Source organism: Molossus molossus, unplaced genomic scaffold, assembly GCF_014108415.1.
Source record: "Molossus molossus isolate mMolMol1 unplaced genomic scaffold, mMolMol1.p scaffold_m16_p_15, whole genome shotgun sequence".
Classification (NCBI taxonomy): Eukaryota; Metazoa; Chordata; class Mammalia; order Chiroptera; family Molossidae; genus Molossus; species Molossus molossus.
The window spans coordinates 29,586,257-29,730,435 of record NW_023425350.1 but is presented as its reverse complement, the minus strand read 5'-3'; the positions used below and the strand labels follow the sequence as shown (position 1 = coordinate 29,730,435).

The 144,179-nt window shown below is 36.9% G+C and overlaps 1 protein-coding gene across 1 annotated transcript; it reads left to right on the top strand.

Annotated features, from left to right (window-relative positions):
* The first annotated feature begins 33,085 nt into the window (after positions 1–33,085).
* Positions 33,086–143,434, top strand: LRPPRC (leucine rich pentatricopeptide repeat containing). The gene is made up of 38 exons (XM_036262996.1): positions 33,086–33,228; positions 47,126–47,322; positions 48,661–48,783; positions 49,630–49,751; positions 49,856–49,914; positions 50,573–50,659; positions 51,278–51,404; positions 51,734–51,878; positions 52,233–52,378; positions 53,342–53,447; positions 53,528–53,635; positions 59,173–59,291; positions 60,769–60,862; positions 64,377–64,443; positions 75,547–75,574; positions 77,225–77,282; positions 78,355–78,461; positions 78,675–78,752; positions 79,066–79,110; positions 79,469–79,573; positions 80,583–80,713; positions 81,414–81,499; positions 82,891–83,098; positions 91,472–91,596; positions 92,529–92,635; positions 102,773–102,841; positions 103,681–103,771; positions 113,958–114,100; positions 114,236–114,344; positions 119,410–119,533; positions 126,639–126,727; positions 131,195–131,399; positions 133,658–133,797; positions 133,906–134,021; positions 136,512–136,586; positions 138,728–138,812; positions 140,733–140,875; positions 142,664–143,434. Exons 1-38 carry the CDS (start codon positions 33,086–33,088, stop codon positions 142,718–142,720), a joined length of 4,167 nt encoding a protein of 1,388 aa, XP_036118889.1. The 3' UTR covers positions 142,721–143,434.
* The last annotated feature ends 745 nt before the right edge of the window (positions 143,435–144,179 follow it).

Genomic DNA, 144,179 nt, shown 5'->3' with positions numbered 1-144,179 from the left:
ACCACAGGCCGACGCTCTAACCGCTGAGCCAAACCGGCCAGGGCTAGAGGAATTTTTAGTAGCCATCCCAAGTAAATGCAAAAGCACCCCTTTTAAAATAAAGGTAAGATTCACAAAACAGCAAGTGTTCATGTTCATCAGTAAGTTACAGGACTGTTCACTGAGGGAGACCTGAAATCTGGGCACGAAGAGTTAACACAGTGAAGGGTGTAGGGCACTGTTGTGTTGTCCCCTCCACTCCACTTTTTTTTTTTTTTTTTTTAATGTGGATGAATGTTTAAGTATGGTGCCATGGTTGAAGGCATCTCTTTTAATAATGCAACACATGGCTTCCTGAGGGGACAGCAGTTGATTTGGAAACTGAATATGGTGCACTCTAAATTCTCCTCCCCGAGGAAGGCTGACTAACTGATAAGTGCCATGAGCTAGCATGGGGACTCATTCTGTCAAATCAACTTGCCGGAAAGGCCCCATGCGGAATCTTCTCCAGTCTCCGGGAGCTAATGTGAGCAGACACTTGTGACATTAGACAGTGCAGCAGGCCTGACATGAAGGAAAAGTTCACCATCCACCAACAAGGTGGTCTTTAGATGACAAGGATAAAGAAATCAGTGCAAATTTGTTAATGTAACAACTTGGAAAAGTATGCTTAAAAAAAAAAAAAAAAAAAGCTGCTCTTTGGGGAGAGAGGATCAAAAGAAAAAGAAGGCAATGACAGTACTTGGAAGCTTTCTTTGGCTTTCTGCACCTTTTGGGCATTGCCTTTTTCCTGGTCCTTCTTCTAGGCTAGGGTATCTTCAGTTAAGTGAGTGAGTCCCAAACTTTGTCATTCCACAAGCAACTGCTCCACCTAAAACCGAAAAAAGTAAAAGTAGGACAAGGAAAATAAATGAAGAGGAAAATAAAATTCTGTGTCTTTGTCTCACTGCAGGAAATAACATCTTTTCTATTTCAGATAGGTGGTCACCTGACCAGTGAGGACCGTGATCTGTCTGCTCTTGGCGCATCAGTCTGGGGGAAAACGGAAGTGCTTATTACCAGAGAAGAGATATGGTGATAAGAGGATGTTACCTCTGTGTCTAATACAAAATATAAGTAGATGTCTATAACTGAGTCAAGTATTTTAAGAATCAAACAGCACTACAGGGGAAAATATAGTTATTAATATCAGATAGACAAATTTTATTGTGTTGAGTGTCTGATTCAGAGAAGTAGTTTTGCCAGTTTTTTTCCCCTTGGTGGGGTGAATTTTTATAATAAAAATGGAAGTTTGGCCCTGGCCGGTTTGGCTCAGCAGTTAGAGGGTCAGCCTGCGGACCAGAGAGTCCCGGGTTCGGTTCCCGCTAAGGGCAGGTACCTTGGTTGTGGTTTGTCCTCGCCCAAGTTGGGGTCATGTGGGTGGCAACCACTTGATGTGTCTCTCTCACATCGATGTTTCTCTCTTACTCTTCCTCCCTCTCTCCCTCCCGCTCTATCGGAAGATAAATGCAAAAATGTCCTTGGGTGAGGATTAAAAAAATGGAAGTTTGCTATAGCATGCTTGTTCCATATTTAATTTAGAAAATAATCTGACATATCTTTGAATATGATATTCTGAACCAGCTCTCCCTGGACAGAGACCCCTGAGTTCAGGTCCTGGTTCTGCCACTTACCAGTTTGTGATTTGGGGAAAGTTGTTTAGGAAAAACATTTACCTCATAAGATTGTTCTGAAAATACTTTTCTCACAAGAGTATTACAACATAGCCCTGGCCGGTTTGGCGCAGCGGTTGGAGCGTTGGCCTGCGGTACTTAGAGACCCGGGTTCGATTCCCCCTAAGGGCACGTACCTCGGTTGCAGTTTGTCCCCGGCCCTGGTTGGTTGTGAGGGTGGCAGCCACTCGATGTGTCCCTTCACATCGATGTTTCTCTCTCTCTCTTCCTCTCTCTCCCTCCCGCTCTATCTGAACAAAAAATGGAAAAATGTCCTCGAGTGAGGATAAAAAAAAAAAAAAAAAGAGTATTACAACATAAGTTAATATATGTGAAGTTCTGAGGTCAGTGTCTGGGATATACTAAGCACTTCATAAATTTGGCCACAATTATTATTTAAATAAACCTACATGGGTTCCCTGAGGTTCTTACTAATTGTAACCAAAAAATAAGCTTAGGGCCCTGGCCGGTTTGGCTCAGCGGTTAGAGCGTAGGCCTGTGGTCCGGAGAGACCCAGGTTCGGTTCCCGCTAAGGGCATGTACTTCGGTTGCAGTTTGTCCCCGGCCCTGGTTGGTCGTGCGGGTGGCAGCCACTCGATGTGTCCCTTTCACGTCGATGTTTCTCTCTCTCTCTCTCTCTCTCTTCCTCTCTCTCTCTCTCCCACTCTATCTGTACAAAAAATGGAAAAATGTCCTCGGGTGAGGATAAAAATAAATAACTAAATAAATAAAATAATAAGCTTAGGAATCAGGTTTAACATAATTAAAAAATTTTACACATAGTTATTTCTCAGAGCCTTCATGAATCAAATGTGTATTATGAATATCCAATGAAGAGTTTACTTTCTAATATTTGACCATGGAAACCTTTCTCATACCTGATGCTGTTCCCCAAGTGAAAAAACACCTCTGCTTTGGAAGTTAAAGAAATTTTTGAGTCATGGGGCCTGAACCACTGGGGCAGTAACGTAAAGCAGGGTAATTGGTTACCATGTCGACCTCATAGGTCTCAAAACACTCCCCGTTTAGAACAGCATTTTGTAAAGTGGGATTGACAGGAGGCAGAATATGTATTGTTAAAACACAGACACTGAGTTGGACAGACCTGGATCTCAATTTGTCAAACTAGCTATTTAATATCTCTAAGCCTCAGTGTCCTCAGCTATTGAAAGGATAGTAATAGTGATATTTACCTCCTTGGCTTGTTACATGAATTAAATTAGGTAATGTCTGGCTCTTAGCTATTAATGATGTTTATATTCCAACAGAGGGGCTAATATTTATTGACAAATAATGAATTAATTATTCTGTTCTCAACTAACTGCTGTATTCATTCGGAGCCCTTGGTGCCTCTAAGGTTAAATTTTTTAAAAAGCACTGAAATGGGCATAAGTATTTGTGGGTTTTATTTTTTTTATTTTTTATTTTTTAATCCTCGCCCGGGGACATTTTTGCATTCACCCTCAGAGAGAGTGGGAGGGAAAGAGGGAGGAAGAGAGAAAGAGAAACATCAACGTGAGAGAGATGGGGACAAACTGCAACCGAGGTACATGCCCTTAGTGGGAACCGAACCTGGTACTCTCCAGTCCACAGGCCAATGCCCTAACCACTGAGCCAAACTGGCCAGGGTATATTTGTGAGTTTTAGAGCATCTTTGTGCTTAAGTAGTTAGTTGATGGACATATTATCAAGAATACCATATCCCTCTGTGTTCAGTTTTCTCTTCTGTGAAGAAACAACCATACTGTTGCACACTTTGCCTACTTGTCTCAGAGTTATTATGAGAATCAGAAATGTTTATGTAAATATGACTTTTTAAAACTATAAAGGCCTATAGATTTTTCAGAAATAATTTATTACATGTTTACTATAGTTCAGGCACTGTGCTAGGTCTCACATGTGATACCTCATTTTAATGCTGTCTATGAGGTGGGTATTACTATACTTTCTTTAAAGATGAGGAGACTGAGGCTCAGGCAGGTTAAGTATTACTAATTTTCCCCAGGGTCACCTGGCTAATAAGTGGCAGAGCCAAGAATCAACTCCAGATCTGACTCCAAAGCTCTTGAACCACTGTGCTTTAGAAAATAATAATATTATTAGAATTTAGTAATATTAGAATATACTTTAAGTTTGAAATTAGTACTGGCCACATAAAATTCATCTCTCTACCAGGCTCTACAGATATCTTTTTGATGCTGTAAAAATCCTTAACTTGGACAACAGCCATTAGTTAAATGAATGAAGATGAAGCATTGGGTAGAAAATAAAATGGTCAACACAAAATCCAGTGTTTTTATTGGATGGTTATATATGGACACTGGCTAATTTGATTAACTTTCCCTGTGACCTAGGTATATTTTCCATAATTATTACTATGACTAGCATGTTTGAGGGCACCAACTCCAAAAAATGCAATCACCTGTGTTAACTGATCTCCTCCTCCTGAGAGTTCCTGGATGACAACTGACATGCATGCACGTAGCTTCATGGACTGCAGTACAGAAGGAAAATCCATATTAATGATATGCTATAAAACACTTTTTGTTAGTTACATATATTCCTTTACTTTCATTTCTCAAGAATAGTTCAGCTGTCAAAGCATTTCCAACATTTCCATAGATTCATCAAATACTGTGCGATCGAATTATTGCTCTGAGAGAAGCTACAATTAAAACACAATTAATCATTGTAACAAAGGATCCTTATTGAGGCTGACAAAGATAGTGAAATCTGATGAATAATTGGTCTGGTTCATCTTTTAAAAGTGAATTAAACTGCTAACAAGTTAAATCCCTGTGATTTTCAAAATAAGCCTCCAGGGTGAGCAGAGAATGGGAATATTATCATCACTTTAAAAATATATTTGCTTTCTTTTTCTCCTCTCTGGGCTTGCACTAGATTAGAGGCCCTGGGTAGAATTAGGGGGGCCCTAGAAGAATGAGGTTGGTCAAAGTGTGAGGGCATGTTCTTCACACCCTCCCCCCGCCAATGATCTCTCAATATTTCTAAGAGAGTCATACAGTGGATGGAAGAGGAACCATGCATGATCCTTAAATCTGGTCCAGAACTAATATGGCACCCACTTACCAGCCATTCTCAGTGACCTCAAGTGGATCCATCATGTGGTCCTGATGTCATCCCCAATATAAGCCAACAAACCATGACAATGAAGTCACTCTGGTATAATTTCCCCTTATGCCCTTTTCTCCAGTCAGATGACTTATCCCCCCCAGACATGTCTCCTTTTTGTATTTCAATTACTGTGGAAGATCTGCCATACTCTGAAATAAGCTGGGATGGGCAAATATGAACTGATGGGAAATGGGCAGACGAGGACTTCTGAGCTAAAGCCTTGACTCTGGCTGAGCCTCCAACTTTTGGGAGTTTTAGTGGATGCCGTGATGAATGGTCCAGATCCCCTTCAGGAAGGAAGGGCCTATTCCCCCAGGTGCTGGGAGTGATGATAGATTTAGCCTTCAGCTGTTAGCCCTGAGTGAAGAAAACTGAACAGCCTCTCCAAGGTCACACTTCCTTCCAGGGGTAGCCGATGTCCAATTACTAATCAGTATGGGGGTGTAAAGACTGGCCCAACTTGGGACAATTGAAGGTTCATCCCGTTGCCATAGTTCTCTGTGGGGTTGGCTAAAGTCTTTGTAGGGATGGCATCACTGCCCACTTTCTCCCTTGGGGTCTTGACCAAAAAAATCTGTTAAGAGAATATGCAATACCCATCAAAATGAATATGTCCTGGGATCTGCCCAATCACTCTGCAACAATGTCCAAGTCACTTTAAACTCTTTCATCTCCTGGTGATGCTGTTGCCTCCGGTCACTGTGAGAAAAAGCCAAATTAACAATGCTTTTGCCATGAATTAGATTTCAATCCCTATCTTAGGCTTGACCTAGAAAATCTTAACAAAAGTAGATGGCATGGGTTGACCAGGGAATGGGAGATGAATTTTAGAAAAGAAAATTTGGGGAAACTGGCTAAAATTGGGTCTTTGAGAAAAGCAAAGTAGAATTGGCCCAGGATAAAGGAAATTCTATTAACTCCCTTCCAAGGCAAAAAGTCTATTTTGTGGAAACTGTTCGACTCTTCTTTGACTCCTATTGGAACAAACAAGATTGAAGCAGGAGGACTTTGGCTAGGATTACCAACGATCATTGAAATTTTAGCTCAGACTACTATGTATTTATGTACGTGTACTATCTTTTTCTTTTCAGGATACCTTTTTAAATATTATTTTTTAATATGATTTTATTGATTTAGAGGGAGAGGGAGAGGACGGGAGATAGAAACATCAATGAGAGAAACATTGATCGGCTGCCTCCTGCATGCCCCCCACGGGGGATAGAGCCCACAACCCAGGCATGTACCCTGACTAGGAATCGAACCAGGACCTCTCAGTCCATGGGACGATGTTCAATCTACTGAGCCACACTGGCTGGGCTAAATATTATTTTGTTTTATAACTATGTAACATATTTATATGGCTTCAAAGTCAAATCTACAAAACAATGTACATTCAAAGAATTCTAACTGTCCCTAATCCTCTCATTCTATTCCCTCCCTCTCTCATAAGAATCATTTGAATGTTTTTACTTTGTTTTGGCTTATATTCCCTTTTATTTTTGTATCCTCACCCGAGGACTTTTTTTTTTTTTTTTGCATTTACCTTCACATAGAAGGGGAGGGAGAGAGGAAGAGAGAGAGAGAAACATCAATGCGAGAGAGACACATCAACTGGTTGCCACCTGCACGACCCAAACCGGGGCCAGGGACGAACTGCAACTGAGGTATGTGCCCTTAGCAGGAACCGAACTTGGGACTCTCTGGTCCGTGGGGTGAAGCTCTAACTGCTAAGCCAAACAGGCCAGGGCTGGTTTATATTCCTTTTTATAAATCTCTTTCTTCCTTGTTACTATCTATTTCTCTTCAGTCATTCATTTATCCATTGTGTTTAGTCTCTTTAGTGTTTTTGTAACATAGTCTTCATTTCTGAAATAAATCTTTTCCTTTGTTTCTAATTCTTTCCTGGATATATCACCTAATTTACAAATTTTTCAAATTCTCAGTTCTCATTCTTCTATATCTTCTATCATTTTCTCAATTTCTTTTAGCTTGTTTGAAATCTTAGGGTTTACTTGTCACCTGTTTTGTGAGTGTATCTTCTAACTGGTTTTAATTCGGGGGTGAAACATTTCCTTGATGTCCCAGCTTCAGTGACCTTCTCCTTCACTCCCCTCTATGTACCTCCACCCATGACCATGTTTAGGAACTGATCCTCTGCATTCCACCCTCATCATTCCTCCAGTATGTTGCTCTACCAATTGCTGTCTCTTCCCTTTTTCCGTACTTTTAACCTTTCCCTCGCTACTGGAATTTTTCCTTCAGCCTATAAATATGTTTCTATCTAGCTTAACTTTATAAATTAAGACAAAGTGCATCACTCCCCACTTTATATCCCCCTTCAGCCACATTTTTCTCCAATTCATTTCTCAGCCAACATTTTGCAAGGTCTATCTTCATTAATTCCTTTCTCATTTCTTGGTCAACCGATGCCTTCTAGCCTGTGCCTACACTTCACTAAAACATTCTTGCTATCATCCCCACTAACTTTTTTTTTTTTTCTAGTTCCTATTTTTATTTTTTCCCCCACTAACTTTCTTGTTGTTAAACCCAGTGACTATTTTCAGTTTTCATCTGTTTGACCTCTTTCTACTCTGGGACACCATTGACTTCTTCCTCTTTCTTGAAGTCTTCTCCTTTGCTAGTTTTCTGTCTCTGGTTTCTCCTACCTCAGCCAACCACATAAATATGCAGTTCTTGGGGTTCTGACCTCAGCCCTCATCTCTTCTCATTTGCCCATCCCTGGGTAATCTCAGTTACTGCTTCAATTTCCACCACGATTCAAATGCAAACACTGTTCTATTTACAGTGATACCTCGGTTCTCGAACATAATTCGTTCCAGGAGGACGGTCGAGAACCAAATTGTTCGAGAACCGAAGCAATGAAACCCAATAGGAAATAATGGAAACTGGATTAATTCGTTCCAAGCCCCAGAAAATGCCTATTTACTGGCCTAATTTGTATATAATATGTAGAAAAACCTAAGTCTCAACAAGAAATAAAAGTGTACAGTATGTCTAAGGGTTAAATTCAGTGTAAAGCGTGACTCTCTCCACAAAGCGTGACTCTCTCTCTGCACTCACACTGATGACGCAGCAAGGCGCGCTGGGCCGAATGAACGCCATTCGGCTCAACTCGGCTCATCTCGGAAGTTCGAGTTCCAAATATTTGTTCGGATTCCAAGACAAAAGTTTCTCGAATCTCCTGGTCGAATACCGATTTGGTCGAAATCCGAGGCGTTTGAGAACCGAGGTATCACTGTACTTACTTATTTACTTATATTCCATGTTATTAAAACATGAACTTTAGATATCTCACTAAAATATACACTGAAAAAAATTAACTGAGAAAATCTAGACTGGGGTAGGGTTGGGGGGGCTACAAATAAGGTAGAACACAAAATTTGGTTGGTTCTTAATTTTCAAACTTTCTTTAACAGCAGACTTCTGTGTTAAAAATGAAATCTCATGTGGTATCCCAACACAAACTGAACCAGTTGAAACTGTTCTGGTTGAAAGGGAAAGCAGAGCCCTATTTTTCCATCTTCTGTCTATCTCCACCTGCCCAGCAGCTTCTGAGGCTCAGTAGAATAACTTTTTTTTTTAATTGATTTTTAGAGAGAGAGAGAGAGGCATCTGTTTGTTGTTCCTCTTATTTGTACATTCATTGGTTGCTTCTTGTACGTGCCCTCACTGGGGATCAAACCCGCAACCTTAGTGTATCAGGTCAGTGCTCTAACCAACTGAGCTACCTGGCTAGGGCTGCAGAACAACTCTCGGAAGCCACCATTCTAACTTAGATTCAAGGGTAAATTCAGAGAATCAAGTATTGAATAAAATGCTTTATACAAATTAGGTACATAGGGAAACAGTTATTCACCAATACACTAAGCAAATTAGTACAACTATTTTGGAAAACAATTTGGCAATATCTATAAATATAAGAATTGGACTTTCATTTCTCCTGATTGTTCAATAAATATGTGTTGAGTGCATTAAATAATGAATCCCCTCCCGTGACACATAAGGAAACAGCAAACAATTGGCCTATGCTACACAGAAAGTCTTTTGGTAGAATTCCCAAAGCAGGAAATTTCTAAATAAAAAGTTTTCTAAGAGGAATTTCCATAGGAAATTTGTGAGAATCAAAAGAACCAACTTTGACTTTACCTTCCCTCTATTCTTCCAGTCCCTGCCTCTCTCTACCTTTTAATATCAGGAACATTCAATGTAAAGATCAGAAAGGTAAAAATCCACTAGAAATGTCTAAAAACAAATAGGATATTATGAGGAACAGGGTTTGCAGAGAAAAGAGAAGACCAGGTGTGGGAAATGTCCTCCACCCTAAAATAGACCTCTGAGGAATGAGCACTTCCCACCTTAACTTCCAACCCACCGGGTACAAAATTCTCAGAATTAGGAGGAGTGACGGGGCAATAAAACTGGGTCTCCAAAGGCGGAGGCAAAAACCAGAGGAAAGAAAATAAGACTGACTCCCGGGGAGGGGATCAGAGAGCCTCCAGTTTCCTAAGTATCTACTACCAGCCCAGGTCAGCAGGTCACAGAGGGCAAGAAGTCTGGCTGGGAAATGTCTTAAGTTCCTTTTGTCTTTATCACCTTGTGAATGATAAATACACACAAGTGACTCAAGTTCCCAAGAGCCATTGGGTTACTTGTGTTCAGGTATGATAACCAATCCACAGGATGGCTCACAAGGAATCCTGAGTGGAACCACAGCCTTGAACATCAGAGTTGCCTCAGGAAGGTAAATTATGACATGATATGAATGTGCAGTGTTAATACAAGTGTTAAATGTGGATAAGTGAGTCTGCTTTTCCAGCAGAGAAATACAATAGTCCACATACATAATGGCTATACTGATTAAAATGTATGTTTTGAGGCAGAAAAAGATTTCCTGTATTATAGTTGGACCAAGAACTTGCATGTCAGGCTGAAGCTTAATACAAATTAAACAAATGAGTAACAAACCCTTCTAGAGAAGAGCTTATAATGGAAACACTGACGGGATATAATTATGATTTGGATCACTACATTCTATTGAAGATATCTCTAGTATACATTAGTTATGTAAAATACCTGTACACTGTTGTCAAGTGGTATTTTAAAAAAGCATTAGGGTAAAGTTAATTTTTAAGAGCCTCAAAAACCACAGTGATAATTAAATGAGGGAGCCAAAACTGCATTCTCTTTGCTACAAAGTAATTCAAGAGAGGTAAGTGACTGGTGGCAATCCACTCAGGTCCTGTCTGTTTTCCCTTCACTTCTAAGAGATTCTTACCCTTCATAATCTATGTTGAAGGTCTACCTGAAGGATTGATGCACAAGTGTAGTGTGATACAGAATTTTCCCCACATAATTAAACTCAGCAAGTGCTTATGAATTGTCTTGTGGTACATAAAACATAGGTCACAATTACTGCTGTCAAGGAAATTACAATCTAGTGTGAAAGATAATCCAAATGCACAAAGTACCAATATGCAAAGCTGTGCATTGTAGATACTACTGGGTCTTAAGACTCATTATTTAATTGGTGGATTAGGAAAAACCTATGAAAACAAAGGGCTTAAAAGATGGGTAAAATATTCCGGAAGAGACAAAGGTAAGGAGTATTTAGGTCATGCCAGGCAGAAGGAACAATGAGAACTATGTGAGAGGCCCATAAGGTCTGATTTCGCAAAGCACTAGATAAGAGAAGTAGAACCTACCAGTGGGTGATAGTCATTAGTATGTGGTCAGCCTGGAGAGAAATACTGGAAAAAGATTCCATGAATGCCATGCTAAAGACTTAGAACAACAAGACTGCATTTTCCACTGAAGTTTTCTATCAGAAAGTAGTCCCACCAGAGTTGTGTTAATGTTTGCAACAAGAGCAAAACTGATAATGCCCCTCAGTGACAAAACTGTCCCTTTTGCAAAAAAGGAGATGTGCTGCAGATGCTTTTTATAGGTTCTAACTCACTTTACCCATTTCTTTCTTTCTTTTTTTTAATTAATCCTCACCTGAGGATATTTTTTCATTGATTTTTAGATAGAGTGGAAAGGAGGGAGGGAGATAGAGTGAACATCAATGTGAGAGATTGGTTGCCTCCTGCATGACCTCAACTGGGGCTGAGGATCGAACCTGCAACCCAGGTATGTGCCCTTGACCAGGAAATGAACCCCTGACCATTTGGTCTGCGGGCCGACACTCTAACCCCTGAGCCAAACCAGCCAGAGCCTCTTTCATTCTTAAGCAAAGAATACTGTTTTACCCTGACTCAAGCCCCTGAGATGCCATTTAGGTCGAACCTCAAGCTAAGCCTGATTGAGAAATATGCAGACGAGAATTAATAAATAGCCCAAAATATACTCATAGAATTAGGCCAACCAGCCTCTGCAGTTTGTTGTTGTTATTATTATTTTTTGTCCTTTTCTATCTTTGGCCTCAGCAGGAGGCAAGCAGGGAGCCTCAGACAAGGGATAGTTGATTGGCTGGTCTTAAGGTACTCAATAACATGGACAACTGAGTTCCGTGTCTCGGTACTCAGGAAAAATTAACTTCTGAAGGGTAAAAATACCACTTTAAAATATCCCCATTTTCATGGGTCCTCAATCTTTGTAGAAAAAATTTGTTTTAATTTTCTGAAAGCGTTGAGTTTTCTGTGGGCATGTTTATGTGTGTGTGGGCATATATGCACACATCTGTATACCAAGTCTAAAGAGAGCGCACTTGGTGAGAGTCCAAAGAAAATAAATCTTGGTAGAAACAGCAATCTTTGAAATCCACCAAAAGATGACATTCCACTGGTTTGGTGTGGCGGATATACTACATCAAGTCTTAACTCCTCTGCAGGGAGATGCAGCATGCTGCCACGGCATCGCTGTCCGTGGTGCTGACACATCACTGTGAGCTAAGTAGACATGGTTGTTTCTCTTAACTCAGACACTGGTGAATTGAAGGTCCTTGTGAGTGCTTATGTTAAAATGCTCATAGTTGTATGTATTTTCTTTTATTTTTTGGCATATTAATACCTTTTAATGGTTCCACTGTGTTTTTTTCTAGAAGATTCAAAGCAAAAATGTATGGAACTTTTTTTTTTTTTTTAGAGAGAGAGGAAGGGAGAGAAAGATAGAAACATCCATGTGAGAGAGAAACATTGATCGGCTGCCTCCTGCACTCCCCCCTACTGGGGATTGAGCCTGCAACCTGGGCATGTGCCCCGACTGGTAATTGAACTGGGACCTCTCAGTCCATGGGATGATGCTCAATTCACTGAGCCACTCCAGCTGGGCACATGGAACTTAATATGAGTTTCAATACATTGTGTAATTATAAAAATCTAAACAAGTCCATAAAGTATGGTCCTTCCTTTCCACTAAGCAGAGAGAACCACAACTGCCTACTGTTATAATTTCAGAGACTGGCAGACTTGGAGACAAAATAAATTTAAAAAATAAATAAAACTCAACACAGTCAAATGCCTCAATTTCTCTCTCCAATTTTCCTTCTCTCATTTTTGTCATATAACCAGATGGGATGAAGGCAGGAGGCAGAAGTTTGTGGGACAGGGTTAGGTGCTCTGCTGACTGAATGCCAGGCAGACACATGAGTTTCCTGAGGTGACCAAGAAAGGTACTTTGAATCCACCACTCAGTACTGTAGCTAAGAAATACAAGTAGTGGGCAGAGATTAAAAAGGAGCTACAAGAACTGCTGGTGGGAGAACTGATGTCAATAACACATGTTTAAAATCCAACATATAGCCCTGGCCAGTTTCCTCAGTGGTTAGAGCGTTGGCCCACGGACCAATGAGTCACGGGTTTTTTTCTGGTCAAGGGCACGTATCTTGGTTTCAGTTTGTCCCTGACCCTGGTTAGGTCCTGCAGGAGGCAAGCAGTTGATGTGTCCCTCTCACATTGATGTTTCACTCTCTCTCTCCCTCCCTCCCACTCTATCTGAAGATAAATAGAAAAATATCCTCAGATGAGGATTAAAAAATAATAATAAATAAAATCAAACTTGTATAGTGAGAAGGCCTGAATATAATCCTTAGTACATTTACATAGAAATCTATAACTGTGGAGTTAACACTCATTGTAATAACACAAGTTAGAATGCTAACAGAGCATAAACACTTCTGCTAAAAATCCCACCCCTGCCAAAAATCCACCAGGTACATTCAATCAGCAGAAGTCAAACCCATTTGTTTTTTAAACAAAAATCCTTCACATCCACTTGTGTTTAATCATCATCATCATCATCATCATGATCGTCATCATCATCATCATTGTCATCTTCATCTTATTAACAGCTTCCTTAAAAAAGCAATGACCACAAAAGAGTTAAATCATTAGTGTGGAAAGATCTATTTTCCTATAAATGTAGTTCTTAGGATAGATAAATACCACACATGAAAAATAAAGTCATGGTGTTTTGTGTTTTTAGCTTAAAGCTAAAGCTACCAAAAAAGTTTTAAACAAGTGTTAAGTATTTCAGCTCATTTAGACCAGCATACAATAAACTAAAGATATTTATTATTTTTCTCCATTTATGGTGTACATCTTCCTCCATGATGAATAATGGTGGAAATCATACTAGACTACCAAGTTCCATGCAGTGGAATATGATCTCAAATAGGCTGCCACGTAGCCATTTGCTTTCCTAAACAAAAGTAAACTTAACAATAATAAGTGATGTAGCACACAGAGGCAAATTTAGCCAAAGTCAGTCATAAATTTACTTGTTTTGAACATGTAACTTATTAGGGGAGACACAGCTAAACCAGTAGAGCAGAACAGTACATTTGAGTCCCAGGGTAGTTCTCTTTCATGGAACAAGCCTATTAGCCACCAAGTGAGCCAAATCACACCTTCCAAGCAAGAAGGAAACTTATTTACATACTCAGGACATGACTTGCTTTTGGAAAAAAATTGAGTGCTAACATTTTTTATCTCTAGTATCATTAACACCTTCTTGTTATATTTGGCTGACTCTTTAGCAGCTGCCAGTCCTCCTGAGCCCCCTCCAATGATGATTAGATCATAGTCACAGGACTTGGAAAGATCCTCAGAGTCATTCATTTTTAGCAGCTTTTGAAGTCTGCCCTCCTGGTAAGCCTTCAGGGTTGGAACAATGGCTTCCTATCTTTCTCTGTTTCACAAACACAACTGGTATATTGGTACATTGGTTTCTGAGGTCAGTTCTGACAATGCTCCCTTGAGGCCTGGCCTGGCCTATGAACATGGACTCTAGGATATCAGGTTCTTCTTCAGGCATCCCACCACCTTACACTGCAATGAACTGAACTGTATTTTTTTCTAGCTGAAGAATAACTTTACTTTTTACTACATTGCAGAACAAAATTATGATTTACATATCCCACTGTATGTAGAGAATTTATCTGCACTAAAGAGTTCTATCATGTTTCAGTTAATTACAAATTTCCCCCTCTGGAAGGCACATGAACTATCCATTCTTCCCCATATGTCCCTACTTATAATTCTATCTGCTTTTTTTTTCCCTCGACCAAGGACATTTTTTCATTTTTTGTTCAGATTGAGTGGGAGGGAGGGAGGGAGAAAGAGGGAGAGAGAGAGAGAGAGAGAGAGAGAGAGAGAGAGAGAGAGAGAGAGAAACATCGATGTGAAGGGACACATCGAGTGGTTGCCACCCGCACGACCCAACCAGGGCCAGGGACAACCTGCAACTGAGGTACATACCCTTAGCAGGAACCGAACCCGGGTCTCTCTGGACCACAGGCCGATGCTCTAACTGCTGAGCCAAACTGACCAGGGCGCTCTGTCTGCTTTGAAAACTTACTCTATAACTTTATCATAATACCTGCATAGTCCCATTCTCCTACTTTCAGCACACATTCTTAGCAACAGCGAGAGCAATTGCTTTTTCACCCCTCACATGCCACTGTCATTGCCTTCTATTTCTTAGCACTTTCTGGTTCCCAGACTACAATCCCCCTCACCTGCTGACTTTCCTTTCTGCTTACAAAAACCCCACCCAGATTCCAAGGCCCAGCTCCTACTCTGTCTCCTCCATGAAACCTTCCTTGATAATCCAAGTACTTTTGGTTCTTCCTCTCCTCCATATTCATTCAGAATTTATTATTGTCATTTTGCCTTGGACCATAGCACATTTGGAAGGGAATCTCAACTTTAATTCTGTGCCAATGTAGTACAATGGAAATGGCATGTGTTCTAGTATTAGACAGTTCTCGATTTTAATTCTAGCTTCATTTCCTAGCTTGAGTAACGTACTTAACTTTTTTGGAGCCTTACTTCTTCCCTAACTGTAAAAAACTATCTTAACCTATATATTATGAAATTATATATACAGCATAAATTACTTGGCACACAATAGGCTCTCAATAAGTTTTTACTCTCTTCTCTTCCCCACTGTAGACTTCATATCACATAGCACAATGTTGAACAAATGGTAAGTGTGGCTTTACTGAAATGCATTTAAAATTCAGCTTGTCTACTCAGCCTTGCTATGTGATCCACTTGCAAGAAATTGGCCATATCTGATCAAGCACATTTTGGGCACAGAAATGTCCACAAAGCCTGAGAGAACAAACACAGGAGAGACCATTTGGAGTTGTTGGCTCTCGAAATGGTTATTATGATCATTAATTTTATGTGTCAACTTGACTAGGCTAAGGGATGCCCAGAGAGCTGGTAAAATATTATTTCTGGGTATATTTGAGGGTGTTTCCTGAAGAGATTAATATTTGAATAGGTAGACTAAGTAAAGAAGATCAAGCTCACCAATATGAGGTTCTGAATAGAACAAAATAGTGGAGGAAGGGCAAATTTCCTCTCTACCTGAACTGGCGTATCCGTCTCCTGCCCTGGGACACTGGAGCTCCTGGTTCTCAAGACTTTGGATTCAGACCAGGACTTACACCATTAGTTGCCCCCCCCCTCCCCAATTCTTGGGTCTTTGAACTTGTATTAGGGTCAGCTCCCATAGTTCTCAGCTTTTCAAATGTGAACTAAATTACACCACCAGTTCTTCTGGTTCTCCATCCTGCAGACAGCAGTTTGTGGGACATCTTGGCCTCCATAGCCCCATGAACCAATTCCTATAATAAATCTCCTCATCTGTTTGTCTATATATTCTATTGGTTCTGATTCTCTAGAAAACCCTAACTAATACAGTCATGTTCTCAGTGAAAGTCTGATGAATGAGAGCCAATACTCTGAAGGCATTCACGGACATGGGCATTGACAAAGAATACATGTGGATTAGGAAATCTGACCCCTGAACAACCGGTGCCCAAAATTCTTTAAAATTCAAAGTGGTGTTGGAGGAAATTTCCACTCTCTACAGCATGCCAAATTTTGACATTTCCCACCCTGACATTTTTTATTTTCTATTATCAGAAAGGGCAGAATTTCTTCTGAAAAAGAGAAGAAAAAGAAGATACACAGAATATTGGTTTTAAGTGTTATTTTTGTTCTTGAAAAGGCTTCTCATAGACTTTAAAAGAAAGCTTTTTTTTTCTTCAGTGATTTATTTTGATAGAATTAGCCAAGTCTTGTCAAGGAGAACAAAATTTTGTGAGCCTACCATACCAGTAAATGCCAAATTATACGCTGTAAGTTTTTTGTTTTATTATCTCTGGGTACAGTCAATGAGAGAAAAGAGTTTGAATCCAGAACTATTAGCATTTGGAGACAAAAGGGAGCCTTCACTGCAGCCATTCCCCCAGGGCTTGCTTCCTGAGCCCTCCAGGCTCCATCACTGAGGTGAAAAGATGTTGTACCCACCCTCCCCACTGCTGTACCCCCCTACCCCCACACTTCTCTCTGGAGATTCAAGGAGTTTAGTAACAGGGTCAATTTCCTCAGCAATTTCTTTTCCAATTTTAGAGAGAGTGGAAGGAAGAGGGGGAGAGAGATAGAAACATCACTTGGCTGCTTCTTGTCCCCTACTGGAGATCAACCCACAACCCAGGCATGTGCCCTGACCCGGAATCGAACTGGTGACCTCTTGGTGCATGAGATGATGCTCAACCAATTGAGCCACACGAGCCATCCCTCAGCAACCTCTTTCTAAACCTTTAAGCCAGCTTTATAATGAGCACTAGAACACCAGCACTTCCTCTCTCTCTCTTAAAAAAAGGTAACATTTTACTGAGGGCATTATGTCTGCACTATCCTGGTCACAAAGGAGCAGTGGAAAGAGGTTAGACTTTAATACCAGACACACCTGGATGTGAATCCCAGCGCTACTACTGTCCAGCTCTGCCACTTTGGGCAAATTACCTAACCTCTCTTAGGCTCAGTTTCTTTATTTGTAAAGAGGAGATAATAAGATCTATGTTGAGGGGCCATAGTTAGGATGAAAAATATATGTAAAATGCCTAATGTACTGACTTGCCTGCAGTAGGTGCTCAGTATATGATATGCTGTTATTATAAGTGAAACCTGGGACTATGACATCTGAGAGACAAACATTAGGTGGTGGAGATACCAAAAATGGAAAAGAGCAAGTGAGTGAAGCTAAAGAAATGAACAGGGGCCACATCACATAGGATCTCATGTAAACACGGTAAGGACTTTGGATTTTTATTCTGTGATGGAAAAGGCGTAAGAGTTTTGACTTGGGGAATAAAATGATTAGATTTATGCGTTAAAAATATGACTTTGGTTGCTGTGTGGAAAACAGACTGTCGATGAGCAGTTAGGAGGTCATTCCAGTGTCCAAGTGAGAGCTGACAGTACTGGGAGATGATGGTGCAGGTGGCAAGGAGTGTTCTGAAGTGCAATATCTAGATGATGGAGTTGACAGAACTCATTGATGGGCTGGATGCACTGTGTGAGAGAGAAAGGAGGAATAAATATGATCTTTAGATTCTTGCTCTGAGGAATTCAAAGAATGGAAGAGTCATTACTGAGAGGGAAGACTGTGAGAGAAGCAGTTTGGGTCAGATATATCTATTAAACCTCCAAGTGGAACTGGAGATAGGACCTCATAGCAGAAGTGAGAGAGAAATTTTCATCATCACAAAAATGTTATATAGAAAACAACGAGAGCAGAGGAGTTTGCCAAAGTAGATAGAGAAGAAACCCAAGGACCGAGGCCCAGGGCACTGCAATGTTTAAAGGTTGGAAAAAAGGAGAAAATCCAGCGAAATAGACTTAGGAGGAATAGTCACCTCTGGATCTGGCAACACAAAGGTATTGGTAAATGGAATGGCGGGGACAAAAGCCTGATTTGAGAAAGTTCAAGAGTGAACAAAATCTGATGAAACAGAGGTAAAAAGCAGGATAGACAACTCTTTTCAGGAATTTTATTGTAAAGGAAAAGGGGGGATTCTGGAGGGAGAAGTAGAGTATAGAGCAGTGGTTCTCAACCTTTCTAACGCCGTGACTCTTTAATACAGTCCTCATGTTGTGGTGACCCCCAACCACAAAATTATTTTCGTTGCTACTTCATAACTAATTTTGCTACTGTTATGTCTTAGGCGACCCCTGTGAAAGGGTCATTCAACCCCCAAAGGGGTCGCAAACCACAGGTTGAGAACCGCTGGTCTAGAGGGTTTTGTTGTTTGTTTTTTTCAAATGAAATGCACACTGCTAGGAATCATTTAGCAGAGGAGAACTTGATGGTGCAGGAGAAAGAAGAGAGAATTTCAGGAGTGAAGTTCTCAAAAACAGGTAAAGGGAGATGAAATCTGAAATAAGTGGGAAGATTGACCTTAGGTACAAAAGGAAAGAAGGCCAAGTTCATGTGCACAGATGCAGGAAGCTAGTAGAATAATGATCTTGCTTATTCCAGAACAGGGCCTGGGTCCTGGGCACATTACTAGAGAGTAGTCTATTTTGGGGAGGGTGGCATTCTATTAGTGTGCGATTTCTCAACAAATTACAGGGAAAGTTAATTTTATTTTTCCCCTGGTTCCCTCCCATCAACCACTTCTGCAGTCTCTGTGGCTTTCTAACCAGACTCCAGCATGGACACTGCATGCTAATGAGACAACACTTGGTCCAATCCCAGCCACTTGTTTCTGAATAATTAATCTGGCACTTTACCAGCACCTACAAGCCATGGTTTTTCTGATGATTAAATAAAAGGCCAAGGCTCTTAACAACCATCAACTAGCTCTTTGGTATGGTTTGGCTCCATGTCATATGAACACCCTGCGAAGTCTGGACCGATCTGATGAGAGGAGAATACTCCCCACCCTCCCCACCCCCAACACACACACATTTTGGCCCTCCACCAAACCATAGCTCATTCAGCAGGGGGTTCAGCTTAGTCATTCCAGGAAGATGAAGGAAGATAAGATGTCCTGAGGATTCTGGATTCTGACCCTGCACCCATTTCAAGCATCACCTGAAGCTTCTAGCTTTCCTGAGTTCCTTCCAACCATTCAAGTGCCTTGTTTTTGTAGCTTTCTGGCAATTCTCACATCTCCCTCCTTTAGTCTCATATTTCTTCTGAATGTGATCAACATCAGCTTAAGTTCCCCAGACTGCATGACTCAAGCCCTAAATTCAAAATAAAAGAAAGCCTCCTTTCTACTGAGAATTAAACACACACACACACACACACACACACACACACACACACACACACACCAAAACCCAGGTTGCTTTCAGCTCAAATTTGAAAATGCCAAACAGAAGCCCCACCTTTTAAACAAGCTTTGAGTCTTTCTTTATAAATGACTGAAAGATGGACGAGAGGATCAGTTAGCAACCAGTTTTGAGAAGTCCTGCTGGCACTGCAGAGCTTCCTGAATTCACAAGCGGCATCAGAGGCACTGACATGGCAGAAATTGTTGTGGCAGAAGCAACTGGAAAATGTCCTGAGACTGAAACACAGACAGATTAACATCACCCCAGTGGACACTAATAACTTGCACTTTGAAATGCCAGAGGCTCATACTGCCAGTTAAGACAAGGAAAAAACACATTTCTAGTCTCTAAAGACCTTAGATCTTTCCAAACTCTGCAGGCAAACGCAGCCGTCATGAATTTCTGCAGCTGGACAGCCCCTTCATGCCATTAGGGGAATCATTGCCAGAGTTGCTATGGGCAGTATAGTCAGTAAAGCTGAATCAGACAATCACTGAAAACCTCCCAGAGGTTGTTAGTAATGATTCAACTTATAATTCAATGCAATCAAGCCTACAGCATTTCCAAATACTAACCTTATTTTAGCAGTACTTGGAAAACCACTCTTTCCTCTGAACATTTACAAGCTCAACAAATGGGTTTCCAAACAGGTTTTATGATTTACCAAAGATAGATAATTAGAATGTCCTTTCAATCACTGGCATCTGGATAAAGTAATTTTTTCCCAGCATGGACATTTCTAGGAAATAAACAGAAGTCAAAGAGGAAAGACTTGCTGGAAGCTTTCTTAAAAGGGAAATCTTTCAAGAACTGCTGCTCTTCGCTACAAGAAGGGAATGTTCCCACAATGATTTGATTAGCAAAGTAAACATGGGTTTTGAGTAGTTCAGAGCAACAAAAGGATATCTTATGTGACTCAAGGAAGGAATATCTGGTTAAACATCTGAAACTGCAAAGGGATAGGAACTGATAAAATGTAATGACAATCTCATGAATTCAGTCCTTAGATGAATCTAAAATTCACAAGTAATAGGTTTCCAAAATCAATTTAGCACTTTCCAATTTGGTCAACAAATAACTTAACGGTGCACTGCACCAGGTTCTACACTGAACCTCAGTTCTCAGCCAATTTCAGATACAGTTGAGAAGGCAGGACTAACAGAATGAAGGGGATGTAACTAAATACCAAATTGTGCGATTCTGATTTTAAGTTGAGTATAAGAAGTTCGGAAATGAAAGAAACCAGTGTTGACTGGGGTGGAAGAGTTCCTGGGAGGCAGAGTAGCAAAATACCCGAAATGAACCCAAATATGTGTTCTGCTAGTCTGCCTGCAATTGTCATCTTTATTACTGTGCCTTTGCATCAAGGCTGTTATTTTAAAACAGTACAGGGTAGCCTGGTCGGTGTGTGGCTAAATGGATTGAGAGTATCCCATGGACTGAGCGATCCTGGTTCAGTTCCCGGTTATGGCACATACCTGCGTTGTGGGCTCGATCGCCAGTAGGGGGCGTGCAGGAGGCAGCCAATTGATGTTTCTCACATTGGTGTTTCTCTCACTCCCTTCTCTATAAAAAAAAAATCAGAAAATATACTAAAAAAATTTTTTTTAATTGATTTTAGAGAGAGAAAGGGAGAGGGAGAGAGAGATAGAAACATCGATGAGAAATAACATCGATTGGCCGCCTCCTGCATGCCTTCCACTGGGGATCAGGCCCACAACCTGGGCACAGGCCCTGACCAGGAATCGAACCAGTAACCTCCTGGTGCATGGGTTGATGCTCAACCACTGAGCCACATTGGCCAGGCAATGAAAACATATTTAAAAGTAAAAAAATAAATAAAACAGTACAGGGTAATGGTTACGTACACTGGCTCTACAACCAGCCTGTCTGGGTTTCAAACCTGGCTCAACCACTTACTAGCTGTGTGATCTTGAGCAACTTAGCCTTTCTGTGCCTCAGTTTCTTCATTGATAAAATGTAGGTACTAATACAATCCACCTTATAAAACCATTACAAAAGTTAAATGAGTTAATTTATATAATTTACTCATTAAATTTATAATTAGGCATGTATCAAAATCACCTGGGTAGTTTATGTAAAATATATATGTTACAGGATCTGCAGAAGTGGAAGGAACTAAGTGCCCTAGAGCAGGAAATAATATTTGGGGAGATAGCAGTAGCATGTAGTGTAGAATTAAGTAAGATTTTTTTCTTTGAAAGTCTTATTTCCAAGTTTGTTGGTAGCAGGATTTCACCTTTGCTCTAGAGTATTTCTCCTCCACCCCTTGCACTATTTTTCTGTGGAATATTTTTGGTATGTTTCAATTTGGAGTGTATCTGATTTTTAAATTTTTAAAAATTCAGTTATCCTTAATTTATTCCCTTTTGTTAAAACTTTAGAGTACAGCTTGACTGTATTTTAATCTTTCAGCATTTTCAGTGCATTATTTTTTTAAAATGTAATAAAATCATAATCAACAAAGTGATAAAAATATTGAGAATACAGAGAATTAATTTAAAAATTCAATTAATAATAAAGAATCAACACATTCACAGTTAGAGGAAACATTATGCTAAAGAACTAAACCTAAAATTTGGGAGAATGATGATCCTATCTAAATTCAACATGCATTCAGTCCTTTTTTAACTAGTGCAACAGCAAAAACTGCTCCCAAACTAGCTTAAGTACTAAGGTGACTTATTGGGTCATGCAACTGGGAAGTCCAGGTGTAAATCTGGCTTCGAGCACAACTGGATATAGAAACCCCGGCGAAATCATCAGGCCTCTCTCCAGTCCTTGGCTCTGTTTCTCTGTGTGATGTTCTCATTCTCTCCTACTACCTGCAGGTGTCTTCAGTGGACAGGGAGAATGGCCAGCAGCAATTACTGATTCACATTTTCATAGCTGATGACTCTAGGAGAGGACATCTGCCCTTCTAGCTGCATTTAAAAATCCAATGAATTATTTCAGTTGCCTTTGTTTGGGTACCCAAAACAATCACTCTAGCCAAAAGAATGGGATTCTCTCATAGACTAGGCCTGGGTCACATGCTGATCCCTGTGTCCATAGGTAGGGAGTGATATTGGAAATCAAAAGTTTGTATGTAGGGGAAACAGGAATCAAAAAAAGTGCTGATACAGTCTACTCCTTCTCACATGCAGCAATAAACACGTATCTTTCTTCCCATATATAATTCAAAAGTGCTTTAATTTAACATAATTCAACTGTCCCACACTCAACAGAAAACATGCTATTAGCTTTCCAGTGGGAGACAACCCAAAGACATTCATTGTTTCTACATCCTGCTCTGTGTACCATATTTTTAAGTTATTTGCATTCTTCCCAATCAGGCCTAGAAAACAAGATGGGCAGCCAAGAACAGCTATCTCACTGTCTTTGCAACTTAATGAAATGGAAAATCCATATATCCTTTCCTAAGCCCAGGTAAACTCTTAGTCTCCCTCTCCAAATTAAACTGAAATGATCAGAAGGCAAGTTACACAAAAGTGTCCAACTTTTAAAAGATAAATTTTCTAAAGATAAAAATAAATAAATTAATTAAAGGTAAATTTTCAGCCCTTAGAGAGGCTAAAGCTAAAACAGAAATTTTATATTATCCATTGCTCAGAGAAAATTAAATATATTTTCTAGTTCCTTAAAAACAAAACAAAACAAAAAATCAATTAACCAGGAAATTTAAAGGACTTATGTCACATTTTAGGAATTAACAATAACTGTTAATAAGACTTCCTAAAGTTTATGTTCAGCTATTACAAGGATTATAACTGTTTTTTTGTCTTGAAGGGACTCAGTTGTATCGTACTTTGAAGTGCCAATTATGTTTGACTACCATTCTATATTGATTTATTCAGACACTATCTGCCCTGTGGGAAACACATAAACTTTCAGCCTTCACACATGGTAACACTAGGAAAATATCAGCAACAACCCCTTGTTGCCAGTGCTGGTTACTTTTTTTTCAGTAAATGACCCTGCATCTGTCTTCCTGGCTTGTGGGTTTATGAAAGAATTATTATTTGACAGAAGTGTTGCTGAAGGGTATAACAATGACAAATTGGATCTCCACTTATAATGAGAATCTTGGGCTGTGTGCAAATAAAGGTCTAAGCAGGATATTTTTTGAATAATTGGGAATTACATACATGAATAAATTTGGATATGAAAGATGTAGTCACAGATGAAAGAAGCCCTTGATTCATCAGACAAGTTGCCTTAAGAGAAAACACAATCATAGCTAAACAGTAAATCTGCTGCTTAAAATATTAACGCTTTTAAGCAAAATAGGCTTTTAAACTTAAGGCAATCACTTGGTTCTTTGCTCACACTATTTTGACTGTATTTGTGTGAAAATTGGAGGAGACTCCAAAAAGGCTGACAAATAATTATGAGTGATCAGTTCTATTTTCTGATCCTTTGTGATTCATCATAAACTGTTAGGATACGAGAGAGAGAGAGAGAGAGAGAGAGAGAGAGAGAGAGAGAGAGAGAGAGAGAGAGAGAGAGATTAGTTGACCAAAGTGAAATGAGATTAATGGCCACTGCCTTGTAAATTTTCCATTCAGGGTGTTGAATATTATACTTTCAGCTCAGAATTTTGAAGACAAGTGTTTCTTTAAAATAAATTTAAAAAATTGGTCTTAAAAGAAACTCTTTGTCTTATATTGTAATGGCTACAATCTCAGATATTTCATGTTTTATGTAAAATGATTTGGCAACATCAGTATGTTTTGAGGTTTGGGCAGCTATTTGCTGGAAAAGTGAATCAACCATGTTGTTCCCATGAACAGGTCTCCAGCTCTCAGAGGTACTGGTATGTTTGTCTGCCTGGTGGACATGATTTAAGTACAGTGTTTTTCAAACTCCAAGTCATGCTGTATTAATGAGTAGTAAAATCAAAATATAACCAGCATTGCCTTGGCCAGTTTTACTCAATGGTTAGAGCCTGTGGACCAATGAGTCACCGGTTCGATTCCGGTCAAGGGCATGTACCTTGGTAGTCGTTCGTCTCTGGCCCTGGTCAGGGTCATGTGGGAGGCAGCCAATGTGTCTCTCTCACATCGATGTTTCGCTCTCTCCCTCCCTCCCACTTTATCTGAAGATATGTAGAAAAATATCTTTGGGTGGTATTTAAGATATTTTTCTTTATGAACATTTAAAAATAACACTAAGAGAAAACAGTAAAATGAACTCCCATACACCCATCAGCCTGATTAAACAATTATCAAGATATTGTCACATTTGCTTCTTACATTATTTTGTTCTTTCTTTTCGTTTTTGGGAAAGTATCTTAAAGAAAAGCCAGACAGCAAGTTAATTTATTTCTATATATGCGAGCATGTTATCTCTAAAAAATATATTTTCTTACATAACCACAAAGCCCATTATTACACCTAAGAGAGTTAGTAATAATTCTTGTATTGAGCAATATACCTCAAGTGTCTAAAAATGTCTTCTTATAGCTGGTTTGTTCAAATTAGAATCAATCAGCATTTTTAAAAATGAAAAAGGAGAAAACATATTATTAAATAAGCAAGTGGATCACATGAGTAAGACCCATTATTGTTTATTTATTTATTTATTTATTTTATTTTATTTATTTATTTATTTATTCCCATTTTTTGCACAGATAGAGTGGGAGGGAGAGAGAGGAAGAGAGAGAGAGAGAGAAACATCGACGTGAAAGGGACACATCGAGTGGCTGCCACCCGCACGACCAACCAGGGCCGGGGACAAACTGCAACCGAGGTACATGCCCTTAGCGGGAACCGAACCCGGGTCTCTCTGGACCACAGGCCGATGCTCTAACCGCTGAGCCAAACCGGCCAGGGCCCATTATTGTTTTTTGAAATATATTTTTGTATGTATGTATTTGTGTCATTTATAAAATCTATTTTCTTACCATTGGTCACTGTCACAGAAGCGTGAAAGCCACTGGTTTAGCGATTCTCTCTGTGCAGACTTCTAGGTCCAAAAACACTTTCTGCAATTTAAAAAGGGATGTATGCACAGGAAGGAGAGCTCTCTATCTTTGCTCTTGCTGTTTCCTGTGCTTAGCACTCCCTTTGCCTCCAGGTCTACTATTTCACATCTTCCCCAGCCTCTAAGGGCTGACATGTCATTCCTACCTTCTTCTGTTCTCCTGCCCAGATATCACTTAGAAGAGGTTTGCCTCTTCTTTGTGGCACTCATCACTGCCTTATGTAATGATTATCTGTATAGAACAGTGTGTGTTTTATCCTCTCTATAAATTAAGATCACCAAGTGTAGAATGATGCATAACTTCTTTGCCTTGGAATGTAACTTACCCTGTGTTCAGCTTACAAGAAGCACTTAACAATAAAAAAACTGAGTTAGGAGTTTGAGACACTAGATATAGCTTATTAAACAATGAAGATGTTGGTGTCAAATATCAAAACCCAAGGAGAGACTGGAGAAGAACCCAAATTCATGAGGTTTAGACTTGATCATGTAAAGCCACAACAATAATTGTAGCTACATTATTTTTAAGAGCTTCCTATGTGCCTGGTACTATAAGAACTTTACTTATTTTAACAAATATTCTGGGAGGGAGGGGTAGGTATCGCCAGTTTTACACACATAAGGAAACCGAGCAGTTAAGTACTTTGGCAAAATCTAGCTTCTAAGCTGTCCTTCCTAATTCAATTCTGTTCAGAAGCTATACCATTCACTGGGCAAGCAGGGACCCTAATTTTCTAACCAATGTTTGAGTCCATTTCATAGTTCAGAATTAAGCAAAGGGAGAAACCAAGGATGATATACTCCAATTCTTTTCCACTTTGTCACAGCTTCTGGAATCTAAAGAAATCTGAGAACTTGGGAAGTCTGCACTGAAAAACAAGCAAATACCACTCTTTCTCTCTTACAAACACATATGAAACACAAAGACACACATGTGTGCACACATCTTGCATGTGTTAACCACTATTCTTCCTTCCAATCCCAATCTAAGGATACTTTTTGATTCCCAGGTGAGGCATACTTTCTCCTGGAAACATGTTTCTTTCCTTTAGAACCCCTGTTTTAGTGTATAATTAATTTAGTGTGATTATTTGATTAATACCTGCTTTGCCCTCTGGAATGTAAGCTCCATAACTTTAAGGTCGGCTCCTGCTTTTGCATTTAACTTGCTGCTTGGCAGATTTTAGGTGTTCAATAAATGGTGAATACATTCATGCATGAATAAATGAATTCCTAGACAAATTTCAATAGATGCTTCATACTTCTAGAGGTATCTTGGTACAGAAACAGAGAGAATGTTGGTTGGGGATTAAAGGTTTCAGGGACAGAAGCAGTTATAAGAGATCATCTATTTATTCTCACCACTACTTCTACCAGCCTTATTGCATCTGTAACCACATACCTTGCCTTTCCTTCTGTGACAACGGCTAGACTGTCTGGATTCTTAGCTAAAGTCAACCCCTTCACTTTTGTACCAGATCCCATCCCTTTTGCCTAGTCAGTATACTCTTTCTCTCTCTCACTCCTTATCAATTTTTCAGTCCCTACTGCACCACTGACCAATAGAATTTTCTATGATGGAAATGTTCTCTGTCTGTGCTGTCCAATATGGTAAATTCTAGCCACTGGTGGCTACTAAGTAGTTGAAATGTGGCTAATCACTGAGGAACTGAATTTTTAAAATTTAATTTAATTTAAATTAACTTATATTAAATAGCTACATATAGATAATTCTCACCAGCATAAAAATGTTATTTCTTTTTTTTTTAATACTCACTCGAGGATATTTTTCCATTTATCTTCAGATAGAGAGGGAGAGAGGGAGAGAAACATCGACATGAGAGAGACACATCAACTGGTTGCGTCCCACATGACCTTGGCCAGGGCCGGGGAGGAACTGCAACCAAGGTACGTGCCCTTGGCTGGAATCGAACCTGAGACTCTTTGGTCTGCGGGCTGACACTCTAACTGCTGAGCCAAACCGGCCAGGGCCAAAATGTTATTTATTTTATCTTAAAAAAATTAATCTCTACAAATTGGTAGTTACAAAATAGTCACAGGGATATAAGTAAAGCATAGGAAATAGAGTTGATAATATTGTGATAGCTATATATGGCGCCAATTAGGGTACTGGAAATATCGAGGGGCACACTATGTGAAGTATATGATTGTCACCCTGGCCAGTGTGCCTTAGTAGTTAGAGCACTGGCCTGTGCACCAAAGGGTCGTGGGTTTAATTCCCAGTCAAAGGCTCATACCTTGGTTGCAAGTTCGATCCCTGGCCCAGGTTGGGGCGCGTGTAGGAGGCAACCAATGGATGTGTCTCTTTCACATCAATGTTTCTCTCCCTTTCTCTCTCTCTCTTACCCTCCCCCCCTCCCTTCCATTCTCTCTAAAAAATCAATGGAAAAAATATCCTCGGGTGAGAATTAACAACAATCTAGAAAACAACTATAAAACAAAAAAGTATATGACTTTCTAACCACTAAGCTGTATACTTGAAATCAACAAATAAAACTGAAAGGAAAAAATACCTAATTTTCCTTCACTTCATACCTCCTTCTAGATACCACCCCCTTTCTCTGCTCCCTATTTCACAGTATATTCTACAAATGGTTTGTCTATATTCCTTGTCTCCACTTCCCGTTCCTCCACATTGAACTCACTTAAATCAATCTTTTGACTCAACATATCATCAAAATGGCTCTTCACAGCATCACCAGGGACCTCTGAGTTGCCAAATCCTCTAGCCAATGTTGAGCACTCATTTTACCAGAACTAACATCAACATTTTAAGTGGTTGATAATTCCCTCCTTGAAAGACTTCCCTCTCTGTTATTTGGGACTCCACCACTTTCTATTGGTTCTCCTCCTACCTCTCTGGCTATTCTTTCTCAGTTCCTAGTGCTGGATTTTCACCTTCACATCCTCTAAAAATTGAATTGTAACAGGCCTCAGTTCTTGGATCTTATCTCTTGTTTATTTGTATTTTCTTCCTAGATGCTTCCATCCATTTCCATGACTTCAAATATTAGGAATAGGCTTCAGATTACCAAATGTATCTCTAACTCTGGACTCCAGACTTGTACGTCATACAGCCAATTCCATACTTAAACTTGACATTTGGATGTCTAACAGGCACCTCAAGCTTAATATTCCAGAAGATCACTTTTTTTTTCAATCCTCACCCAAGGATATTTTTCTATTTATCTTCAGATAGAGTGGGAGGAAGGGAGAGAGAGGGAGAGAGAAAAACATTGAGGTAACTGACTGGTTGCCTCCTGCACAACCCCAATTAGGGCTGGGGACAACTGCAACTGAGGTACATGCCCTTGACTGGAATCGAACCTGTGACTCATTGGTCCACGGGCCAACGCTCCAACTGCTGAGCCAAACCGGCCAGGGCTAGATCACTTTTGATTGCACCTTTAAAATCTATTTTCCCTCAGTCTTCCCACTTTGAATCAGTGCCATCTCCATCTCTCTTAGGCCAAAAAATGTGGAGTCATCCTTGACTTACATCCCACAGCCAATCCCTCAGTAAATCCTGGTTCTACTACTTAAATAGAGTGGAAACCTGACCTTTTCTCATTATCTCACCCAACACTTCCCCCACCCCCCCAATCCAAGTCACTACCATCTCTAGTCTGGATTATTGCAAAAGCTTCCTCACGGATCTCCCTACTTTTACTTACCTCTATTCCCTTAAAATCACCTCTTCAAACAGCAGCTAGAGTGATGCTCTAAAAATACAAATGGATTCATATCATAGCAACACACCAAACTTTCCAATGGTTTCCTGTCTCATTCTGAATAAAAATCAAAATTCTTACAGTGGCATATTTACACCCTGCATGATCTGGCCCCCAACTACCTCAGACCTCCATGCCCACTGTCCCTTCTCTCCCTGTCTTGCTCTTGTCTCACATCCACACTGTCCTTTCTCCAATTTGAAGAGGCTACACATGTCCTCCTTAATCCCTACACCCTGATTTCTTTTACATCTCCGTTCTTATGCCTTCCTAAACTAAACTTTGGAGTGCTTAATCTGAGTCCAGACTTGGTTTGTTTTGTTTTCTGCTGTATTCCTGTCTCAAATAGAGCCTGGCACTGAAAATGTGTTCCATAAATGTGTTGAATGAGTGAATAAATAAATTATATTCCTAATGCCTAATAGTATAACCCAGACTAACCATTTAGTCTTTTTTGGATCTCATTTTCCTCATGTCTCAAAGGAGAGATGAGCTAGATAATCTCAAAACACACATTTATTCAGTAAATATTTAATGCAACGTACAGGGTACCTGGTACTGAGTATGTGCTTGGGCTACAAGAAAAAGTCATCCTTTGCTGAGTTTTTTTTATCACAAATGAGTGCTAGATTTTATCAAATGCTTTTTCTGCATCTATTGATATAATCATGTGGTTTTTATTCTTCATTCTGTTTATGTAGTATATCACATTTATTGATTTGTGGATATTGTACCAATCTTGCATCCCAGGAATAAATCTTACTTGATCATGGTGTTTTTTCCTTTATTTTCTTTTTTTACATTTATCTTCAGACAGAGTGGGAAGGAGGAAGAGAGAGAAACATTGATGTGAGAGAATCACATCAATTGGTTGCCACCTGCACGACTCCAACTGGGGCTGGGGATGAATCACAACCAAGGTACATGCCCTTGGCTGGAATCAAACCCAGGACTCCTTGGTCCACTGGCCGCCGCTCTAACCGCTGAGCAAAACCAGCCAGGGCTGTTTTTTTTCTTTTTAATAAATACATTGCTGGATCCAGTTTGTTAATATTTTGTGAGGATTTTAGCATCTATGTTCATCAGGGAAACTAACCTATAATTTTCTTTCTTTGTAGTGTTCTTATCTGGTTTTGCAATTACGATAATGCTGGCCTTAGAAAATGAGCTTGGGAGTCTTCCTTCCTCTTTAATTTTTTTGAAATAGTTTGAGGAGGATAGGTATTAGTTCTTCTTCGAATGTCTGGTAAAATATTCCTGTGAAGCCATCGGTCCAGGACTTTTGTTTGTTGAGAGTTTTTTTTATTTTTTTTTATTACTGCTTCAAGTTCACTACTTGTAATCTATCCAGATTCTCTAATTCTTTCTGATTCAGTTTTGGAAGATACATAAGAATAAACTCAAAATGGATTAGAGACTTAAATGTTAGACTAGAAACCATAAAAATCCTAGAAGAAAATATAGGCAGTAAAATCTCAGACATTTCCTATAGTAATATTTTTTCTGGTGTATTTCCTTGAGCAAGGGAAACAAAAGAGAGAAAGAAAAAAATGGGACTACATCAAACTAAAAAGATTTTGCACAGCAAAGGAAATTATCAACAAATGAAAAGACGGCTTGTTTAATGGGAGAATGTATTCACCAATGATACATCTGCTAAGGGGCTAATATCCAAAATGTATAAAAATTTATAAAACTCAATACCAAAAAAACCAAACAATCCAGTTTAAAAATGGGCAAAGGACTTGAACAGACAATTCTCCATAGAGGACATACAGAGGCCAATAGACATATGAAAAGAGGCTCAATGTCACTAATCATCAGAGAAATGCAAATGAAAATCACAATGAGGTATCACCTCACACAGGTTAGAATGACTTCCATCAATAAATCAACAAACAAGTGTTGTCGAGGATGTGGAGAAAAGGGAGCCTTCTTGTGTGGTTGGTGAGAATGCAGATTGGTGTAGCCACTGTGGAAAGCAGTATGGAATTACTTCAAAATATTAAAAATAGAACTGCCTTATGACCCAGCAATTCCATTTCTGGGAATGTATCTGAAGAAACCCAAAACCCCAATTCAAAAGACTATATGCACCCCTATGTTCATTGCAGTGTTATTTCCAATAGCCCAGGTTTGGAAGCAGCTCGAGTGTCCATCAGTAGATGAGTGGATTAAAAAAGCTGTGGTACATTTACATAATGGAATACTACTTGGCCATAGAAAAGAAGGAAATTTTGCCCTGGCCAGTTTGGCTCAGCAGTTAGTGTCAGCCTGTGTACCAAAGAGTCAAGGGTTCAATTCCGGTCAAGGGCATGTACTTCAGTTGCAGTTTGATCCCTGGGCCTGGTTGGGGTCATTCCGGAGGCAACCAATCAATGTGTCTCTCACATCGGTGTTACCCCCCCCATCTGAAAATCAATGGAAAAATATCCTCCAGTGAGGATTTTTTTTTTTAAAAAGGTGGAAATTTTACTCTTTATGACAGCATGGATGGACCTGGAGAGGATTACACTAAGTAAAATAAACCAGTCAGAGAAAGACAAGTACTATATAATTTCACTTATATGTGGAATGTAATGAACAGAATAAACTAACAAAATTGAAACAGACTCATGGATACAAAGAACAGACTGACAGCTGTCAGAAAGGAGGGGGTTTCAGGGCTGGGTGGAAAAGATGAAGGGATTAAGCCAAAGACAAAACAAACAAAAAAAACTCATAGAGAGACAACAGTATGGTGATTACTAGAGGGAAAGGATGGTAGGGTTAGGTTGAAGAAGGTTTGTAGGTGGGATAAATGGTGATGGAAGGAGACTTGACTATAGAACTGTTTCCCTGAAACTTGCATAATTTAAACCAATTTCACCCCAATAAATTCAATTAAAAAAAAAAAAAAGTGACACAGTCCTTTTCAAGGAGCTGTCCAGGGAGATAAACAGCCAAATGGGAAATTACCAGGGAGGGCTTCAGAGGAAACTTCACCTGGGAATGGGTAGGATACAGCTAGGTGAAGAGGGGGTGGAAGCCTGTGCCGGCTGCCTGCGGGTGCACAGGGAGCCCTTCCAGACTGTAAGCCCGGTGAGAACAAGAGACTCCTGTTTTATCCCCGGATTTGGCTCCAGACTCTTGATCATACTGCTCTTACCTCCGACGCTGGTGCACTTACTGAAGGAAGAGGGCAGCGTGGGAGCTGGGGAAGATAAGGAGTTCAATTCTAACTTTGAAAGCGAACGACCTTTGTCAGACTCCATCTGTTTCATAAAGCGAGGCACTGCTTATGGACTCTTTACACTGTCCCCTGGCCCAGAAATACCCACCAGGTTATGTTACACTTTGCAGGCCCCTAGCACAGGGCAAAGGTCCTCAACGTTTTTCCTGTCCCGCATTTTGAGCGCCGAGGAGCGTTCCTAACCAGCTAGCGAGGGCAACTCGGGCGCCGGGCAGGCGCCGCCGCACGCCAGCGCCACAGCAGCCTCCGCAGAGAATTGCTCCACACCCAGGGATCGTCATGCTCGGCTCTTCTCGAGAGTTCTCCGTGCTCCTGTTAGTTGGCCCCTTGCAAGCCCCGGCGCTAACCTGGGAGGAGTCGACCTCTTTCGACTCTACCAACTAACGAGCGTAGGGGTGCAGCGACCGAACATGCTGAGATGAAGGACGGAAGATGGAAAGAGAAGCTCCCGTGAGAAACAAATCAAGCCACATTGTCCTTCCAACGTGGTATAGAGCTCGCAGAGCCTCAGAGAAGTAGTTGTTTCCATCTTCCAAGTTAAATCGACTCTGGCCTCCCCTCACGTCTGGCGCTCTCGGACTTTGGTCTCTCCCGCGCCGGGCGACCCCGAGGTCACGTGCTCCCCCTGTCCTTCTCGCGGAACGTGCAGCCGGTGGGGACAGCCGAGCCATGGCAGCCCTTCTGAGACCCGCCCGCTGGCTTCTCCGTGCCGGGGCGACTGCGCGCCTCCCGTTGTCGCTGCGCCTCCTCGCGGGCGGCCCGGGCCGGCCGCACGCCGCCCTCTGTCAGCCCGCAGCTCGCGCCGCGCCTGGGTGAGTGCCCCGGCAGTCCCCTTCGCCCGCCTGCAGCTCGGCCGTCTTCCGGGGTCGTGAACGCCGGCGGGGGACGGGTCTCGCCTGTGCCCTCTCCGCGCCCACTTCGCCGTTCCAGGGCTAAACGTCCCGGGGCGTCGGACCATGCTCCCCACCAGGGGTTTTTGGGAACTGGGTTAGTCGCCTTCAGAAGGTCATAGCTCGTTTCCGGCTTGCATCCTGCCCATGGACTACCTTTGGCCTATGCAGCTGCGAGGGGCTTTGAAGGCTGCTGCGAGGGTCGGATGATAACTCTTTAAGATTGCGCGGCTTGGGTGCTGTCCCGTGTGCAAGCGTTAACGGTGATCAGTAACCAGCCAGGACGTAGATTTCGAATTTTATTTTTCTTGCAGTGCGGGGTGGTGGAGAATAGGTTGGGAATTTTGGGTGAGCTAGGGTTAGCTTAGAGATGGACGTTTAATTACGATGAGTTTGGATTTTTGCCTCAACTTCCTTGAAGTTCTCAGTATTTACGACGGTGTGGTATGGATTGGGAATCGTCACAGTAGACTCAGCTAGTGTCAATGAATGAATAAGTGAACACACGCAAGGCACTCCGTGGCGGACCTGGGCGAGTACAAAGGCAAATTAAATGCTCTGTGGGTGTCAAATGTGTGAACACATGCCCTTATGGGTTGAGGTTTATAAGGAGATAGGCTTGATATTAGACTTGGGGGAGGGGGCGGTAATTTGAATAGTGTTCTGACCACCTGAGAAGGGGAAATGGACACTGAGGTTTTAGAATCGGGGAAAAGATAATTTTGAAAGACCAGTTTTTATAGTAAAGGAGACAGCATAAGGACTAAGAGCTAAGGATCTGTAATAGACCAGGGCTGGACTACTGGCCTTTTTATTTGCATAGTGCTGTTGGACAAGTTACTTAATATCTCCAGTCAGGCTTATTTCCTTAGTTATAGGTGGGAGTAGTAACAGTGTTGGTAGTATTGTATATAAAGCACTTAACATAGGATCTGGTACCGAGTAAGTGCTATATTAGTTACTATAATAATAACTATGATCACATGGATCTGTCTGGAAACTTCTCTGCATAAATTATATGGAGGAAATGTTTTATGACTTCTTAACAAGTTAGTTACAAATCTTTGGAATGTAGCCTACTTGTAACCTGGAGCCTGCCAGGATTTTCTCATTACGCCTCAATAATTGACCTTCAGAAGTCATGTCTGCTGTTTTCACAGAATGACATCCTTTGGCTTTCAAAGAGTTTCTTTTGACAAAGAAAATTGTGCCAATTACTTTTATTTTTCTAGTCCTTAACATCCCTTGAAAGGGTCAGTGTTATCATTCATCTTCACTGTTGCATTTGAGGGAAACAACAGAGGGAACACAATCTAGAAGAAAGGGTGTTATATTATAAAATATCTGGGTGTTCATCAGACCTGGGTTCCATTTACATGGTGCAAAAATCTTACCTAACCTCTTTGATCCTCAGTTTCATTATCTGTAATGTAGAGGTAACAGGCCTTTCCTGCTTCTTTGTAAAGTTGATTTCTTGTCATTTAGGACTCAAATGCTGTTTCTTCACAGAAGCCTTACCTCAGCACTCTAAAAAACTATCGTATTCTTGTTTTATCATGGCATGTCTCACTTGTCTGATATTTATCTTTTCTGTTTTCTTAGTAGAAAATGAGTTGTGTGGTCTTGTTTGCCACCGTGTGGCTCAGCTTATAACAAGTAAAGAAGTATTTGTTGTCGTTTTCTCCTGGACACTGAAAACTTTTTCTATGCAATCTTCTATCCTTCAGTCTCTAAGTATGCCTAGATCTTTCCCACCTGAAATACAAAAGCTTTTCCGGGACTTTGGACACTTCCCAGTCTCTTTTTCCTGTCTGTACTCCAGCCTTCATTTCCTCACTTTGCATACACTCATCTTCTCACTGCAATCACCACTGCAAAAGCCATCATTGTCTTGTTTATGATTTTTTTACTGTATATTTTTTAATTATAAAACTCATGTGCCTTGAGGAACAATTGCAAAATATAGGGGAAAAACTAAAAATCACCCTTAATTCTATCACCCAGAAAGAGCCATTGATACATAATCACTCATGTATATATGAGATGATCCACGTTCAAGGCCTTGACATCTGACATATAACTCTGCCTCCCATGTCACCTTCATGCGACCCTTATCTTGGCATTAGTGACAACACTCTTGATTTTCTTCTCTTTTAGGATTTTTCTTGCTTTGTTGCTTCCTTTTTCCTCTGTTTATCCCTTAAAGGCTGACGTTTTGCGGGGGAGGGGTCGTCCTTAGTTTCTAAATTTTTTTATCCCCTTTGGTGACCTCTTCCATTTTTAGGGCATCAGCCCCTACTTATCTGATAGCATTATTTCTCCTGTACATAGACTGTCAACTAGACATCCACTGATTGAACTACAGGTACTTCAGACCTATCACATCTCGTATTGAACTTGTCTTACCTCCCAAATCTGCTCCTTGTGTGTCCCCTACTTTAGTGAATATTGCTATTGCTGTTTCCTCATTTCTCATTTACATTTCATTGACACCTTCCACCATGTATTGACTGCACAGTGATTAAGTCCTGTTAGATCTACTTCATCTGGAGTGAATCCCTTCCAATCCCCATGTCATTCCCTAGTATCCCTGATAATTTAACCATGTCATTTTTTTTTACTTACAGTCAGACAGACACTGGGGTGACTCCCATTAAGTCGAGGATAAGGAGCTTCCAGAACTGAAGATGCCTCTGGAGCCTCGCTTCTTATGAGTTCTTTCCCATGGCATCTTATATTGTAGCCTTACCAAACTACTATTTTGAAGTCAGCAGAGCTTCTGAAACTATAATGAGCATAAGAACTTCCTGGGGATCCTGTTAAAAATGTAGATTCTGATTTTATAGGTCTAGGCAAGGGACTGAGATTCTGCATTTATAACAAGGCCCCAGATGATTAAAATGCTGCTGGTCTGTGAACCAGCGAAGCTCTGATGGGCCATGTTGCATATCTGCTTGCCTTTGAATATAATGTTCACTTTTGGGATGTGTCTCCCCTTCCCCCTACTCAAGTGTTCCCCTTCTTTGTTAAATCTTTCTTAACTACTTCTCTTATTTGACTGCTCCTTTATTGTACTTTCTCTCACAGTCTAAATCACTAAATTATCTTAACGTGATTACATGAGTACCCACCAGCACTTCAGACCTGGCTGTGAGTTCCTTGAAGACAGGAACTGTGTCTTATTCTTTTTGCCTTAAGTTGCGTATATCAATGAAAATCTCAGACATTGAGGAAGGAATATAGTGAGATGCAAAGAAGTTTGGTGGGGTACTTAAGCCATTTATGTAGTGCAGTTAATTTCCACAAATTCACCCTGATCTTTATTTCCAGGAATGTCCTATCTGAGAAGGAAAGATAAGTATTATTAAGTGAAATTATTGGAATTTCTTAATCTGTTTTCAAAAGTATATACTTTTTTAGAGAGAGGAAGGGGGAGAGAGAGGGAGAAATAGTGATTTGAGAGAGAAACATCAATAGGTTGTGTCCTGCATGTACCCGACCAGGCATTGAACCCATAACCTGGGTATGTGCCCTGACTGGAAATCGAAATAATGACCTTTCTGTGTATGGGATGACACTCCAACCAACTGAGCTACACCAGCCAGTGCCAAAAGTATATCTTTTTATATTCTTTAGTTTTACTCTTCCATTTTTCTATTTCAGCACTTTATAAAAAATTATTATTTTTAATGTTTTTATTGATTTTAGAGAGAGAGGAAGGGAGAGGGAAAGAGGGATAGAAACATTGATGAGAGAGAAACACCAATTGTTTGCCTCCTGCATGTCCCCTACCAGAGATGAAGCCCACTTCCTAGGCACGTGCCCTGACCAGGAATCAAACTGGCAAACTCCTGGTGCACGGGACGACACTCAATCCACTGAGCCACACTGGCCAGGTTTAAAATTGTTTTTTAGTCCTCACCCAAAGATATGTTTTGATTGATTTTTAGAGAGAGGAAGTGAGAGGGAGAAACCTCCATCAGTTGCCTCCTGCCCGTACCCAAACCAGAGGTTGAACCACAACCTAGGTATGTGTTCTGACTGGGAATTGAACCCATAACCTTCTGATGTACGGGACAGTGCTCCAACCAACTGAACCACCTGATCAAATCAGCACTTTTTTTTAAAAAACTTGTTTTCTTAAAAGCCAGCTCTTACCCATCTTCTGTGGGGAGGTGGAGGAGCAACACTTGCTTTCTCACACTTCTGGATTAGAAGCTGCTTATATATTTCTTGTTAGTTTTAAGAATAATACTTATGTGCTTCAGAGGAAAGATTAACTTTGAGCTAAATCAGTTTGGAAGTGGATCTAGATTGATGTTTGGCTCAAAGGTGAAAATCACATATTGCTCTATGACAGTATGATATGACTTTTACACTTTCCCTTTTTTATCTTTCATTAAAAAAATATTCTCAACAAATATTAGGAGTATGTCTGGGTTCTTTGGGGTTGTGATTCAGCCTATGATCTTGTGTGTATAAATTTATCAATTACAGAGAGTTATGATAGGCACAGTACAACTATTACATTTGTGCTACCCATAGGAGACAAATTTCCCGTGGCCTTTCAGAGAAAAGAGCGGTCACATTTGTTTTGTGGTATGGAGTCACTTGAGTTTGAGAGGACACACGGTAATGACTTGTCAGTGTTACAGGCGAAGAGAAGAGCATGAAGAGACTTGGAGGCTGTACTTTTATCCGATGTGACTGTGTGGGGTGGGATGCAGTGGAAGTTGATACTGTGAAGGCCATTTGACTCCCTGAAGCTGCCAAGTTAATTAGAAAGTTGGTCATTTGATGGTTGGAAGTCTTTGGAGAGTTTTGAGAGGTACAAGTGTTGACAAAGTTTACATAGACCAATGGAGATACAGAGGCTGGAGATGGACAGACCAGTTAGGAACAACATTGATACTACAGATTAGGGCTAATAGAGTCTCAATTAGTTGGTGCAGAACTGAGAAAAGATACTTCCTTTTCTTCCTGAGAGAGAACAGAGATTGGTAAATATGTTAACAGAATTAGGAAGAATAGATTTAAAAAATTTTTATTATTTATTGATGAGAAAGAGAGAGAGAGACATCAATTTGTTGTTCCACTTATTTATGCATTCATTTTTTGATTCTTGTATGTGCATGGACAGGGGATTGAACCCACAACCTTGGCATATTGGCATGATGTGCTAACCAACTGAGCTTCCTGGCCAGGGCCAGAAAGAATAGCTTTGGGGATTAATATAAACAGTAGTACCTTTAGTTTAGATCTTTACCATTTTCAAAGTGTATTTGTATGAATACATCACACATTTCATCTTCTGTGGGTTGATAGTATAAAGTAGGAAATTGAGGCTTAGAAAGGTGGACTAATTATCCAGGATCTCTAGTTGGGATTCAACTACTGTGATTCCCAGTTCTGAAGTGTTTTGAATGTGTTGCAGTTTAGGTGCTGAAGGTATTTAAGGACATAAAAACATTTTTTAAAAAGACAGTACATGATACATTATACATGTAGGGATTAAAGACTATTATAGGTAAGTAAGCACCTGATAAGATCTCAGAATGTAAACTCTTGAAGGGATCTTTAGAATAATCTATTTCATCCCATTCTCACTTTGTACATTTTAAAGTAGCGGTTCTCAGCTTGTGGGTCGTGACCCTTTGGGGGTCTAACAACCCTTTTATAGGGGTTGCCTAAGACATAACAGTAGCAAAATTACAGTTATGAAGTAGCAATGAAAATAATTTTATGATTGGGGGGTCACCACAACTTGAGGAACTGTATTAAAGGGTCATGGCATTAGGAAGGTTGAAAACCACTGCTTTAAAGAGTATTCACATCCCATTATAAGTCCCATCTTGGTTAACTGACTCTTCATCACTTCCTGTCATAGCTGAGACATCCCTATGGCCCAGAGGAGCCTGAGATGGAGCAGACACTTGGATGGGGGAAAGGAATAGCATTGCTGTTTCAATCCAGGAGACTATTTTCAGGGTGTAGGAGGGTTACACACTTTTTTAGTCTGAAATTCTGCAACTTACCATAAAACATAAAGCTGTGTTTGGAGGACAGCTTAACTGGGCAAGACTTTTTGAAGAATCGAGGTCTTGCAAAATAGTTCAGGAGGAAAGTGCATTGTGACAGCTCTATAAAAGATTAGATAAAAGGTTGATAAACATGTTTATTGAGCACATTCTGTAATAAGAGCTTTATTGAGCACCATTTTGTTAGGAATCTTATATCTGTTTTTTATTTTATTTTTTATATATATATATATTTTTAATCCTCACCCGAGGACATTTTTCCATTTTTTGTTCAGATAGAGGGGGAGGGAGAGAGAGGAAGAGAGAGAGAGACAGAAACATCGACGTGAAAGGGACACATCGAGTGGTTGCCACCCGCACGACCGACCAGGGCCGGGGATAAACTGCAACCGAGGTACATGCCCTTAGCAGGAACCGAACCCGGGTCTCTCTGTACCGCAGGCCAACGCTCCAACCGCTGAGCCAAACCGGCCAGGGCTGTTTTTTAAATGTGATCTTTAGAAGATAGTATTTTCTTCAGATGAAGAAACTAATGCTTAGATCAAATATCTTTCCCAGAGCCATGTGGCTGTTAAATAGTATAGCTTGGATTTGAATAGGTCTTTAAAATAAGTCACATGCTTTCTGCTAGTACATTTCAAAAGAAGAAAATGCTCTAATAAATATGTACTTAATATTTATTACACTTACTTTGCTGGGTTCTTTACATACACTTTCCCATTGTTGCCCAAACTTTGGGCATTTGTGTACTGCCTTCTGAATTTTTGCCAATGCTGAGTACTACTGAAACTTATTTATATTTAGTATTTTTCTTAACATTGGTTTTAAGTTTCAACTGACATTTTTGTAACTTAATTTTGCCTTAAGAGAGAATCTAGCCCTGGCCGGTTTGGCTCCGCGGTTAGAGCGTCGGCCTGCCGTCCGGAGAGACCTGGGTTCGGTTCCCGCTAAGGGCACGTACTTCGGTTGCAGTTTGTCCCCGGCCCTGGTTGGTCGTGCGGGTGGCAGCCACTCGATGTGTCCCTTCACGTCGATGTTTCTCTCTCTCTCTCCCTTCCTCTCTCTCCCTCCCACTCTATCTGTACAAAAAATGGAAAAATATCCTCGGGTGAGGATAAAAAAAAAGAGAGAGAGAGAGAATCTAGTAAAATAAAGAACTTGATGTGATAATTATTTTAAAATATTTTTTAAAATAAATACAACTACTGAAATGGAAAATCTTTTTGTCTGTGTGCAATTTAAAATCACTTTCTCTAGCAGAAGTGTGATATTTTGGGAAACACTGTATATCTCAGTCAACCTTTTAGATTTTATAGGCTTAGAGAGAGTTGCAGTAACTTGGACTAAGTCACACATCTTGTAAATGGCAGAGCTTGAACTCAGGCCAGTCTGTAGGACTCAAACCCATACTCTGAAAGCTCATGTATTTCCATCAGGCCGTGGAGCTTCTGTTTTTGTTTCTAAGATTGTGCTTATCAAATGTTTATGAAAATGATACATAATACAGTCGGATATATACAGAGGATTAACTAAGCACTTATACGTGAAATTTTCTTCACTACATGGAGGTGAGAATTAACAATTGTGTGGTGTGACTTGTTGCCTGGAATTTGTTATTATATCAGGCAGTGGCCTTGATGATGTGTATTTCCCTCCCATCTACACTGCCACTGTAGTCCAAGCTTCCATCAGTCTCTCACCTGGACTGCACTGGAACAGCTTCCTAAGTGGTATCTTTGTTGTAATTCTTGCCCTCTGATTTGTTCTCCACCCAGCAGAAAGACTGATCCTTTCAAAACAGAAATAGATCATGCCATAACCCCTGCTTATAAGCCTATGAGTTCTTATACAGTTCTGCACCTGGAATAAAATCTGTACCTAGAAAATATCCAGGCTTCTTAGCTTCAAAATGCTTCATGGTCTAGCCAGTCTTTTTCTCCTTCCTCATCCCATCTATTGCTTATTTGCTTGGCCTGCTGACTCTTCTATCTTTCTTGGAAGGATGGGGTGTGAAGGGTGAGAAGATTGAACAATAAAATAATTCTCCTAAGATTTTTGAGCTTCAGGGAACAGTTTAGTGTTGGTATAGTGGGTAGCAATGAAGTACCAACCACTTTTAGGAGGAGACATAATATTTTTTGAATTTTTAACATATTATAACTTAAATGGAATCAGTATGTGTGTAAAATGTATAAAAAGAATGATATACTGTGACCATGTTGAGTCTATTCCAGATGTGCAAGGCTGGCTCAACACTTGAAAACCAATTGATGTAATCAACTATATCAACAGGTTAAAGAAAACTCAAGTATAATAGTTAAAATAAGGGATTGGTAAGAATACAACTGATGTTTGCAGTCCCTAATGCCTACAGAATGGTACACTAAGATAAGCTGAGAGAGCAGCTTTATATAAAACAGTCTTGTGTTTTATAAGCGTATCATAAAATCCAAATCCCTTACTTCTCAGTCATTGGAAGCTTTCTTTATGTAGTCTCACCTTCCCTGCCTAGGTTTGACTTTTTTACTTCTAGTGTGAAACCCTACTGCAGCCATATTTATTTCTTTAATGCCTTTTCACCATGTTGAACTCATTTCAGAATGAGACTACTCAAGTACACATTTTGGCCCTATCATCCTGTCACTAACTAGCTTTTACTATGACTTTGGGCAAATTGCTTCAGTTTTCTTATCTGATAAAGGAGGATTATAGTCATAATTTTCTATTACCAAGAGCAGCGATTCTCAACTGGTGTGCCACAAGAATTTTTTAAATATGCAATACCTGACTATTTAGCCAGGGGCACTGAACTCTTTTCCCTTAGATTGTCAAATAAACAATGACAACAGCCAACACAACAATAGTTGTCTGGCGTGAATGAATCAAAATTACACTCTTTTTGTTTTGGTCAGATCGGCAAAAAATATATTTTTTGTTGTGCCACATACTTTTAGTAATTAATTTATGTGTGCCATGAGATGAGAAAGTTTGAAAATCACTGACCTCGAGATATAATTAACAGACATTATGTTAACTACTGATTATATGTATTCTATTATATTTGTATCCTTTAAACTCTGATAGCTCAAAAGTGATGTTAAATTGACTCATAATAGCAGTGAAGATGAGAATAGGGAAGGGAGAGTTCTAAGAATGGGTGTGATTATTTGGTGAATATTCTAAGTTAAAAAGGAATGAGTAACACTTTAATACAAAGTTTATTTGAAAAAAGGAAACAGACTATTCAAAATATGCAAAGAACTTTTAAAATTCAACAATGAGACACTTAATGACCCAATTGAAAAATGGGCTGAAGTTCTGAACACACAATTCACCAAAGAGACATACAGATGAATCTCAGGGAAGGGAGATGGGGATGGGTGCAGGAATTAACCAAAGAACTTATATACATAAATGCATAACCCATGGACACAGGCAGTGGTGTGGTGAAGGCCTGGTAGTTGAGGGAGTGGGGTAAAGGGGTCATTGGGGGAAAAGGGAAGACATCTGTAATACTTTCAACAATAAAGATCAATTTAAAATAAAGAAGATATACAGAGGGTAAATAGCATGTGAAAAGATACTCAACATCATATGTCAAGGAATTGTAAAATAAAACAAACACTACATACTTTTTAGAATGGCTAAAATCTAAAACATCTATGGCTCAAAATGCTGGGGATGTAGGGCAATAGGGAACTCTCATTGCTGCTGTCAATACGAAATGGTACAGCCATTTTGGAATATAGCTTGGCGGTTTCTTACAAAATTAAAGAAACATAAACTTACCATATGATCCAGCATTCACACTCCTAGATATTTATCCAAATGAGTTGAAAATGTATGCTCACACAAAAACCTGAACACAACGTTTATAGTAGCTGTATTCATAATTATCCAGAATTGGTAGCAACCAGTATGTTCTTCAGTAGGTGAACAGATAAATTGTGGTACATCTATACAGTGGAATATTATTAAGTACTGAAAATGAGCTATTGGGTCATAAAAAGACAGAGGAAACTTAAATGTATTCTGGGTGAAAGCCAGCTGAAAAAGGCTACATACTTACTGCATGAGCCAACTCTATAACATTCTGGAAAATCCAAAGCTATTAGAGATAAGTAAAAGGTGGTTGGCAGGGTTTTGGGGCGGGAAGTAAGGGATGAATGTGGAGCACATTTCTAGGACAGTGGAACTATTGTGTATGGTAATGCATGTCATAATATTTGTCAAAACCGATAGACATGTACATGCAAGGAATGATCCCTATAGTAAACTAGACCTTTGTTAATATTGTATCAATATTGTCATCATTTGCAACAAATGTATCACTAATACAAGATGTTACTAGAGGAAACTGGGTGGAGGAGGAAGAAGGTATATGGGAATTCTGTACTTTCTGGATAATTTTTTTTTTTTTTTATCCTCACCCGAGGGCATTTTTCCATTTTTTGTTCAGGTAGAGCGGGAGGGAGAGAGAGGAAGAGAGAGAGAGAGAAACATCGATGTGAAAGGAACACATCGAGTGGCTGCCACCCGCACGACCGACCAGGGCTGGGGACAAACTGCAACCGAGGTACGTGCCCTTAGCAGGAACCGAACCCGGGTCTCTCTGACCGCAGGCCGACGCTCTAACCGCTGAGCCAAACCGGCCAGGGCTGGATAATTTTTTGGTAAACATAAAAATGCCTTGAAAAAGTGAAGTATTAATTTAAGAAAGACGGAGCCTTTTGACAATGGAAGCCTGAATATAAAGATCTGGTTCTTCCCTGGCCAGTTTGTCTCAGCGGTTAGAGCGTCCCTGGCCCTGGTTGGGTTGTGTGGGTGGCAACCATTTGATGTGTCTCTTTCACGTCAATGTTTCTCTCTCTTTCTCTCTCTCTCCCCCCATCCCTTTCCCTCTCCCCTCCCCCACTCTACCTGAACCAAAAATGGAAAATTGTCCTCGAGTGAGGATTAAAAAAAAAAAAAATCTGGTTCTCGTACCTTTTTGAAATACAGAAGGTGAACTATAAAAAATTTTTTTTGTACTAAAGAGTCAAAATAAAAATCACCCCTGGCCCTTTTGCTCAATGGTTAGAGCATCAACCTACAATTTGAAATCTCTATACTAATCAGCTTTTGTTGAACAATGATATTACGCACTCACTTAAACATGATACATTATTCTGGGTAACTTAAAATAATGTCATTTTGGATTAACTTGACTAACAAAGGCATAGTTTAGGAGCAACTGATGTAGTAGCCAGATAAAATGGCCAGAGAAAACCTTTGAAAATAAGGAATAAATATATGTAGGCATGTATCTTTTGTGGTTTGTAGGCAGTAATCTAGCATTTAATTAATTTTTCTCATTTAACAGACTTTAATCAATGAGGCACTTTTGCTCACTTAACAGACTTTAATCAACTACATGTGACATTGTCTTATTTAGTATCCTGATTTTTTTTTTTTAATCCTCACCTGAGGATATTTTCCCATTGATTTTCAGATAGAATGGGAGGGAAGGAGGGAGAGTGTGAGAAACATCAATGCAAGAGAGACACATCAGTTGGTTGCCTCCCACACAATTGGGATCTATTGCAATGGAACCTGCAACCGAGGTACATGCCCCTGACTGGAAATCGAACCTGAGACTCTTAGGTCCTCGGGCTGAAGCTCTAACTGCTGAGCCAAACTGGCCAGGGCTATCTTAATTTTTTTTCATTTTATTTTCATTTCATTATGTTTATTTACTTAGCTGGAATCATCGACGGCTAGAGTGGTTGTGATTTGTCCCAGATCATGGTGGTAGCATTTCTAGTCTAGTATCAATTACTGCCTCTGTGTTTTATATAACTCTGTGATAAAACTACTGGTGTACTTTTCTTTTTTTTTTTTTTTATCCTCACCCGAGGACATTTTTCCATTTTTTGCACAGATAGAGTGGGAGGGAGAGAGAGGAAGAGAGAGAGAGAGAGAGAGAAACATCGACGTGAAAGGGACACATCGAGTGGCTGCCACCCGCACGACCAACCAGGGCCGGGGACAAACTGCAACCGAGGTACATGCCCTTTGCGGGAACTGAACCCGAGTCTCTCCGGACCGCAGGCCGATGCTCTAACCGCTGAGCCAAACTGGCCAGGGCTGGTGTACTTTTCTTTAGTGTAACATCACATGCTTAATCATTCAATTTGTGATTGGTTTTTGGGGTTAATGATATAGAGCAGAAAATCAACAGTTTTATTATTAAACTTACTACTATATAAGTATTTATTTTGGTAATTGTAAAAATGTACACATGCCAGAACATGTGTTTATAATTCTGAAGGCATTCTCGCATTAATAAGTAGAGTATTTTTATATTATACTTAATTAATGATATTCAAATAATGCAGAGAAAGATTAAGTTCAATTCAAAGATTAAAATTTTTTTAAAAAATATTTTTATTGATTTTTAGAGAGAGAAGAAGGGAGAAGGAGAGAGAGAAACATTGATGTGAGAGAGAACCATTGATTGGCTGCCTCCCGCATGCCCCCTACTGGGAATTGAGCCCACAACCAGAGCATGTACCCCCCACCAAGAATCAACTGGTAACCTCTTGGTGCGCGGGTTGACACTCAACCACTGAGCCACACTGACTGGGCAATTCAAAGATTTTTGATGGTTTCCTTCACACATAGGATTATTTTTCAGTTTGATATTTGAAATCAAGTATAGCTTGTGTTTCTACAGCATTAAATACCTCTGATTTCATGTTTTAGGGCATTTGGCTTGCCTGTTAATCCTGTACTATTAAAATATTCAATGCTCTTTATAAACACACATGTACTAGTCTGACCTTGCCTAACTTAGAAGCTTTTTTTTTTACTTCCCAAAGTTAAATGATGCTTAACACCAGAAATCTAGTTTTAATTTTGATAGTTATAGTTGTTTAAAAAAAATGGAAAAGTATACAAGTAGCATTTTGACAGATGGAAAGCAGATTTAAATTGAGAGATGAAGCAGTGCCACTAGTCAGATGGGAAATTATTTTGTCCTGAATGATCCTTAAAAAAAAAATTGCATAATTTGCCCGGCCAGTGTGGCTCAGTGGTTGAGCGTCAACTCATGCACCAAGAGGTCGCCGGTTTGATTCCCTGTCAGGCCACATGCCCAGGTTGTGGGCCTGATCCCCAGTGTGCAGGAGGCAGCCAGTCAATGTTCTCTCTCTTTGATGTTTCTATCTCTCTTTCCCTATCCCTTCCTCTGTCTCTAATATATCAATAAAGAAAAAAAAATTTTTTTAATTGCATAATTTTAACTTGGACATTGGTCTTCTTTTAAATTCATAATAAGCTTACACCTTGAAAACATTTGAAGGTAGTTATTAGAATTTTAGTTATTTTAGATCCCTTTTCTCATTCGTAGAGATGAGAAGAGCACTATAGCATAAACTGCTTCATTTTCCTTTATTAAACTTGTTTTGGTTCAGGGAAATTTTAAAAATAACACTTAAAACACGACCATATTATTGTCAAAGTTCGAAATGGTTCCATGTGGAACGTTATCCATACACTGTCAAATAATTATTCAGGAGATTTACTTTGCATATAATTTGTATGTGTGCCTGTGATTTTATTTTAAAGAAAAAGTCAAAACTTTCCTACCCATTTATACTTCTCTGAGCAAAATGCTATTGCACTATGAATTTATGTATTTAGTCACTAATAAAAAAGCTTTGTATAAATTTTGCTAAAAATGATGAGCTCTCTGGGTAGTAGTTGACTTAGTTTACTATGAATTGTGCTTCAATTTATAGACAGCTACTGAGCCAAGCCAGGCTGTATGCCATTGCTGCTGAAAAAAAGAATTATCTTCAAGAGGAGTCCACTTCTCCAAGAAGGAGTGCCAGTCAATTTGATTGGGCTCTAATGAGACTAGATAATTCTGTCCGAAGAACTGGCCGCATCCCAAAGACTCTTCTACAGAAAGTCTTCGATAACACTTGTCACTCAGGTATTTCAAACTTTTTTGTTAAAAAAAGTTGAACTTTTAATAAGTATTTGTGGGCAAGCTCTCTGATACTTTTAATTTTGTTTGTTATTTATAGTGATCATGATTTTATATTATGATTGTGATCTTTCTGTCGTTCCAACTCATCAGGGCAAAGTTTTGAGTAACTAAGACATCTTGTCTCAGATATTTATTTCAAAATAAAAATTGCCTTTTTACTTTCCACGGTTCATAACAGTCACTTTTAATGATAAATTTTCTTGGAATATATTAGTTTTTCTTATTTTCCATTGTATAGTGTCAGCTTTACCTAAAATGATCACAAACAACAGATTCTCAGAAACACTGGTAATCATTTCCTTTTTATTATTTCCCTTTTATATTCCCTTAGCTATTAAAATTTGTTTGAGTCACTTATGCAGCTTTACTAATTTGATGGAAGCTTGTAAGCCTTCGACTCCCCCACCCCGTCACACACAGAAAGGCCCACATTCAAGCACGTAATTTTGTATGTAGTTTCAGAGCATTCATCAGCTTCCTAAAGCCCATCCATGGATTTTAGTCACATTAAGAAGCTATAGTCTAATGATCAGGGATACCAGAGAAGTGTCGATTATAATTAATGTGCATTTAAATAAAGTTTTTTCATTTTCTCTCTTTGATTTATTCAGAGTTTTACAACTATCACCACAATTTCAGAACATCACACCAAAAAGAGACCTCCATATCCCCATCAGCCCCCAAACCTTCCCATCTCTTTTAGCCCTAGGCAGCCATTAGTGTACTTTTCTGTTTGCATAGATAGTATATATTTATTCTGGATACTTTATATAAATGGAATCATACAATTAGTGGTTTGTTTTTGTTTTATAGTCGCCTTTCAGGGACATTTTGATAAAGGACATGGATAAAGGGAGAAGGAAATTTATATTATTTTTTAAGTGTTTATAAACTTAAAATTGATATTCATGGGTTTTAATTGTACTGCTTTGTGTTATTTCATAAGATACTAAGAAACTTAGCCTTTGAATTGTAGTAAGCACTGCTTATAAATTAGGTTCTTTGTATTCTTGTATTCTATAGTCTTGCAAATTACATGGATTTATAACCTTTGCTGTCTAAAGAAAGCAGACTAGTTTTTAAAACCTTAGAACTTTTAGTAACATTGTAAATTATATTTGTGGATTAGGATAGAATTTTTCTAGTTTACAGGTAGTTTCTTAATATTATCTTTAGGGAGGCAAGAGTTTTGAATATTTACACATTTCATTTTAAAATTTGATATTTATTTATATGATATCCGTACCGTGTTAAATGTTATCCATTAATCTTTTTTCATAGGTTCCCCAGGTGGTAATCATGCCTTGCTTCTGCTGCGTAGCTGTGGTTCTCTCTTGCCTGAACTAAAGCTCTCAGAGAGGACAGAATTGGCTCATAGGATATGGGATAAACTTCAGAAATTGGGTATGATTATTTGAATATGTGATGTATATAAAAGGTGCAGATATATTTTTCTTTAGTTAAAAAAAATTCTTTACATAAATACTATACTTTTGTGGAATTGCTACTTGATTCATAATTTTTTGTAATGATTTATTTAGTGAGTTATAGCGACATCTAGGGGCATTAAGAATAAAATAATTTTTCATAACAAGTACTACTTTTATGGTAAGCTAAAAAGAGCAAACTAAAAAGGCCTTTGGTCTGTCATAGTTATAAATGCACATACCATTTGACTAAGCAGTTCCATTTGTTAGTTTAGATGCAGATATATTTACATTTACAGAAAGATATTTTTTATTGTAGCTTGTTTGAAATAATAAGAAATTGGAACCAATTTTAATGTCTCTCAGGGGATTGGTTAAATAAATTATGTAGTATCCATAAAATGGAATACTGTGCAACTGTTAAAAAATTAAAGGAGTTCTTCATAAACTGATGTAAGGTGTTGTTCAAAATATAACTAAAAATTAAGGTGCAGAACAGTTATGAATTCTTGACCATTTAATATTTCCAATTACTGTAAGTTGATTTTCTGGGATTTTACAGGTAAACAAGCATGTCACCTAAAAAATAATAATGTCTAGTATTGTTTTACATCTTATTTCATTGCCATTACACATGGTATTTATTACTTGTTGGCTTTGGATTTTAACATGTCTGTTCTGACAGGCTTTCTATATAGGTGGGTCTAAGTTTGGGGTGAAATGCTGAAGTGATCATATTACTCTTTTTGTTAAATTTAAGTACACATGCTCTACTTGTGATAAAGAATATGATTTTCAGTGCTTTTCTAAATTTCATTTGTAGGTACTGTGTATGATGTAAGTCACTATAATGCTTTACTTAAAGTCTACCTTCAAAATGAGCATAAATTTTCACCAACTGACTTCCTGTCAAAAATGGAGGAAGCAAACATTCAACCAAATCGAGTAGGTAGTTGCTATTGTAAAAGTTTGTTGGTGACATCCACTCTTTTTTTTTGTAATCCAGAAATATTATTGGAAAAATATTAACTGGCCCATTGCATTCACAGGTAACATACCAAAGGTTGATTGCCGCTTATTGTAATGTGGGAGATATTGAAGGTGCCAGGTATGGAACTCTATAAATGTATATATAATCAAACAACTGTATAAGTTTTGTAAACCTAGAATATATTCACTCTCTCTTTTTTTGATCTTCTTCTTAGTAAGGGAAATTATTTCAGAAGTATTCTGATCTAGCATATTTGATAATATAACTTATATAAATTATAAACTTATATAAAAGGTGAAAGAGAAGTAAAAATTGCTATTTTAATTAAATTTTTGATTTATTGAAGAGATATATAAAGCTGGCTTTACTTTATTTAAATTGTTTTTTCCTAAAAGAAATGTTCTTAGCCATTTAAAATGTATTCATTTGTAAGATAATATTTATTTCACTGATTTCATATAAAATAAGTTGTCACATTTCTCTTCTTGTGTAAAATGTATTACTAATTTTGGATAGAGGGTTTAGGAAATAAGGGATAAATTGAAATGTACAATCTCATTTTTAACTCATTGAATCTTATGAATAAACTTTATGCTTTTTAAAGGTTAATTAGTAGTGTATAAGAAACAATCAGATTTTTAAAAATTACTATTTGTAACAAGAGTAGTTCAAGACTACGGATATTTCAAGGAATGGGATGTTGTATGTACATGTTATAGAAAGTGTTTCTGATCTATAATTCCAATGAGTATTTCTGTTTCTTTTTTTATTGCAGCAAGATTCTTGGATTTATGAAATCTAAGGATCTTCCAGTCACAGAGGCAGTATTCAGTGCCCTTGTTACAGGGCATGCAAGAGCTGGGTATGTTCAGGTTTTGTTCTCAAGCAAGGTTTAAATTATAGAGAAATATTGTAGAAAATTCTTAAACCATGTTTATCTACCTCCTCAAAAAAAAAAAATCTTGAATTTGTGAGGTAGAACCTGTACATTTAAAAAATAACTTAAATTTATTAGTTTCATAAAACTGATATTTGAAAATGTTTAGTTTTAAAAATTGGGCCTGATCATAATTGACTGATTTTGTGAAGTTAATTAACTGATCTGCTGGTGCCCTGGAAAATATTTTTTGTTTTGAAGAATAATTTACTAAAGTGGTGAATTTGAGTCATAACATACTTAGTGAAGAAATGCACACTATTTTGTGTCTGTAATTGTTATACAGTTGTTTTCTCTTTTGGAAAAGATATCTGTAAAAATTTGAGATGTTTATGATCTTTATTATTTCAGAAACGTATAATCAGTTTCATATGTATTTTCCTTTTTTTTGTATTTTCCTTTTCTGATGTTATCATGTTTCTAAATGGTACTTAAGAATTTTTAATTTTAATAAGCACAGGTAATACATTTGAGATTGAATGATAATATTACATTTAGCAGTGTTATAGTAACCTGTTTTATTTTCTTTGAATTATCTTACAGAGATATGGAGAATGCAGAAAATATTCTCACAGTGATGAAAGAGGCTGGAATTGAGCCTGGTCCAGACACGTATCTAGCCTTATTGAATGCGTATGCTGAGAAGGGTGACATTGACCATGTTAAGCAGGTATGACTTATACTGTGTACATAAACATACTTTAAAATAATTTCTATAAACTTATGTTTTGCATGAAGTGGAAGAATATAGTTTATATCTGCTTTTAAAGATATCTCTTGTAGATAATAGTATTGATAGGAGAATTCTTATAGTTTGGTACCTTGGTGTTAATGTAATAATGTTGAAAAAGAACATTTCTGTTTTATAAAAGAAGTTCCAAATCTTCAGATGATATATGTTCCTAATTGTAAAAAAATTTTGGCATTTTAATATATTTAGCTTTAATTTAAAAATACTGGTTTCTAACTTGTTCTTCTAATTTCTGGAACTGTCTGTAGACTCTGGAAAAGGTGGAGAAGTCTGATCTTTACCTTATGGACCGTGATTTATTGCAAATTATCTTTAGCTTCAGTAAAGCTGGGTATCCTCAGTATGTCCCAGAAATTTTGGACAAAATTACATATGAAAGAAGATATATTCCAGGTAGTTTTTAAATTTTTACTTTCATGTTTTTTCTAATAATCTAAATTATTATTTTTATATGATGAAAAGGCCATTCTCTAACAATAGGGAGTTGTGGTAGATGAACATAAGACTCAAAGTCAGTTTAATAAATTAAAAAATTTGAGTTAATGAATACGTGGGAATGTTTAGATTTGGAAGTGTTTCATTATTATGTAGGGTATTTTAAAGGATATTATATCCTTTTGATGTTTGTAGTTTATAAGTTTGTCTTTTATATTGGTTGCAGAGTTTATAAGTTTGTCTTTTATATTGGTTGCAGTATGAAATTATTATTCAGTTCAGTAACAAAAGACACCTCTTTTTTCTTCGCAGATGCAATGAACCTTATTTTGCTTTTAGTTACTGAAAAATTGGAAGATACAGCATTGCAAGTTTTATTAGCGTGTCCTATAGCAAAGGAAGATGGTCTGAGTGACTTTGGCAGTTTCTTTTTACGGCACTGTGTGACTATGAATACGGTATTCTATTTTAATTTTTAAAATATGTTTTTATTAATTTTTTAGAGAGAGAGGAAGGGGGGCGAGATAGAAACATTGATGTGAGAGCGAAATATTGATCCGTTGCCTCCTGCATGTTCCCTATTGGGGATCGAGCCTGCAACCCTGACATGTGCCCTGACTAGGAATTGAACCTGGACCTCTCAGTCCATGGGACAGTGTTCAGTCCACTGAGCCATACCAGCTGGCTGAAATAAGATTTAAATTTTTTTTAAATATTTTTAATTTTATTTTTTTATTCCTCACCTGAGGATATTTTTCTGCTTATTATCAGATAGAATGGGAGGGAGGGAGAGCTAGAGAGCAACATCGACATGACAGAGCCACAATGATCGGTTGCTTTCTGCATGACCCAACCAAGGCCAGGGATGAATGCAACCCAGGTACGTGCCCTTGACTACGATCGAATCCGCAATTCATTAGTCTGCGGGCCCATGCTCTAACTGCTGAGCCAAACCGGCCAGGGCAAAATAAGATTTTTTAAAAATATAAGAACCTTGCCCTGGCCAGTTTGGCTCAGCAGTTAAGAGTGTCGGCCTGCGGATCAGTGAGTTGCTGGTTTGATTCCGGTCAAGGGCATGTACCTCGGTGGCGGTTCATCCCTCGCCTTGGTCGGGGTCATGCGGGAGGCAACTGGTTGAAGTGTCCCTCTCACGTCGATGTTTTTCTTTCTCCCTCTCTCCCACTCTATCTGAAGATAAATAGAAAAAAATATCCTCGTGTGAGGATTTAAAAAAAAAGTATAAGAACCTGTTAGGAGATTAGACCAATTATAAATATGAAAATTTTGTTTAAGTGTTGTTATGATTGGGTAAAAAGAGGATGAGAAGTTCAGATTTTCAACCCCCAAATTTTAGAATATTAGCAGAAGATCAGAGGGTGGGATATATGTAGATCCAGCTGATGTGTCCGTTTTCCCCCTAGCCTGCAGAGAAGCTGAAAGACTACTGCAAGAAGTTAAAGGAAGCCCAGCTGCATTCATCTTCTTTGCAGTTCACACTTCAGTGTGCTTTACTAGCCAATAAAACCGGTACTTATTCTTATAATTAAAACCAACATAAATAAGTTTTTCTGAGGTTGCTTTGTAATATTTCCTGGTATCTCTTTCAGATTTGGCAAAAACTCTAATGAAGGCTCTGAAGGAAGAAGGTTTTCCTATCAGAACTCATTATTTCTGGCCATTGCTAGTTGGACATCAGAAGGAGAAAAATGTTCAAGGTTAGGTTTTGCCTTTTACAGATTTATAATGGTTCAGAGATCCAGTTTAACAGTTTTTACCCACATCTAATTGAATTCTTTGGGAAAGCATACATACTTACTTATTCCTGAGTGTCAGATCTTCTGAGAAAATTGAGTTGATTTAAATCATAGTAAAATACTGTAAGCATTTACAAAACCAAATGTAATGGATTTCTTTCATCGTAATTACATTAATTTTTTAAAATGTTTTTATTGATAAAAATTATTTTATTTTATTTTATTTTATTTTAGAGAGAGAAAGGGAGAGGAAGAGAGAGAGAGAAACATTGATTGGCCGCCTCCTGTATGTCCCCCACTGGGGATTGGGCCCACAACCTGGGCATGTGTCCTGACCAGGAATCAAACCAGCAACCCCTTGGTGCATGGATCAACACTCAACCACTGAGCCACACTGGCCAGGCTTTTTATTGATTTTTTTTTTTTAGAGAGAGAGGAAGGAAGAGAGAGATAGAAACAGCAATGTGAGAGAAGTATCAGTAGGCTGCCTCCTGCATGCCCCCTACTGGGGATTGAGCCGGTAACCTGGACATGTGTCCTGACCGGAGAATCGAACTGGGACCTCTCAGTCCATGGGATGACACTCAATGCACTGAGCCAGCCTAATTACATTAATTTTATTCTTAATTCATCTCTGATCTTGATAGTCAAACTTGTGAGTGTAGTTTTAAATAAATAGTTAATTATTTTTACATATTTCTAAAACTCTTTAGTTCTTGATTTTACATAGAGCATTTGAAATTAGTTTGCCTAGCCTTATTAAAGGTAAAGTTATATATAATCAGGTCATTTTCTTTGTGGACTAGTCTGTTTCTCCTTAACTGAGCTGAGTTATAATAATAGGAAAGACAAAAACTTTTATTGCAAAATGAGTGCTCATGACCTGACAGCCTGCTGATTGAAGGAGCAGAAATGTTCAGTCTTTCAGGTTCTTAAGTACGTTTAAGCATTTAGCATACTTTTTTCTTGTACACATGGGATGTCTATAGGATATGAATAAGAACTGAACAAATATTAGATTTTAGAGTACAGTATCTAATTCTTTGGTTTGCATTATTGGTAATTCAGAAAGAGTAGTATCATAAAAAGATGCTTTTAACAGAAGTACTTCCCCCTTGGGGAAACAAAAAATGGTCTTTTTCATTTTATCTCGAAGTATAATGTGCTTTAGAATGAGATGCAGAATTGTTAGTATGACATTGGGTGACAAACAAAATGCACGAACAACAAAAAAGTGCTTTTAGCAGACTTTGATAATGCAATTTTTATTTTAAATATATAGCTGTCTTCTGGCTTAAAAGAAATAGTGAAACAAGTATTCCCTAATTGTTTCTGGCTATAAAAGTCTCTTAAATCCTTTTTAGAAAAATCTTTGGAAAACAATATGTTAGTTGATTAACTCTTTGCATATCCTCCAATTCTGAAAGATGAAGAAGTAATCTTTAACCCCTATTTTTGAATCACAGAAAGTTTACATCATTCCACGAAATTATTTGGGCATATTAGTATTGTCCACCTTTACACAGATATGAAAATACTTTGGGAATCCCTGTTTAAATGTTTGCTTCTTCATCAGGTAAATGTGCTTTCCTCAACCTTGGCACTGTATCTAGACTTGAATCGGTTACCATGTTTTTACTACTTAGTACACACAAAAGAATTCAGATAATTTTTTTCTGTACTTGTCGCTCAAACTAGTAGAAAAATGGGCTTTATCTTTGAGGTCTTTATTTTGAATCTGTTTTTTCTTGGAATCTGTCTTTTCTTAGAATGTTAGAATTTAGATTTGTGAGGTGCCTTGTTGAAAGCTCACATATTGATGTAAGAACTGAGAGCTGCAGAGAGATACAGTGAGTGACCTTAAGTTCCACATCTAGCCATCAGTAGTGCTGGGATTACCTGTGAGGATTTCTGTCCTCCTATTTTAAATACTCTTTAAATACCATGACACCTCCATACTAGACATTTGTAAGTATTATGCTGAATTTATTTTATGAAAATTTTTAGCTATTGGTTGAAAATAAGGTACTAAGTTTTGCATTAGGAACATTTAAAAAACTGTTACCAAGTTTTTTACTTAATGAAAGTTTTCAAAAATACTAATTTAGCCCTGGCCGGTTTGGTTCAGTGGTTAGAGCATCGGCCTGCAGTCCAGAGAGACCCAGGTTCGGTTTCCGCTAAGAGCGCATACCTCGGTTGCAGTTTGTCCCCGGCCCTGGTTGGTTGTGTGGGTGGCAGCCACTCGATGTGTCCCTTTCACGTTGATGTTTTTTTCTCTCTCTCTCCCTCCCACTCTATTTGAACAAAAAATGGAAAAAAAAGTCCTCGGGTGAGGATAAAAAAATAAAAATAAATATATATATATATTAATTTATGTTCCTTACAGTTGACGTGTAATATGATATTAGTTTCAGGTGTACGTACACCATAGTGTTTAGACATTTATATATCTTACAAAGTGATCACCTCAGTAAGTCTAGTACCCATCTGACACTGTACATAGTTATTACAATATTATTGATTATATTCCCTGTACTGTACTTTATATCCTCATGACTTTTTTTGTAACTGGCAGTTTGTACTTCTTAATCCCTTTCACCTTTTTCACCCATTCCCCAACCTCCTTGCAGAATCAGTGAAGGTTTTATCTGGAAAACTAGAAAAGCTGTGAAAGATAACTTGAGAGTGCAAGATACTGCCATTGCTTTACAGTTTTTAAAAACTAGTTTCTCCTTTGCAGGAGGTCCAGGAATATAGCAAAGTAATATATTCTACAGTCTTTCTTTATGTAACAGGGAAATGGCTGTATGTATTCTATAGTTTCTTTAGTGTAAGGTAAGCAACTAACATTCTTATTAGTGTAGTGAACTTGTTCTTTGTCCAGAGAAAGTCACATATAAATTGGTAGAAATAACAGAAGAAAATAATGGCTACAGTGATGGAGGATGTAGTGGAGTGTTTCCTGTGGAATAAATAAGACCATTCAGGAGATCAAAGACAGGTATTTAGGAGTTAGTTCAAACTCTGCACTAAGAGTTTTCACAAGTAGGATAGTCAAATTTTTACTGAATTCTAGAATTTTTCTGGCTCCGAATTTAGCCATCACCAACCACTAAGAAAGACTCTTATAATTACTTCCTCATTGTTTATCTTACTAGTATGATTCTCTGTGGTACAAATGGAAAAGTCACCACTTAGAATTTTAGCACGTTGGCTTGAATGAGAGGAAATAACCCAGAATGACTAAGGATCTACATCTCTTGGTATATTTAGAAAATACAAAAATAATAGTATAGGAAGGCTAATATATAAGGAAGGGCCAATATGAAAGCCTAAATGCTCGATAAGATGAGTGAAGTGTTTGAATAGAGAGTATTTTTCAAAAAGTAAGAAATTGGCTCCTAATAAAGTGAGTGCTCTGGTTAGAGTCCAAAATCATGTAGAATAAACAGTCATAGTTGGTGCAAGTTTGTCAGGTAAACCATACATCTTTCCCCAAAATTTTAACTATTTCTCACAAAACTTTTGAATGGAGACTTTTTTGCTCTTGAGTCATACTTTCTCATGACTATATTTAAAATATTTTATTAGATTATTTATTTAGTTTTAGTTTAGATTCTCTAAGTTCAGAGATTTGGGATCTATGTTATATGATTATTTTAATCATTATAAAAATAGAAATATGAATTGTATATTTTAAGAGGATGTATGTAGGTATGTCAGATCAATCACCATTTTCCTCCTTATTGATAAGTATTTCTCTCTTCCCATTTGACTATATTGTTATATATTTATTTATTTAATCCACACCTGAAAACATGCTTTTATTGATTTTAGAGAGAGGGGAAGGGAAAAGGAAGGGGGGGGAGAGGGAGAGAGAGAGAGAGAAACATTAGTGTGAGAGTGAAACATCAATCGGTTGCATGAGCCCCAACTGGGGATTGAACCTGCAACCTGGATATGTATTCTGAATGGGAATTGAACCCTTGACCTTTTGGTGTACAGGACGACGCTCCAACTAGCTGAGCCACACTGTCCAGGGCCTGACTCTATTATTGAAATGAATTTTTAATTTAAAAAAATTTTTCTTCTTTGTTGATTTTAGAGAGAGAGGAAGGAAGAGGGAGACAGAGATAGAAACATCAATTGGCCACCTCCTGCATGCCCCCCACTGGGGATTAGGCCCACAACCTGGGCATGTATCCTGACCGAGAATTGAACCGGTGACCTCTTGTTGTACGGGTCAATGCTTAACCACTGAGCCACACCGGCTGGGCTGAAGTGAATATTTTTTGTATGCTTTCTGATAATGCCTGAGGGAGTGACTAAACTTACCTGAGGGAAGATGTGAACCCAGATTTCCTTAAACCTGTTTTAGTTTCACTTAGAAAAATACATATAAGTTATAAATGCTAGTAACACAGGTCTTCCAAGTAAGTAGAATGTACTCCTCCCCCTGATAAACATTGGAAAAATGAAGAATTAAGAGCATAAAAAGTATTTGAGGCCTAGATGATTGGGTGAAGTGTTTTGTACAAGAATAAGAATGATCAATTTATTGGCCATTTTCAAACATTAGAAAATCAAATATATAGTTACCTTATGCTACATATTATCTAAGGACATTTTTGAAATTGATAGAGTAGCCCTGACCGGTTTGGCTCAGCGGTTAGAGCATCGGCCTGCTGTCCAGAGAGACCCGGGTTCAGTTCCCTCTAGGGGCACGTACCTCAGTTGCAGTTTGTCCCCGGCCCCTGGCCTGGTTGGTCATGTGGGTTGCAGCCACTCAATGTGTACCTTTCACGTCGATGTTTCTCTCTCTCTCTCTCTCTCTGTCTCTCTCTCTTCCTCTCTCTCCCTCCCACTCTATCTGAAGAAAAAATGAAAAAATGTCCTTAGGTGAGGTAAAAAAATAATAATAAATGAAATTGCTAGAGTATTTTAAGACGTAAAATTAAATCATTATTATTACTGTTAACATTTATTTAATATTTTTATGGTTTGACACATTTTTTTTCTTTAATTTTTATGACTGCCCTGAGAGGTAAATAGGGAGCTTTATTTATTTATTTAAATATGTTTTTATTGATATTTTTAGAGAAAGAGGAAGGGACAGAGAGAAAGAAACATCTATGTGAGACAGAAACATTGATTGGCTGCTTCCTATATGCTCCCAACTGGGGATTGAGCCTGCAACCTGGGCATGTGCCCAGACTGGGAATCGAATTGGGACTTCTCAGTCCAGGGGACGACGCTCAATCCACTGAGCCACACTGGCCAGGCGAGTAGGGAGCTTTATCATCATCATTTCTATATTAGAGAATTTCGTTTTCCATATTTCCCAGTTCTATTGCTTTTCTACTTTTTATTTTAGACAAACAAAATGCTGAGTACCCTTCCTTCATTATGATTTAGAAAATAAATGAACCAAACTTTCTGATCTTTTGTTAATTTATTTCAAGTTCATCATCTCCGTGCTTTTAAATTTTATCTTACAGGTGTAGTTGAAGTCCTCAAAGGAATGCATGAAATGGGAGTAAATCCTGATCAGGAGACATATGTAAATTATGTGTTTCCATCCTTTGATAGTGTGAAGTCAGCTCGTGCCGTTTTGCAGGTGAGTACAAATATGGTTTTAATTTCATAATTGAAGAATCATATCATTCCTCCCTAATATTTTATGTAACCAAAAAGAAAAGAGAAAGTCACTAAACTTGAGCGCTAAAAATGGTCGTGTTTTATACAATTTTCTAAAGTTTGGTAAAAATACTGGTTAGTGTAACATCTGTAGTGGTTAAACCTAAAAAAACTTAAAGGAAAGCAGCGTTTTTGTGTGTTGAAAGACAGTATGCCAATATCAGAAAATATTTAAATAAAACAATATTTTCTCCTTAATTCCACTGTACAATGCAACTATAATTTTCATGTTTTGAGTATTACTTTTCACTTCTATATGAATTTTCATAATGCTCTCAGTATATTTACTATAAATATAAAAACATATATATATTTACTAATTTTTTAAATTAATTTTTTGTTCGACTCCAAAGCATTGTTTTCCTACCCAATACACCCTGTCCCAATGAGAATAGGGAAGGCCTTTATGAGAGAGCATATGAAGAAATTGACTTAGTTGGATCAGCAGGGGTTGCACTTTCCATTTTCTCCATTTTCAAAACAAAGTGCTATATACAATTAGGAACAACATGGCAGAGCACCAAATACTTTAATAAGAAATATTTTGTTCAAAATACCTGTTTCCTAGGTGGTTATTCACATAATGCCTTGACTTTTCTAATATTATAGTGTTCTTTTCTTTCTTTGAAATAATTACATAATTACAGCCCTCTGAAAGGTAGAGTTTATGTCTTGAATGTCTTTTACCTTTTTTCGCTGAGTATTTAGCAGGGTATTTTGAGCCTATGCTGTACATATTTTACTGTTAAAAAATATATTAAAAACATGATTCCCACATATTCTTATTTCCCTAAATCTTCTTTTTTTCTCTTGTTACCTTTCCATTGTACTATTTAATTCCACCAATTATTTTTTATGCTTGCATTCTGTTTTATTATATGAATATATCATAGTTTATTTAGATTCATTGCTTATTGTTTGGTTGGTTTTTAATATTGTGCCATTATACAGTGACTCAGTAAGTATATTTGAACTAATTTTTGGCTCATGTATATAAATTATTAAACAAATGATGATGTTGAGAAAAGTGATAAACCATTTGGAGATAAATTAAATAAAATTTTTACCTCACTATATGCCCCAAATGTCATTTTAGATCAGTGCATTCAATTTTTATTTTATTTTAAATTAGAGGACTGTTCTAGTGTCATTAATAGTAAATTTTTCCTAGAAGGAAGGTACCCTAAGGGTAACAAATTATCTGAATTTGAAGATAAGCATTTAATTTTTAATGTTGGAACTCTTGCTGAAGTTCAGTTATTCAGTTTACGTATATTGTTGGAAATGAAAGATTATCAGAATATGGTGATATAAAGAAAAGGGTAAACAGGAAATGTGAATAGCATATTAGAATGTTTCTAGCTGAGGCATAATATTGAAATGTGCTTTATCCCTAGGAAAATGGATGTTTACCTGAAAGTAATACATTTTCTCATGCTGAATTCAAAAGTGAAGCAGTAAATGGGAACTTAGACTATGTTTTATCATTTTGTAAGTATGTGGCATCAGTAGTAAACTTGATAAGTGCTGATTCCAGTTGCTAATGAAAGCATACAGTTCATGTCCTCAGGGCCTACCTCAGTGTAGTTCAGGGTAATTTCCTGGAAAGCAAGGAAGTTTTAATGTGTTTTGTTTAAATCAGACTGGTAAGACAATTTATGATTTGATCTTGTGAATAATTTGGATGTAATTTTAAAGTTAAAAGGACCTTGGAGATAACATGTTGGTACGTAAGACCGGGGACCCAGAAGACTTGGGTTTTGTTTGTGGTACTTGGAATAAGTCTCTTAACTTTTCTTTGTTTTAATTTCATGAAATGAGGGTAGTTTTACCTATCTACCTACCTACCTTTTGGGAGTTGTTGTAAAAATCATAATGAGTCATTGTGTCTGAAAGTGCTTTCAACACTAACTTCTGTTTAGCTATAAACCAGACAAAGCCAGTCTTCATTAACAAAAACACAGCAAATTTTTACTGAATACTTTTAAATACAAAGGTACTTTACAATGTTCACCACATGTTAATAAAATTACCTCCATTGATAGATGAACAAAGGCATAGAGAAGTCAAATGATTTGCTCAAAGTTAGTGACTTATCTAGAACCAAGATTTTCTAACTTTAACCTCATTCTTTTTTTTTACTTCTTTTTGTTTTGTTTTTTGTTTGTTTTTTTATTCTTACCCGAGGACATTTTTGCATTTATCTTCAGATACAGCGGAGGGGGTGGGGGGAAAAAGAGAGAAACATCAATGTGAGAGAGACATATCAAGTGGTCGCCACCCACACAACCCCAACTGGGCCAAGGACAAACCGCATCCGAGGTATGTGCCCTTAGCAGGAACTGAACCCAGGACTCTCTGGTCCGTGGGCCGACACTCTGACCGCTGAGCCAAACCAGCCAGGGCTTAACCTCATTCTTTTAAAGTCTTTATTTTTTAACATATTTATGATGTTACTTGGGAGCTTTTCAGATCTTGTGAGAAAGATATCATTTAAAAACAAAACACAGTCTTTAATTTCTAATCCCTAAAATGTTAAAAGTTAAGCTCTGAATAATGTATATTCAATTTTATAGGTGAGAGCTTTGTAAAAATCAGATTATTGGTATATATAACCTGTGTATTGTTATTTAAAATAGTTCATAACATTGTAAGGAAAAGGCAAAAATGGTGGCTGTTAGAGGTTTAGTTACTTGAGTTTAAGGTTATATATTAATGCTGGCTGCTATCTGAGTGTATTGATTTTGCCTTCCAGTCTGTATAATATATAGATTTTTCCATTTTGACAAGATGAAAACAGAGAAGCATTAGCAGAGGAATCTGGGCATATAACATGCATACATGAGAGTTGCCATTACTCGTTACCATACCATCCATTCCACTTCATTGTCAACCTCTTGATTTTTCAGACTTGTTTGTTGCTAAGGAAACTGAATGTTTTTTGTCAGCAGCCTTCAACTTGCTGAGATATTTCTTCTCTCCTTTTTAATGAATAAAAACTTGACAATATTCTGTAAAATACTAATTTGAATAGTATAAAAATAAATTTTCAAGTGATTTTTATTAAATTTGAAAAGAAATTCCAGGAAGTTGAAAACTAGAGTATTTCACTTCACTCCTGTCATTGCCTCCCTCTTTTGATTTGCAGGTCTTTGGAGAGCGTTAGTTTTATAATTGCTGGTATTCATTCACTCTAGGCAGCTGCTAGGTCTGCACTTTTGGTTGCCACATCTCAAGGAATGGCAGGTAGTAGAGGAGAGTAAATAAATGGCTTATCTTGATGGAGTTTGTGGAGTAGTAGGAAACATTTTCCCACTAGTGTTTGTAGGCATGGAAAATTAATTTGATCAAGTAAAGTAAAGGTTGCTGAGTGACATTTACTTTAATTCCTCAAGTGACTAAATATCAGGTCATTTTTTAAATGATTTTTAGATTTGCTGTATAAAACCCTCAGAAACATATTCTCCTTGTTTAAGGAATATAACAGATGATCTAAAACAATACTTATGTGTGTGGGTTATATTTTATTTACATCGAGGAGAGATGAGCATATAATGTTAAAATATACTGTGACTTTTCCCATGAGGTTTTTTTTTTTTTTTTTTTTAAAGTTAAGCAGCTATCTTAATCTTCACCTAAACTGTATTTATTAATTGTCTTTAGAATTTGCTTCCACTATGAATTCCTCTATAATCCAATCCATCTTGGATCATTTAGTAGCCAAATAACATGTATATTGGAAAGTTTAAATCAATTACTTATAACATGGCACCATTTTATTATTGTATTTGTTTTTTTAAATATGTTTTATTGAATTTTTTTAGAGAGGAAGGGAGAGAGAGATAGAAACATTGATGTGAGAGAGAAACATTGATCAGCTGTCTCCTATATGCCCCTCACTGGGGATCAAGCCTACAACCTGGGCATGTGCCCTGACCTGGAATCGAACTGGGACCTCTTAGTCCATGGGATGACGCTCAAACTACTGAGCCACACTGGTCAGGCAACATGACACCATTTGAATGCAATGACAGAGAAAATATATTCAGGAGATGCTTATTGTGATTCCATCCCTTACTAGTTAAGGCCTGATTCTAATACTAAGGCCAATCAGGCTTACAGTGTCAGCACTGAAATATACAATGATGCAGACTGTTAAAAGATAAAATGAGTAGAAGAGCAAACAAATACTCAGAAAAGTGAAAGAGCAATATAAATCAATTACATAAAGGAGGTAAAGACCTATTTTATTATTACTTTAGGTTGTTACTCTTGCATGAATGCTTCTCATTGATCATAGTGGAAAATAGAATGAGAAAGTGTGAATGTTAACAGAACCCATCCCTACTCCCAGAAAATAATTTTTTCCCTCTTCTACTGTCTTTAAAGGACAGGTACTGTAGGATAGTTACAGTTACACTGTCCATTAATATACAACCTCCATATTTGTACCAGGCTGACTCTGAGTATGCTGGTAGATTGGTTATTGTCATTTATATGAAAGTATTTATAAAACCATTAGTTAGCCCTGGCCAGTTTGGCTCAGCGGTTAGAGCGTCGGCCTGCGGTCTGGAGAGACCCGGGTTCGGTTCCCGCTAAGGGCACATACTTCGGTTGCAGTTTGTCCCCGGCCCTGGTTGGTTGTGCGGGTGGCAGCCACTCGATGTGTCCCTTCACGTCGATGTTTCTCTCTCTCTCTCTCCCTCCACTCTATCTGTTCAAAAAAATGGAAAAATATCCTCGGGTGAGGATAAAAAAAACAAACAAAAAAACCATTAGTTATATGCATGTATACTAAGTAAAAGTTTTAAACGGACAATTTATATTGCAAACATACATATTACTGCATTATCTAATTAATAGTATATGAAAACATTTCCATTTTAAAAATAAAATTTCCAAAATGAAAATTAAAAGGTATTGATATAAATGTTTTCCCAATAAGATAATAATTTAAGTTTTTGTTTTTGGTCTGAGATTTAATGATGACCATTTTCTTTTGCAGTGGAATCAAATACATTGCCTTTCTCATTTACTTCTTTGAGAGGCAGCCTGATTCTAGGCTTTAGGAGGTAAGATGATTACCTTATATGTTCTTTACCTGATTTCTGGTGTCTGATTTCTACTGTCTTTTTTGCTACTATATGAAGAAAGACAGATATTCTTCCAAATCTTCCAATGTATTAGTTACCTAAAATTATCTTAATCTGTTTTATTCTTTCTACTAAGTAGTTGAATTCAGTTAATGCAACCTTTTATATAATCTTTTCCAAGAAATACACACAGATTTGGTAAAGGTCTTGTTTTAAAGAAGAAAGTACTGTTTGAAAATGGCAAGTTAGAGTTAGAGACGAACTTATATGTATGTTTGATTTATACTTTGAACATTTAATTACAAGGTGACTTTTATTCAGTATGATACATTGTTTCTCTGTGTGCTCAGGGAATGTTAATGACCTTTTCTTCCCACTTGTTATTTTGAAAACATTTAAACATAAAGAAAAATGGAAAGAATAGTAAGCATCCACATACCCTTTATGTAGATTTACCATTTGTGTATATATATTTGTGTGTATATATATACATGCACACACATACACACAAACACATATATTTTAATCCTCACCTGAAAGTATTTTTCCCATTGATTTTTAGAGAGAGTTGGGGGGGGGCAGGGAGAGAAACAGAATCATCGATGTAAGAAAGACATTTTGATTGGTTGCCTCCCGCATGCGCCTGACTGGGGCCAGGGATGGAACCTGCAACCCTGGTTTGTGCCTTTGACTGGGAATCGAACCCACAACCCTTCAGTGTGTGGGCTGACACTCTAACCACTGAGCGTTGCCAATCGGGGCTGTTGATATTTTGCAATGTTTACTTGCTTTTTTTATATACTTGGTTTTTTTCAATTTTCATTTTATTTTTCAATTTTTATTTATTTATTTTTGTTTCTCCTTTTTTCCCCCTGGACACCCTCCTCTCCATCACGCACCCCCTACTCCCCAGCATTGTTGTCTATGTCCGTTGGTTATGCATATAAGTTCTTTGGTTTATCTCATCCATCCCCTGTGCCCCCCTCCTCTGAGGTCTGTTCATCTGAACCGTATTATATACTCTTATATAGCTCGCTGGTCTGGCTCAGTGGTTGAGTATCTTCCCATGCACCAAGAAGTCACCAGTTTGATTCCCGGTTAGGGCACATGCCCAGGTTGTGGGCCTGATCCCCAGTGGGGGGGCATGCAGGAGGTGGCCAGTCAATGTTCTCTCATCGATGTCTCTGTCTTTCTCCCTCTCCCTTCCTGTCTCTTTCAAATCAATAAAGAAACTTTTTAAAAAATGTATTTATATACTCATATATTTACTTGCTTTCTTATATACTCTTCCTTATGTATTTTTCAAAGTGGGTTTATAGTTGTTCCTATAGCAAATCAATGTATTTACAAGAATAAACTCTATTTTGCATATTCACAACTTTAAACCTACTTTTCCCCAAACTTGTATATACATACACTTTTTCTTCTTTTTTGCTGAACCATTTGAAGTTGTAGATATCATGATACTGATGATACCAGATCCTTCACCTTATAGCTCTTAAGAATAAGGTTATCTGTATAATCATGATACTAATATCACTCCTAAAAAATTAGTAACACTATAATATCACCATATTTAAATCGTCCTAGTTCTAAAAATTTGTTTTATAGCTATTTTACTTCTTTTTTGGTGCCAAAAGCCAGCTGTTCTACTTTTTGATTGAGGATTTGATTAAGATCATGTATTGCATTTGATAGCTGTTTCTATCTTCTCTTAATCTAGAACAGTTCCCTTTTTTGTCATTTATGACACCGACTTTTTTTTGAAGAGTCCAGGTTACTTTATGTGTAGAGTGTCCCTCCCACATTTCCCTCAGAATTTTTTCTTATGATCAGACTCGAATTGAACATTTTTAGCCAGAATACTTCATAGGTGATAAGTGTTTCTTATGGTATCAAGAAATACGTCAGGTGTCAAATATTAGTGCCATCAGCTAAGTTGATCACTTGGTTATGGTCGTGATCCCCCATATGTCTCCCCTGCAAAGGAACCTTACTCTTTGTAATTAGTAAGAAGTCTGTGGGGTGATACTTGGGAGACAGTATGTCTATCCTGTTTCATAGTACCTTTCAATCAGTGGTTTTAGCAGCTATTGGTTATCCTTGTTGAATCAATTGTTAACAGTGGGGTTTCAAAAGGATGAATTTCTAATTTTGTCATTCTTTCTGCATTTATACTGTTAATGAATTCTGATATTAACCCAGTAATTTTAAGTCTGTTTATTGGTTGGAAGATGAGAATTTTCTGTAGACATCTCTGGAATCTCCATTGTAGGCAGGAAGAAGTAGAAAATAAAGTTTGAGAAATATAGAATACACAATCAAGCAGATATACATGCCGGTAGAGCTAGATTTTTAAAAAAGGAAACCATGCCCTGGGTGGTTTGGCTCAGTGGTTAGAGTGTCTGCCCATGGACCAATGACTCGCATAGGTTTGAGTCTAGCCAAGGGCACATACCTTGGTTGCAGTTCATCCCCGGCCCTGGTCAGGGTTGTGCAGGAGGCAACTAGTCATTTTGTCTCTCTCACATTGATGTTTCTTTCTCTCCCTCACACTCTATCTGAAAATAAATAGAAAAATATCCTCTGATGAGGATTTAAAAAAATAAATCATCTAAAAAAATAAAATAAAATAAAAAAACCATAATGCTCTATGAAGTGAAATATAGTAATATTTTCCTGTAATTATTCTTGGAAAAAGTTTTTTGGTACAAACTTCCAGGGGGTTTTCCTTCTTTAATTTCAGTAATGTTATATTTTTTAGTCAGTTTGTCAGTTATATTTAACAAAACCTTAAACAAAGTACATGGATATAAAGTTGATCCAATATGGTGGAAAAAATTAAATTGTATATTCTAATATATACCCAGTCATTAAGTTTTTAGTGGCTTACTTGATTCAAGTATGCAGAACTGCTTACCCCTCTAGTAAATGTGTCTGGTTGCTGTGTTTTTCTGTTTCTGCTTTTTAATTTTGTGTCATCATCTTTGTTGTCAGAGTCTTTGCTTTCACTCTTGATTATCTTAAGTAACTTACATGTGCTTAAATAATTTGCTGTTTCTGATTTATTGAGGACTTGGATATTAGGTAACCGAAGTCATGTTTGTTTGGTTTATTGCACTGTCTTCAGCATGTAGGTTAATACCTGGCATATGATCAGTACTATTGAATTAATTACTAAGGCCTTATTTTCTGTTTCTATTTTTAGGCATTTTTAATTCAGCAAGAATTTATTGTTGAGATTGGAGATGTTGGTTGGGATCAGATTGTGAAATAATTTTAAATAACATAAAGGAACTTGCCTTTATTCTGAAGAAAGTAGTCTATCCTGTGTGGTGAGGAATCTTGGCTAAGAAAAAGATACATTTAGAATGTATTTTAATTTCAGACATTATATTTTTCATTTCTAGAAATTCAATTTGGGTTTTTTAATATCTTCCATGTCTCCGAGGATATTTTTCGATATTTTGTTCAGATAGAGTGGGAGGGGGAGAGAGAGAGAGAGAGAAACATCATTGTGAAAGGGACACATCGAGTGGTTGCCACTCACATGACCCAACCAGGGCCGGGGACAAAGTGCAACTGAGGTACATGCCCTTAGCGGGAACCGAACCCGGGTCTCTCCGGACCACAGGCTGACGCTCTAACCGCTGGGCCTAACCGGCCAAGGCTGATGTTCTTATCTAAATATTTCATTTAATCATCTGTGTCACTTGTGGGTCTGTTTATTGATTCAGTTTTTTCTTCATTGTGTGTCATACATTTCTGCTTTTTTGTAATTTCTGTTTGGATGCCAGACATGGATTTTATGCTGTAGATCTGAATATTTTTGGAATTTCTTTAATATTTTTGAGCTTTGTTCTGAGGCAATGTCGAGTTAAGTTATTTGGAACACTTTTATTGTTTGCTTTTATGCTCTGTTAGGCAGGAATAGAGCAGGCTTATTACTATAGGATTATACCCATTAAATTAGGTTAGCCCCACTGTTGAGGCTGAGTATCCTTCTAAGTACTCTCTACCTGCTAGCCCCCCATGTATTTGGAGATTATTGGTAATGTGAACTGTTCCAATCCCTGTGTGAGTTCTAGGAATTGTCTTTTTCGGAGCCTCTGAAAAGGTCTCAGGTAGTTTCCTCAGCTGAAGACTGAGGACAATTCTCTGAAGCTCTTCAGAACTCTGTCAGGCTCTCTCCTCTGGTACTCTGTCCTGTAAAAATCAATTTTAACTAGTCCCTTCCAGGAAAGCATTTTTTTTTTCTTAAAATTTTTTTATTTTAGAGAGAGAGGAAGGGGGAAAGAGAGAAAGAAACATTGATTTGTTGTTCCACCCATTCGTGCATTCGTTGGTTGATTCTTATATGTGCCCTGACTGGGATGAAACTGCAACCTTGGCCCATCAGGACAATGCACTAACCAACTGAGTTACCCAGCCAGGGCCCAGGAAAGTATTAAATCTGTACGTTCTAAAACTAGATTATGTTGGTGAATTTTTCTTATTGTAGATATAGAAAAGTTTCAGGTTGTGGTAATTGGGCATTATTCATAAAAACGTGTACATAATTTGAAGCATTTGTGACTAGAGGTGATTCCCCCCCCCTCAAAACTACTAAAATTTCAAGATGTAATCGATGTCATTACAATCCATTATCTTGCCATTAATGTAGCCTTCTATTTCATTTGATGCTGGATAAAGTAGTATATATTTTAAAATCCCTTTGTCAGTATATTTAGTACATCTATTGAAACAGTCACCTGTTGTGTGCCTCTCAGGTCCTGTTGTACTTTACTACCTTTAAAATTGGCTGAGTGAGTAGGAGAAAACTGAATATTTAGTGGCATTTCCAGTAGAGTCCAAATTAACTGCCTTCAGCTCCTATAAGGATTAGCACAGCCCGGCCAGTGTGGTTCATTGGGTTGAGCATGGACTGATACATCCTGGTTTGATTCCAGGTTCGATGCCTGGTCGGGGCACATGCCCGGGTTGTGGGCTCGATCCCCAGTAGGGGGCATGCAGGAGACAGCTGATCGATGTTTCTCTCTCACATTGATGTTTCTCACATCAGTGTTTCTATCTCTCTCTAAAATATCAATGAAAACATATTTTAAAAAAAGAATTAGCATATAAGAGATTGGCTTAGTTACTCCTTACCAAAAATAATTATTTCTTGTTATCAGAAATGTTAGAAATTATATAACATTAAATGAGATATCATAGGCACTTGAGCTCATTCTAGGGGAAACTTGGGTATGCATTTCAGTGTTGGAATGCAGTTTTTGGAATACTTTGCTACTATTAGTATAATCTGCCTCCTGGTAGTAGGTCCAGGGTCTGTTAGGCAGTAGTTCCTAACATGTGTTCTGTAACCTGCTTTGGCCAAGATTTATTTTTTATGCTATCCTACAATATTTTTGAAAAACCAACAGTGTTTTCTTATATATTTTTGAAAGTAGTATTTAAGAGGCAAGTTAGTATTTCTGTTGATAAGCTTAAGAAATGGTCATTGATTACCATTGATTACCAATCAAGTGCACATGCCTTCTTAAAGTTTTCCAGTTTATAGATTAAATTGTCTATTATGTGTAGGAAAAGTCACCTGTAGAAAAACTATTTAAATTCAATACTGCTTAGGTAAGGTGAGATTATTCAAGATTATTAAGGAATTTTTACTTTTTTAGAGGCTATTTTTGAGAGTATATTTTAAAGGGCATTTAGATCTAACTGATAAAGTTAGTAAATTCTTATATCAAATCCAGGACAAGAAGGTGTTCAGTATGAATAAGACTTTATTCCTTCCCAACAGTAATACTAGCTGAACAAAGCTCAAGTGAGAACTAGGACTGTGTACATCATATATATATTAATATTACTGAAAACCACCACCAGAAATATCGAGTCACTTCTAAGAGACACTGAAGCTAGTTCATAACTTGAGTGAGAGTATATTATATTGAAAAGAGAAATGCTTTTGAATTTCCATGGAGGCATTTAAGTCTTTGTAGTCTACAGAAAAAGAGTTCTGTGATCTAAGGAGGAATTTTCTGACCTATTGATAGCACTCTGAACTTGGCAAGTGGGAATCTGTACTGTTGAAATGGCACTACTTTTCATATGTTGAAAAAAATCAAGTTTCTGATGCTAGTCCTATTGAAGTCACCAAGTTAAGTATCAGATATTAAGGTTTTCTTGTTAGTTAGCCAGTGATGTTTCTTCATGACATTTTTACAAGGGGAGGGGAAATACTTCATGAATTTTGTGAGTGCTCAGAAAATGTTAGCTCTTTAGTTTGTGCCATGGGCTGGGACAGTGAGATAAGTTATTCAAGGATGAGTAGGAAACTTCTTGCCCCCTATTTCATAGTTAGAGACCAGAGTATGAAAGCAACTGCGTACTAGTCTTGATAAGCATGAATGTATAGAAGAGAAGATTTTCTCTCTGTCTGCCAGTGTCAGTGGAGAAATGGCTCAGGGCAAGATGTTCAGAGAAGGTGCTGAGCTAAGTATTGAAGGATGAGTGAGAACTTATCTACAGAGAAGGAAGGGCATTCCAGGCAAAGTCAGAGGCTGAGAAAATAGTGCATCTGGGGATCTGAAGGCAGTTTGATAAATGGTAGCCCAGGAAACCAAGAAATAATAGCAATAAAAGCCAAAATTGTAGCTTGGGCTCTTCATGAATGATCTTATTCTAAGTTGTTAGGTTTGGACCTTGAGTCATGGGAGCCATTGGATGTTTATGTAAGTAAGATAACTGATAGTGGATATTTGAAGGGTGGAGAAAAGTGTGTAGATAAGAGATGGGGAAACAGGGCAACATGAAGAGATGATCAGTTCATGGGATCTTTTGAGGAGCCTGTGGGGTTTAAGATGAAGATAATTAGTCTTTCTGAGTCTGTTTTCTCTTTTGTGAAACAATTTAAATACCTACATGCAGAATTGCCTTAAAAAAAAAAAAAAGCTCGGCTGGTATAGCTCAGTGGTTGAGTGTCGACCCATGCACCAAGAGGTCGCCAGTTCAATTCCCGGTCACGGCACATGCCCAGGTTGTGGGCAAATCCCCAGTGGGGAGGCATGCAGGAGACGGCCAGTCGATGTTCTCTCTCATCAATGTTTCCATCTCTCTCTCTCTTTCCCTTCCTCTCTCTCTCAAATCAATAAAGGGGGGAAAATTAAAAAAAAAAATAATGCATTCGGAACCCAATATAGAGGATTACTGTTGTTTTTGTTTTTTTATCCTCACCTGAGGACATTTTTGCATTTATCTTCAGAATAATCAGGAAGGAGAGAGGGAGGAAGAGAGAGTAGAAACATCGATGTGAGAGAGACACATTGACTGGCTGCCACCCACACAACCCCAACCAGGGCAGAGGACAAACTGCAACCAAGGTACTGAACCCAGGACTCTCTGGTCCACAGGCCAACGCTCTAATCGCTGAGCCAAACTGGCCAGGGCTAGAGGATTACTTTTAAGGAGCAGCTAGGGAAAGAATTTCTGAAAGAGACTGAGTAGCATCACTGGGAGACTGGCAGATACGATCAACAACAACACAAATCTCAAAATGTAGTCAAAGGGGACCAAAAAGTGTTAGGTGAGTTTTGAGTTGTGATTAGTGGTAATTTTAGCAGAGTACTTTCAGTGAAGGTTTGTGGCCAGAAGCCAGATTACAGTGGATTAGGGAGTGAACATGGGGTGAGGAAATGTTTACCTTTTTTTTTAAAGCTTAGTATTAAAAGATTCTGCATGCATTTAAAAAATTTTTTCCCATTTATCATGAAGCTGCACATTCAAGGTAGTGATTTTAGTCATTTTCAGTCATTTTATATATGTACAACTTTGAAAATTTATCTCCATGCCTTTCCTAGGTACTTCATGCTAGGTTTGACGGCAGTTTTTAATAGTTTAGCAATATTTTTTATTCTACATTAAATTAATATTTTGATCAGAGATTATTGAAATAGCTTTTCATAAAAAAGAAGCCCAGCTTATTAATGTTGACAGTTGGAATAGAGATGCAAAATTTAGACCAGAGTTGGTATGTGTTTATGTTTTATTTTCTAGAATTTTCAAACATTCACAAAAGTAAAATTCCCAAGTCCCCATTACCCAGCTTCAACAGTTAAGATTTTGGCAGTCTTGTTTCATCTATTCATTTTCCAGCCCATCCCTATCCCAGTCCTCCCTTTTTTGCCCCCTGGACTTTTAAATTATAGACCTCTTGTCATTCTATCTATAAATACTTGAATATACATCTCAGAATTTATTTTATTTATTTATTTTTTTGGGTTTTTTTTTTTTTTTTTGTAATACATGCCCCTAGTGGGAACCGAACCCAGGACTCTCTGGTCCGCAGGCTGATGCTCAACCACTGAGCCAAACTGGCCAGGCATAACTACTGTAGTATTATCACACCTGACAAAATTAACAGTAAATGAGAAGAAGAAATCATCACATTTCCAAAGTGCTACATGATACAGAAAAGGTGACAAACTGCAAGCCTTGCCACTTAATACTATATACTTCTGGGCATTGGCCTCCTCGAAAATGCTGATATTTCTACTCTCTCCCCTCACCATTCCTTAAATGTGATAGGCATCTACAGTTTAAGAGTCCTTGGAATTAAAGCTGTTTCTGACCTAACCACAAAAGATGCCTAATTTTTTTTTTAATCAATATAGGTTTTTATTTTATCTTCATATCTTGAGTTCTCACTCTTCTTTCACTTACTATTTGGAAAAAAGAATCTTTTTTTTTTTTTTTTGCATATGGAAATGTCAGGTACTCAGAGGAGGCTGCTCTAATCAGTGGATGAGTGAGATGAAAACTCTCATAATAATTGAGAGATTGTTTGCTGTCACAGCCTAGAGTTACGATTTTAGGTCAGTTTATCATTTCTTCTATTAATTAATTTCTCAAAAGAAATTTTTCCCGAATCAAGCAGTGTACTAAACACAGGTCTTCATAAATGTTTTCTCCCACCTATAGGTAAGATTCCATCTTATTTTTTAAACCTTTTTTAAAAAAATATGTTTTTATTGATTTTTTAGAGCGAGGGGAAGGTGGAGAGAGAAACATCGATGTGGGAGAGAAACATCAATCGACTGCCTTCTGCACATCCCCTACTGGGGATCAAACCCACAGCCGGGGCATGTGCCCTGACCGGGAATCTTACCGGGACCTCTCAGTCTGTGGGATGACGCACAATCCACTGAGCTACACCGGTCGGGTTCAAAACTACTTCTTAATATGCTTCAGAGGGAGGGATGATTTTATCATAAGGAAGAGGATTCTAGAGGGACATGGAACATGTTTTTGCTTTTTATTTTAAAACAATTATAGAATTACAGGGAAGTTGCAAAGGTAGGACACAGAGAACCTATGTGTTCTCCACCCATTTTCCCCCAGTGTACATCTTACATAATTGTAGTACATTATCAAAACCAGGAATTTGACATTACTACAACGTGTGTATGTATAGTTCTAACATCTTATCACTAGATTCTTGTAACCATCACCAAAATGAAGATACAGAACTATTCCATCACTGCAAATATCCCCTGGTACTATCCCACTATGGTCATACCCCCCCCCCCCTCATTTCTAACTCATATTAACCACTAGTTCTCAATTTCTGTAATTTTACTATTTTGCAATGTTATATAAATGGACTCATAAAGTATGTTTTAAGATTGTGCTCTTTTTGCTCAGTGTTAATGCCCTTGAAATCCACCCAAATTGTTGTGTTAGTAGTTCATTTTGAATATATTTTTAAAGTAAAAATAAGTGCTCTGTTAACTCACTGTACCAAAACTCAGTCCACCCCAAACTACCCAACCTTTGGTTTAAAAAGCCCTATAAATTTTGTGGGCATGTTATACTGTAAATATATGTATTATAATAAATAATATAATAAATTATTTATATAAAATAAAATATTATAATACATATATAAATTATAATATGTTTACATTATAAAATTACTATGAAAACACATAGTCTTAAAGTAGATTGTATATTTGAATTAATTATGCAAAGCTTATAGAAATTAAGTTTACAAAGCTTAGAAGTACTAAATAGGTAAAATTTGGGTAAGCTATTCTTTCTGCCTTCTTTGAAATAATTTCAAATATACATAAAGTTACAAAAATAGTATGGTGAACTCTTGCATACTCCATTTACTAACTTTTAACATTTTGCCATATTATCATTATTTATTCCCTCCATCTGTCAATCTGTATATACACATATAGATATATAAAATTTATTTTTTTGGAACTGTTTGTGCTTAGGTTGCATATATCATGACCCTTTACCCTTAAAAATGTCAGTGTATAATCCCACAGAACAAAGTTATTCTGTGATACAACTACAGCATAAATAGCCAATTCAGGAAATTTAACATTGACTGAATATTTTTGTATAGTTTATGTTTCAGTTTTATCAATGACTTTCTTTTTTTGTATTTCCCTTCCTCCTATACAGAATCCAGTTCAGGGATGAATGTTGTCTTTTCTCTTTAATTTTCTCTAACCTGAAATAGTTATTTAGCCTTTGCCTTTCACGACATTGATATTTTTGGAGAATATAGGCCAGTTAGAAGGTTCCTCATGATGGTTCCCCATGATTAACTTCAGGTTTTACATCCTACTTGAAATACCTTGGGGAATTCAATCTAAAAACACACAGTGTCCCACCAGCATGTCATTAGTGATGTTAATTTTCATCACCAGATGTAGATGTTCGATTTCTCCATTATATGGTTACTGTCTTTCCATTACAGGTAATAAGCAATCTGTGGCCACTTTGAGACCATGCACATATTTTGCTCCATCAAACTCCCTAAGATTTAGGGATGGGTTCTTAAGGATTCTTGCCCAAACTAACTTTTATTTTGAGAGTTCAAAGTTAGTACGAGTCAACTAACTTTTTAAATTACCTTCTCCTGCAAATTCAACTTGATTTTGGAAACATTTCTTTATTTGTTATAGGGCTTTGATCTGTATGCATTAAATATAATCATTGCTAGTTTGCTTGAACTTAAAATGTTTTATAAACCTGAGTTTATTTTCAATCCTTTGCTGCCCTCTGCAGGTCTATGAATATAAATCTTTGGAGCAAAGTAAGTACTAATATTGCAAAGCATAAGGTGATGTATAAGAAGCTATTAAGAGCAAAAGTTATGTTATACACATTTATAATATATTACTGTAAGTTAGTGAGTTTAGAATCTTGAAGTTGGTAGTTCTAAAACTGCCTTCCTGGATCATGAAATTTATTATTAAGGTAATCCTTGACTTAGTCTTAAATTCCTCACAAGGTTTTTAACTTTTCCAAAGGACTACTGTCCACATTATTGCATTTGTCCATATAGATTGAATAATTAATTTAAAACATATATGCATTCAGATACATTAATGTAAGTGTATCTATATATGAATAATATACAGACCAATTTTAAACTGCTGTCTTTTTAAGAAGTTAACTGCTTTTATGCAGGATGTACAATTATCCTTATGTTGAATTGAAAGAACTATTTGTGGTTTAAAAAAATAGAATGTGTGTTGTTGATTAGATTTCCAATAATTTTAAAGATCTAAATTGTATTCAGTTTTTGTTTTGTTTTTTAAGGTATTATGCTGCTATTCAAACTGTCTAGTCAATTATACTATTTAGTGGGGATATTTATATTTGTAAGTAATTTTTAAACTAGAAAGATTTAATTGGTATATTCATTAAATGTGTCTTTGTTCAAAATTTGGTATTACTTAATGTACAGCTATAACTTCTGATAGAACATACTGCCTGTCTTCATACATCTATGTTGTTTAAAACAGTTTGTAGGTGATGATTGTTTTGCTTTGTTTTTGAACAGTTTCTGCCTCAACTATACTTTGAATTGCTAGTAACCAAAGCATGATTTTTTCTAATTTTCCATATTAGCAAATAAATAATAGTAGAAGTAACTGCAGTTTTGAGTTGTTAACACATAACATGTAGCAGGTGCTATTTTAAGAGCAAATAAATTTAGTTGTAGAATACACACAATGTAGTTCATAATTCATAACTCACTTTGGAAAACAGCCCAAGGAAATATAGTTAAATATTGTGTTCAAAAGTTACAAGTCAGTGCTATGGGTTTTGTAATTATTTTCATCATAAAATACATATTTGGTGTTTTTAAAATTAAAATTTTGCCAGCAGAATTAATGTTGAATAAGTGTTGTATATGTCTTCTAGTGTTTATGTATTCAATTGATAAGAATTCATAATAACAAACACATTAGAACTTTTGTTTTAATGCCATTAAAATGACGGGGAAAAGGTTGTTGAAAAACTAAAAATAAGTGGTCCAGAATATTTTACTTTATTATTTCTGAGATACTTCACTTAAAAGGAGGCAACTGGTCCAATTTCAACAAGACCAAAAACAATATGATGAGAAATAATATTGGTTGATAAGCTCTTCCCTATGTATAACAATTTATTTAAAACAATATATAAACAAATCAGTTTAGAGGCTTTCTTAGTGACATTTCATAAAACATTGCAGTTTCCTTCAAAATGGGTTTGTTTTGTTTTTGTTTTTAAAAGACAAACCTATTTAAAAACGAAACAATCTTTTTGGCAGGTGGGGGTGATGTTGAATTACTGTGATATAGAATAATACCTTACTGGGGAGAAGCTTTATTATTTCAAGAATTCAATTTCAGATTGCATTTGTTCTTGTTTGCTTCTCTTGCTGCAATGCACGGATTTTCTGTCTTACCAGATAACGGAACTGTTGTACAAGGATGGACGTTATTGCCAGGAGCCTCCAGGACCAACGGGTAGCGTTTCAATTTCGATGATTGTAACTTATCCACAAATTCATTCTTCTGTGTAATGATGGGCTAGACAGATTACAGCTGTAAACATTTCTTTTTGAAAGTGAAATTTGAAAACATTTGGTAATAAATCTGTATATTGGTAACCACAACATTTTGAGATCTATGAGGTGTTTGGTTTTATCATTATTATTTTCTTAAAGACAGGGTTGGGAGGCTTTTTCTTTTCAGGAATTGAGGAAATGCTTCATATAGCACCTATGGAAGTAGGCTTAAAAATCAGTAATCCTTCGTTTATATGATTTTGATGTTTTACAAGTGTTAATTTTAAACATATAAAGTAATAAACACATCTTGTAGATTTTTTCACTTAAATATAATTTATTACATTATTTGACATTTAATGATTTTCACTTTTTTGTATAATGAGGCCTAGAATATATGTTTTTCTGTAAGAAGATGCCCTTCTTGAAAGTTCAAATTTTCTATGCTAGGTATTTACACATGGCCCTATACAGTTTATGCTTGAATGCATAGAAAAATTACTGTTGTTACAAAACATCTTTGTTAATCTTGGTTTTTTATTGGCTAATAGGCAGCTCTCCACAGGATTACTATATCTGCTTATTAAAATTATTTAACTTTCTATACCCAACATTTAACAATCTTTTTTAATTTTATGTTTCCCTAAATATTGTCTATAAAAAATTAGTATAGAAATGTGTACAGGGCATTTATTTATTCTCACTACTGTGATTTGGACAGGAAAGGGGTAAGGCCTTGGGCAGGACCACTTCTGTCAGAGAGTGGTAGAAAAAAATAGATTGAAGTAAGATTCAGTACTGAAAAGCTGTCACTCGGTTTGAAAATAATTAATATTCCTTTCACTCACCAGTTAGAAATGTGCTCCCAAACCACATAATCTCTATGCCTCAGTGATCATTGTTGCCATTTCAGAGCCTCTCATCAGGGTGACATCTCACACCAAAATGATTTCTTATAAATTAATCTTGATAACATGACAGTCTCAGTAATTTTAGTGGAATGCTTTCTGGTTTTTTTTTTCCCCCCACAGAAGCTGTTGGCTATTTTCTTTATAACTTGATTGACAGCATGAGTGACTCAGAGGTACAGGCCAAGGAGGAGCGTTTGAGACAATACTTCCATCAGCTGAAGGAGATGGTACCATTTCATTTTTTGCTATATAATGCCTGTCCTGCCTGACATGTATCTATTAGATTTGAAATTGCTGCTTTTAAGTACAACCAGACCACTTCTCAATGACATACACGAGTTGGAGACTTAAATTATGTCTGAGATAATTTCTGTTAGACAAATTTCAGTTTACTTGTCTAAAACTGAGGGTTTTTTTTTCCCTCCCTTCCTTTTGCACAGAATGTAAAAATTCCTGAAAATATCTACAGAGGCATTCGTAATCTACTGGATAGCTACCACGTTCCTGAATTGATTAAGGTGTGTGAGAACTAGTAATCAACTTTTTTAAATGCTTAATTTATATAGAAAATCATGTTAAAATGTTTATTTAAATGAAACTATTAAAACAAGGCTTTTTCATTGATTGTTGGTAAATACTATTTATATATTAAAGAATGCATTTAAAACATTTATTGCAATGGTTAATAGAGTATGAACAGAATTTCTGGAAAATTTTGGGAAGATGGAACAATAGCAGTAAAATGAAGCGAGACTTTCAAAATTTGCTTTTGACATTTGCTAATATATTTTCCCATGTGTTTTCTAATTCTAATTTAAATTCCAATTTTAGGATGTTAATTTATTGGTTGAAAGAGAGAAGACAGACTCTCGAAAAGTAAGTGGGTTTTTTTGAGTAGATTCTACATACAATAATGACCACATTTAATGAGATTCTAGGCTGTCTTTATAAAATCAATGGTTCTTAACATTTTGCCATCAGTATACCTCTAAGAAGTTGGTAAAAAGCTATTCTCCAACTTAGAAAAATCAACATAGCTAAGAAATTTGCATATAATCTCAGGAGCTTTGTAAACCCCTAGAGTCCATTCACGGATCCCCAGATTAATATCCTTGATAGCATTTATGACATTTAGGAGAGGTCAATTTAAAGGGAAGAGTGGCAAGGGGAACATTTTCTTTTTATAGTAAATTTCTTTCCTTTTTTTTCTTTTTCATTTCTGCAAACTATGCAGCTTACATCATCTGATTTGGAATCTACACTTGAAAAACTAAAAGCTGAAAATCAACCTATAGGAGATGTCCTAAAGCAACTCATACTAGTGCTTTGTTCAGAAGAGGTAACATTTGTTTAAATATTTCAAATATGCAATTAAATGTAAAAAAAATTCTTTATAGATAAAAGAAAACAAAACCAAATACAGTATTTATGATTTTTATAATTGATTATTATATTTCATGCCTGTGAAGAATGCAATTAAATGAAAGGTTAACTAATTTCAACTACACCTTGAATGGCATGTTTTCAGGTTGCTGTAGTTTGTTTACAATAATCTGCAAAGTGAATGATAGTAACAGCTGTGATAGGTTTATCATACATGCCAAATGTCCTTTCAAGCCATGGCTCCGGTCTCTTATATCTAGATTGTCAAGCAACTGATACATGCAGTAGTCATTTGCAAGTCAAATATTACTAGGTTGTTAATGCGGGGATTGAAATTCCATTTTCCTGCTGGAAAAAAAGCTCTTTCTGAGATAAAGGGTCTCTTGCCTTTTTTCAGCAGGCGTCCAGCTGTACTTTGTGTTTATTTTAGTGGGTGTCTGCAATTTGTGGCATATCACTAGACTTTTTCAGTTTCTAATTCAATATGATTTGGTTGTATGCTTGTGATTTTAGGGAAAAAATATAACGGACTTTAAGATTATAGCATGGTACTCTTAAATTCCAAAATATTTCTTCACATTACTTGGATATTAAACTAGACTGTGAGGAATTTTACAGTGATATATGTTCTGTGTATGGAAATTAGACTGTGAGTAAGGGATGACTTGGTACATATTTAATCTGGAAGTCTTTTTTATAATATAGTACTAAAACTAAAACATCAAATTTGGCATAGTGGCCTGTTTTGTATTACAGATAACAAATCAACAAATCTTTTAAACTCTACATATATAGCTCGTCTGTTTTTTAAAAGGTGAATGAAAATATCAAAGAGCAAGGTGAAGTAAATAACATGAATCCATTTATTTTTAAAGTACTCTTAACTTTTTCTACACTTTGAACATTAAAACTAGAAATTTTACCTTTCCTTTTATATATTTTTTCACTTCTATCCTTTATTTTAGAACATGCAAAAAGCTCTTGAATTGAAAGCAAAATATGAATCAGACATGGTTGTCGGTGGTTATGCAGCTTTAATAAATCTGTGCTGTCGACATGATAATGCAGAAGATGCACTGAACCTGAAACAAGAATTGTGAGTATCCTGGCACTGAAACAAATCATCAGCGTTAATGCTGATATGTAGTCCTTGATGGATCATGTAGATTGAACATTATTCTCTTATGTAATTTTCCAAAAAAAATTTTTTTGACAGTGTTCTTATATATGAGACTCTGATTAGTTATGGCTTGTTTTCAGCAAGAGTCTTTGTTTAAGTACGAGACTTACTATTCTTTTAGAGCCATTTTCCCCTCACTTACACAACTACATATCACAACAGTGGTGATGGTAACTATTTTATAAGTCTTGTTAAATAGTCCCCTTTCTGTACTGTAGTGTAAACAAAATTCTGTTCATTTTTCCGGTATCTTTGGTTCCCTAATTTTGACAGATTTACCAAATAAAAATATGTCTCTCTGGTTATTTCAATGTCCGTTACAAAGTTGGAATCTCCTAAAGTGCCATGCAAGAGTTCCTTCATTCTTATCATTAACAGATGGAGTGATGCAATTTATATGTAGTATTAGAGTTTTATTTCTTTGGTCACTTCAAATATAATAATGTGAATTTGAATATGGCTTCAAAAATAAACCTTAACTGAAAACGAAGTGACCAATATTAATAGCAATTCAAACCGTCTGATGAGTTTTTGAAAGTGGTAAAGTGGATATTGCAGGTTTTTTTTGCTGTTAATTAACTTTTAACATAATATAAATGTGGCTTTTAACTTTTAGTGACCGTTTAGATTCATCTGCTGTCCTTGACACCAACAAGTATGTAGGCCTTGTAAAAGTATTGGGAAAACATGGCAAACTCCAAGGTAAGCCTGGCATATAAAGGAAATATGTGATGCAAATATCTTGCCACTGGAATAACATGTGAATTGATATTAATGGTATATCATGTCCTGCAAAGTGCTTGAACACTTTGCATACAAATTTGCATGTGAATCCAACCAGAGCAGCATGGACAGTGTAGGCCATTAGTTTTAATGGATTGGCAAGCTTGTCATTTACATTTGCACAGCTCAGTGCTTTTTGCATTTCTGCAGCTAGTTTTTATTAGCATTGCTGTTTGGATTGAGTTTGAAGATCATGACTTATGGCACAGTTTGCTTATATGCCTGCACTAATGGCTTTGTTTTTGCTTAAGAATGTCTGAAGGCTGACCATAAAACCTATAAACATAACCTTTACTTAAGAATATGAATTTTGCAGTAGTCTTTGTTTTACCTTTGAACATTAACAAAATGTATACTCTAACAAGTTTTTATTTAGAAGTTTGCAGGGAAAGTCTAGATGATTACATAGCTGATATGCATATTCTAATTTTCTCATTGTTGAGATATTAATTGTACTTGATATATTCTTATTATTTGTTTGTTTCTTAACTTTGTCATTGGGTTTTATTTTGAAACTTTCTTTTATCGTTCCTCTCTTCCTTTTATTTCTAGAGAGTTAAAAGCATGTTTTATAGTGAAAAATGTATAGAGAGACTATTTGATTTGAAAATTGAATTTTTCCTGGGAAGGCTTTCTAACACAGAAAACTCTTTATAAGGATTAGCCTGCTTTTTAAAAATCACTTTTTGTAAAGTGGTCAAAACATTTTGCTTGTGCAATAATTAAGAGCAACATTATAAAAATGCACTTATTTCATATCCTAAAATGTTTGTTTCTGCCTTCCTAATGAAGCTTAATGAATCTAATGTATTAACATGCAGTCTTTTGGAAAGCTTTCATTGGCTCTGCTTGGCTAATTAGTATCGACATAGCAAACAGGCCCTATCGGTATCAGACCATTAGTCTGGCTGTATATACAGTGTAAACACATCTTTATTATCTGGCTTCCTGACAAGCCATCTGCTGAAGAAACAATGGTGTGATTTAGCAGATGTTAGCTCTGAACGATAAAAGCATCCATTTAGGAGGATCTTAACAGCTATAGGGCAGACCGTACAGGGTTATGTGGTGCAGAGTGGGCACACAGTCCCTATCTATAATTTGTAGTCAAAGTTGCAGGGAAATGATAAAACCATGCTATTGTGGATTTATAATTGTAGTCTCGTTTGGAAATGCAAGTAGTAATTAACTTGAAATCGGCATTATACACTAGAATTTACATTCCTGCTGGGCTTGAAATGCTGTTTTAATAGCAGTTTGTTTTCCCTACATGAAATTACCTAAGGGTCTTTTGTGTTCCTTCATTGTAGATGCTATTAACATTCTAAAGGAAATGAAAGAGAAGGATGTTCTTATCAAAGATGCAACAGTCTTGTCCTTTTTTCACATCCTAAATGGCGCAGCTTTAAGAGGTGAAACTGAAACAGTAAAACAGTTACATGAAGCCATCATGACTCTAGGGTTAACGAAACCATCCAGCAACATAAGTTCCCCATTGGTCACTCTATATCTGGAAAAGTAAGTTAATTGAATTTTGAATTTAAAATCTTGGCATTAAAAGAATGAGTCTAATCATTTGGGGATTATACTTTGTAAATATTCTGAGGTGCTGTGGAAGCCTTGAAGGTTATTTGCCAAGAATAAGAGGACTTATATGGACTAAGGTGACCTTTAAAATCACCAGCAGCTCTGTGGTCCTGTGGACTACTTCTTTATGGGATGGTCTACAGTGGCTTTTTGTGGGGCACGTGATGATGATATTACATGAAATCAAATCTAATTTTTTTCCAGTTATAAATGAGCCTTATAAATGTTCATTACTAATGAGTATAAGAAAGAAGGATTCCCTGGGGCTTTTGATTATGTGTCACGACTGTTAACCAGGTAACAGTGTAACAGCATCTCTATAGGGCTCCTCTTCTCCAAATGGTATTTTATTTTAATTGCATGTACCAATTGTTTTTCTAACTTTGATAAATATTGTAGAAGATATTTCTGTGCCTTGTGAGAAGATAATTTTTTTGGTAGGGCAAGATGTACTCAGTTTAAAATTGTTTTATTTGAAATGATCTTGATGGTGTCCAATTTAAAGTACTATTTGCAATGCAAATCATGAAATCAACCCACTCTATTGTAATGAGTGAAACATTTTAGTAAGATGATTAAGTACCCTTTATTATCGTTTCCTTTTGTGTGTGTTTGTTTTTTTAATTTCCTGGATCTTAACTCTTTGTCGTCTTTTCCATGGCTTAATGCAGTTTTTAATCTGCTTATTTCCTGATTGGGACTTTCTGATTTTAGTATGGATGTTGTCCTATCAATGCTCGGAGGAAAATAAAATATATATTTTAACAGTTCTTATATTTTCCCCAAATTTCTGGTAATCTTTATTTAATAGGGGATTTAATTAATTAAATATAATGAATGATTTAGTGTGAATTTAAAATATAGAATAAAAAACATCTCCTTTACCTATTTTAGGAAATGTGTATATAAATATATATGTATAAACATACATGTTTTATGAAATTGTTTTGCCATCCAATCAAAAAAGAGTTTATCAGGTTAGATGATTGGCCATATCTTAACCATCACAGTCTCAGTATTACTTCCTTTTAAAGAAATGGTGATTCAAGCAATTACTGTGTTATTGAGTTCTCACGTTCATAGCCAACTCTATATAGAAATCCTATAATTAATATGCTTCCTACTAGAATTTTTTGATTGTTTAAAAAAGACCTATCTCTGCAAATTGCATGTGGAGCTCTGCATAGGGATTTGAAAGAATGGGCCCAGTGCCCAGAAGAATTAGGCCCTCCTCCACTATTGGGAAAAAATAAAATAATTAACAATGAAAATGAGGCCATGGTAGAAAAGTATCTGACAAATAGAAATACCTTGAAGACGGAGGAGGCACAAAAGTTTACCAAAAGAGGTCTGCAGATGGGGCTCATGAACCAAGGAGAGCTTACCCAAGGGAGCATGGAAATACCATGGGCTCCAGACTTAACCTGGAGCATGCTCTGTGCTTCGATTATACAGTACAGCCAGAGATTTGTATGTCTCAGTGAAATTTGTCCCACCTAATTGGGCTAGAGAAATCTAAACTAGCATCTTTTCTTTTATGATTTCTTAATCTTCACATACATAGAGAAATTATCACCTTTTGTTTTTATTTGCCTAGGGTTTTTTTTTTTGTTACTATCTTTGCTTTTCAGAGGCAGTCTCCATGACAAGATCTCTCACATTCATCTCTCATTATAAAAAAGATTTTGTTGATTGTTTTAGAGTCATGAGAATAATAAAAAGGAGACAAAGAAAATTTCATGTTTATTAATTGCAGAAAACAGTAGCAGTACTCCTAGTTGGGGATAAGTGGAAGAAAAAAATTGCCTTTGAAAAACTTTTTTCCAATTGTGTTTTTCCCAACTGATGGAAAGTAGCTATTAATTCAGAATCTTGACAAGCGCAGTACTAGGATTAACAACACTGGTCTGCCAAAAAGTTTGCATGTATTTGATTTGATTAAATATGTTTAATCTTCAATAACATAATGTAATTGACCTCAGCGGTATGAGCTCAACTGGGCAATGAGTCTTAGTTATTCACACTTGAGATAAAATTATGAAAAACATTCCAGAACATTGTACAAAATCTTCATCCTTTCATTAAGAGGTAAGCATCTTTTTGGAATGTCATCGCAAAGATTCTAAAAAAAAATGATCTTTAAGATGCAGTAGATTTTCGTTTTGAGCTGACTCCAGCATTAGAAAAAACACAGGAGAAATTAACACTGTCAATTTGTTACTCAGATAATGTATGAAAAGCTTTATGGATATGAAAAATAATACATTTCGTTTTTATTCATTTGCCAAAATACCAACAGGTTTGCCCAATTATAAACAAGTTGATAAACTAATTTTCTGTATTTTCAAAATGATATTTGCATTGAACAGAAAAATATGCAGAGTTGAATAAAATTTTCATGTGTTTTATTTACATTAGGATTGTTCTATAAGCCATGTGCCTACATGTAGTCCAAATGAATGTTATTTTAAGCATTTTCTTTTGTGGCTATTTAATTTTTAAAAAATTGAAATCATGCCTGATTCTGGGAAATACCCTGAATTCTCCATATTAAGGAAGAAAGAAATACGTAAAAATAGGTTAAAAGAGCTTTTGATTAGTCTTTATGCAGTGGTAAAGGAAATGAAGTTAATAAAATCGGGGCCATTAGGTTTAAAGGTAGAAGAATTTGTATGATACAGTTTCAGATTCACTTGTTTTATAGCTGATCTACTTTAGTTTCATTGCGTATGAAAAATATCTCAAGCTGTTTAACTGGATTATTTAGTACAACTGATCAAAGAAGCTGTAATTTTTGCTTTCCAGTAGAAAACAGGACTTTTCTGTGCTGATTTGTGCTATAATCTGTATGTGCTCACATACATTTCATTTAAGTGAATCATAGACTTTCTATATAAAATCCTTTCAGAACTCTTGCTTAATTAATCTAGAGTTCTTAATAAAGGTCATAATTTCTGTTAGATAACAATATAAGTTTTAAAACTCACTGTAACACTTTAATATGTTAAATAAGTGGGAAATATACTTTATTAAATGCTGGTTATTCTGTCATACACACTCCCCTTCAATTTTAGCATCTTCATTTGTACTGGATACTTTTATTATTTGTGGGAATGCTTGCCTTCTAGAGTAAAACTCTTTATGTGCTAAAAGGAAATTAAGGAGGTTTGGCTCTTTTACTCCATTATTGCAATTAAGAATTTAGCATCATCAGTGCCAAAGGACAAAAGTGTTTCATTTGCCCTAGAGGGACAGGACAGTGATAAGATGATTTTTCGTCAAGGATCATTGGGTCGTAATTAAGTTACATTCATGGCTATTGCTTTTTGAAGGATGATTGGTAAATGACAGGCTTCATGTGCTTAGTGCGGACAGTGTTCAGTAGGGTTTTTTCTCCCTCTGTCAGAAAATCCTGTTGAGCCTGATAATGTAAATGTGGCATTTTATTCTGAACAAAAGAGCAGGGAAATGAGCTATCTTGTCTAATCATTCAGTTGTTTAACACCGACTTCCAGTTTAGACTCAATTGGCTGGAAAGCACTTGACATGTGAAGTTAGTTAGTGCTGTTCGGAACGCATGTTTGAGTAAATTTTAAAGTAAGTGACAGCTAAATTGTACCTAGGGAAATTACAAAGCCTTCAACACAGTTAATTTTTTGGGGAGGATTAGTTGTAATTGCAACACCAGTCTCCTTGAAGATTCCTCATTTATAGTTGACGAACAGAAAAAACAACATTTAGCTCTTTCAAGGACTGGTTCTTTAAACAGAATAATTTTTGTGAAGATGTTGGTTTCTCCTGAATTCATTTTTCTCCAAACTGAACATCTGCTTAAAATTTATAGAACAGTTTGTTTTTAGAATGCTGAGGTATTTTTTTCCCCTTTAAAAACTTTTTTTCTCCCCCAAAGCCCTTCTTTAGTGATTTCAGATTTGAGAGCTTTTTAGTCAGTAAGCCCTTTAAGTAAATTGCCACTTCTCTAACACTTCGTGCATAATGTTGAAGCACTTTATTCCAATTAAAAATCAATATTTGTCATTTTTTTGGTTGTTAAAATTAAGTATACTCTCTGGATTGGAAAGTTATTTACTATAACTAAGGAGACTAAGTTTAAAGCTAATGATAGGTGAATAGATAGTGGTCACTGGTTCTTGTTCTAACAATTCAAGATTGTATGAAACACATTTGTGATTTTTATAGTTATATATACTGAGGAATTTGGGTCAGGAGTACTTTTTTTCCTGGTACCTTTAAGTAGATATTGTTATGGTTATTAAATGCCTCATATGAATGTATGTCTAGTGTTTGTTTTTCTGTCAGAGACATTACAGCATTCTTTAATTTCATAATAAGGACAAAAACTAGAGGTAACGTCACATTTCCCATTTGAGCTATAAGTTTGCTTTTTGGATGTTCCTTCACGTAATAATGCAAAATTAAGTTTCTAGTAGTTTTATATGTGGTCATGTTCCCTAAAAAGTGAAAAGAGCCTTGGCTGGTTTGGCTAAGTGGTTAGAGTGTTGGCCTGCGGTCCAGAGAGACTCGGGTTCGGTTTCCGCTAAGGGCACGTATCTTGGTTGCAGTTTGTCCCCGGCCCTGGTTGGGTTGTGTGGGAGGCAGCCACTTGATGTGTCCCTTTCACGTTTCTCTCTCTCTCTCTCCCTCCTATTCCATCTGAACAAAAAATGGAAAAAAGTCCTCGGGTGAGGATTAAAAAAAAAAAAGTGAAAAGAGATTTCTAAAATGAATTTTAATATGAGCCCAGTAAGTCCATTCATGTTAATAAATAAAACTCTCTTTTAAGTATTCAAATTACTTGTTGGACTTAGTCTATTATATGTATGTTCTTAAATTTTAGAATTATAGAATCTTTCCTCTGTTCTGCCTTTATTTCATAGATTCACAGAATTTTGATACAGCTTATATGAAGTTGTTAATTTACATCAATCACAATATTAAAATGATTCCCTACTAATTATAAGCATATATGGTTTTATTCATGAAAATTACTTTATGTATTTCACTGAAATATTTTTTAGGATAGTCTAGTCATTGGACTATCACAGTGGTGTTTTGTTGTTGTTTAAAGATAATAGTATGTTGTAGAGTTGATTTTCTTTTATTATTTGAAGTTTGTGAAATCAATGGCTAAATTTTTATCAGTAATGGACTTTTTACAGTTTGTGACCCATTTGTGTATAAAGCTTTAGAAATTATGCATACAAGGATGGGCAAAAGTAGATTTATAGTTGTAAAACAAATAAAACAATAATTAATAAAGAATGCAAGAATAAATTCTGTTTCTTCTACTCACAGCTGTAAATCTACTTTTGCCACCCCCTGTATATACTGAAATAAGCATGGAATCAGTGTTTTCAATTCAGAATTAATGGTTTTTCACAAGATTTCTTTAAAAGGTTATTGTTATTTTAGAGTAAGATTTTAAATCAGATCTAGTGTTTTAAAGTGTACAAAGGAAATCACAGAATCATTTTGGGTCACAGAAACTAGAGGTACACTGACTGGGAGTGTTGTGTCCCACATTTTGGCTATAAAGCTGTTTCCACCTTTTCCTTTTGATATTTTGCTGCTCTTACTGACTTCATGTTGCCTAATAAAAGTATTATTTTTACAAGATGATTTTCTCTGCTGGTGTGAAACATTTGAGTTGATGAACCTGAAAGCTCAAATTCATAGAACCAACTTCACATTAGAATATTAGAACTGGGAGGGAACCCAAAAGTCCTTTAGTTCAGCCATTGTGATAATCTGCTTTTTATCACCACTTCTAGAAATATATCACATTGCTGCAGTTGAACTGCTTGTAGTACTTATCGATAGGATTGTAATTCAGAAGTCCCATGAGTATACAGCTATTTTCATAACAATGAGAATATTAGATACTTTTTTATGTTTTTATTTTCATCACCCAAATTTCCAAGCTTTAATAGGAAAGATTAATGATGACATCATATTATATGAGGAAGGAACACTTTTATCTCTTTTTAAAGTGACATGATCCAACCACAAGTCAGAATGTAGATAATAGGGATTAAAAAGAGTGAACTAAGTCATTAGTTCATTTCTGTCATCATTATAGTTTGTTTGAAATGTTTCATTATAGATTTCTAATTCTTTTTGTTGACAACCTGAGCGTAGTAACATTGGTACTTATATTTCTAACAAATATATGAATTATTTACATTTTGCTATTCCTGTCTTTTCTGTTGTTGTTCTATAATCTTTAGAAGCATATATTTGGAGACCAAAGACTATTAACATGTCTCTTTGATTGACAGAACAATTATTCATTCATTTATTGATAGCTTTGACCTAACATAGGGGAAATACAATTGAGATATTACTATTCTAGTTTGGGAATTTATCTGAAAAAAAAAACAAAAACAAATCATACCACTTTTTAAAAATCAGTATGTGTTAACTTTTCTCTTAAAAATATTTTGGTAGTTTTCCATTAAATGGAATTGTAGAAAGGTAATAACTGAACTTGTGTCTGATGCAAGGGAAAATACTGATTATATGAAGCTTTATATCATATGTGGTAGCTACTGTAGCATTTCTCTTGTATGACAGTAATCTAGCCTTGCAACATCTACTTGCGGTTTTGAAATTAACCTGTAATTTAGTCTTCACCCCAAATGACAAAAATTCAAATTACTCTGTGGGGTGCCAGAAGATGCACTGTAAACAGGGCTCAGTAACCAGATAAGGTAGAGTTCCATCAGGATAGGCCCGTTTTTACTGTCAGTATTATTGCAATAAAATTAACGCTTCTTCATGGCATTTTACTTTTTTTGCACAGCTTAAAATCTTAAATCTAGATAAAATAGTTGTTCAGTCTAGGGCAACATAACGTTTGTATAAAGGACCAAAATGTTAGGGCTTCAACAGAAAATGTAAAAAGGCTTTCTTCCTTTTGAAAACTGTTTCATGTGTGAAATGTTTTCTCTCCTAAGATTATCACTGTCGTTAGGACTTTGGTCCATGTCTCTAATCATGCATCTTTTTTAAAACTATATTTCCTATTCTCTTTTTAAAAATCTTTAATTTCTAATTCCATATTGTATCACTGTATTAGGTTAAACAAACAATAATGCTTTTTAATAGAGCATAATGTATAATTGGATATACTCCATTGAAAGTAGGAGGTCTAGAGACCTGATGGCAGTAACTTTCTTTCTCTGTTCACCTAGTAGAAATCACTCAATGTCTAAACGCCTTAATTTCCTCATTTATTTAAAAGTAAAGGATGGTGACAGGTAGAATTGGATCACATAATCTCTACAGCTTTTCCAAGGTCTTACATATTTCTCATACTGTCATTTCCGTTTAAAGGAAAAAGTAGTTTATGAGGACCCACAAGAATGTATTTCCACACACTTGTTTAAGAAATTCTGACTTAATGAAAATCTTTTTATATTAATTTATTACCACATAAGAGAAGCCTTGACTTTGTAATTAGAAATAATTTTTGAAAGCTTACCCTCTAATGAAAAGCCTTTTAAGAGTTCTTCTAGAATTCACTGGCCATAAGAATATCCTAGTTTTAGCAACAGTAAATTTCTGTATATATGAATCTGAAGTTATTTTCTCCTTATCTGGAGAGGTAGCAATGTGAAAAATATGATGATAAAGTTGGAAGTGCTTGAAAATTTTTTGATCGATATTGACAGACATTTAATGAAGTTTCCCACCCTGGCCTAGTGGTTCAGTTGGTTCAAGTGTTGTCCTGTGTACCAAAAGGTGTTGCGGGTTTGATACCTGGTCAGGGCCATACCTAAGTTTCCGTTTTGATCCCAGACTGGGGTTCGTACGAGGGGCAACTGATTGATGTTTTGATGTCTGTCTGTCTCTGTCTCTGTCTCTCTCTCCCTCTTTCCCTCTTCCCTTCCTCTTTCTCTCAAATCAATAAATATATCCTTGGGTGATGATTAAAAAATTTAAAAATAAAATAAAGTTCCCAAATTTGGAATTATTGAGAACCAAAAACACATAAATAGTGGGAAAAATATTTGCTAGTAGTCATTGTTTTTAGAAGTAATGCATTCTTACAGTAATCTCAGAGAATGCCATCATCTATTTGGACTTTTTATAAGTGTCATTTAACAAATGAAATAATAAAAGATGAAGCAGGGAAAACAGGAAACTGCTAATGATGTCTGTACTCTGAACATTTATTTATATGTAAGAATTTTTTTTTTCTTTTGGCTTTGTGGTTTTCTGCCTTAAATAAAGCTCAGTCATATACATTTTAGTCATTGTTAATATTTTTATGTTTCCAAGGGATGACTTACCTGCTGCTCTTAAAGCCAGCATTGACTGCTATGAAAAGTATAAAGTATTACCAAGGATTCATGATGTCTTATGTAAACTGGTAGAGAAAGGCGAGACTGATCTCATTCAGAAAGGTTGGTCACCTTTTAATATCTTGGTATACTCAGTGTTCACCCTCCTCCCCCCTCCCTGTTGTTTATTTAATCTTAGTGCATTGCTGTAAAGAGAAAATTGAACACAAAGGCAAGCGCATCCAGGGAAACATTGCTACACTTCTAATTTAAAAAGAAAAAAACAGGTAGATTTTCAGTAGTATAAATGTCCTTGATTTTAATAACTATTCATTTTGAAAAGTCCCTGTATTAATTTTTGTTCTACTTCTTGGTGATCTAGCTTTATGATGATTTTTTACCATTATGGTCACCAGTTTGTTGGTTGTTTTTTTTTTAGTTTTTTTCTTTTATTAATTTTGGAGAGGGAGAAAGGGAGAGAGAGAGAGAGAGAAACATCCATGAAAGAGAACATCGATTGGCTGCCTCCTACATGCCCCCCACTGGGGTTTTGGCTCACAGCCTGGGCATGTGCCCTGACCGGAAATTGAACCGGTGACCTCTTGGTGCATGAGACAACACTCAATGTGGCTGGGCTGTACCACTTCTTTTTTATTTATTTATTTTTTCGATATTTTGTTCAGATAGAGTGGGAGGGAGAGAGAGAGAGAGAGAGAAACATCGACATGAAAGGGACACATCGAGTGGTTGCCAACCGAGGTACATGACCCTAGCGGGAACCGAACCCTGGTCTCTCTGGACCGCAGGCCAACGCTCCAACTGCTGAGCCAAACCGCCAGGGCTGTAACCAGTTCTTTTCGAAGCTAGTCTTAGGTACTTAATGTCATAAATGTATGTTGTTAAATAAGAAACATGACAGGAAATTGGTTGACATAGCTGTCTTTAAGATGATCTAAAATATTTGTTTCAAAATTTTCTTGTATTTTTCCAGAGTTTCAAGTGATACTGCGTTTTTCTATTTTATCTTCTAATATATTTTCTAATTTTCTCTATAGCAATGGACTTTGTGAGCCAAGAACAAGGTGAAATGACGATGCTCTATGATCTCTTCTTTGCCTTCCTACAAACAGGAAATTACAAAGAGGCCAAGAAGATCATTGAGGTGTGATTTTTAACTACAATATTCTAATTGTAAAGCTATTTAGACTCTTAGTTAGAATATGTTTAAAATTTTTAACCTTTAATTACACTTGTTCTGATTCATGTTAATATAATTCAATCCCAATAATGGGGCAGGGGTGGGGGTCGGGGAAACTCGGCCAGCTTCTTTATTGTATATAATTACAGTTCAGAAAAGGAAGCCTGGTTGTATATTGAATTTGTTTCCTCACTTTGTTAAATTCACTGTTATATATCAAAATGATATTTGCATAAATCTTGGCTTGTGGAACAATTAAATTAAACTGGCATTCCTGGGTGTAAAGTTGCTAATCCTCTTTGCCAAGGAATTCTTTGTTCTTAAAAGCAGTGGAATTTAATTTGCTGCAGTTCATGCTCAGATTTATTTGTAATACTTGTCTACAAGTTAATCAGCCAAACAAGTGCTGTCTACAACTGTTTGGCATTTAATTTAAAACAACTTCTTCTCCTTTTTTTTTTCTTTTCTTTCTTTAACTATGGTAAGCAGCTTATGGGAAGTAGGAGGTGACAAACCTGACCTATTTAGGATTAGAGTTTTTATCTAAGTTTGATTGAAATTTTGCTTATTGAAATTGATAAATCAAAGGGCAACTATACAGTCTGTTCAAATTGTGATTAATCTCACTATTAAACAATTCTATGTCCCCTAAAAAACAAAACATTCCCCAGAAGATGGACCCATCACCTTAAAACAAATTAATGTGATTAAATAAATTTGTAAGCCCATCAGTAATCACATTTCTCTCAAATCATACTTTGCCATTACTCCTTATCTTTTTCTAAAAATGCCTATGGTGGATGGTACACAGAGGTGGTGTTTGGCCTTCTTGTTTGTATACTGATGACTGCTTATCATGAAAATGTAGGCACATAATCCATAAAATTATTAGTTTGTATTGATGTTTTCCAAAGAAGAAAAAAGTCTACTATGGAACAGGACTGAGAAATTAAATAGGACTTTCTTCTCTTTTTGTTTGTCTTATAACTCAGTTGATCCTTCTGCCAGAGGGAAGTGGGACATACTTTCTTGGACAAATGTTTCTGTAGCTCATGTAGTTCATTTATATTTTCTAGAAATGGTATGGATTCTTTCATTGTAAGTACATCGGGTGTATATCTGAAATGATGAGGGGAGCTGCCTGCCTGTTGAGTTCTGCCGCTCTGTATGCATGATATCAGTATGAGCAGGGCACCGATCAGAGTAGAAGAGAAGCTCAGGTATTCAGATAATAGTGATGAAAGGTTCTACAGTAGGCAGTCATGTGCCTCTGTATGTATTAAACAAGACAAAATAGGAAGAGCCAAAGGTATGAGAGTGAGTTCTCCTTTTGCCATCTACTTGCTAGTGTGATAATGGATAAGTTACTAAATCATTTTATGCTTTCTCATCTGTAAAAGGGAATACAGGGTGAGGCAAAAGTAGGTTTATAATTGTTAGCATTAAAAAGAATACAATAATTAAAAATAATACAAGAATAAACGATTTCTCATATTCACAACTGTAAACCTATTTTTGCCCCACCCTGTATAAGTATCCTTTTCTTAAGATTCAATCACATAATGTATGTAAAGCAGCTTACTTGTTTCCTGGATTATGGTAGTAATCAATAATATTAATTCTCCTTGCCCCTGAAATATAGGGATTGTATTTTCTTCTTTACCCCATATAATTCACAGTATGATGCTTAGCATAAGGTACGTGTTTGTCACATTTAATAGGCAATGACTAGGAATAATCTAAAACTTTGCCAATGTATAACATCGTTGAGTATAATCATTTAGAATGGCTGTCTACTGATGACAGAATTTTCATGATAGATATGTACAAAATTGCTTAAAGGATAAATATTAGCTTTACAGAATCCCTGCAGTTCCCTAGACTAGTTCAGCAAAGTTTGTAATTGATACATGAGAATATACTGAAGCACATTTTAGTTTTTTGAGGTTTTTTTTAATGGTTAATTGGAGTTGAATTAAAGTTGGGAACTTGCTTTTTTCACTAGTGAAATTCAAGGCCTGGAGTTTTCTCTTGTAGTTTTTTAAGAAGTATTGAAAATATAAAAAGTAATGAAAATTAATGAACTATGACTGTATCAGCATATGAAAGAATATTATTTGCAATAGTGTCTTATCGTTGGGTAGATTCATTAGGGTTGAATTTCCAAAGCAAAATACTGTATATAATGAAACTTCTTTGATTTGAAGCATTGGGGTAGATAGGATAAACCAGTGATTAAAATGAAGGTAGTCTTAATTCTATACATGGATTATTGTGGGAGGGTGGGATTATAGCTGGTGTTTTGTTTTATGCTTTTCTGTATTTTCTGAGTTTTCTATAATGAGCATATATATTCTTATACTCAGAAAAAGTTCTATTTTCTTTAGTGCCAACACTCATGTCTTTTTGATGATAGCCAATCTAACAAGATGTGAGGTGATAGTTCATTATGGTTTTTATTTGCTTTTCCCAGATGATTAGTGATGTTGAGCATCTTTTCATGTACTTGTTGGTCATTTGTATGTCTTTGGAAAAATGTTTATTCAGTTCCTCTGCCTATGTTTTAATTGGATTGTTTGTTTTTTTTGCCTTTGAGTTGTATGAATTCCTTATATAGTTTGGATATTAACCCCTTAACAGATGTATTACTTGCAGATATTTTCTCCCATTCTGTAAGTTGCCTTTTCATTTATTGTTTCTTTCACTGTGCAGAACCTTTTTAGTTTGATATAGTCTTACTTGTTAATTTTTGTTTTTGTTGCCTATTGTTTTGGTATCTTATCCAAAAAATTATTGCTAAAACCAATATCAAGAAGCCTTTCCCTATATTTTCTCCTAGAAATTTTATGGTTTCAGGAAGTCTCCATTGCAAGTTATTTTTTGTGAGTGGCATAAGATGGGAGTCTAATTTCATTATTCAGCACGTGATTATCCAGTTTTCACAATGACATTTATTAAAGACACTATTCTTTTCCCCCATTAAATATTCTTGGCTCCCTTGTCAAATATTAGCTGGCTGTATATGCAAGGGTTTATTTCTGGCCTCTTGATTCTGTTCCATTAATGTATGTGTATGTTTTTATGCCAGTGCCATACTGTTTTGATAACTATAGCTTTGTAGTGTGATTTGAAATCAGGAAGTATGCCTTCAGCTTTTTTTCCCTCAGGAGCACGTTGACTCTCTGGGATCTTTTGAGGTTTCATATACATTTAAGATTTTTTTTTCTAGTTCTGTGAAAAAAGGCCATTTGGGATTTTGATAAAGATTATATTGAATCTATAGATGGCTTTGTTTGGGTAGTATGAACATTTTAATAATATTAACTCTAATCCATGAACATGGGATATCTTTCCATTTATTTATGTCTTCAATTTATTTTATCAAAATCTTAGTTTTCAGTGTACAGATCTTCCACATCCTTGGTTAAATTTATTCCCAAGTATTTTATTGTTTTTATGCTATTATAAATAGCATTATTTATTTATTTTTCAGATATTTTGTTGTTAGTGTGTAGAAATGAAAATGATTTTTGTATGTAGATTTTATATCCTGAAACTTTATTGAATTCATTGATTAGTTTTATAGTTTTTTTGTGGAGTCTTTGGAATTTTCCATGTATAAAATTATATCTGCAAACAAAGACAGTTTTACTTCCTTTCTGGTTTTCTAAATAATTCTTTCATCCTGTGGTATATAGTCTTTGTGAGAAATATTTTGTAAGGGTAAATTGTTCCCTTCAATATCAGAATAAGCAGGTTGGAGTTCAGTCAGAAGACAATGGACTCTGAGCAGTGTTAAAAAGAAATTTATACTAGCAAAAGAATGTATGATAGATTAAAAGGGTTTGAGGCAGTGAGATTAATAGGATCTGAATTAAGATAATGGTTGTAGGGATTTTTAAGATACTTTAGTCAGTCATTGGAAGTGATATTTAATAACTGAAGGATAGTGACCTTAGCAGAAGACAGTGAATTAAAAGAGGCATGATATCATTTAAGCTCTGACTTGAGATAAACTAAGTTCTAACTTAGGTCTGATAAAGCTATTCCAACTAAATCCTTAGAGTTGGCATTGGCAGATTTTTCGTCTGAACTTACTGAATGAAGTTCATTAACAAAGGTGGTTGATAACATTTGAGTGGCTTCCAGTTTGACCTCTCTCCTTCCCTTCCTTCCTTTCTTTCTCACTCCCTGTCCCCTCCCTCCCTTCCTCAGTTTCTCTCTCCCTTTCTTCAACAAATAATTATTGATCACATCTTATAGTCTAGTCCTAGAGATAGACCTTAAACAGTTGAATCTATAAAATGCAGTAATTGCTGTCAGAGAAAATGCTGTTGAAAGGACCTATTTCACACTAGATCTTTCTGAGGAAGTGATGTTTGGGATGGCCCTGGACGGTTTGGCTCAGCAGTTGGAGTGTTGGCCTGCGGACCAAAGAGTTGTGGGTTCAGTTCTGGTCAAGAGCACTTACCTTGGTTGCAATTTGTTCTCCAGCCCTGATTGGGGTTGTGCGGGGTGGGGCAGCCAATCAATGTGTCTGTCCCATCGATGTTTCTTTCTCGCTGTCTCATTCTACCTAAAGATAAATGGAAAAATATTCTCGGGTGAGGACTAAAAAAAAAAAAAAAAGGAATTAAAGGATGAATTGAAAACCAGCCACATAAAGCGTGAAGGCAAAAACATCTCAGGTGGCAGAAACTGCCTGTAGAACAGTCTTGAGGCAAGAAAGTGCTTCCATTTTTTATCCTTATTCGTCTTTTGGGACCCTATCAAGATAACATTAGGAAAATCACATCTAGAGTGTCTAGTACATCATTAAACACTTAATAAATGTTAGTTTTATTTCGTTCCTTCTATGTGCATTCTTTCAAGCTGTGTTGAAATCAATCCTTTTGTCTCTTCTGCAGTCTCATCTCCTGCAAGCTAACTATCCTTAGTTCCATCCATGTCCTGGCACATTCTGGAATGAAATGTGCCATTGGGGAAATGTTCACACATTACTTTTAGGAACTTACATTATAATATCAAGTAAATATATTTTGTGAACTCTGTCTTACCAGTGATGATGATCACTGTATAGAGGCTCAAGTAAAACTTACATGTTATTGTTCAAAGTAAGCCAAGTATAAAGACTAACTATTAAGCCCATTACTCATCCAGTTATCTTTGTGGTTTTTCTGTTCCTTATTCAATGCATATTTCTTTTATATATAATTGAAATAAATAGAATCATATAGCCTAATACTTTTTTATCCTATTTATTGTCTGCATTTCCCTTCATGTAAATAAAAACTCTTCTAAACATTATTTTATTTTTTTATTTTTTTATTTTTTTTTTTATCCTCACCCGAGGACATTTTTGCAATTTTTGTACAGATAGAGTGGGAGGGAGAGAGAGAGAGAGAAACATCGACGTGAAAGGGACACATCGAGTGGCTGCCACCCACACGACCGACCAGGGCCGGGGACAAACTGCAACCGAAGTACGTGCCCTTAGCGGGAACCGAACCCGGGTCTCTCCAGACCACAGGCCAACGCTCTAACCGCTGAGCCAAACCGGCCAGGGCCTAAACATTATTTTTAATGGCCACATTATTTCATTGTTTAAGTCAACTAAGGTTTATTTGCTCATTTCTCCTTTGATAAAAGTTTTTACTATTAGTAATCATCATAATTCAAATCTTTACCTACAGTAATATTTGGTTTTCAGATATTTATTTAGTTTCATTTTTAAAAAATATGTTTTTATTGATTTTATTTTAGAGAGAGAGGAAGGGAGAGAGAGAAACATCAGTCAGCTGTCTCCAGCACGCCCCACACTGGGGATCAAGTCCAAAACCCGGGCATGTGCTCTGATTGGGAATCAAACCCCAGGACCTCTCAGTCCATGGGACCGACACTCATTCCACTGATCCACAATGGCCAGGCACAGATTTTTATTTAGGATCATTTCTCAGAAGCGGGTAAAATGTCATTACCGGTTTTAAGGGCTCTGATACTTGAAGACACAAATTTTTGTTGTATCTTTGTAGATGATACCTCTTTTATAGTTCATAGTAACAGAGATTTGGACTAAAACTCAGGCTGCCTAGTTCTAGTTCCACACTAGTTTTGCTAGAAATTATGATAAAATAAGATGGTGTTTTTGTTCTAAAAAAACAACAAAACTTCGTTCTTTTAGTCAAATACCTTTTAAGGTACTTCAGTTACCTCCCAGGAAGGAAGTGTTGGAAGTCATTTAAATAAATTAACAATGTTTAGATTTTGTGTTTTAAGACTGAACATAAGTCCAGAGGGAGATGATACATAGAAGTATGAAAAGTTAAATAATGATTTGAAGTGTTAAATAACCATATTAAAAGTTCCTATAAAGGAGTATGTTACTTAATTTTATTCTTAACCCTTTGAGCAGTTCTGTAATCATTTACTACTGAGTGCCTGCCATGTGCCTGGCACTATTAAGTTCTTAAAATATAAACACAAAGATAAATAAGAGTCTACTTTAAACTTACTTAGCATTTCTTATTCTAACTTATTCCCTTGAGGTTCAAACCTAGATTACAAACTAAACAATATAGCTAATAATATTGATAACTCTTTTATATGATTTTCATGTACATCTTCATATGAGCCTCACAAAACAACTCTGAGAAGAAACTAGGGCAAAGAAACTTCAGCGTGTGAATGTGTAGCTTGTTTAGTTAGAATTTCATGTCAGGTCCTGATTCCGTATTTCCTGTTGGTTCCTTTTAACCATTTCTACCTCATTATCTCATTTTTTTAAATAAATGAAATAAAAAACATTACATAAGTTTAAGGTATACAGTGTGTTGATTTGATACATTTATATACTGCAATATGACCTCCATTATCTCTTGACCCTTCAATATTGGAACCACCAAAATAAGTTAATGTTTCTCCAGAAGTACTCATTCCTGACTTTTTTCCTCTCTTCTTATTGGTTATTACCCTTCCATCACACTGCAGCCAGAGTAAATTTGCTGTCTTCTCAGTGGGACAAAACATTTCATTTTATGGTTTTGTGTTTTAGATCAAAAGTTTGAATGATAACAGCAATCTCCTAATTTTGTTACTCTTCCCTGTTGTTCTTGACTAGATCAAATTCAGGGTTTTATCTTAATTTGCCTTCCCTAATAAGCCAAGATGGATCTTATAGGTGCAGGAGGGATTTTAGAGCTAGTTTTTCCCTACCTGACCTCCCAGATGTTAAGAGATGTCAGTTCTCATGCCAGTTCATACCTCCTCTCCCTGAATTTGTTTACTAAGTGTCTCTAACACCTGGTTAAGTGAATCATACTTAGTTTATGATAGTTAGACTGTTAGTTTGACTTGCTCAGCCATACATATTTCCCTCCTTACTAGACATGGTCTTTAAGTCTGTCTCTGAAGATTTTAGAGAAAAGGACAAAAACAATGTAGACTTCATAAGTTCCATGATACCCTTTTCCTTCCCTTGCTGTCTCTGCTATAGGGTTAAATAGTTGGGTTCTTGTTGTTTTTGTTTGTCCCATCCCCATTATGTACTTGATTTTCCTCCTCATACTCTGGGCTAGAGGACATGAGGCTAGGGGTAGTTGTTTGTTTTCCATTTTCTTTTTCCAGCAGTAATGGCAAGAAAAATTAAATCGTAAAATTTTCTGTTTCAATTCAATTTAAGATTGTTGTTTTTGAATTAGAGTTTGAAGTCAAAGAATCTTAATTTCTTTTTTATTTTAAATGTAATAATTACTGCCCTGGCCGGTTTGGCTCCATGGTTAGGGCGTCAGCCTGCGGACTGAAGGGTTATGGTTTCGATTTCCACTCAGGGGCATGTATCTAGGTTGCGGTTTCGATCCCTAGTTAGGGCCTGTGGGAGGCAACCAGTTGATCTGTCCTCTCTCACATCAATGTTACTCTCTCTGTCTCTCAGTCTCTTCCCCCTACCCGCCTCTCTCTCCCATCATACCCTCCTAGCCTCCCTCCCTCCCTCCCACTCTGTCTCAAAATCAATGGAAAATATTCTTGGGTAAGGATTAAAAAAATAAAAAATAAAAATAAATAAAGGTAATAATTACTTTATCTAATTTTACTAGTATATGTAAAAGCCTAATATAACAACAAATTTATATTAATAATATAATGAAATTAAAGTAATAAAAATTATCTTTGATTTTGGATTATTTTTTTATCTCGTATAAGTTAATCTGGTATAAAATTGGAACTTCACAAAGTGTTTTTGAAGCACAGTAACCCAGGTGGAAACAAACATGCCAGTTTTTTTATTAGAATAATTATTTTATCCTCACTGTACATTAAATAGATTGTATATAGTAAAACAAGAAACTAGAGGTGAGTCCATTGCTTTAATTACACATTAACTCTTTTTTGATAAGTTATATTCAACATCCCATTTAGAATTCTTCTCCATGTTTTTATTACATTTTCTGTTTTTGCTTTCAACTTGCAGTGTTTAAAATTCAATAAGATGTTAAGAGATAAGCCAGAAATGTAGACTATTACAGAAGCCTAGGAGATTTAGTTAATCTGACCTAGATGTTCTTTTGATGATTGAGATTTATATATGAAAGTAGTTCTCAATTTCAAAATGAAACATAGAAACGTCTACTGTATAAGTCAGCTGTTCTGCCAGTGGCAGAGAGATTAATCAGCCACAAAGAGGAAGAGTTTGCCATAAAAGTTGTGCTATTTAGGTCGTTGGTATTTGGATCAGCGTAATATTGAAAGTTGTAAATGAATGTAGCCCTTGCATTTTGCCATGTTCAAAAGAGGATTATCTAGTATTTCTTCATGCAGTTGATATGCAGTTGATGTTGGTTTCATTTTCAGTGTAAGACATATGAAGCAAAACAGATAATGTGAGAAAATCCTTAGGTAGAAATTATGTGGAAATGTCAATATTAATGATACTTGAGAATGTATTTCAAAAACTAATTTAACACTTACTTCTTGTATCCCAAAATGTAGATATTTGCACAGTTAGCATGAGAACACTTATACAACCTCTAGTGAACCATTTTTTCTGTCATTCTACCAGAGCTCTGAGTTGTTAGTTTCTGCTTCAGTTGTTAATTTAACATTATACAATATTATCTTAAGAAATACCAAAAAAACCCACAAGGACTTAAAAATAAGAGCTCCGATTTGGGCGGGGGTGGGGGGTGCCTGGTTTAGTCAACAAAGCTGAATGGAGAAAGCAGTAAAGGTACCTCCTCTAGACTAGAGCAGCCAGGGCTAATGAGTATGTAGTTTTCTTACCATAATGCTGTGATTGAAATGTAGTATTTAATGGTGAAGCCCTCTTACAAATGATGAAAATACTATAGTTACAGTGACAAATCCTTAGAGTTATATGTGAAATGGTTTGTCTTTTATTCCAGTATCCAGAATTGTAAAATAATTGCTCTGAAGCTAGAGTTATTGACTAAACCTTAGTACTTTCTAATTGAGGCTATAAGGATATAATGTATGTTTCAATTATTGAAATAAACTAAGATTTTGAACTAATTTTAAGTACTTAGCTTGACGTAATTACTTAGCTTTTTAGGCATTTAATTTTAGATATTAGACAAGCATTTATGGTAGTCGGAAGACTTAGCACTAAAATTTTATATAGCTTTTTAAAAAAGCAGTTGGTTTATTATTGTGACAGCTGTTAATAAGTCTGTGTAACATTAGTAATTTTTGCTTCCTGAATCTATTGGGATCTCTGAGTGGTGTGTGGTGTGTGTCTACTTTGACATAGTTTGGAGTTTGTTCATTATTTCAAGGTTTCTTTTTGAACTAAAGAAAGAATAACCATTATAATAACTAAAGATTTATGGAATGAAAATTGATCGGCAAAGCAGCATTTTAAAATAACCCAAATCTTCTAGACACAGGTTAAATATAGGTTATGTGTTATACTATGCTCTAATCCTAAAGGTCTTTGATAATTATGGGTTTAAGTTGTAGGTTTCTTTAATATATATGTTTGAGAAGGAGGCAGCAAATCCATCAAAGGAAAACTATTTGTCTTTGAGGGAAAATTAATGTGTAGCTACAGCCTTACCGTGTGTGCTGTGTGATTATTTTATTTTACAGACTCCAGGCATTAGAGCTCGACCCACCAGACTTCAGTGGTTTTGTGATAGATGTATTTCAAGTAATCAGGTTTGTGTTTAATTTCTGGTCTCAAGCACCTAAAACTGTACGTGGAAAGCAAGTGTCCTGCATGTTATAGGAGCATTTGAGGATTTTAGGAGATAACAGCATTATTAATGGAAGTTGTGTTATCTTGGTTGTTTTCCAAATAAGCTATAGCTTAATTCTTATTCCTGAGGTGCCATAGTTCCTAAAAATTCTGAGATGGGCCCTGAACATTTTAGTTTGCTTTATCTTACTTAATTTGAGCAGACTAACTTTATTTTCTTAGCAATTAAAATCTGCTTTTAGTCCTTAGTGACTAGAGGAGTCGCTTGATGGGAGCCCAGTAGAATTTCTACTTTACTTTTCCTACCTGCCCTGAAGTTCAGATATCTGTTCACATCCTGCCAAGTAAACGCCACAGGGGAAGGAGGTATAACGTTTATGTGGAAGAGTATTCTTATGAATAAATAAGTATAGGATGTACGCACTGGGTCCTCCACCCCAGATATTTTTTAAAATTCTCCAAAATGCACCTTGTTGGAAGTACCCTCAACTAGATAATTGGTCATGTTGTGTTCTTGACTCCAAGGAGTCTTTGAACCCTTTAACTTAAAAAACAAAATGTTTTAAAATTGTGATAAAATTACATGTAACATAAAATTTCTCATTTTAACCATTTTAAGGAGTACAGTTTAATGGCATTAAGTACATTCACATTGTGCTCAGCCCTTTAACTAACTTTTGAAGTAAAGTTAATTTACCTGTTGGGTAAGCTAATTTCAAAGATTATTCAACTGAGATTTATCAACTATAAAATATATCTTTTATATAATCTAGATCCATCTGTTTTTCTTATTTCTAAGGTTGAAACTCTAGAAAAATTAGTGGAGCTGACAGAGAAGCTATTTGAATGTGACCGAGACCAGCTGTACTACAATCTGCTAAAACTCTACAGTAAGTAACTAATCTGACTGTTCCTCATGTTTTTATTTTGGAGACATTTATTCTGTTGAAGGCAGCAGGCAGGAAAGGAGTCTCAGGCTTTGAGGAAGCTCCAGGGACCTTCAACAGGCTCACGTAGAAGACAGATTGAACTTGATCGAAAAATGTTATATTGTATTGCTAGACACTGTGCAGTCTTCATAATTTCTGATATTCTTATTGCAGTAATGAAAAGGTAACAGATCTTCATCAGAGTTGCACAATTTAATAGGACTTTTGAGGTCTATTCTTTTTTTTAAATCCTCTGGATCAGTGATTCTTCAACCTTTTTCATCTCATGACACATATAAACTAATTACTAAAATTCTGCAGCACACCAAAAAATACATTGTATTTATTGCCAGTTTGACAAAAAAAAAAGTGTAATTTTGATTCATTCACACTGGACAGCTATTGTGTTGGCACTTGTCATTTTTTAATTTGGCAATCTAAGGGAAAAGAGGTCAGTGACCCTGACTGAAGACAGGTATTGCCTGTTTTACAATTTTTTGTAGCACACTGGTTGAAATTGCTGCTCTAGATGTTATCAGTCATTTCTATAATTAGGTAACCATCAAAAGTGTTCATGAGTATAGATATTTTTTTAGAATAGTGCATATTATGTACAAACTCATTGCTAAACAATTTCTTTTAAAAATATGATCATGTTATAATAAGTTTTGACTTAATTCTGTATTATATACATTTTTCTACATTTATCACCTATAAATGACTACATTGAACTAGAATTTAATCAATCCCTTGTTGCTAGACATGTGAATAGATTTTCGTTTTTCATATTATAAACTAACACTGCATTAGTTATTTTTGTACCTTAATCTTTGTTCACACCCATAATTGTTTCCTTAGGTTGAATTTGTATTTATATTAAAGATTAAAAGTGATTGACATTTCTGAAACTTTTGATCGCTATTATTGTCAAACAATGTTCTAATATGTTTATACCAATTTGCACATCTGGAAACTTTGCAGTCTCTTTTAGGGTATTTGAGTGGAGAGGAACAATGCTTAGAATAGTCAGTTACTTTTCTTCAGAGATATTTGATATAGATTTATTGTCCTCTTTTTCTAATGGGAGATATTTCTCACCAAACATAGACAGCAGTAAATAAGTTGCTTCATATGTCTTTTTGAACTTGTATTTATTACTATTGGAAGTTTTATCTTGGTGGTCTAAGTAAAATAAGACTTGCTGTGAAATTTACATTTCAGTTCTTGGGTGCATTGAAATACACACTTTCCATACGTTTTTACAGTTTTTTTACCCTGTATTGTCAGTCTTAAAACTTTGGCTTGAATGATCAAATTCTGGCTCACAATAGTGAGGTTGTTATTGAATATATAGAATTTAAAAAGTTATGATTTAGTATTTAGTCCTTAATTTGTGGATTATAACATGTAATGAGTACGAATTCTCCTTCTTTCCCCCTTATTTTCTCCTTTTTGAAGAACTATTTCATGCTTAAATTCTAATTTTATGCAAACCTCAGAAAAATACTGACTTTATTCAAATGAGTCTCGGAATTTACAATAGTCCCCATAGAAGACTGTGTAAAATTTCATTCAGAAAAAAATGTCTCTGAAGCAGTTACTGTGCTAGCTATTGTGCTCAGCACTGCAGACATGAAGGGTGGTGTGCTCTGCAAAAAGAGTTAGACCTGCAACCAAGACTGACAGACAGTACCCGGTGAATAACAACGGTAAGAATGTTCAGAGTACAGTGATGGTCCACAGAAAGCTGAGAGGGACCAGCCTCACAAAATTCTTTTTCTTGTGCACATGACCTTTTGCTTTTGATTCTTGAAAAGAATAAACTTTTTTTTTTTTTTTTTTATCCTCACCCGAGGACATTTCCATTTTTTATTCAGATAGAGTGGAAGGGAGAGAGAGGAAGAGAGAGAGAGAGAGAAACATCTATGTGAAAGGGACACATCGAGGGGCCGCCACCCACACGACCCAACCAGGGCCGGGAACAAACTGCAGCCAAGGTACATGCCCTTAGCGGGAACCGAACCCAGGTCTCTGTGGACCGCAGGCTGACGCTCTAACCAGTGAGCCAAACCAGCCAGGGCAAGAATAAACAACTTTTAAGTTCATCTTAAAATTTCCTTTAGGGATAAGCAGTCTCTGAGGGTTACTACCATTTTCTTCTTAATCCCCTCTGTCTGTCGTTCTGTTTGGTTCCTTCCTCCAATTTCTCGCTCTGTGTTTGAGCCAAGAGTCTGAGGAGCTCTGTAGTGTGAGGGTGGCTTCTTGTGAGGCTAGAAGCCAGAGGAATCATTATCAGGAAGTGTACTTTTTAACCTAATTTGTATACTTCCCGCCTTCTATAGTGCTATAAATAATGTGGTTGTGATAACCTAATCCTTCCCTTTCTGAAGGAAAAGTAAGTTACCTCCTTCTGTGGCCCTTTCTCTCTATTTTGCCTTCTGACTTGGACCACTACTTAAATATGTGAAATAATTTACAAAGAACTGTGGACTCAATTTATTTGCAAAGGACCATATGGTATGGAGTGATATATGAGATTTGGTCCTATTATACTTGAAAACTCTATAGTTTGGATTGTGGATTTGTGAGATGACAATTTGTTTGACCTGGAATTTATTATAAGGTTATTCTTTTTTTATTATTTTTTTGATGTGTCCCCTTAGCGGGAACCAAACCCAGGACTCTCTAGTCCACAGGCCGATGCTCCAACCACTGAGCAAAACCGGCTAGGGCAAGGTTATTCTTTTGAATGATGTAATTTTAGCTCTTGAAAAGAGTTGGCTTAATTATTTTGTGGCATTGTTGAAGAGCAAATTTGCTTTGTTTATTAAAACAGTATCTGTCAATTGATCATCTTCCCATTTCTCTCTGTCCATTTATATACAGTATTTTTTTTTTTATCCTCACCCGAGGACATTTTTCCATTTTTTGTTCAGGTAGAGTGGAGGGAGAGAGAGGAAGAGAGAGAAAGAAACATCGACGTGAAAGGGACACATCAAGTGACTGCCACCCGCACGACCCAACCAGGGCCGGGGACAAACTGCAACTGAGTTACATGCCCCTAGCGGGAACCGAACCCGGGTCTCTCCGGACCGCAGGCCAATGCTCCAACCGCTGAGCCAAACCGGCCAGGGCTATATACAGTATTTTTTACATATTCATCTATTCTGGTTAATACTCCTTACATGTTTCATACTCTGCATTGTGTTCTATGGCTTCCTTTTTTACCTAATATGAAATAAACTAACAGGAAAAGGTAAATGCTTTCTCCCTTAATTACCAATTTTAAATGCTGGTGTCCTTGGAACCTCCAAAGTTGATCACTGATTCACTTTATGAGTTCATGAATTTTTTTTTTTTTTTTAATCCTCACCCGAGGATATTTTTCCATTTTTGTACAGATAGAGTGGGAGGGAGAGAGAGGAAGGGAGAGAGAGAGAGAAACATCGACGTGAAGGGACACATCGAGTGGCTGCCACCCGCACGACCAACCAGGGCCGGGGACAAACTGCAACCGAAGTACGTGCCCTTAGCGGGAACCGAACCCGGGTCTCTCTGGACCGCAGGCCAACGCTCTAACCGCTGAGCCAAACTGGCCAGGGCTGAGTTCATGAATTTTTAAAAATGTTTGTATTTGAATTTCTTGCAAAATTATTCTTTTTTCGTGTGTGTGTGTGTGTGGTACGTGCCCCTAGCAGGAACCGAACCCGGATTCTCTGGCCCGCAGGCTGACGCTCAACCGCAGAGCCAAACTGGCCAGGGCCGAAATTATTCTTTTTGGTGCTCAAATTGTCCCATCTTTGGTCAGTGGGAACCTCTTCACATAGGCTTCGGCATCATTTGACCTTGTTAGTCTTTGATAGTTCCTTGTTTTCAGGCAAAACAAAACAATTCAGGCTTATGTGGCATAATTCCTGTCCTAGACCTGGAGTCCTTATTTTAGAGGGGAATAATATTTCAAGACCATAATTAGATGATTGACAAATGGGGAATTTGGAAATTGCCCCATTTTATCAATAATATATAAAAATTTACCAGCTTTATAATTAAAACCCTGAACTAGAAATCTTTTAGTTTCATACCATAGAGACTATGTATGTATAAAGTGCAAACTGTTTAATATACGCATCATGTGGCCTTCAAATATAGCCCCACAACTATGTTTATTATTATAAAATTCGACTAATGAGTCAAAAATCTGGATTTGTAGCTTAAGAGTTCTCAGTGGTACTGTATTTAATAGTCCTCTTCTTTTTTTTAAATCCTCATGCAAGGATACTTTTCCATTTATCTTCAGATAGTGTGTGTGGGGGGGCATCGAAATGAGAGAGACACATCTGTTGGAATTGGTTGTCTCCTGCATGACCCCAACCAGAGCCTAGGACCGAACTGCAACCAAGGTACGTGCCCTTGACTGGAATCGGATCCATGGCTTTGGTTCTCAGGCTGACGCTGTAACATTTGAGCCAAACTAGCCAGGGTGTCAGTTTTCTTCTTTAAAGAGGGAAATGAGTTCCAGGAAAGTGATGGGATTGTAGAGGCAGAGTGTCCATTCCCTGGTCACAGCCCAGGTTTGTGGCTGTTTGATTTTTCAGTTAACAAGTATAATTGTTGTATTCATGGTAAAAGGATTTTAAGCCTCAGAAGGATATTATGAAAACATGGATTTTCTGTGCCTTTGAGAGATTTTACGCACAGATGCATATTTTGGCACATTGACTAATTTGATTGCCTCAAATTTATGTATTTTGTAATCTAGGTACATTTCTGAGAAATATTTTCCCTCAAAAATTAACTATATGTATATATGAATAACTGACTTGTCTCATGCTCTATACACAAATTCTTACCTGTATTTTGAAATATTTTTATAAGTTGCTAGTCTATTTGAATAAGTGCATCTCTGTAATATGTTGTCCTTCCTAAGAAAAGAAACCTGTCTTCCCAGAGTCCAAAGATCTTTTCCAGAGTCTGTAGAATCTTTCAGTTTCAAGGCACAGAGTTGTACATCATTTTTCCACGTTCTCATCAGTGTTTGGAATAGTTATGTTAGTTTAAAAATTAATTTTTTAAAAAGCACATTAGCAATGCTGTTCCCAGCCAGCTCTTGGAAACACTCCCTAGCAAAGTCTTCTGCAGTCTTTATTACCCTTTGGCAGAGAACAGATGTGTTCCACCTTCATTCTTCAGAATGAAACTTTCTGGGGCTTGGATTTTTGTTTTGTTTTTAAATATGTTTTTATTGATTTTTTAGAGAGAGGAAGAGAAAGAGAAATAGAAACATCAATAAGAGGGAAAACATCGATCAGCTGCTTCCTGCACTTGATCCTACTGGGGATCAAGCCTGCAACTCGGGCATGTGCCCTAATGGGGAATGGAACCGGGACCTCTCAGTCCATGGGATGTCGCTCAATCCGCTGAGCCTCACTGGCCAGGCTGTTTTAAATTTATTTATAAAATTAGTTTTATACATTCACATACTTGAAAAATTACTTTTACAAATTGAATTTTGCATTACATTAGGACATTTTAATGAAGGAAAAGCATAAATAGTTATTTTGATTATAAATTTAAAGGTTTTAGCCCAAACCCCAATGGGGGGCATGCAGGAGGCAGCCAGTTGATGTTCACTTTCATCAATGTCTCTCTCTTTCTCTCTCTCTCTCTATATATATATCTCTAAAATGAAGAAAAAAAATTTTTTTTTTTCTTTTTTTTTTTTATCCTCACCCGAGGACATTTTTCCATTTTTTGTTCAGGTAGAGTGGGAGGGAGAGAGAGGAACAGAGAGAGAGAGAGAAACATCGACGTGAAAGGGACACATCGAGTGGCTGCCACCCGCACAACCGACCAGGGCCGGGGACAAACTGCAACCGAGGTACATGCCCTTAGCGGGAACCGAACCCGGGTCTCTCAGGACCGCAGGCCGACGCTCTAACAGCTGAGCCAAACCGGCCAGGGCAAGAAAGAAATTTTTTAAATGTAAGGGTTTTATATTAATTAGACTGATTTTATTATTAAAGTATGTATAAAATCACTGAACTTTAGATTAATTTCTACTATTTGGGTCACCATTTAGTATATTCTTTGTGAAAGTTTAGGCTGCTTCTATGAATGACCTGGGGAAATTTTCCAACTCATGATTTACCTTTTTCTTTATTGCAGGTTTCTGATGAAATGTGAATGTTTTTTGTTCTTTGAGTTTTTTACTTCCAGGAATCATTAGTTATCAAAAATTTAGCTTTTCAGTTTAAGGGGTGGGTAATGTAGGAAAGTTTCATTTGTTTTATTTAGTATTTGGGTATATTTGAGGAACACATTTACATATGTTTTCTGGAACATTTGTGCCCTGAAACAAGCCCCCTTTCTTAGAGCTGAATTGTAACAGTTGAGATACTCTGTCTTCATATTTGCGAATTTAAAAAAAAGAAAGATTTCGATATCCGGTCAAGATGGCAGCGTAGGTAAACGCGGTATGGCGTCCTCCCACAACCACATCAAAGTTACAACTAAACTACAGAACAACCATCATTCAGAACCTCCTGAAATCAAGCTGAATGGAAGTCCTACCACTACGAAATTAAAGCAGCAGCCACATCCAGATGGTAGGAGGGGCGGAGGCACGAGGGGCGGAGGCACGAGGGGCGGAGGCGACAGGCTGGTCCCACACCCACGTGTGGCAGATAAAAATCAGGAGGCTCCCGCGGCTGGGAAGGTCCTTCCGGAGGACTAAGGGGTCCTCGTCCCACACCAGGTGCCCCGCTCAGGGTTCCAGTGCCAGGAAGAGAATCCCCATAACTTCTGGCTGGAAAAACCAGCAGGAACTGAGGCTCAGGGAAGCTGGCGGCTGGAGCCCCAGGCAGCTCCTTAAAGGGCCCGCGCACGGACTTATCGGACTCTCTCCCTCTAAGTTTGGGGGGGGAGGCAGCTCGAGGGGCACCAGAGTCATACAGGGAAGAACTGAGCTGTTTGGCACTGGAGTGAGGGCTGGAGAGGGGGCTTTCTTGGGGACAAACGTGCTGTAAGAGGCCTTTGTTCCTTTGGTGAGCCCTTCCCGGGGGCGACAGACAGTCGCCATATCTGGGACTCCAGCAACCTGGCTCACACTGGTAGCCCTGCCCTGCTGACTCCCTGAGGCCCCGCCCCACCCAACTTTCAAGCCCACCCAAGCTGTTGCCACTTGCTTAACCATAGATTGGCCTGTCTTTGATCCTGCTTCAGGTTTTTCCTAAATTCTTTCAAAGAAGCAGCATCTGGTCTCAGCGAGGCCCATACCTCTCATTAAGTAATACACAGAAACAAACACAGGGAGGCAGCCAAAATGAGGATACAAAGAAACAGGTCCCAAATGAAAGAACAGAACAAAACCCCCAAGAAAAGAACTAAGCGAAATGGAGATCAGCAACCTAACAGATACTGAGTTCAAAATACTGCTTATAAGGATGCTCAATGAATTTAGTGAGAACCTCAGTGAACTTAGGGAGGGCCTCAAGAGCATAAAAAACGACCAGTTAGAAATCATGGATACACAGTTAGAATTGAAGGAGGCATTAACTGAAATAAAGGATAATTTACACAGCTTCAATAATAGAGTACATAAATCCAAGGAGCAAACCATCGATTTGGAATGTAAGGAAGCAAAAAATGCCCAATCAGAACACCAAAAAGAAAAAGGAATCCAAAAAAATGAGGATAGTGTAAGGAGCCTCTGGGACAACTTCAAGTGTGCCAACATTCGCATCTTGGGGGTGCCAGAAGGAGAAGAGCGAGAAGAAGAAATCGAAAGCCTGTTCGAAACAATAATAATGGCAGAAAACTTTCCTAACTTGGTGAAGGAAACAGACATACAAGTTCAGGAAGCACAGAGAGTCCCAAACAAGATGAACCCCAAGAGGCCCACACCAAGACACATCATCATCAAAATGCAAAAGGTTCAAGACAAAGAGAGAATCTTAAAAGCAGCAAGAGAAAGGCAGCTAGTTACCTACAAGGGAGTTCCCACTAGGCTGTCAGCTGATTTCTCAAAAGAAACTTTGCAGGCCAGAAGGGAGTGGCAAGAAATATTCAGAGTGATGAAAAGCAAGAACCTACAACCAAGATTACTCTATCCTGCAATGCTGTCATTTAGAATCGATGGCCATATAAAAACTTTCCCAGACAAGAAAAAGTTAAAGGAGTTCATCACCACCAAACCGTTATTATATGAAATGATGAAGTGTCTTTTTGAAGAAAAAGATAAAATGTATGAACAAACAAAATGGCAATGAATACATATCTATCGACAATGGAATCTACAAACAAAATGAACAGGTAGAACAGAAACATTCTCATAGATACAGAGAACATTTTGTTGGTTGCCAGTTGGGAGGGGGGTTGGGGGAATGGATGGAAAAGGTGAAGGGATTAAGAAGTACAAATTCATTGCTAGACTGCCAAACCTCAAAGGGAAAGGGGTTGGGGAGGTGGGAAGAAATAAACCAAAGAACTTATATGCATAACCAATGGACACAAACAATAGTGTGGGAAAAGGTGAGAGGGGGGCGGGAGTGGGGAGGAGGGGGTCAATGGGGGGAAAATGTGGAATATCTGTAATACATTTTACATCCAACAATAAAGATTTAAAAAAAAAAAAGAAAGAAAGAAAGATTTAAAACAGTTTTTCTTGCCCTGGCCGGTTTGGCTCAGCGGTTAGAGCGTCAGCCTGTGGTCCTGAGCGACCCGGGTTCGGTTCCCGCTAAGGGCACGTACCTCGGTTGCAGTTTGTCCCCGGCCCTGGTAGGTCGTGATGATGGCAGCCACTCGGTGTGTTCCTTTCACATCGATGTTTCTCTCTCTCTATCTGTTCCTCTCTCTCCCTCCCACTCTACCTGAACAAAAAATGGAAAAATGTCCTCGGGTGAGGAAAAAAACAACAACAAAAAACAAAAAAACAGTTTTTCTTTTTTTGTTAATCCACAAGTATTTATTGAGTATCACTGTGTACCAAGGGTACACGGGGCACCTCACAGGGTAGATGATGTCCAGAGGGCTAAGCAGAGGAGCCATTTTCTTGGCCACACAGCCTCCCCTGCCATGCTTGTGAGACCCCCAACTTCTCAAACCTTTCCTGGATCCTCCTGCAACTTTTCTCCCATTATACCCAGAGGTCACACCTGTGCATGGCCATAGAACATCCTTTTAAGTATATAGGTGGAGGGAACAAGGGCCATAGGGACCCTTGCTGGACCCTGGGAGTGGCAGTGTCCAGATTTACAGATGGGGAAACTGAGGCTGGTGGCTTGGCAGGGCATAGATTCCAACAGGGACTAGAGAACTTTCTGCAAAATACCTCCCCTCAACTCCACATCCTGGTCCAACCTGGCAACTTGGTTTTCCCTCTTCCCCCACCCCTCAGCCACAGTGCTCTACTCTACCCTAAAACCTTGGACAGACCAAGCCTCCGAATATACAGGGCCTGGTAGCATCTCCCCAACTCTTGTTTCTTCCCCCACTCACGTGTCCATGGCCCAGTAGCTAGCCTCCTGGACACCATCTGCCGCGCAGCAATCCTGTCCTCCGCCCATGTTGTCCAAAGTAATAATCTAAAGCAGTATTTCTTTGTGTTTAGTATTTTTTTGAACTTCATGTGTCATGACATTTTTCGTATTCTACTGTAGTTTTTCACAGGCAAAAGTATATTAAAAATTTTGATCTTTTTTTATTTGAAAACCCATTAGAATGTTTTAAAATAAAGTCTCGATTCTTGAGTTTTTGCTGTTTATAAAAGACTCAGCTACCACAGCGAAAAAACTAGATTTTTCAACATGAAGGAGTCTGCTGACTTCCTTCTAGTAAACTTCTTGTCCTTTTAATAACTTAGTCTGATAGCATTGTCTGTTGAGATAAGAAATTATCACACACTGTCATAGATATTTTTCAGCTCAACTGAAGAGACAGAATTCTCCCTACTCAAATAAGTGAAAAATGTTTGTTATTAGTCACTTTTGAGGAAAATTATACAATTGCATTCTTTCAATCACCCTGTTTCTTTCCTTGGAGGCAATAGTTGAAATAGTGCTTTCTTCAACATCAAATTAAAAAGGTCTTGATTATTTTCATGAATTCTTCTTAGTATGTTCATTAATTTCTGTTTCATTATATTTTATAGAAATAAATGGTGACTGGAAAAGAGCTGATGCTGTCTGGAATAAAATGCAAGAAGAAAATATTATTCCTCGTGGGAAGACATTAAGATTATTAGCAGAAATCCTTAAAAACAATAATCAGGAGGTTCCATTTGATGTACCTGAGGTAATTTGTTTTTAATTGTAAGCATAACGAATTTTCTTGTCAGCCTAACTATAGGTCATAAATTTGTCCAGTTTTACACTGAAAAGATCACTGCATTTATAACTTTTTGTATAACTGAATAATTTTGTTTTTAAGTTGTGGTATGAGGAAGAAGAACCTTCCCTGAATTCTTCAGCACCTTTAGTTGGGGAAACTAATTTACAGAAAGAACTATCAAATGCCTGCCAAAGGCAAAAAAGCAAAGGTAAGCATGTGTACTAAGGTCTTCTTTCTAACAGCAACATGGGATCTAAGTCCAACAAATTAGCAGTGTTCTAGGATAGAGGTGGAACATTAATTGTATATACTAATTAATTTTTAAATTAACAAGGCATTTTGGAACAATTGGAAGAATTTAAGTGTTGAGTGAGTAACAAGGAATTACTCTCATTTTTATTAGATATTATAGGAAAATGTCCTTAAGTTTGGGGGAATTTATAATAAAGTATTGAGAAATGAAAAAAATATTAAGATTTCTATAATTTATTTTAAAATACTTAAGCCATAAAGAACAAAGATGAAGCAAATCTAGCAAAATGTTAATTAGAGGTAGGTGACGGGTATATTGCACTATTCGTGAGAGTTTTCTGTACATGTAAAATTTTAATAGCCCTGGCCAGTTTGGGTCAGCGGTTAGAGCATCAGCCCACAGACCAGAGAGTCCCAGGTTCGGTTCCTGCTAAGGACATATACCTCAGCCCCTGTTGGGGTCGTGTGGGTGGCAACCAGTCGATGTGTCTCTCTCACATTGATGTTTCTCTCTCTCTCCCTCCCGTTCTATCTGAAGATAAATGCAAAAATGTTCTTGGGTGAGGATAACAAAAAAAAATAATAATAATTTTTTTTCATAATAATAAAAACTAAAAGGTATACATTTTTTCAAAAATTACACTTTGACAATAGCATTATCATAAAATATTTTCGGTAAATAAATTTGTATTTTTTGCTTTTATTTGAAATAAATGATTAGGACATTAACCACCCTAATCATAGTGTATGTTGAAGTAATTAAGCAATACAGTAGTCTCCCTTTATCCATGGGGAGTAAGTTCCAAGACTCCCAGTGGATGCCTGAGACTGCAGTAGTACTGAACCCTATATACTCTTTTTTCCTATACATATATATCTATGATAAAGTTTAATTTATAAGTTAGTCACAGTAAGAGATTAACAACAATACTAATAACAATTATAACAATATATTGTAATAAAAGTTATGTAAATGTGACATTGTTAAGTAAAATAAGGGGTACTTGAACATAAGCACTACAAGACAAGACAGTCTATCTGATAACAGAGATGGCTACTAAGTGACTAATGGGTTGGTAGCATATGCAGCATGGATACAGTGGACGAAGGGATGTTTCATATCCTGAGCAGGACGGTGTGAGATTTTATCACACTACCCAGAGCAGTGTGCAATTTTCCATTTAATATTTGTGGATTGCAGTTGAACGAGAAACCTTGGATAAGGAGAGACTACTGTATCTCAGGGTTGGAGGCAGGATGTGAGCCCTGTTTCTTGATTTTCTTCCCTCTCTCTAATAGTCAACTTTCCTGAAGTCATGCCTACTTTTCTATCATGACTATTTGAAAAGTTTTATGACCATCTTGAACCCTCTGATAAAAGCTTGCCAATTGCATTCTAGCTATTTTCACTTAGACTTAATTGTACTCTCCCGAAATCAGATACTACTGTTTCCTTTATTTATGTTAAGTTCTCTAAATAAAATGGTATAATTATCTAAGTCTTTTAGTTTTTGTGTGAATTTTCAAATATGATTTATGATAATTTAACTAATACGCAGCAGATTTTTCCTTTTTCATTTTAGTATTGACAGTTTTAAGTTCTGGTCAGTAGAAAGGAATCAATTTAGAAATTTATAGAACCTCTTAATTTCTTGACTTAACTAGAAATTTTGTGACACTAACATAAAATGTATGAAATAAGAATAAGCAAAACTCCTATTCTTTGTCAATCATACAGAGAAGCTTTATTCTTTCTGAGTCAGTTTTCATTGCTGCATATTCAGGCTATGCATCCTTGAATCTTTCACCATGCAACTGTTAAACCTAAATACAAAATTACTATTATCAATACTATTTAAATATTCTAGAGGAGTTCCGATCTGACTGAGATGAATGTAAGGTTAATGTATAGTTTCTAATGTTTAAAGATTCCCAAACTCCTTCATGTATTGCCTTTTTAAATTTTTCTGTTTTATTTAAGTAAAAAATTTTAACCAATTTACTAAATAAATAGAATGCAGTGTTTATTATAAATGTAGAGCTACATCCCTATTCTAGTTCTAATATACAGTTTACACTTATCTAATGATTTCATCCTGTTAATTTTTTCAGTGCTTTTAGTCATTTTTTTTGTTTGTGTATTTTGGATTTGAACGCTTAGCAAAAAATAAATACCTTAAAAAAATGAATGCTTGCACTGAATATTTTAAGAAGTGAATACTTGCATTAGCACTTTATCAAATTTGTGTTAGTTCGGTATACTAAAAGGGATAGTATGACTTTCATACCAGAAACAAACCTGTGGTGAGTGAGTTTGGTGCATTACAATGATAGTTTTTTTTTTAACTTTTGGAAAAAAATAAACATAGCCATAGCAGTTTGTGCGAAGACAACAATTTTTAGAAAACAGATAGTGAGATTGTCTAGATTATTTTATTGATCTTAAAATATTCAAATTGTAGTTATTTTCAGCAAACTAGTAAACTATTTATACTTGTTGGCAAGTAGACTATTACTGATTACATCTTAACCTTTTTTTTTAACTTTTTTTATTTTTATTTTCGTTACAGATGTTTCTCAATCCCCCCACCCATTGACATCCTCCTCCCCATCCCCCGCCCCCGTCCCCAGCTTTGTTGACTATGTCCATTGGTTATGGATATGTGCACATAAGTTCTGTGGTTTATCCCTTCCCTCCCCGCCCCCTCACTTCTGAGGATTGTCAGTCTGTGCCCTACTTCTATGATTCTGGGTCTATTTTCTTCATCAGTTTGTTTTGTTCATTATATGCCACAAATAAGTGAGATCATGTGATAGTTGTCTTTCTCTGCTTGGCTTGTTTCGCTTAGGATAATACTTTCCAGGTCCTTCCATGTTGTCTCAAAGGATAAGAGATCATTCTTTCTTACAGCTGCATAGTACTCCATTGTGTATATGCACCACAGCTTTTTTATCCAGTTGTCTACTGATGGGCACTTGGGCTGTTTCCAGATCTTAGCGATTGTAAATAGTGCTGCTGTGAACATAGGGGTATATATATTCTTTCTGGTTGGTGTTTCAGGCTTCTTAGGGTATATTCCTAGAAGTGGGATCACTGGGTCAAATGGAAGTTCAATTTTTAATTTTTTGAGGTAACACCATAGTGTTTTCCATAGTGGCTGCACCAGTCTGCATTCTCACCAGCAGTGTACTAGGGTCCCCTTTTCTCCACACCCTCACCAGCACTTGTTGTTTCATGATTGGTTGATGGCAGCCATTCTGATAGGTGTGAAGTGATACCTTATTCTTGTTTTAATTTGAATCTCTGATGATTAGTGACATTGAGCATTTTTTCATATGTCTCTTGGCCATTTGTATGTCCTGTTTGGAAAGGTCTCTTTAGGTCCTCTGTCCATTTTAATTGGATTATTTGTCTTCCATTTGTGGAGTTGTGTGAGTACTCCATATATTTTGGAAATTAACCCTTTATTTGATGTATCATTGGCAATTATGCTCTCCCATATAGTGGGTTCCCTTTCCATTGTGATGGTTGTTTTTAGTTTGATATAGTCCCATGTGTTCATTTTTTCCTTTGTTTCTCTTGCCTTAGGTGATGTATTAACTTTTTTTTAAATTCCATTTTATTTTTCTATTTTTTAAAATGTTTTTATTGATTTTTGAGTGAATGAGGGAGAGAGAGAGAGATAGAAACATTGATGTATGAGAGAAACGTTGATTAGCTGCCTTCTGCACGCCCCCTACTGGGGATCAAGCCTGCAACCTGGGCATATGCCCTGACCGGGAATCGTACCTGGACCTCTCAGTCCATGGGACAATGCTCAATCCACTGAGCCACACTGTCCAGGCACATCTTACCTTCTTAGCTCCCTTAAAAGGAAAATATATGCATTGTATACTCAATGATAGTCTATTCTTTTTTAGTTAAAATACAAATATTAATGTCATACCTTTTTTCTCTTGTTTTCTATGAATTTAGCTTAAAAGGATAACTAAGTTTTTGATATGTCACTTCACTTTGAGGGGCTAATGCGAACTCCCCTAATTATAAACACAAACATGGTTTCTGTTTGTTTAGAAACCACAAAAATAGCTCATAGTGTTCTTCTTAGCATTAATATCATGTTAATTCCTAGCTGTGTGTTCTGTATTTCCTTACACTGAGTTCTATATCCGTAGAAGGTTTATGTAATAATTCAGTATGCCCAATCTTTACTATGATTTGTTTATATACACCAGAGAGTAGATTGTAGTTTCAGTTGGATGTTTATAGCCAGGCAATTTTATTTCAGAAAAGTAAGTGACTGAAAAGTGTAGTTACTTCTCTTTTGGTAACATCTTTTCATTCTCTGACAGTTATTGTGAACAAGTGAAATAAAACTGTTAATCAGTCAAACAAATGTTGCTTAGTTTACTTGTTAGATATCTGTATATTTGAAAATTGTATGTTTTTGTATAAGTCCTGTCGTAGCCAAATAATTTGATCTCCTAATTTTAGAATTATAGGCTATATTCACTTTAATGCTATTGTGTGGAAATGTTAACCGTTGTAACCACCCACTTGTAGATTAAAGATTGCTTTAAAATGAATCTTTTGCTCCCCTCAATCTAAATTATACCTCTGGTTTATTTGGACTTTAAGACACATTTTGCAATTTATTTTGAAACTGGTATCTTTTGACAAACAAATCCAGAAGAGCTGTTTCTCATTTTTGTTGGCATGAAAATAATTTGACTTTTGAAAATGAATAGCAGGAATAACTTTAAAAGGAAACACTTTCAGGTCCCATCCATTTGGATTAAATAGTAGTTTTTGAAACTTGCTTTATATTTTAAAGATTAGAAGAGGGACAGCATCTGCTTACATGAACAGTGTGTGTATCTCTATAGGGTGGTATAGTGGGTAAGATTTAAAAGAAACAGAAATATGTGGGTTTAGAGCCTTATTTTAGGTTTTTATCCCCTCCTCTTTACCTTTTCAGAATAATGTCATCTCAATTTGTGCTGTTTTATTTTCTTCATAGATGCATATAATATTTTCCTGAAAGCACAAAAGCAAAATATTGTGTTTAACAGTGAAACTTACAACAGTCTTATAAAATTACTGTTGAAGGATAACTTTACACAAGCAATGCAAGTGAAAGATTTGTAAGTATTAATCCATTTGTTAAACCTCTCACCTAAAGAAATATCATCTGTTATTAAAGATTTTTCTAATGACGTGTTGTAATAGCAGTTACTACCCACAAAAATCATATGAAATTGTTTTCTAATTGTATGGGGTTTTTTAAACCTATAAAATAAATAACCTTTTCTGGCCCTGCACAGTGTAGTACCTTTTATTTAACTTATGTAACCTTATAACTCATTATGGGTATCCAGATACAGAAAAATAATTTTTATCATATTCTGTTTCTTGTTCAGCAGCTAGATCCATGTACCTTTTGTGGTAGGAGCAGCCTGATACAATGAAGGGTTTGAATCTTACTTGAAAGCTCTATGACCTTGGGGAAAATCACCTCCTAATCTGAGTCTCAGTTTTTCTTCTATGATGAATGGATGATCATATTTACATTAAAGATGTCTTCTAGATATTGAAAGAGATATAGAGGGAAGTAAAGAAAATATAGGTACTCAACACATTTTAAATACCTTTTTTTTTATATTGTGGTTTTTGTTTGATTTTTAGTCTGTTTGGTAATGTTGGTATTGGTGGTGGTAGTGGTTTTGTCTCTGGCTAGTTCCCTAAAGTACTTTATTAATCAGAACAAGGGTTAAGTTTTTATACCTGATGTGTCAGTTAACTGACTCTATTGTCTTATCCTCAAGGAGTTATCTTGAACAGTTGAGTTGCTAATCAGAAAGGGCCCTGGAAAAGAGTAGATTGAGGTCTCCTGCTCTGGAATGTTGACCTGTCCTGTTGGGGAGTCAGTAGCTTTATTTTCAGTGGCAAAGGTCAGCCTTTTGTAGTATATTGGGAGTTCTGAAATAATCTCTGTTGCTAATATTTGGCCTTTAAATTTTTCCCCAAGAATTTTAATTTGAAATTTTTTTTATCTACAGAAAAGTTGCAAGATTCCTAGTTAACACCTATAAACCCTTCAGTTCACCAAATGTTAACATTTGCTGCAGTTGCTTCACTTCACCTTCTCACACACATATTTTAAGCCTTCGAATTTTTTGTCCCAGCACTTTTGTAATATTAGAATCTGGAATAGAAAACAGATGCTTGCCATTCTTGCAGTTTGCTGGAAAACCTGATGTTAATACTAGTGTTATGTTAAAGTTATGCGCTATGTGGCCACATTTACTGTTGTGTTTCAGCGCATTTTGAAAAATGTATTGTGTATGACTGTACTGTCTGTGGAAATATATATTCATATAAATACATATATGTACAGTATGTGGATATGTACAAGTACTATATATGGGCCTATATGTATATATACACATCATATATAACTATGGTCTTGAATCATCATTTGTGTGTTGATATAGGACAGTCACACTAAGACTTTTAAGTTTAGGTTTTTAGTATTCCTGTGTCTCCCTTGTGTGTTTACTCAGTCGCTAATTAAATGACCTATTTCTAGAATACTCACTGTATCCTCAATTAGTGACTTGGAAAATTTGACAGTGAACAGCATCCTGTCATCTGTAACCATTGAAGTCATCAAGGGGGTGTAGGTTTTTTCCTAAAATTAGTTTTCTCAGAAAATTCTTATCTAAGCTCTCTCCCAACACTACCCATTATAATCAAAGGCGTTCTGAAGCAACAGTGATTTGGGAGGGAGGGGAGATAGGAAAAAGGAGTATTTTGTGTTGAAAAGTGGGTATTAATAAATGAGGGGATAGAAGCAAAGAAGAAAAACTTTTTAAAACTTTTAATCCTGAGATTGGTTTCAAAAACCTCTAAAATACTTTCCAAAAGCACAGATTATAATTTTTTTATTTCAACTGGGCTTGTTCTAGGGTGATGAGCCTCCCATTCTGGTAGCATAAAAAGATTCCCTCCAGCCAAAGGTTCTGATTCACGAATAAGGAATCTGCACTTTACCAAAACACCCAGGTGATTCAGGAATCATGTCATTAACATTTTGATCACATACCATTCATAATGAATTGTACTAATGTCTCACATGTAAGTCTATTATAAAACACTTAAAAAAAAAAAAAGGTTTTCAGAGGATAAGATTTAAAGGGTTAAACATTTTCTTACCTCACCCTAGAGCATTCACACAGTGCATACCTTTCATTGAAGACCACTGATCTCAAGTAGGTTTTCTTTCTTTTTTAAAAATGTTTTTATTGATTTTTTTAGAGAGAAAAGAAGGGAAAGGGAGAAATAGAATCATCGATCGACTGCCTTTGGCACACCCCCTTCTGGGGATCAAGCCCAAAACCCAGGAATGTGCATGGGACAACATGATATTCAACTGACTGAGCCACACCAGCTGGGCTTGACTAGTTTTTCTTTTTTTTTTTTTTTGTACAATTTTATTTTGATGATTTTTTTTTTTTTTTTTTTTTAAATCCTCACCCGAGGACATTTTCCCACTTTTTGCACAGACAGAGTGGGAGGGAGAGAGAGGAAGAGAGAGAGAGAGAAACATCGACGTGAAAGGAACACATCGAGTGGCTGCCACCTGCACGACCAACCAGGGCCGGGGACAAACTGCAACCGAGGCACATGCCCCTAGCGGGAACCGAACCCGGGTCTCTCCGGACCGCAGGCAGACGCTCTAACCGCTGAGCCAAACCGGCCAGGGCTTGACTAGTTTTTCAAACTGCAGCTGTAACCAATTACTTGGCCATGGAGTCTATTTAGTGGGAGAAAATCAACATTTTAAAAAATGAAGTAGAGCCCTGGCTAGTTTTGCTCAGTGGTTAGAGTGTCAACCTGCGGACTAATGAGTCGCGGGTTCGATTCTGGTTGCTGTTCGTCCCCAGCCCTGATCAGGTCGTGAGGGAGGCAACCAGTCGTTGTGGCTCTTATCACATCAATCTCTGTCTCTTTTTCCCTCCCTCCCTCCCTTCCTCCCACTCTACCTGATAATAGGTGGAAAAATATCCTCAGGTGAGGAATAAAAAAAGAAATAGAATAGAAAATATCAAAGCACTTTACTGAAAATTTTTTGTGAAAGTTTTATTTCAATTATATGTGTATTTACGTATCTGTGCACTGGTATGTAGTGTAAAAACATTATTTCTTACTATGTCTGACGGAGTCTTGATCAAACAAGTTATGCCAGCTGCTGACCTAGAAGATGGTTATAATATAGCCCTTCTGTTTCCCCTCATATCCACAACCTGTAAAATGTAAGTTTATCTTCTTTCCTTTCTTCTCTCTCTAGATCTTTGTGAAGCCTTTCTATACTCTTGGGGTCACTATTATCTTAGTATTACACAGTATTCCACTTTACACAACTGCCTGATCTGGGATTGGTTGCATGTTCTATCCCTTGAACCAATAAAATGTGATATTTGACTCTGAAGAAATGTATTGTGGGTTAGGTCTACATTGAGTATTTTTGAAAATAACTCTGGACTGGAAACTGAGAAGTAGAAGTTTTAGTTCTAGTTCTTCAGCTAATTAACTGTTACTGAAGGAATGTTATGTAACTTCTCTAGATTCATTTCCTGGTTCATTGACAAAATGCGACCAGGTTATCTCCCCTTCCAGCTCTATATCCATGATCAGAGTAGAAAAGAATTGTTGCCCGGCCAGTGTGGCTCAGTGGATTGAGTGTTGTCCTATGGACTGAGAAGTCCCAGTTTGATTCCCGGTCAGGGCACATGCCCGGGTTTTGGGTTCTATCCCCAGTGGGGGGACATGCAGGAGGCAGCTGATCAGTGTATCTCTCTCACATCCATGTTTCTATCTCTCTCTCCCTTCTTCTCTCTGGAAGGAAGGAAGGAAGGAAGGAAGGAAGGAAGGAAGGAAGGAAGGAAGGAAGGAAGGAAGGAAGGAAGGAAGGAATTGTTGCTTTGATTTATAGGCGTCTTTATTATAACATGGTATAACCAAATCAGCCACTGTAGCAAGAAGCAGTAGCCCTTGGTATTAGGTGCTGTTACTCTCAGATAATAAATAGCAGTCTGTTATAATTACCTACACAATGCCTCTTGTTCAGTCTTGGAGCAGTGGTTTTTCCTATGAACTAAAAAGTTCAGTCTTTGATTTTGCTATACTTTTGCTGTCCATAATGTGTTGCATTTTTACTTGACTTCTAATAAGATTTCTTTAATTTTATTAACAAGGTCATTTAACCTTCCCAACTAGTAATAGAACCTTAAAAGTAACAGTAAGAGCTGTGTTTAAAAACTTTTAAAGAAACCAACATTTTTCATTTTTAGTTAGAATTACAAGGTTTCTTTATATTTCAAAATAAAACCTTAGGTATAATGAACTATTTCAAGGGAGTGGAACTGTTTATTCAAAGAACAGTAAGGGATATAAATTATTGTTTAAAATCTCTAATGGGCCCTGGCCAGTTTGGCTCAGCGGTTAGAGCGTCGGCCTGCGGTCCAGAGAGACCCAGGTTCGGTTCCTGCTAAGGGCACGTACCTCAGTTGCAGTTTGTCCCCGGCCCTGGTTGGTCGTGCGGGTGGCAGCCACTTGATGTGTACCTTTCACGTTGATGTTTCTCTCTCTCTCTCTCTCTCTCTCTCTCTCTCTCTCTCTCTCTTCCTCTCTTCCTCTCTTCCTCTTCCTCTCTCTCCCTCCCACTCTATCTGAACAAAAAAAAGGAAAAATGTCCTTGGGTGAGGATTAAAAAAAAATGTCTGATGGCCCTGGCCAGATGGCTCAGTTGGTTTAAGTATCATCCCTGTATACCAAGGTTTTAGATCTAGTCAGGGCACATACAAGAATCATCTAATTAATGCATAAATGAATGGAACAACAAGTTGACCAGTCGATCGATCTCTCTCTCTCTCTAATCAATATTTTAAAAATCAATAAAAGTAAAATAAAATCTCTGATAACACAAAACTGTATTCTTAGGAAATTTGAGAATCACGCAACAATAGCACTACTTTATCTTTCAAGATAAAGAATAGTACTTTGTTTTTCTCTTGTTTCCTGCCAGCTTCTTATTTCATTCTATCTAGAAATAATGCTAAATCAATCACTGTTGGTTTTTCCTGGGTCAACCAGTTTTTGTTATCCAAAGTAAGATAAATTATGATCACCAACTAATATTCTATGTTCATGTTATGTAAGTACAATCCACAAACCTGTTATTACACTGAAATCTCTAAGGTGAAACTCTCCCTACAATACTTTCTTTGGTTAAGACAGATTAATTTTTGCAGTTGATTGTAAGTTAAAAGATTAATACCCTTATCCTTTGTAGTTATTTCCTTTATTATAGCAGTTCTAAAAATGAAAAGAAAATGACTAGAATTGTTTTGTTCAATCCAGTAGCCACTATAGCCATATGTGCTTGTTTAAATGTAAATTAATTACAATTAAATAGAATTATTCCCATTCCTCTATCACATATAGGCATATATGGCTAGTAGCTGCCCTATTGGATAACATGGATAAAGGATAATCCCATCATCATAGGAAGTTTGATTTGACAGCCCTGGACTAGATTTTTTCCAAAAGGAAAGATCGAAATCATGGGTCAGAAGTAAACTTCTTTTACTTTGTTTGAAGGAGTCAACACAAAGTAGTTTTCTGTAGTTTTTTTCCTTTTGCCAGTTTGGAATATATGTTGGACGTGATTGATCAGTTCTACATATGTAAGATATTGAGTGTTCAGTATATACTAGAACTCGAGAGAGCTTTTGTCTTCCTATTTATCTCACTTTTATATTTGCATTGAATAGGCAGTTTCCTAAGGTGGGAAAGAAAATGTTCTGTGTTTCGAGGTATTCGAAAGGTTTATAGTTCACACTTGATGTCAGTTAAAAGAGAAGTTTTGTTACCTCATAGTTTCAATAAATTTTAGGTAATATTTTCAAGTTAATATAGTATAATACATGTAATAATGTTAGCATAAGAAGTGAGCTTAATTTAAAAAATGTCTACTGTTTATTTAATCACCCTAAAGATTGAGAAAGTAAATCCTTTATTTTAGGCAGTTTATAGTCTCCTGCAGGAGCTGTTGACTTAAGAGCTTTGACAGATGGTACAAAGAAAAAAAGTCGAACTGAGCAATGGGTGCTTTGGTGGGATTAAGAGGATCGGTTGGGGGATAAGAAAATCCTGCTCCCGGGGCCTGCAGGGGTGAACCTCAGAGGCTGGAAGTGACAGAGGATGGGCATATAACCGTGTCTTTGGAGGATTTTCTTGGGATTGACGAGAATAATTTAGCAGTGACCCTGCTGTTCTCCAAATCTTCCCAGCTTAGATGTTCATGTTGGCAGGCTGAGGTTGTTGGCAGCAAGATCATCACTGAGCTTGATAAGGCAACTGGCAGCAATTGCTTTTGCTCTTTTTGACCTGTGGAGATTTCCTAATCGGAAGATGAACCCTGGGGATCCTGAAATTTCATCACAGGAGATGTGCAAAAAATGTGGCACGCAGATGACTAGGGTTTTGTTTTGTTAATTTAATCATGTAGGTTTTAGTCATAAGTAAAGCAATTATTTGCTCTTGAGTTTTAAAAAGTTGGGGGGTTTTGTTTTAAATTTAAGTCCAAGACAAGATGGTTGTGTAAAGTTTTAAATTTTAATGTAACAACGGTTTTAGTTCTACAGTATGTTCACCTTTAAAAACTGTATGTATCTAGATGACAGAAATTTGAAAATTAATCAACCAAATGATACGGGGTTAGTTAGTAATATGCTTTAGTTTATATTTAAAATATACAGTGCTGAAAATAAGTGTTCATTTTTGTTTCCGAAAGAATAGTTTTGCATTTTATAATTATGGTGAATGTAGAAAAAAGAGGAAAAAGGATCCAGCTTAGGATACAGCAGAACAATGCAGGGCATGCAGTTATTTTAGTCATCTAATATGTCAGCATTCAAGAATCTGAACCGATTGTTTAAAAAAAATCTTGTACTTTGTTTCTTTTGTTGCTCATTTCCAACTTTGTCATCTGTCAGAATGCAAAAAAAAATTATCCTTCTATAACCATTGACAGGATAACACAAAAGCTGTCTCCAGGTCGATATTTTGCAGCAATATTTTTAACATACGAACAGTAGTTTTTATAATTTCACCTTGGTGCTCAACCATTTATTATCGTATCAGAAGCATGTCAGTAATTCCTTTCTAAATGTCTGCTTCTTTTAGCGCTGAGACCCACATCAAGGGCTTCACACTGAACGATGCTGCCAACAGCCTCCTCATCATAACGCAAGTTAGGCGGGATTATTTGAAAGGTATGTCACAATGCTTGACCTTTACGTCACATTAATGCCTCTGCAGATTTTTCTTGTAACGCCCTTCGAATACTTGGATAAAGGAGTCCATTTAGCAAATTACCTGCTTATCAAGAGCCTTTTGTGGTAGCTGAGAGACGTAAATTACTGTACATGCATTTATAATACAGCTTGAATATGAATGTACTTGTCATTTGACCACTTAGTCCAGTTTCCATTCCATTTAACACAAGATGGGTTTTCTTAAGATGAATCACAGCTCTTCAGACATGCAAAATTTGTGTTCCAGAACGAGAGAAAGTACAGGCTTTCAAGTACGTTAAAATTCACAGCACAAGTCACTTTGCTTTGGAAATTAACATACTTTAGAGCATCTGAAACAATTCCCAGCAGTTGTTTCCTGCATATTGTGTTGGTTGTGTGTGAGATAGCAAATGAGTTAAATTGAGTGTTAAATGTGTGGGATTGTGCACCAAATGATTATAATATTGATTTTTAAAACTTAATCTAATACTTTTTTAATAGTTCGTAATACCAACAACAATAAAATGCATTGTTTGTTTGGAGTTTGGAATTTAGAGTTTTTAAATTAATATTAAGAGTATAATACTAGAAAGATGACTTTGGTGATTATATAATTCTGTGGTGATGACTTTGGAGAGGATTGGAATGGGGCCATTTGTTTGGTAGAAACTGTTTATTGGTTTGCAGAGAAATGGGTTTGGATTTGGAGATTTTATGAATGAGCTCCCGAGGGGAAAAATAATGAATCTTAAATTTAGGTAAGCATCTTTTCACATTTAGGTTTACATTTGATTTGTAGTCAGTGCAGTAACACCATAGTTTTGCCAGTACAACAAAACCCACTTAGGAAATCTTTAAGGACGGTTGAAAAAAGCTCTTTAACTGTTCAACATGTTATACCTATTTCTTCCTTAGTCTGTAATACCTCACTTGTATGTTTGTTAAATAATGTCACATCCCTCAGAGAAAGTTGCTATCTAATTGTGCAACTTTAATGCTGCCTGTATACCTGAATGTGTTGGTCTTTAGATGTCAGCTTGATTGATTAGGACAGACGATGTAAGTGATGATTTCTCCCTTTGCAAGATTTTCACCTCATCATTCCACAGGCAGCCTTTTTAGATAGCCTTTTTGGACAGTCTCAAGTCACAATTGAGTGATGTGGGGCTTGTTATTAATATTTTTAAAGCTTTCATTTTATTTTCAAAAAAGGCTTTCTGTCAAATTGGTATTTTAGGTTAAATATATCTGTAGACATGAAGATAAGAATAAAATAGTTTTTTAATTTCAGGGGGTTAATTTTTTTAAATATGTTTTTTTATTGATTATTTTAGAGAGGAAGGGAGAGGGAGAGAGAAATAGAAACATTGATGAGAAACATGTATCAGCCGCCTCCTGCATGTCCCCCACTGGGAATCCAGCCCGAAACCCGAGCATGTGCCCTGACCGGGAATCGAACTGGTGACCTGTTGGTGCATGGGACGATGCTCAGTCCACTGAGCCACACCAGCTGGGCTCGGGATTAATTTTTTATTTGAATCTGAATTTGTTTTAATTTGATTACTACTCTCTACTTATATGTTAAGTACTCTGGAAAAACTACAAGAAATTTTGTAATGTAATTTTCACATTTTCTCAGCTATTCAGTTCAACTGGAGGTTGGCTGAGAGCAGGAGCCATGTTCCCCCACTACCACCTCCCCCTCCCCACACATACACACCACCTCATGTGCCTCGCCATAAATGATTGTTAAAATTATCATCGAGCCCTGGCCAGTTTTGCTCAGTGGTTAGAGCGTCGCCCTGTGGTCCAGAGAGACTCAGGTTTGTTTCCCACTGAGGGCACGTGCCTTGGTTGCAGTTTGTTCCCGGCCCTGGTTGGGGTGGGAGGTGGCCCACTCGATGTGTCCCTTTCCCGTCAATGTTTCTCTCTCTCTCTCTCTCTCTCTTCTCTCCCCCCCCCCCCCCACTTGATCTGAACAAAAAATGGAAAAATGTCCTCGGGTGACGATAAAAAAATAAATAAAAATAAAATGATCATCAGTGAGGATGGGCATGGTGTTGGCACTGTCCCCATGTCCTTATTTTGCTCTATGGTTGAGCTCCCAATTTTCAGGTTTCTTTTTCTCATCCCATCTAAAGCAGGTAGAAAAATAAAGCCAGTCCAATTTTAATATAATTTTATAAGCTAATACTGTTCTGGAATATTAATAAGTTGATACATGTTGCCTTTGCAATGAAATCAGTATGACTAGTAAATGAGCTAAGAGAATGAAAAAGATTGTGGAGGGGAGGAGTGTGGATGGATACTAGATTTTATTATCCCTTAAGTCATAAACTGTAGAGAAGGCAGGTCCTGGGAATATGATTTAGGTTCTAAGGTCCCATGCTCCTTTTGGATAGACATAATATGATCTATTCTCCTCGATCCTCTCCTCTTTCATGCACACATGCACCCATTGATGCAGACTCTGGGGTGGTTAGATTCTTGAGTTAAGAGTCTAGCAATATGACCTTGGGCAAATTCTTTTTTTTTTTTTATCCTCACCCGAGGACACTTTTTCATTCTTTGTTCAGATAGAGCAGAAGGGAGAGAGAGAGAGAGAGAAACATTGATGTGAAAGGGACACATCGAGTGGCTGCCACCTGCATGACCAACCAGGGCCGGGGACAAACTGCAACCGAGGTACGTGCCCTTAGCGGGAACCGAACCCGGGTCTCTCCGGACCGCAGGCCGACGGTCTAACCGCTGAGCCAAACCGGCCAGGGCCAAATTCTTAAACTCTCTGTGCCTCTGTTTCTCACCTATAAAGTTAGTGCTTGGGTAGATGTGACTATAAATTGCTTACTACTGTGCCTGACATGTAGTAAACGCTCAATGAATGCAGTTAAAACTCAATAAATGCTAGTTGCTATCATCACCATCATTATCTATTCTTTTTTTTTTTTTTTTAAACTTTTTTTTTTTTTAATCCTCATCCGAGGACATTTTTCCATTTTTATTCAGATAGAGTGGGAGGGAGAGAGAGAGAAACATCGATGTGAAAGGGACACATCGAGTGGCTGCCACCCGCACGACCCAAGCAGAGCCGGGGACAAACTGCAACCCAAGTACATGCCCTTAGCGGGAACCGAACCCGGGTCTCTTGGGACCGCAGACCGATGCTCTAACCGCTGAGCCAAACCGGCCAGGGCTCATTATCTATTCTTGTTATTATTTTGATTCACTGGTGGGAAAATCCTCCCTAGCTGACAATATTTCGGTTAATAATATTCTGAAGTTGATTATCTGTGTATGACCCCCAGTTAAGAAAATTTAATCAAGCTTATTTTCTGTAAATTATATTAATAACATTTTTTGTTTCCTATATGTATGTATTCATAAAGTTTTATTGAATATGCCTTTTAAACTACCTATTTCCTCTTTTCCCTTCTTATAGATTTGGGGTTATTATAAATTGTTTATTCAGTAATAAATGCTGAATTAATTGTCTTTCACCATATTACTTTTATTAGACTTTAATTATTATCATTCTTCTGTGAAAAAATAGGCTCTCCTTTTTTGGGAAGCTGCTTTGAGAGTCTTAGTTTTGTCTAGGTTGCATTGCTTTCATTGCTATACAGTCATGAACTTTTCTTTGGTAGCAGTACTGGTAATTGTTATGCTAAGTATTACATTTTCTCAGTCCACCACTTCACTTAATATAATAATTTCACTACACTTGCACATGAGTCAATAAGTCAGAAGGCTATTCCAAATTTATCCATAATCAGGTACTTGTAAGTATGATACTTTAAAAAACAAAACAAAAATACTTCCTGTACCTATATCCATGGGAATCTGGTGAGCTTTTTAAATGAGTGAAAGAAAATGTCTGCAAGGTATTACTTAATCATGTAAAATTTGTTAGTGTGAAAGTTGAATGTTCCAGTTTGGCTGCTTTTGTGTGATTGATCCTGTTTGGACTAAAAAAAGACATTGTTTTCAATAAAGAATCTCTGGAATATTAGATGATTTTGATAATCATGTAATCTCTGAGTATGATAAAGTCTGGGAAAGTATAAATTTTAGTAGAAGTTATGTATTTTTGGCAGGTCTTTAATTTTAAAATTCTTATATTTATTCCTCTGAACTTGTCAGCTTCCTTGAAATTAGTCACTAAATGTTTTTTCCCAGATGGTACCCACATTCTTTCAATACATTTGTATTTTCTGTGACTTAAGACATTTCTCTGGTCTCTGATATCTTATAGGTAGTCAAATAAATTATTATGTTTTAGGTTTCTTATAAAGTATCAATATTTTCTGTAATCTAGAATAAATTATTCATAGCTTTTTGTCTACAGCCATTTGACATTTGTATTTAAAAGCTGGTTTTCAAAGTGCATTAAAGTGAGAATGATTCATATAAGAAAAACTCTTGTCACCTACTTTTCTATTGTAGAGGCTCTAACAGCACTAAAGATGGCCTTGGATCTGAAGCAGACACCTTCTAGGATAGCAGTGACCCGCCTGATTCAGGCATGTGCTTTGAAGGGTGATTTAGAAAGCATACAAGCAATTCAGAAGATGGTAAATGGACTCGAAGATTCAATTGGACTTTCAAATATGGTTTTCATCAATAACATTGCTTTGGCACAAATAAAGAAGTGAGTATTTTCAAGCTTTCTTTTTCTTCATTGGCTACTGGAAGGAGCATTATCTCTAAACTTTTTAAAGCTATTAGAAACCATATCAACTACAGAGGGAATATTGATGCCAGTTGCTTTACTCTGTAACTACTAAGGAATAATTATATGTTACAAAATGTGTGTTAGGTTTGAATTAAATCTTAGAATGAAGAACATATACCAAATTTTTTAAATTCGTAAAATTTGTTTCACAGTTGGTAACTGTTCTCGTTCATATGGGCCAGGCCCTTGATGTGGAAACACTTTGCTACTGAAGTGAAAAGTAAGTTCATTGGTTGTCAGCAACACTGAGAGTAACACTAGAACATTGTGAAACAGAGGGCCCAGCAAGCTTGTTAGAAACAGGAATTTCTGTTTTCTCCATCCTCCTACCATCCACTCCTGTCATCACGCACCCACAAAAAGGGAGGTATTTAGAGGTGATGCTTCTTACCACCATCTCTAGATTCCTTGTGGAGAATCACCCCTGTAGAAGGACATAAAAACTTGATTTTTATAAACTTTGCTCAAGTTAATGATTCATGGGGAATGATTATGAAATTAACCCCTTCAGGCCTTTAGAAAAAAATGATCTTTAATAATTAATCTTACATACCCTTTTTTAAAAATCCTTACCCAAGGAATTTATCTTCAGATAAGAGTGAGAGGGGGGAGAGAGAGGGAAAAACATTGATGTGAGAAACATCAATTGGCTGCCTCCTGCACACCCCCTCTTGGGGATCGAGCCCGCAACCCAGGCAGAAATTGAACTAGTGACCTCTTGGTGCATGAGATTATCACTCAGTCCACTGAGGCACACAGGCCAGGCAAGAGCAGATGAATTTTTTTTTTTTTTTTATCCTCATCCAAGGATATTTTTCCATTGATTTTCAGATAGAGTGGGAGAGAGGGAGAGAGATAGAGGAAGAGAGAGAAACATCGATGTGAGAGAGACACACCGATTGATTGCCTCTCAAACAACCCCAACCAGGACCAAACCACAACCAAGGTAAGTGCCGTTGGTCAGAATCAAGCACAAGACTCTCTGGTCTGTGGGCCTACTCTCTAACTGCTGAGCCAACTGGCCAGGGCAAGAACAGATGAATTTTTAAATGTTATCATATAAATACAGTTTTATATGATGTCAAGAATATGTTGTTATTCACTAGTGAATAATTTTTCTAACTAAAACCCATAAGAAAAATGTATTATAATGGGGTGTTCATTTTTAGTTAGAGAATTCTTTTGTTTTAGGTAATAACTTCAACATAAAATTGATTATTTTGATTTGGAGTGCCATAACTGTAAAGTAGCAACTAAAGAGTACCTTAACCAGAAAGTCATAAAGATAATTTTTATGATAACTTGTTAAATAAGGCCATGTAATTGACTTTTTAATGTAAAATGTGAAGATACATTTTCTGAGAATTTTAGTATAAATTAAATATTTTTAAAATTTTCTATAATACCTGACAGAAAAAAAATTTTTGTGACTATCTGTGGGTTGAGAGACTTGAAAATACACCTTTTAAAAACATCATCAGCATCTTTAAGATTCCTGAGATGGTACATAGTATCTTTTTTTTTTTTTTTTAAGGTGTTATTATTGATCTTTTTAGAGAGAGGAAGGGAGGGAGAGATAGAAGCATCAATGTGAGAGAGAAACATCCATCGGCCACCTCCTGCACATCCCCCTGCCACTAGGGATCGAGCCCACAACCCAGGCATGTGCCCTGACTGGGAATCCAACCAGGACTTCTCAGTCCATGGGACGTCTCTTAATCCACTGAGCTACACTGGTTGGGTGGTACATATCTTTACTTCATACAGTAGCAACCACTATAGATTATAAAGCCAAAGTTGTAGCACTTACACAAGTTTTTATTTTACATTAAAGAGCTACAAAATCAAATTAAATATTTAAGATTCATTGTCTTTTGTTATCCTCATTAATGCTTCTCATATTATAGTAGTTTGATTTTATTTGTAGAGCAGTGTTTTCATATGAACAACTACTTCAGTTATTATAGCATAAACCACCTAATGATTGCTCTTGCTACCTAAGTGTGGTTGGGTTCAACTTACATAGTGTTTTTTATCTGGTTAATTGTGACTGTATCTCCTTTTTATCCTAAAGCATTTGCATATGTGAATCCCAAAGTAAGTTCTCATGTGAAAACTGCCTGCAATATTAATACAAGAGCAAACATTTCTTTATAATTTACTTTCTTTTGCAGCAATAACGTAGATGTTGCAATAGAAAACATTGAAAATATGCTTACTTCAGGGAATCAAACCACGGAAACCCACTACTTTGGCTTGGCGTACTTATTCAGAAAAGTAATAGAGGAACGGTTGGAACCAGCACTTGAAAAGAGTAAGTTAGCTATAAAAACAGAAGCACATTTTCTCTCTATTGAGACTGGACCAGATTTCTTTGGTGGATGGTTTAAACAAAAAAATTTTCTTACCTGTCATTTTTCAGTGAGCATCATGGCAGAGAGATTGGCCAATCAGTTTGCAGTATACAAACCCGTTACCGACCTTTTTCTTCAGCTTGTGGATTCGGGCAAGGTGGATGATGCCAGAGCTCTCCTACAGGTAATGGCCCACCACACACGGAGCAGTGGGGCTGGTGGCTTGTGAGAAGTACATTGAGAAAGTACTTGACATAAGTGTGCGGTAGACCATTAGAACTGAAGTGTGTGGCTGCTAGCGCATTTAAGTTCATTGTAAATCAAGGTTACATGATAAGGACTGGATAATAAATTGTAGGTTGCAGATTTTAAACATGCCAGATCAGACTAGAAATGTCCTTAGATTTAAGGGGGTGGAGGAAGAGGGAAGACTTAGTTTGCTGAAATGATTTAAAGATAAATGTTTCTGAAAAAAAAAAAAAGATAAATGTTTCTGTGCAGATAGGTAACACAAAAACAATTCCTTTGATTTCCTACTTTAATTTCTCTAATGCTATAAATACTGTGCATCACCATGGCAACACAGTTTGCAAACAAAAAGTAGGAAATGTTTGCTTTTCAAGTACAGCTTCCCACTTGAATACTGAAAAACATTTTCAGTGCCTTTTTCAAGGTTTATTAAGAGTTGAATTTGCTTTCTATTCACTTGTGTGTCACAGACACATTAAATGACTAATGCAGGTCTCTGTGGCCCGCACTCTCAGTTAAATTAGCAATCTTCAGGGAAGAAGGCATCTGCATTCATGCTATTTTAACAGCACTAAATATAAAGCTGCTCCAAGTGCCGAACGGTGGGTGATCAGAGCTGCCACTGGCAGTGTACACAAACAGGCACCACTGGGGGCCCCTTCCCAGCAGGTGGCAGTCAAACAGTCACCGTGATCCTGCCAACGGCTGTGTTTGTGTAGACTCCCTGTGTCAAATTGAGATCTGGGACCAGTTTCTTATAGTAAATAGTATTATATTCACTTACATTTTTATGAGCAGCAAAAGATTGTAAGTGGTAGCTAGGGATGATAAAACTACCCATTTGCCTGAGCTCTAGTTTTGATCCTTAAAGTTTATCTAGTTTGACAGTAGAATCCGAGCCATTTTTAACAGGCATGTTTGAGAAATATCTCCGTTAACAATTTTGTAAAACATATAAATTGCTACTGCCCCTAAGGCTTTTGTACTTTTGTTTTCTGGCCAGAGAGAAATTCCGGGTAATTGGAAATTTTATTGTTTGGTTTGGTTTCTTTACCTTTAAACACACACATACACATACCACACACACAGAGAAAAGGCAGTTTATAATAGGGATTTCAGGAATTTTTTTTTATCTTCCTGCCTTTAGTGTTTCAGGTTGTCTTGAAAGAAATAAACTCTGATGCTTTATCTTTGTGTGTACATTTCTAAATGTACCTACCAGGGGCATATACATATCTAATTATATACGTGTGGTGGTATTTGTTCAATTTTAACACATTTTGATGGTTCTTTAGAAAGGTGGCACTTGTCCTCTACCAACTTGTTCTGAGCTGGAATCTTTCAAGGCTCTTAGCACAACTGACAACACCGAGGATGGGAGACGACAGGGGTGTTGCCTGCTGCCCTCCCGGCTGCATTCAGCCACAGCCGCCTGTCTGGCGGCTCTTGGTGACCACTGAGTGTTGGTGCAGCAGCAGTCTTTTTATTTTCATACCTTCAGTAGACTGAGGTTTCAAATGATAAAGCCTTTACCCACCCTTTACCTGCTTGTCAAACAGTCAAAGATTATTCTTGCTGTGCTGAAGAATGAATACTTTATTCACAGATGTCGAAAACATCAGTTTATAATGTAAATGTTCTGTGTGTCCCCAAAAGTTCTTTTTATACTATTCGTTTTAGTATTGACAATGTTTTAAAGCTTTGAAAGAGAAATGTGCTTTTAGAAACTTAAGGAATGACATCTACAAAGAGTGTAAACTAAAATATTGTCTTGCCATATTTGATTTTACTATAGCATCTAAGATTGGATAGACACTTGATTTATCTGGTCTGTCATATAAACTTTTTTTTTTTTTAGTTTAACTTTTGTCTCTTTCTCAAGCACTGGCTGTCTGTTGCAATGAAAGCCTTTTATAAAATAGAGAGATTGAAATCAGTCCTTTTGTATGCATAAGTGTAGGTAATTATACTTTAAAGAGAACTTGCTTTGTACATTTTAATTTTTATAAAGAAACGAGCAGTTATCTCCCTGACACCTTATTAAATGTATAATTAACCTTATGATCCCTAGCTCACTTGTGAATGCTTGGCAGTATAATTGGAGAGGAATAGTGTTTCTTTTTTTCCTCTTTCTTTGCAGTCCTAAACCTTATTCTGTGGTTGTTGAAACATTAGTTTAATTTTTCCCTTGTCTTTTTAAACAAACTTTATACTTGCCATTGCCAAGGACAGCATTCACAAAAGCTTGACATAGCTTGCACTTATTTTCTTTTTTCTTGCCTTAAAAAATTGGTCGACTACTATGCCCTCCTATTAGTAATGATACATTACTGTATTATTATGAACTTTCTTAATTGGAAATACTCACTTTGATCTGCTTGTTTATCAGAAACCTTCACTTACTGAACAACATTTCAATTTTTAGAGATGTGGTGCAATTGCTGAACAAACCCCAATTTTCGTGGCATTCTGTATGAGGAGTACTCGGACACCAGGAAAGGTACCGTGCTTAATCTGTGACAAATCCATGAAGCTATAAGCCAGTCTTGTTCAAACGTATGAGGATCACTTCAGAGCTTGTTGCTTCAGGCCTGATCTAAAAACACTGTAGAGATTGAAGACTTGACTTGTGTATACTTGTCTACATTTTTAAATGTTGATAGAAAGTCTCCTTAGGTGTACTGGAAATGCAAAACAAGTTTATGCTGAGTGCTTCCTGCGCATGGTTATACAGTAAGAGCTCCAAGAAAGGGCCCCAAGAAATGGAAGATAAAAATCCTGTTGCTTAGGTCACTGTACCTGTTAACAGTGTGACAAGCACTCCTCACATCACGTGGTTATTTTTGACCATTTTTCAGGTGTGAACCATCAGTAGGTTAGCCATTTGGCCTTAAAACTGGTGTGTACCAGAAATTCATGTTCCCAAAGGATGCATGTGTGGTGCGTAAAACAGAACCAATCCTATATCTAATTAAGACAAAAAAAGAATATAAGTGTATTTCTTAAAAAAAAAAAAATTATTTAGATCTGATTTTACCTGTTGAACACCAGGAACCCCATTCTTAGTTTATTTGGGCACATTATGAAGTTTCCAACTGAGTGCCAATTAGAATGTTTGTTTTATTGTGAAACATTTAGGTTGGCTGGTGTGGGAGGCCTCTTTTCCTTAATTTCTACATACTTCCCACACACAAACACAAACTTAAAAAAATATTTTTTTTTAACCTAATTTCTTTTTTTTTTTTTTTTTTTTTTTTTTTTTTTTTTTTTATCCTCACCCGAGGATATTTTTCCATTTTTTGTACAGATAGAGTGGGAGGAAGAGAGAGGAAGGGAGAGAGAGAGAGAGAAACATCGACGTGAAGGGACACATCGAGTGGCTGCCACCCGCACGACCAACCAGGGCCGGGGACAAACTGCAACCGAAGTACGTGCCCTTAGCGGGAACCGAACCCGGGTCTCTCCGGACCGCAGGCCGACGCTCTAACCGCTGAGCCAAACTGGCCAGGGCTTTTTAACCTAATTTCAATTTCAGTCTCTGGTTCATGTATTTATTTACAAATAACTTTTTGAAAATATTTAGTTTTTCTTTTTTCCTTTCAAAGAGACTATATTTTATTAAGTTTGTGATTAGAAAGTATAAGAAATCTCAAAAGCACTTGTCACTTCACATATAAGGCTATGCCAAGTCAAGTACCTCTTTGCCTCGGCCATGCGATGGCACGGGAAATGTCCAGTGACGTATCTGCTTGGACATTCCTCCCTGGAGACTTTGAACCGCGGGGAATCCTTGCAAGATGCAGGTCCAGGTGTAGATGGACTGAATAAAAATGTTAAAAAGTGATTTCAGATTTTTAAAACTTCCTGTTACAGTGCCTGCCTGTTTGACAGGAGAGTAATTAAGCCAGAGTTAGTTCCTTTTGGTAAGATGGGAACAGGGCATAAAACTATATAAAATCCATCTTTATGCAACAATATTGAAGTGTTTGGAAATATTCGGTGATTATTCACTGGGGTATGGCAGTTCTATATTCACTACAGGAACTAAAAGCTGAAAGCAGTCAAGTAAAATTTTCAGTGAGATCTAGAAATGTTCTATTTATATTCCAAGTAGGGAAAACTTCAGAATGTTTGGCTGAATTCTTCACATTTCACCAAAAAATGGTACTGAAAGATACAGTTATTATTTCTTCTATTCTTTGGGATCTCATACTTTCTTAGTATGGTGACCAACTGATAAAAGAATCCATCTTTAAAATATTTTAGGAAAATATTCATGGAAATGTAAATGGAAGTGCGTTAATTTGAAAAACATCAAGTACTAAGATACAGGCATACGTCATTTTATTGTGTTTTGCTTAATTGGCGCTTCACAGATGTTGCTTTTTTTTTTTTTTTTTTTTTATAACAAATTTAAACAAGACCTTCCAGTAGCAAGAAAAAATATGACTTGCTTTATTATGATACTTGCTTTCTTCCAGTAGTCTAGAACTGAACCCAGTCTGTGTACAGAAGGGAAAATAGTCTATTAAATTGAAGAGGCAGTTTTATTGTAATTATTGTCAAGATTTTGTGATATATAATGTCTATATGTCAGTGTTCTATTTCATAGTTCTTTTGACCTATTTTTTAATTTCCTAGGCACCAACGTTGAAATCTTTGTTAGAATTGATTCCTGAATTAATTGAAAAGGAAGAAGTACACACTTCCATCATGAAATGCTTTGGTAATAAGTGAAATCTGACTGTATTATTTGTGATTTAAATAGTTGTAATATAGTCAACTAAGTCTTCAGCTCAAAGGTAGTAATCCTAAATATCAAATAATTATTATATAAATAATTTATTTAGCTTTAGAATATGTTTTAAAACTATAAGAAAAATATGAAATTATTCATATAACTTTAAAATAAGACAAGTATCACAGCATCTTCAGAGGGGCCCAGGTGTGTCAAGTAGGATTCCAGGCTCCTGGAAAAACTTGAAAGTCCACTTGGGTTTACATACTGGGAACCAATCCAGTCTGCCCAAGGCCCTGCTGCCTGAAGCATTACATGAAATAGGTACATACTTGAGACTCTCCCTTGCCTTGCCATCTTGCTCCTTCCGTCAGTACCCTCCCTGCCTACGTAGGCCTTTCAAATAATGAGCCTTTAACTAAAAAGTGGGCTCCAAAGTTTTACTTTAAGTCACAGTTGAAATTCCAGTCTTTTAAGCAGTTCGCTGATTGCCTGCTCATCACATATCAAAGGGAACGAGTCTAAATTTTCCTCAGTAATCAAAATAAATGTTAGCATTTCTAAGTTTTGATCACTTAACCATCTGCCAACCACTGATGTGCTCACTTGAGGCAAGGGGTAAATAAAGAATTGCTGTTTTGACTTTATTGTTGGCAGGACGACAGACTACAATCAGAATTAGTGAATTTGTTCTCCAGTGTTCCACCCTTGTCAGGAGAACATGATGTATTTCAGAGCAGAGCTAGAATCTTAAGTCTTCTCAAAGTTTCATTTGGGGAATTGGCAGATATTAAATAGTAACTAAGTAACGTGAAATAGGGTCAAACAGCATAAAACTCCTAACTTGTGTAATCCCACTTGGAATTGGGAGGGAGAGGGCAGGGAGACCAGGAAGTGGTGAAAGGGAAGATGGGAGCCTTTTCTGAGCAGCTTTCTTGAAGACGGAGTGTTTGCGTGAGCCCTTGGCCGTGTGGGGAAGGACTGACGCAGAATCGAGTTCACCCAGCTTGCGGAGATCTGCCCAGACCCAGTGAGAGCTTATGCGTCAGCCACCCTTGCCCCTTTTGGGAGATCCTTGTATTGATTCCTAAACTTTCACATCCATCCTGAGGCTCCCCCTGTTGCTGCTACAGTTGGGATTGGTTATAGAGCATCACTGTAGGTAAGGGGGTTGTTAGGTACTTAGATGTTAACAATTACCAACCGTTAGTAGCAGAGCCCCTATAAATCTTAGTGTAAACATTAAAAGAAAACTTCCAGAGATCAGCCTAAGTAGAGAGCCAGCTAAACCTAGCTCCTCGGCTATTCTGTTACCCACTTAAGTGAAAGATTAGTATAACTTGTTAATATTATTTAGCTGTATAAAGCTTTTTATGTATATTGATTATGTATGGATTTTTTGTCATTGTAGCTAACTATATTCTTCACATTTGCTTATTTTATAACAGAAGAATGTATTGAAAGTCTTTTTGATGTTGTTTAGCTGATGATCTTGATATTGATGTAGGTAAAGATTCAGCGTAATGTACCTGCCCCTCACCACAACAATCCCTAAATTAGCTTGATTTTAAAGTATGGTTTTAAGCAGAAGAGAGTTGAATGATGTGTGCTAACTCTGTGGTTGAAGACTTCAGTTTGTAGTTACTTTTACAGTCCTGGATTTTTTTAAATAGTCATATTTGTCATTTTCCTTCTCTTTCATAGTGAATAATGGTGAATGAGAGATGTGGGAAGGAGTGAGGGAGCTTGTAGATTCTGAATGTGGCTTTTTCTAAAGGTGGTTAAGTGTTCATTTGCCTTGGGATAAAGGGATCCAGGAAGGAAGACAAGAGTCCCAGAATAGCTAAGTGTTTTGGGAAAAGAGGAAGACAGGTTGTCTTTATCTGTGATTAATATCTTTTTCTTTAGTCTTGGACAATGATGTCTCATCTGCTAAAACACTGTATGAAAATTTAACTGCAAAGAATATAAAATTGGATGCTCTGTTTCTAAAACGTTACGCAGTTTTGCTGAAGAATGCTGGAGAACCTGTCCCTTTTGCTGAACCCCCTGTGAGTATTTCTTAATTAAGGGGGGGAATTACCTCTACAGATTTCTGTACACTCACAATAAAGTGTATAAAAATGAGCTGAATACTTAATTACATGAGGATTAGATCTGTGTGAAGAACCATCAGGGGAGACTTTTCAGGAACTGAATGTTCAAATACCTTGGTGTGGGCTGTGGGACAACACAGACCCCTGGGACTGAGGTTTAAAGTACAAGGTCAGTTTCAGACCTTCAGCTGTAGGTATGAATTCATCAAATGTCCTTGGGGTGGTTTTCTCATTATTTCAACTTGAAATAGCATTTTAAAACCTATATTTCAATAGCCAAGCATATTATAGAACTGTTAATTGCTTATTTGTTTTTAATAAGTTTGTTTTTATTTCTTTAGGAAACTTTTCGTTGAAGTATAATTGACATTATATTAGTTTCAAGTGTATAATGTAATGATTTGATACTTGTATATATTGGAAAATGATACCACAATAAGTCCAGTTAACATCACCATACATAGTAACAAAATATTTTTCTTGTGATGAGAACTTTTGAAGAACCACTCTGCTAGATACTTTCAAATATGTAATACAGCATTCTTAACTAATAAGGACCATGCTATATATTACACCCCCATGACCTACTGGTTTTATAACTGGAAACGTGTTCCTTTTGACTCCCTTCACCCACCACCCCACTCAGGCAACCACCACTTTGTTCTCTGTATTTGTGAGCCCTGTTCTGCGTTTTGTTTTTTAGATTCCACATGTAAGTGAGATGATATGGTATTAATCTTTTTTCTCTCTGACTTAACATAATGCTGTGTTGCTGCAAATGGCAAGATTTTATTCTTTTTTATGGTTGAAGAATAGTCCTCTGGATGTGTGTATAGCACATCTTTTTTAATCCATTCATTCATTGATGGACATTTAAGTTGTTTCCATGCCTTGACTATTGTAAATAATGCTGCCGTGAACATGTGGTTGCATGTATCTTTTGAATTAGTGTTTTTATTTTCTTTGGATAAATACCCAGAAATGGAATTGCTGGGTCATATAGTAGTTTTATTTTTAATTTTCTGAGGAACTTCCATACTAGCATAGTAGCTATACCAATTTGCATTTCTAGAAACAGTGCATGACTGGTACCTTTTGCTCACATCCTCACCAACTTGTTATTTCTGATAGGTGTGCAGTGGTATCTCATTGTGGTTTTGATATGCATTTCCCTGATGTTGGTGATATTGGGCATCTTTTCACGTACCTGTTAGTCATCTGTATGTCTTTGTTGGAAAAACGTCTGTTCAGACCTTGCGACCAGTTTTTAATAGGGTTGGGTTTTTTGCTATTGATTTGTATGAGTTCCTTTTGTATTTTAAATATTAACCCCTTATCAGATACATGATTTGCAGATATTTTCTACCATTCAATAGGTTGTCTAGGAAGTTCTGTTTTATTGTTCTATTTAACAAGAAGAATCATATATGCAGTATTTCTTTTCGTTGTGTCATTGAACTGAAAGACTATACCATGTTTATTTCAAACACCTCGAGCTTCCGCACCCAGGTATAAGTGCTTACATGCACCGCACACAGGCTCCGGTGCCAGCGTTGACTCTGACTTGGGGCCCTCGACCTGGTGATCTCATGAAACGGCAGGAGTGCTGAGGCCTGCGGGTGCGGGGCTGCCGTGGCCCAGCATCTGTGCGAGTTCGCAGTCCTTCCTGATCTTTAAGTTTTGTGCCATCGCTCTTGCTAATAATTTTATCTTCCCTTCCCTCCCTTTTTGTATCCTCGACAGGAAAGCTTTGAATTCTATGCGAAGCAGCTAAAGGAGTTAAGAGAAAACCCTTTGTGAAACAAGCAAACACCGCTTTGTTTTGTGTGTATTTGTGATTCTGTGTCTAAGATGTTATTTTTTAAATGTATTTGAGAGACAAAAATAAATAAATTAAAAGTTAATCTGTTTATGTGCTTGTATTTATTCATAATACAGGATATGATATATTCAGCATCTTACTGACGGTGGCTGTGTATACGTGGTCACCAGACTTTTTGGGTTTTGCCGACAATATCAATTAATGGCATTTTCTTTGGGGCTTCTGATGTATGAAGCCATAATTTTTTAGGATCTTCTCCCAATTGACTCTTCAGGTCCTGTACTCAGTTTCACTTATTATTGTCATAAAAAGGTTTTCCTTTATTTAAGACTTGCTTGTTAATATTGTTTATCTGAAAAATTTTAAAGCTGGACAGAATGACATTCAGCGAGCTTTCTGATGTGTGATATTCTGTGATGTATCAATTCTTTACATGCGTGAATCTCTGCATCATGTGTCATTTTGTAAAATGTTGGTGCTAGAAGTCATCTTACAAGTCATCAGATCCACTGCTCGTCCTTGTCCAGTGAGGAGCAGAGATCAGAGGGACTGTTGCTCGCCCTTGGTCGGGTGCTGTTTGCCAGCGCCTGGAGGTCCCTCGCGTGCCTGCCTTCTACCACAGGGGCTCCCGTGCGCGTCTGCTCACGGAGGTCTCCAAAACAGTCCGAGTGATCATGAAGTAGAGCAAGGCACTTCCTCTCGTTTTGGTTTCAGGTTTTTGTTGGCATAAAATACTTCTATTTGTGACTTTATAGTTATATCCTATAAATATTGATTTAATATAAAAAGGTTTGTTTGTATTAAGATGTTTAAAAGTTATCCCCAAATTGGCTTCCATGTCCATTAATAGCCACATTGTATAGTTACTATAAAAGAATGTAAGCCCAGCCAGTGTGCTCAGTGGATTGAGCGGCATCCCATGGACTGAGATGGTCAGTTCCCATCGGGCACATGCCGCGGTTGCAGGCTCGATCCCCAGTAGGAGCGTGCAGGAGGCAGCCGATTGATGTTTTTCACACCCATGTTTCTATCTCCCTTCTCTCTAAAAAAATAAATGAAAACATGTTTTAAAAAAAGAAGAGCCCAGCTGGTGTGGCTCAGTGGTTGAGCATTGACCCATGCTCCAAGAGGTCACTGGTTCAATTCCTAGTGAGAGTATAGGCCCAGGTTCTCTACCAAATCCCCAGTGGGGAGGGGGCATGCAGGAGGTGGCACTACACACATTTCGTAGTCATCTTTGGGGAAACGGATTACAATGAAGTGACTCTGAGCCAGCGTTGTGGAGGTGAAATGTCCTCTCTCATTGATGTCTCTCTCTCTCCCTCCCTCTCCCTTCCTCTCTAAAATCACTGAAAAAAAAGAAGGCTTGTAAGATGATAGTCAAAACAGTTTGCCATTACAAAGGTATAGGGATTAGGTAATTAACTACTAAAAAAA

Bases quoted from the DNA above. Each gene is read 5' to 3' on its own strand.
- LRPPRC (XM_036262996.1), top strand. From the start codon at position 33,086: ATGGCAGCCCTTCTGAGACCCGCCCGCTGGCTTCTCCGTGCCGGGGCG. The intron at 79,574-80,582 runs GTAACATTTGTT...CCTTTATTTTAG, and splicing joins TAGTGCTTTGTTCAGAAGAG to AACATGCAAAAAGCTCTTGA. The intron at 114,101-114,235 runs GTAATTTGTTTT...TTTGTTTTTAAG, and splicing joins TTCCATTTGATGTACCTGAG to TTGTGGTATGAGGAAGAAGA.